This window comes from Saccostrea echinata, unplaced genomic scaffold (assembly GCF_033153115.1).
Source record: "Saccostrea echinata isolate AGI-Se365-2 ecotype Australia unplaced genomic scaffold, CSIRO_AGI_Sech_v1 ptg000025l, whole genome shotgun sequence".
Taxonomy (NCBI): Eukaryota; Metazoa; Mollusca; class Bivalvia; order Ostreida; family Ostreidae; genus Saccostrea; species Saccostrea echinata.
This window is the reverse complement of record NW_026889774.1, coordinates 12,228,140-12,353,509: the sequence shown is the minus strand read 5'-3', so window position 1 is coordinate 12,353,509 and position 125,370 is coordinate 12,228,140. Positions and strand designations below refer to the sequence as shown.

Genomic DNA, 125,370 nt, shown 5'->3' with positions numbered 1-125,370 from the left:
GTAGTAAATAAGGACATACTGTGTAGATATCGATGTGCATATTCACAGGAAATTCCCATTTTTTTTTCTGGGAGTGATGTCCCGTGGAACATAGAAGTTTGGCCAAAATATACTATTTTTTGCAATATGCAAAAATTAAAGTGTGCCAAGTATTATTCACAAAAAATATTGGTTGAAAAGATTTAAAGATATTTACCAAAGTCAGAATAACAATTTTTTTAGCTCATCTGAACAAAGCTGAAGCGAGCGTTTCTGATGAAAGGGCGTCTGTCGTTGTAATGTCTGTCGTCTGTAATTTTATTTTTAACATTTTCGACTTTTTGTCAAGAACCAGTGGGATCAATTTCAGCCAAACTCCTTCAAATGAAGGACCATACTCTCTTTCAAGGGGAGATAATTGGAAATTAGTGAAAATTTAATGGCGCATGTTTTAAAAATCTTCTCAAGAACGACTGGGCGAGAAAAGAGTTAAAGTTATGTGAAAGCTTTATTGCATAGTGTAGAATGTTTTTTTTTTCAAACCATGACCCCCAAAGCTAGGGCGGGGCCATAATCGGTGATTAAAATCTTACAAAGGAATACATGTATATAGAAAAAATTTCTTTTAAAATCTTCTACTCACTAACAACAAATCCACGATTAGTCACATTTACTAGTATACGTACGCATCCTTATGTAGTGTAGCTTAAAATTATTAAGTTCATGACCTCTGGGGGGTAGGGTAGGGCCACAATATATTATCAAAGTTTTACATGAGAATATAAGGGAGAAAATCTGCCGGAGGATAGCAGAGCCATAGTAACAGAGGAAAGCGATGTGACCCATGGGCCTCATGTTAAATCTTTAAGGAGGCTGGGGGGTCAACAAATTAACCACAAATTTACCACCAGATTTAACTTAATTTTTTAAATATGATATCTTAAGCTGTCAACTATCATGTGGCAAAGAAAAATTTCAAAAATTTTAGTTTTAAAATTTGATCATTTTCTATATCTTCATATGGAGCTCTTCTTCTAAAGGAGATCAATATAGTCTAAAAATGGCCACAACCTCCCAGCCTCTTTAAATGTTCCAACCTATAATTATACTTCAAGTGATTCCAGATATATATGGTTGCTAAGTAGAACTCAACATTTTGGTGATGGGAACATCAAAAACTAAAATAAAGTTGTTACCTATTGCCATCATCTGTCGTCTTAACAATCATCTGCTGTTCCAAACAGTCAAAAGATCTTCAACCTAAATCAAGCGCTCGCAGCACACTAATTAAACAATACAGACTATCCACATTTTGCAGTTATGTCGTAAAGAGCCTAACTTTATTATATACAACAAGAAAAGTGACCATGGAATAGATGTTTTAATTATATAAGCTCGGTTTGACCAAATTTTCTCGAACAACGCTTGAAATTTATACTTTATTCTGTTCTTATTTTGTTTTAATAAGAAATCATAGTTTTATATTCTACAGGAAAATAGTTTATGGTATGGTAAAGACGGAAAACCACCATACGTTAGTAAATGAATGTTATAAATAGTCAAAAATACGATAAAAATCAGGTCTCTGTCATAGCGAAAACGACTTTGCCGTCTGTCGTCCCAGTTGCATCGGCAGTCCTAGTCCGAAATTTCTGACGTTTTCCAGGCTTTTTTTCACGATTTTGATATTTTACGTGCCAGGAAGACGTCAGAACCGGCGCCATTACGAAAACTGGAAATTTCGCCGTCTCCAACCGCAGTTAATTTTAGATACTTGCGAACCGAATTAAATGCCTAACTTACAATTTAGCAATAGCACAATGCTTCTAGTACTCACCAATGTCGATGAAAAGAAAACATCACTCCACATTTCGATACAGGACTCACAAGATTTTAAAATGCACGAAATGAAAACAAATCTCGAACAGCCAGATAAAATGTTTTCATCGGATTGTATATGTATTTTGTATTCAATCGCGAGAGTTCAGAGGATATAATGTTGACATGTTAACAGTGACTTATCACTGTTTCAAGTGGAAATTCCAGTTTATTTTTCAAATCTACCCGTTTCTGTCCCCAACGTACTATTTTCTTCTATGTAAGTTTTATGGATGGCCCTTTCCCCTTCGTTCACAAAACTGAAAATTTTAAGCAATTTCTATTCTGCCTTGGCTTTTTGATATTTTTCTCCAACGTGTCAGTTATACTGGCTTGTACCCAATCATGTCTCCAACTGTACATGTACCTACCGTCTTTCAATGGCGCAGAAATTATGGAATAATTCCAGATAAAATGCGAATTTCAAATACTTTCATCTGTTTTAATTATGAAGTATTGGACTATAAACATTACACAGTTTCATTACCACTTGATGTTGCCAACACTTTATGAATTTTTGTGTTCTACGGTTTTAATTTTAAATTTTACTGCTGTCAGGAGTGCAACAAAACTGCTTTATAATTACCAATGCTTTTCAACTATCTTTACTAAAAAATGAGTTTAAAAAAATGTTTGATATTCAAAACACTATGTCTATCAACAAATTACAGAAATTTTCTAGTCAATTCAGGGAATAGTTTTCATCATTTCACATATAGTTTTATATACAATTTATATATACATGTATTACACTTTGCAAATAATCGTGTGTCAGGGTCTTCACTATGTGAAAAACCTGTCGTAAACGATCAAAAATATCAAAACGACAAATTAATTTACAAAGTAAGAATGGGTTATTGTGTGTTATAATTTTTAAAACAATGTTAAATAAAAAACATATCAGATGTCAGGAATGCAACACAATAATGTAACATAGAGTCACTTCAAAATCTAGTATTTTTTGTAAGAGAACTCGTATATAAAAATTCTTTTTTGGCTTAGATTTAAAGAATTGGCTTGAACGGACAAAAAAGTTAAATTTGGGGAATTTTATTGCTTCATATTTTTTTCATATTAAAACTTTTCAAACCAGAATTGAAAAAATAATGTAAAATTACAATCAAAAAGCCAATTTTTTGTCACACATACAAGAGAAGATACTCAATCAAGGTCTAGATTTAATCATTTACACCCCTTTTACCATTTTGAAGCATAAAAAACTATAATTTCTTGTGATTATGTATTTTAGAAAGTCTTTTAAGGTGTAATGATATTTTCTTTTTTCAAAAGAAATTTTACTAATAAAAATTCTGAAATTGTTTAACCCAATTGTCTTTTCTATTGCCACTTCAGGATTTTAAACTAAAATGCATGTGCAATATGATGATATGAGTGAAAAATATGTTAGAAGTACTTGAATTTTTCCAAAAAATTTCAGTTTGGTGGTCATTTTTTTTAATTCACCCTTTTATGGCATTTAATTTTTTTAAGTAACTAATTTATTTTTGCATTTGTTATCAAACAGTTGTCAGGTGTACGTTATATTTTGATAGTATTTCGTGATTTATTTAGAGACCATAGTAGTATACACAAAGACGATTTTTTTTTTTTTTTTTTTTTTTTTTTTTTTACATCAATCTATTGTTACACGGGATGTACGTGCGGCAAGTCAAATAAGTCGGATAACTTTACATACGAGGGGGAAAAAAAGGAGAAAAAAAAAACCAAGAAGCCTGTGAGCCAATGCTCACTTAGTCTAGTAATACCCCGCTCTGATGTGAATCTACTCATGTGAATAAATTTGGTATGGACAGACCCACGGATAAACAGGAAGTTGACAACGGATTCGAACAAAAATCAGTGAACTGCGATGAGTAGTTGCATGCTGAGAAAATGCTACGAAAATTTGTTACGGACAGACGGACAGACACACCTACAAACAAACACACAAGGGTAGAACAGTATATCCCCCTCTCCTTCGGAGCGGGGGTATAATAATTGGTAAGGTTAATTTTAATACAAAACTCAAAACAACAGAGGGAATTATAGGCAAACCGAGTAGGATATTAGAAAGGAAAAATAATAGATTTGGAAAATGACCATTTTTCAAGGCTAAAATGAACCGTATTTTTTTTCAGTTCAATTTCTTTATAATTGTTGCTGTCTTTATATACCATGACAAAATTACTTTATTTGTTTCTTAAATACTTTTAAAAAATAAAGAAAATGAAGCAACCAAATATAGAAACAAGGCTAATCTTACTTTTCTTTTGAAAGTCGTAGATTTTGTTGTCTGTTGATCTGAAGAGCCAAAGGGAAATAACTTTCAGAACTATTGCGTGAACAGTTTTGTCAAAGTTTATTTGCCCTCTCCCGACTCAGAATGAAACCCTTGGGTCGGTAGGTAGGTGGGAAAATTATTTTCCTTAGAAAATGTTAACATCATGGGTAAATTTACAAAATCTTTTTTTTTGATTGCATAAAAAATAAATGCTTCCTAGAGGTTGAAAAAAGTTTTGAGTCGGGTCATTTTTTGACCTATCTTTGACCCAAGAAGCAAACTCTTTGCCTGAGGCCGTTCAGCCGAAGGCAAACAGTTTGGTTCGAGGGGTCGACAAAACGCAGAGAACAAATTCAATAACTGTTTTGTTAAATACCTTTTATTTATTTATTATTTTTTTTAAATGTATCTTGTGCTGGTTTCCATGGTGTAAAGGATAACAGTTACTGCACTTAACGCTGAGTTTTTGGATCTATTTCCGTCGCTTTAATTGCTTTTATATCTTAACCTTATTTTACCTTTGTATATTTACCATGGAATTCTGCCAATTTGGCACCAAATTTAAATGTTAAAATGATTTTAAACTGTGAAACAGTAAAATAATACTAGGGGTTTTTGTTTTCGTCCCTACTGCTTTCCAAATGTAGAGAATTTACACTTACCTGCCCTTGATTAAACATTAAGTATGCATGAGAGGTGGAGCTAACATTGGCTCTAAAATTAGACAAGATAAATAACATTGACATGTATAAAAATACGAATCTTCCTCTTTATCCTGTATGGCATAAGTACACTATTTACAAAGGTTTCAAAATGAAATCAACAATATGAGCACGTGCATGTAAGTAAAGAATATTTTGAATCGATGCTTAACAATTCAACGTGTTCGAGAAGAGTGTCCTAGTTAGCACAAAACATGCTACTTTACTAGTCACGTGACGGAATTTAGTATGAGGTAAGAAATCACGTGGTGAATTATAATATTCAACATGCCACAGCCCTTGGTTACAACAGAGAGAGCGAATGTGAGAAGAAGCTTTTTTTCCTCTTTTAAACCATAAGCGCATGTTTGTCTGTTAATTAATCTCCTTTTGACGCAGCATTATTAATGCAAATATACAACTACTGTTAATTAAACGCAGAACAATAGACAAACATGCGCTGACTATGTATAAAGTCAGTGAAAAAGTGGGCGTCCTCATTATCGTACGGAGATTCAAGAAATTGTGATAATCCCCACCTTTGAAAACGGTTTCATACTTCGTAAATACATACTTAAGTTTTATTTAATGTAATTACGTAACGTTCTAGATTACATGTTCACCATTTCTTCAATTAAAGGAAAAATGCTTGTTTTGAAAGTTTATTTTGTCAATTTTCTTAAGTGCAGTCATCCTTACCTTTAAATTTACCTGCACTAAAACTCGGCCAATTCTGACAATGTCGAACACCAACGAATGCAAGTAAGCAGTCCAGTACCTCATCGACAAGTCCAATATAAATCTCACTCTGCGGTCAAACATATTTTTTATGACCGATGACCGCTTATAGTAAAGCATTGGAAATGTTAGACTTTTTAAAAATTAGATTTATACAGGAACGAAATTCCAAAGGTATAACAAATAATGTTAATGTATCCGCATATTAGGCCAACATTTTTTTATATCCTGTTTTACGGGAGCGCCGACCCTAATTTGGGCTAAAATGAAATAAAAATAAAAGTCCCTAATTCACGTTTTATTTTTATTTCTCCCGCCGATAGTTTATTTGTAGTCACTGAAAAAATAAAAGATATATAAATAAACTTTTCACAAGCCTTTCAAAATGCGATTTGTCATTGGCTGAGGTAAATATATTCATCCAATCACAGTATTCGAAGTGTGAATTTAGTCACTGCACAGCATAGCGCCAAAATGTCAGAATCGGAGGGTTTCATATATTTTTAAGTAGTCATTTTAAAAAGTGATATGTCAATGTCATATATTGGACTTAATTTTAAGACAATAATGTTTTCTTTTACAATTAACGACAGAACAGAACACTGTAGAACTGGTAGAAAGTTGCGTGACTGAGGAAATTCGAGTCACAACTTTCACTCGTTTTATGACAAATATTGGAATTCAAAATTACCTACGAAAATGTATGCTTGATTGATACAAAACATTATTTCCTTTTTTATCATTTTATGGAATTTTGCGTGCTAACAAATTAATGTACATCAGCTATTAATAACAGCTGATATAGTGTATATGTATCTCGAGCTCTTGTTTAGTAAAACAACTTTTTTTACCACTAAGGAAAAGTATTGTTGTAAATGATACGCTCTTACAAATATTATTTAAATTCAAGACCTGTTTCTTTTTATTCAAAAGTTGTGGATTAGAACCAGTTTCAACAATTAATCTTTTGAATTCTGCAGTAAAGAGAATATTGCCATGTGTATACTATAGGAAAAATGTACATATTTTCTACAATTATGTTGAAATTTAGCATGCTTAGAAAGAAAAATATAAGGATAAAAAGAGATCAAATATACTACAGACTGAGGAAGTTTGAATATGTTTTCAGTAGAGAGATTGGGGTACTTTTTTCAACCTACGTATATATTAATTTGAATTGCGATGAGAAAAATATTATACAACTTTTCTTTTTATCATGTCACACGTGCACTTCTGTAAATTAATTTAATTTAGCTGATCCATTTAATGTCTCACTGTATTTTTGCCATAACTTTGCCAAAGCTAGTCCAAAATCCTCAGATCTGGTAATTTGCTGAATACCGAAAAGTAAAAGATTCTGAAAAGTTTATGAGGGATGTGACAAGTCCTCTAAGTTTTACTGTGGTGACACTATGATATTTGACAACTGAGAGAAGACTACAGATTTGTATGTTTGATTTGCATTAATGTTAGAAACTGCAAGCTGTTAATACAAGAAACCTCCTGCCCCAAATTTCTAAGAGAAAGTTAAATTTAAAATAGTTCATTAATACACTGTACATTAACAGTACCAGTTTTGTGTTTTGTACACATCAGTTTTTCAAATAACACTTTTTTTCCTAACAAATTAAGGTCATAGAAAACAATTCCATCCTCAATTAAAAATTTTTATTGCATTTTTTCATTTCATTTTTATTTTTCTGACCGACTGCTTAAATTTCAAGCTTTTATTTTTATTTTTATTTCGACCCCCCGACTTAAATTTTTGAAAAAAATTCCCGTAAAACAGAAAATAAAAAAATGTTGGCCTTATGTTCAAGTATCGGCGTATAATGTAGAATGAAGAAGTAACAACTTATAAAGACAAAGTGTTTATAATGAAGAAGTATCAGCATTTTATGAAGAAATATCACATGTTAAAAAATATCAGCATATAATGAAATTGTATCAGCAAATCCTGTCAAAGTATCATTATATAATGAAAAAGTATCATCATAATAATGAAAAATGCATGTCAACATAATAATGTCATATACACATGTAATATAACTAACTGTTGATTATATAAAAAAAAAAAGCATTGGCTCTGCGAAGTTACATATATTTCACATGGACTTTTTCGTTTGTGAAGACTCATGCGCGGATCTAGAAGGGGGAGGGGGCCCAGACCCACCCCCCTGGAATTTGCAGTTACTAAAAGTAGATACTGAAGCAAATAAAAAATGATTTTGGACCCCCCCCCCATCCCCTAAAAAATCGTGGACTCCACCACCACGAAATAGTTTTGTTTTGTTTTTAGGTTACCTGAGTCATTCAGGTGACCTATTGCTATCCGTTTTTGTCCGTCGGCGTTCGTCGTTCGTCGTGCGTCAGTGCGTTAACATTTGAACATTTTTAGCTTCTTCTCTGAAACCGCTCAACCAATTTCAACCAATTTTGGCATATAGCATCTATGGGTGAAGGGGAACAAAAATTGTGAATTTCATGGTCCCTGCCCCCCTGGGGCCTGAGGGCTGGGGTTAAAACCACCAAAAATAATGCAATCTTTAAAAATCTTCTTCTTTACTCCTGGACATCAAGCAGTCTAACTGTTGGCATCATTGTAATAAGCATTGAGCCCTCTACCAAAATTGTGAAATTCATGGCCCCAGGGTCAGGGGTTCTGGCCCCAGAGCGGGGCTATATAGATCATATAGTGAAAGTGCATTACTTCTTTGAAAATCTTCTTCTCTGCTCCTGGGTATTAAATAAAGTAACTAAGTACATAGTTATGAAGAGCAAGACTGCCTCTTCCAAAATTGTGAAAATCATGGCCCCAGGGTCAGGGGTTCAGGTGTTAGGGCGGGGCTCCATAGATTATATAGTGAAAAAGCATTAATTCTTTGAAAATCTTCTTCTCTGCTCCTGGGAATTAAATAAAGTAACTAAATATATAGCTATGATGAGCAAAAGTGCCTTTTCAAAAATTGTGAATTTCATGGCCCCAGGGTCAGGGGTTCTGGTGTTAGGGCGGGGCTCTATTGATTATATAGTGAAAATGCATTGATTCTTTGAAAATCTTCTTCTCTGCTCCTGGATATTTAGTAAAGTAACTAAGTACATAGTTATGATGAGTAAGAGTACCTCTTCCAAAATTGTGAATTTCATGGCCCCAGGGTCAGGGGTTCTGGTGTTAGGGTGGGGCTCTAATGACTATATAGTGAAAATGCATTAATTCTTTGAAAATCTTCTCCTCTGCTCCTGGGCATTAAGGTGATAAACTAAGTACATAGTTATGATGAGGAGGTGGGCCTCTTCCAGAATTGTGAAAGCCATGGCCCCTGGGTAAGGGGTTCTGGTGTTAGGGTGGGGCTCTATTGATTATATAGTGAAAATGCATTAATTCTTTGAAAATCTTCTTCTCTGCTCCTGGATATTATTTGAACAAACTAAGTGCATGGTTATGATGCATAAAGATGCCTTTTCAAAAATTGTGAATTTCATGGCCCCAGGGTCAGGGGTTCTGGTGTTAGGGCGGGGCTCTATTGATTATATAGTGAAAATGCATTGATTCTTTGAAAATCTTCTTCTCTGCTACTGGAGATTATTTAAACAAACTAAATGCATGATTATGATAGGCAAGGATGCCTCTTCCAAAATTTTTAAATATATGGCCTCAGTTTTTGGGGTTCTTGAGGAGGGGGGGGGGCTCTATTGATTATATAGTGAAAAAGCATTAATTCTATTAATTAATCATCAATTAATCCTGTCTGCTCCTTGGTGATGAACTGATAAATAAATTGTTTAGCTATGATGAAAATGGGAGCTTCAAACAGAATTTTTAAATCTTGTGGTCCTAGGGTCAGGGGTTCTGGCATAACGAGGGGGGGGGGGGGCTTTTGATAATATAGTGGAAAAGTGTTAATTCTTTAAAGTCCATAGTTATGATGATGAGGGTAACTCTTCCAAATTTGTAAATTTCTTGACCCTTGGTCTTGGGTTCTGGTGTTAGGGTAAGGCTTTGTTGAATCTTTAGTGAAAATGCATTGTACCTGTGAAATTCTTCTCTGCTTCTGGGCATATCGGAAGAAAACTGAGTAAAAGTTTAAATGATATAAGTAAGCGTATTTCTACCAGATTTTTGAACATCTGGACCATTTGTCTAAGCATTCTAGTCCTGGGCAGGGCTCTATTAATTTGTATTCTACTGAGAGAAGTTATTCCCCTTTTCCATTCACCTTTGATAATTAATCACTGTAAATAATACATTTTGAAGGTTAATAGAAAAGATAATTATGCAAGAATGTTTATCATATAATTCAAAAAGTATTTTCTTAGTTTTAATAAACAGGTAGACCTGTAAGTAATAGATAAATAAAAATGAGACAAAAATAACTTATCTTATTAAAAGTTCTTCAAAGACCATAAGAGAGGTCAATGCTAGAGGTCTTAATATGGGTTTAAAAATAGTACAGAAGCACTAATAGTTTGTTAATAGTCTGCATGTGATAGTGTTAAGTGGGGGACAGATTAGAACTTAATTTATGAGTTGATACTGAATACTAGACTAATTATTTTGTTGATCCTGATCTTCCTACTTCTTTTGCTTTAGGGCAACAAAGCTTCATCTATCAGTGTATTTAACTTCTAAATTGTTTTATTATACTCAGGTGACCGTTAAGGCCCTTGGGCCTCTTGTTTTTTTACGATTTACTTTAATATCTTTTTTTTTCTTGTCAAGAATTCTCCGGGTTTGATACGTTTTGGAGAGGACTTTACGTTTTTTTTGGGGGGGGGGGTGTTTTTTGTTTTGTTTTGTTTGTTTGTTTGTTTTTTTTTTGTTTTGTTTTTGTTTTGTTTTGTTTTTTTTGTTTTTTTTGGGGGGGGGGGTGTTTGTTGTTGTTTTTAAATCATTACTATTTTTGCTTGTCAAGAAATTTCTGGATTGGATTTTTTTTGACTGGGGTGGACCCACCCCGGGAAAAATTCTTGGATCTGTCTGAGACTTCGGAATTTCCTTGATAGGATAGCGATCTCGCTTTTTCTACTGTAAAACTAAATTGGAAGAGAAACATGTACGATTAAAGTTGAATGATGTTTATTATAGAGTCAGCAAATTATAGCTTCACAATCTGTCTGGGCGCTAATTCAGATCTGAGCTCTTGACCAACCACATCTAGTTAGTTTCATATTCTCAAAATTCTAAACTTGAATGTAAAAATATATATCCCGGCTATTTCGGGGGAGGGGGGGGGGTAGGAGTTAGGAGGGCAACTCGCGGCGTATATATATATATATATATATATATATATATATATATATATATATCCTCACCATTTTATTTGGGGTCCGTGTTTTCGAGGGAGGGGGGTGGTCCAAAGTCAAGTCATTTTTTGGTAAATGGTTACCCTGCTATGAATGAAAATTCAGTCACTGAAAATCCCAGGGGTGGGATGGGGATGCGGACCCTTCTGGCCCCTAGATCCGCGCATGACATTGTTCTAAATCTCAGATATTTAAAACGATTTATCTTGAACAGTACTTTTTTATTTTGGGCTAACTTTTTTTTCAGTTTATCTTTACTTTTCATTCATATTTGAAATTTTCATGATGAATTTTACATATTTTTACATATTTGGAGTAAAAAAAAAATATGAGCGGAAAATAATAAATATAACTTTCTTAAGCCTAAAGGGAGTGTTTTGAACTTTGTTAAAAGTCAAGACCAGCTGGCTCTAGATCATGTTGTTTTTGATCAGTGTGTGTTCTTTTTAATCAACTCACTTGATATGAAAATCTAATTAAAATGAGTCAATTAAAAAAATTTCCTGGAGACTTTGTAATGTGTTATAACTTCTGTGTTAGTTTTCCCTGTGTACACTATAAATAAAGTACGCGAAGCTAATCATTGCTTAAGATCTGTGCTGTTCATTTTACCTCCCTGTCATTCCTAAAGTATTCGGATATACAACGGAGAAGTTTGTCACCCCTGGTCATAAATCAACATAATTTAGAATTTTATTTAATTAATTTTAATCACTGACACCTTCTGATATAATTAAATATATGCATATCATTGTTTATTTAGATTTCCATGGGAAAAATCTGAACAAGGGAGGTAAACAGAATCATCTATTCATCGGCAAATCGCACGTTTTTAATGTTACAGATAAACTAATATTTTCCTTAGACTTTCCTGTGGATATTTGGATTATTTCTCATCGATTTTCTTGTAAATAGGTAAGTGATATCTTCAAGAATATATGTACAAATTTTGAATATACTCAATGAAGAATACAATGGAGTATTTTGCTTGTGAAATTAAAGCCTTTGTTACAATGATCGGTCACGGAGTCCGCTATTCATGACAAGTGCTTGCTTATATTCTTCTAACCACTTTGTTACTTTTTCGATGCAGAAGAACTTAATCTGTCTTTAAAGAAGTATAATTAATAGTTCATTGTCATGTCTATTAATATTTTTTCAATAATGAGGCCATAATATCCACAATGTTGATGAAAATCAATAGGAACACATTGATCCAATTATCGTGTCGTTTGATCTTTTGACAGCCAGGAATGTCTTCAGACAGGGGAAGTGGTAGGGGCAGGGGTAGACGATCCCGAGGGGGACAGAATGAAGGTACCCAAAGTTCAGGTCCTGATAGTCCTGCGGAAGCGAATGGACCCAGCACTTCAGTTGTTTTGGAGCCCCCCGCCCCTGCCCCCAAGTCTGCCCCGAAAAGCTTTAAACCCACAGGAACAAGCATGAAGAGGTATATTCACTTCCTGTAATATCTTGATCACGGTATTTATTATTTAAGTATTGATGGTGCATGTTTGAGGAACGATAATATTCAGTGCACTCATGACAAGGCCTTTGAGAAATCTGCCTCATTTGCATATAAGATATTTTGTCATGGTTCTTAAAATCGGTGACACTTTATTATTTATTTTAGTTATGTTATGAATCTCTGAACTCTAAGCATCATTTTAACATGCATCATGCTGGTTTAAACTTCATGGTTAACAAGATATTGTTCAATGTTTTTTAACAGTAGAAAGGTCAAAAGGTCAAATACATGCCAGAAGAAGTTTTATACACTAAACTTTGTGGGGATTTCCTATGTCAGGTGAATTTGTCAGAGGCTGGTCATTTTAAAAGTAAAACATATGTCAGTTGTACAAATAAAACTGAATGGCTTTAGAATAAAATTACACCAAAACTAAAAGGGAAAGAGGAATTATAAGACATGAGTTAAAAGAAGGTTGCAGGTGTAGCCAGCATGTGTGAAATATGCAGGGGTGTGGTGGTCACTTTGAAGCCTTGTATGGGTCCAGGATAAGTAGGAAATGATGCATAAGATCCTGAGTACGTGACCAAATCGGCATCTGAATTATACAAATTATTAAAAAAAAACAAGTATTCCACAAAATTGAACAAAACATGCCTGCATTCACTGTGTTGATGATCACGTCTCCAAGTGTGTTGGAGATGCTTTACTGAGATTTTATTTATGGAAAAATGGCACACTATTTATAAATTAGATATGTTTCTATCAATTTGTCGAGTTGTAATGTCTTTTTTGACCAATTTTGCCCTGCAAGTTATGCGAAAATTGCTTGCATTTTAATTATAAAATACATATCTTTTTGAAAAATCATAAGCATTAAAGCAACATTTTGTATGTTTATATGAATGAACAGAAAGATTATGTACCTTTAAACAAGGTTTTGAATTCTTTGTTCATTTTAAATTTTTAACACCTTTAGCATTTTTAGGTCAAAGTACTTTGTTACATATTTTGAAGTGAAAAGTTCTGCTCAATAGATGATCCTATCTTGGATCTCCCCCCATCCCCACCCCCCAAAAAGTACACCAAGCAAAGTGTATTTTATCTGTTTTCCATTCCTTTCCATGGTGTTGAAGTTTTTCATCATTGGAACTAATACATTTGAAAATATGTATTTAATATATATATTTTTCTATTTAAGTAATGCTGAGATGAAAAAGAATTCACTTAAAAAAAAAAAGAAAGAAAAAAAAAAAGACACAACTATGCATCAATGTATGTCATATAAGCCACCCTAGCTGATAAACTATTGTCCAGACATCAAGTCATAAAAATTCATGAAGCCTCTGAACCCGCTCTTTGGCAAATTTAAAACATTGTGTTGTAAATTACTTCTTTTCCTTTTATTTACCATGCAAGTATCAGAAAGGGCACATTAATCGCTGATTGGTAATTTATTATCAAGAAAAAAGGATTTTCTGATACATGTATATGCAGCTCTATGGATCTTGCAATGAGAGATATGCAGGTCTTTCAGTCATAGTTGTGACTTTCCTGTTACCTTGACCCTCAAATCTACAGGAATCCAGACTGGATACATCTGGCTCCAGGATCATGACACAGACTTAGACTTAAGTCAAATTTTCAATCGCCTGTAAAATATTTATTACTTATTGAATTTATCTCTAACTTTGCAGATAAGAACACTTTTGTGAAGCAATATTGAAAAATATTTTAATTTTTGTCTGCTTGACTTCTACAACATTTTGATATAAAATAAAGATTTTGACTTAAGCTTAAGATGTTTCATGATCCTGGGGCGAGGTCTATCAAAATCTGCTGGTACCTGGTACATTTACCCGGCTGAAATCATGACTGTACCAGCCAAAATATTCAATGGTGAAAAATTTTATAAGACATTTAATTAAAATTCGCTTCCACATGGTACCTCCTATTTTCTATAAAAGTACCATCTACTTCTAATCTTTTTGAAAGCTCTGATAGATTGTTATTTAGGTAGTTATCTAAGCCAGGGGTGAACAATCTATATTTTTGTTTGTGAAATTGAAAATGTGTCTTTTTTCATGTAATTAGATTTTTTTTCAGTTTGAAGTTTAAATTAATTTTTTGTTTTGGGATCCAGGTACTGCTTACAAATATACAGTTTAAATATGTATAACATTTAATGGTACTATAGATTTATCATGTTTACATAAACACAAGCAGGTATCATGGTGTACGTGATTAATTAGCAATGTTACTTAAATTAGCATTGACACACACATTAATGCTCAAAAACATAGATCAGTTTTCTAAAGTGTGGCATTTTATTAAGGTATTTTGAAATTGCCACAGGTGTAATTCACCAATAAACAGGAAAATTAGTGTATTAATTCAGAACTTTATATATTAAAGTCTAAGTAAACACCATGCTAAAATAGAGTAACCATTTATGAAATGTGTCAGTTTTAGCCAGTCATTTTATAGTTTTGTTTGTTTGTTGTTGATTTTAGGTCAATTACGTCACTTTTTGCTTTCTGTTGTCATCCATGGTGGGCTAACATTTTTAGCTTCTTCTAAGGAACTGCTGAGCCAATTTCAAACAATTTTGGCATATAGCATGTATGAGTGAAGTAGAACAAATTTTTTTAATTTCATGGTCCCTGCTGCCTGGGGCCTGAGGGATGGGTCTAAAACCATCAAAATAAATGCAATCTTTAAAAATCTTCTACTTTACTCCTGGACTCCAGGCAGTCAAACTGTTGGCATGATTGTAATAAGTATTGAGCCTCCTACCAAAATTGAGAATTTCATGGCTCCTGAGTCGAGATCTGGAATTACATAGGATGGGGATGTATTGATCATATAGTGAAAATGAATATTTTTTTTAAAAAAGCTTCTCTCTCCCTGTTTATTTAGCAGACAAACTAATAAGTACATAGATATCTTCCAAATTCATGGCCCAAGGATCAGGCCTAGGGGTTCTGGTGATAGGGAGGAGCTCTTTTGATCATAAATTAAAAGTGCATTTATTCTCTGAAAACATTCTTCTCTTCTCCTGTGTATTTAGCAGACAAACTAAGTGCATAGCTATGTTGAGTGCTTCTTTCATAATTGTGAAATTCATGGCCCCAGGGTTTAGGGTTCTGGAGTTGGGTGGGTCTCCACTGGTCATTTAGTGAAAATGCATTTATTATTTGAAAAAAACTTCTTTTGAATATTTAGCAGAGGAACTACGTGCATGGTTATGATGAGCAAGAGTGCTCCCAAATTTGTGAAATTCAAATCCCCGGACACAGGGGTTCTTGACTAAGGGTTTGGCCCTAATCATGTGTGGGAATATTTACACAGCTATAAGAAAAGTTAGCCCTCTTGTAATTCAATTATGTCAATTAATCAATGTATATAATATAATTGATAGGTGAATTGAATTAAAGAATTATACAAAAATTTCTAATATATAATAAAAAAGTACTTTTAATTAATAGTTTTTAATAGCAGGTAGACTTGTAAATAAAAGATGAAAGAAAATAAGACAAAAATACCATATATATGTACATTAGATAGTGCTGGGTATCACAACTGAAAAATCGTATCGCAATATATTGCAATGATAAATTTTCTATTGCAATTTATTACAATATAAAATTCATATTCATATTTGTTTTTTTCTTTTATATGAAAACACAAACTATGAAAACACAAATATGTGTTCTGGAGTTGATATCAGCATTGCCCAGCCCTGTGGTGCTGGGGCATGTGGCTAGTTGAGTTTGTTGTGCCACAAATTTTTTTTAATAATCTCCTTGCAGTAGTCACATACAGCTTTAATTTGAAGTGGTTTCATGTAGCAGCTGTTCTCCTTTGGTTTCTAATCAATTCAACGTCTTATGCTGCCATATTTTACTTTAAAAAGGGCAAGTAACTCTTTGTAACGTTTTAAAGAATATCAAGCCCAAACAGGTATTCACAAAAAAGTACCGCAATGCATATTGTGAACCATGAAATCTGGATTCAGCGGTTAACCATTAATATCGCACAGCACTAACATTAATAACAAGAAGCCCATGGGTCACATCGCTCACCTGAGCACATTGGCTTGGAAAAAACACAAATCAGTTCAGTATTGAAAAGTTTACAGGGGGGGGGGGGGGGGGGGGACTAGAATTTTACACTACCTTATGATGCCTCCATATCAATATAACAAATGGCTTTGCTGTTCTTGAGAAGAAGATTTTTTAAAGATTTATCCTATATATTCCTTTGTAAAAAAAAATTGTTAATTAACAGCAAAAGCTGAAAGGTTTAAAAATTAGAACTATCTAACAAAGGTCATGTATGGATATCACTAAAAATCATATACAGTGAAAATTAATACTTATATCTTCAATTTTGTTTTAGATAAAGAATATGTTTTTCCTTCAGAGAATGTAATGTTTATTATTTACATTTGCAAATATTTTTCTTAGATGAACCTATTGAAGAGAAAATATGTTCAATTCTGTATGAACTTATTTGGGGGTCAGAGGTCATGGCATGACCGAATCACACAGCGCGATGATATCTGTCTACATATTTCTGTCACGGTGACACTGGTTTCGGAACTTCTAACCCGTTAAAGCGATGAAAAAGATAAAATTATTGGAACATATATGTTTTTCTTCGTTCAACAAATGATCATTTGTTCTTTCTTCGATGCGAAGAAAGCCTAAAATCACGCTTACCTTTTTAACCCGAAATCCCTCTGAAGGTATGTAAACGGAAGACGATAGCACCGCTTTTGACTTCATATATAAAGAACTCATACAATAATAGTAAGATTATTGTCAGTAGCGATCATTGTTTTGCATTAGGAACAGATATTTCCTGAACTGGACTGCTGAACATCAATGTAAGTATTCAAATGTTGGAGCGAGGCGAACTCTCAAGACCAAACAGCTTCTAGGTCATTGCGCGTCACAACGTAGCAATACGGCGGGCCGTTCGTGTAATAAATGCAGTTCTTTTCAGAATATTTGTCTCAAATGTAAATAAAAGTAATAAACAACAATGTTAAAAAGTTCACTGGGAAATGAACTTGGTTGGTACGTGATCAAATCTTCTGAGAAGCCCTTCGGGCTTCACAGGATTTGATCACGTGACCAACCAAGTTCATTTCCCAGAGAACTTTTTAACATTGTTGTTTATTTCTTAAATATAGGTACAGAGATTTTAAAATTTAAATGAGAGGATCATTTCTAAATGTAAGATATCAAATGAAATGAAAAAATCATTTTCAGAAAATTGTGGTCCCCCGTTTTCAGTGTCTTATTATTGAGGTGCAGTGATCTATTGTTGCAGTTGCAGAAACTAATTACCTAAGGTTCTAATATTTGAAAAGTAGCCAGACTTCAAGGTTATGAGATCAAAAGTTAAAGTGCTATAGGAAAAGTCTTGAACAGGTAATACACATGTGAAATATGAAGACTCCATCTTCTCTCATTCAAAAACAATGGCAAAGGTTAAATTTTTTTGAAAAGTAAGTCAAACTTCAAGGTCAAGGTTATGAGGTCATAAATCATAGTATATTCAGAAAGTGTTTGTCAAAGGAAATGCATTTGTGAAAAATGAAAGCCTCATCTGCTATGACTAATGCTGTCAGTGTTTTTGTGACAGATAGACGGACACAGCTAGATGAAGAGATTTAATGTTACCTCACTTTTGCGAAAAAAGGGGCATAAAAATATTATGCAAATGCTATATGAGGAGGCAGTAACCAGTAGGAGTTTGGGTGGGGGCAGTTATCTTTTCAGATTGGAAATCACAATAGAGAACACTTTTAGGGGCATGGGCAGTTAATTTGAAATATAGGGTAATAGAGATTGAAAGCAAGCAGTAGCTGTAGCTGTAGGAATTATGTTAAATTTTTAAAAGACAAGGTATGGTAAAGGCCAAATATGGCCCTTTTTGATTCAACAATCAAAACACAGTTAAAATTGTGATAGTTTGCAGAACTTAAGATTAATTAAGCTTGTTTTAAAACCATCATTAATTTTGATTCAGAATCAAATCATTGATGGAGGCCACAAGAGGGAGACAAAGTAGAGCATTTTTCTTTTCAATTCTGATGTAATTCTGTAAAATTTTTCAGTTTGGGAAACATAAAAGCACAAGCTTATTATATACTCTGTGAAACAAAATGTGCTTTAAAATTGATGAAAATTTGAAAAAAAAGAGAACATTTGGAAATCCAAGTACTCAAAATTGTTAGATTCTCAAACTTATTACCTGCTCTTGTTACTAAGTCACTCAGTTGGGCAGTTTTGTTCATGTGGCTGCCTATTGATTTTAGAGGAATTGATTTAATGAATTTCTTGAATTTACAATATTTTTTTCAGTAATCATCATTTTAATACATGTTTATATTATCTTTGGTATCTTTTAGAATTCAGAAAGAATTAGCAGAGATTACAATTGACCCACCTCCAAACTGCAGGTTAGTTAATTATAATTGTTATTAAATGATTTTGAATTACCATTGCATTGAAACAAAGGAATATCTCTGTAATGTACACTGTATGAATTACCATATTTATATTCAGTTTTTTCATGATGGACTGTTCTAACGTGGATGTAGTAAACACTGTTGAATATTAATGGTTCTCTATGTTTGATCCTTATTGATTTTTTCAAGGTTTAATTCTCCTTTCTATGGGCATTTGTGCAGTGGTTATAGATATATCTGTTGCAACTGAATGAGGTGTAGTTTTGAAGTTAACCAAACATTGATATGAAATCCTGAATTTTCTTTTGCCAGATTATTTGGTCATAAACTGTATGTAATTTAACTTTCATGGCTTTGTTTGAATTTTGATTCTTAAACTGCTTTTAAGGTTGCAAAAGAATTGAGTAAAGTGGCCCCATAATGATGACCCAAATAACTTGTACAATACAAGTACATTAAAGTACTTTTATGAATTGAACCCTTCACAGCTACACACTTCAACATAAAGTTTTATTGAAGATATAATCTTGGATTATTTTTCTGTAGATGATGCTTTAGATGCCTGTATACTTTATTATTTTTCAGTGCTGGTCCAAAGGGAGACAATATGTATGAGTGGGTGTCCACCATTTTAGGACCCCCGGGATCTGTGTATGAGGGAGGAGTCTTCTTTCTGGACATTCATTTCTCAGCAGATTATCCATTTAAGCCACCAAAGGTACATGTTTTATTTATTGTCAATAAAGTGGCATGACAAGACAAATTGCACATTGTATTTAAACTAGATTTGGCAAGCTGCTAACCTATGGTAACATTAATCAGTTGGAATGATGTAATCAGCTGCAAAATTCACAATGGGCTTATGATACATACATGTTCTTTGTTTTATCATGATTATTATCATGATTTTTTAAAAACTGTTTTCTTTGTGAAGTGTTTGAAATTTTGACCGAAAAATTTCATTAATTATTATTGATGATTTTGCATCATCTTTTGTACAATGAAGCTCACTTTACAAAGCCTAGCCATGTCTTCATACATTTGTAAATTATAACAAATAAATTAATTTATTATTGTTTAAATCACAAAACCTGAGTCACTCAGGTGACCTGTTACTATCTGCTTTTGTCCATCCTCATGTCATACACTTTGAAACATTTTTATCTTCTCTTGAATGGCTGAACTAATTATAACCAATTTTGTGATGAAGTATCTAGGGTTATAGGGAAATAAATATTGTGAATTTCAAGTTACCTGCCCCCATGGGGCTTGAGAGGTGGGACCAAAATCATCAAAATTAATGCAGTTTTCTAAAATCTTCTATACTTCTGGACATCAATCAGTCAAACTGTTGGCATCATTATAATGATATTGTGTTTTATGGGTTCTGGTAATAGGGTGGGGCTCAACTGATTATAGTAAAAATGCATAATTTCTTTAAAAATCTTTTCTCTCCCCCAGTAGTTTTATTAGACAAACTAAATGCAGGTATAATGAGCAAGGTGCTTCTTCCAAAATGGTGAAATCATGAGTTCTGGTGTTAGGACAGGGTTCTATTGATTATATAGTAAAAATGCATCAATTCTTTAAAAATCTTCTTTTCTCCCCCTATAACTTTAGCAGATGAACTGAGTGCATGTTTAATGAGCAAGGATGATTCTTCCAAAATTGTGAAATTCATGGTCACAGGGTCAGGGATTGTGGTGTTTGGATAGGGCTGTATTGATTGTACTTTGAAAATCCATTAATTCTTTAAAAATCTTCTTCTCTCCCCCTGTAGTTTTAGCAGACAAACTAAATGCATGGTTATGATGAGCAAGGGTGCCTTTTCCAAAATTTGGATTTTTTTTTTGTTTTTGAACTGGGTGGATCCCCTCCTCCTGAAAAAATCTTGGATCTGTGCCTGTTTAATGAGGTAACTTTTGAATCCATACTTTAACAATGACATTGTCTCTTTCACATGTCAAGATTTTGACAGAATGTTCAATAGGTCACAGCCAATTGAGTCAGGGTTCATCAGGACATGCGAATATTAGAATATATATTAGAATATAATATATTATTATAAGCCCTTAAGAATATTCAACAAACTTTAATAATAAAATAATTATCCTAAATATTAATAAGTTAATTCAAGAATGCATTATTCAGTAACTATTTATACCATATTGATACTGAACAAAGCTAATTTTGACTGCAACATGTCTATTACAGCTTTGGATAAAAATAGCAACTGTGCCAATTATATGCCAGGAATTTTCCTTTACAAAGGATGGCTCTATATTTACAGTCAGACAAATAAAAAAAAATCATAAAAAGATTTCTGAAAGACTGAAATGGGAGTTAAAAGTTTTTTAACCAAGTTCAGTTCACATACATTTTATCTGAGTGGACCACTCATTTAGTGGACTTGGTCGATTAGATGAGTCTTAGTGCTAAACCCTGATATGGATTCGAAATTTTGTAAAATTTAATGAACTGATGTCCTGAAAAAATATTGAAAAAGAATGTCTGGGTTTATTACTAAAATATATAACAGGCCTGCCCTTCTCAGTTTAATTGCATGAATGTGCATATGTTCAAGTGTTTTCAAAATAAATAAGCTGTTAGAGTAGTAATTTAACTTGAACAATGAACCTCAATATTTTGAACATGGTGCGACTAAGTAAAAACCTCCAAGATATCTAAGAGTTTGAAATATCGAAGTCAAGAACTGTACACAGGACCATTAGTTCCCTTAGTTAATCGTACCATAAATGTTTATTGACTGTATAGAAAGAACTTGAAATGAATATGCATATTGATGCAACTGGGTAACTGCTTGGTCAGAATAATTTGTTCAAATAAGCAATTCTGCATTTTGATTGCTACCATATATTTAAAGCACCCTAATGTAAGGCATCAGATTATTATTTTTTTTAATTGCACTGTGTTGTAAATGACATGAATTATACAAACAAATTGATTAATATGCATCACACACTTTATACTGTCATGAAACCTAGTTGTAAATTTATGACACAGTGCAATGCAAAAAATGATCATTTAGCACTTAAATATTATTTTACTTTAAATTTAAAAAAAATAAATAAATCTCAGTTTATCTGTGTACATACCATATGGTGATCATTTAGGCATAAAAAGAGTTAGGTCCAGTTTATGCATAAAATGGCCCTTTCCTTAAACCAATTAATTGATTTTCATTATCTGTCCTAACATTGACAGAAAGTAAAGACTTAGTGCTTTCACTCCTGCAACAAAGTTTCCTTTGAGAGTCCAGGTATTGGAATACAGGGTTTGTGAAAATGTGATGTTCTTGAATTTTGCAGATGTATTGGAGTACTTTCAGCAAAGAATTAAAATATGGGCACACCCCTCAATCCAAAAATAAAATATGCTTTTAATTATAATCTTCAGAAACGGCTCTATTAATTTATTATAGAATTTCACATTTTGGATCAGAAATTATGCTGTATACAGAATATTGAAAAATAGCTTAAATTTTTGGCTATTTTTGAATGAATTTTCAGGAAATGGGAATATTAATGGCACATTTCATGACAGTTTGACTATAGCAAGAAAATTACGTCATTTTCAATAGATATGCAGTTATGCACACCAAATTTAATTCGTAATTAAAAAAAACTGAGTAATTTTGAATTTCCAGAAATTCACAGGGCCAAAAAAAAGGCCCTAAGTGAGCCTTGCTTTTGTGCAAACAAAAAAAAAAATAGATTTGGAACTAATATTAATTTGCACACTTGATGATTATGGCAAATTGCATAATTTTTCAAATATGAATTAAACAGAAAATTGGTAAGAAAGTAATTTATAAAATAGATGGTATATTTTTTTAAGAATATAGAAAATTGTGAGTGTGAGAGAAAGTAATTGAGGTTGCAGGGAGTTGGGAGATGTGGAAAAAGTGAGATATCTCTGTAGGAAGGAAATAGGAAATCCAATGAAGGATGTGTTTCACCGTAAGAGGTTTGCCGTGAGGATTTCATGGCAGTATCAAGTAGGAATACACAATGAGCTAAAATCAATTCAGCTATAACCTCGTTACTTGGTTTCAAGCCACTTTGTAGATTTTCTCTGACTGTATTTAGATACAGTTCCTTGGCTTTGTGCACAATTTGTTATTTGTAGAAAGATGTTGGATTGAAAGAACAAACAGCAGTATGTGTAAATTGACTGGATTCATTATAGGTAGATGAAAGTGTTAATAAATAAGTATGTACATGTATGTACAGTCAATTAAGTGTTAATTTATTGGGTTTAAAAACAGCTCTGAGTTTTGATGTATTTTGTCATGTTTCCAGATGTGTGTGTGTGACAGTATGTACATGTAATGTCATTATCATGTTTATGTATACCATCAGCATGTGCTGAAATGTCAACTACCATACAAGATCTTTTGTATCTTTAAAAAAAATGAATTGATATTCTTTCAGACTGATTTATCAACTTGATTTGTCATGTTAATTCTTTTGGGAAGATTTTAAAAGAAATGTGAAAAGGGGGAAATTGAAAAGAGTTATTACAGGATAGCCTACTTCATGTATAATACATTGTATGTATTCTAAATTTAATAATAAGCATTGAGTGCAGTTATGACATTGTTATCATTTGTTTATGTACGTAGATTGAGCAATGTTATCAGTCAGTCATATATGTTCAAAACACAGACAGCATTGTTCTTGATCGTGCTGCAAAAAATTTCAATGTCTGCTGGGTATAAAAAACAATAATCTGGATTTCTTTTCCCTGTTGTACAGTTGGTTTTGCCTCACCACCTGTTTAATAAAATTAGAAAAAAATCTTCATGCTTGACTGCTTCTGAAAGAGAAACCAATGCTTTCACTGCTGCTTTATTAGGAAAATACAAGGCCATTTGATCTTTTGGATGACATAAAATTACGCTACAAACTGTCACTGTATTTCTTTTATTCCATTGAAGATTTATCTTATCAAAGAAATTTAATAATTTTTGAGATGTAAATAATTGTAAATTAACTATTTTATAGAGACCTTTTTCCAGATTTAAAGTGTGTAATCAGCTCTGTGTATCAGTACACTAATTAATGAGTAGTTTAAAACCCTGCTATACTGAATCCAGTGAGTGTGCTCTATATAGCTGTATGTTTTGATCAGAGATGTTCTAATTACCCCAACCTGAAACATTGGCCTAACCAAAGGACTGCTGCATTTTGCTTGATGAGTAAACACACCACATGCTTTCCACTTAAGATGAAGTGATTAATTTTTCATACATTTAGACTCAATTAATTCTATTTTCAGGTGACATTTCGAACTCGAATTTACCACTGCAATATCAACAGCCAAGGAGTGATTTGTTTGGATATTCTAAAGGACAATTGGAGTCCTGCTTTGACTATCTCCAAAGTGTTGTTGTCAATTTGTTCACTTCTCACGGACTGTAACCCTGCCGATCCATTGGTTGGAAGCATCGCTACACAATACACTCAGAATAGAACTGAACACGATAGAGTGGCTCGACAGTGGACAAAACGCTTCGCCACAGGACTCTGATCGGAATCCGAGGGTTTATTTATCATTTCTAATTTTGTCTGTCACATGTACTTCACAAGTTCTTCATATATATACAAAAACATTTTATTAATGTATGAAACATTTTAAATTTGTGATGAAATGGCTTTTACAGTGTTTTTACTCCAAAGACTTTCCTTATGAAGTTTTCGTCACTTTTTAAGTTTTATTTTGACAATATTATGTTGATAGAAAAGGAAAATTTGTTATAATTTGGACCTTATTTTTTTGTTTTAAATTAGAAACACTCTGAATGAAAATCTTGGAATTCTTTTTCACACAGTATTGTTGAAAAGTATGTTTGAAACAGAATGTTAAATTAACAAATGAAATATTAATTGTGGCCAGCTTAGGTTTTTGGTTATTTTTTAAGCGAAGTTTTACCTTTATCGCAAAGTTTTACCTTTATCACTAGTTTCAGATGTTTTTTATCGGATCACATGGTTAGAATGTTTTATTAAGATATTATTTTACTTAAATAGACAAACTTTACTGTAATACATAATTACATAATGCTTACTATCAGTGAATTACATGTATATGTTACATGCATGTACTCGTGATAAAAGTTTTTTTCTCTTGATAACAAACTCTAGAGAATTTAACAATTTTATTCCTGAAGTGACAGTGAAGTTCTTTTAAAATGGGTATTAATAAAGAATGCCTGTTATTTATCTGAAAGAATGCTTGAAGCATAATATCTTTATCGTCTTCAAATGATGAGCTGTCGTTTGATATAAGTGTATGCATATTTCCATGCGAGTTGTAACTGTATACCGGTATTTGATACGTAACAACATAAGAATGCTATGTGGGAAAAAAGCGAATGGTGAAAATGATAACTGCATGGTTGCAACATTTTGTGATCTTGTTTGGAATTTTGTCGAAGATTTTTTTTTGTTTGGTCAAGTGCTTACCTACATGTAAGTGGTTGTCTTTTTTTAAAACTTGAAGTGTGTATGTAATGGTATATGATACATTGTCAGTATGTATGTAATGTACACTTTTAAATTGAAGTCAGAACTTTTGTACAAGAGAATTTTTTCAAAGTTTAATAACAATATTACATACCTGTACGATTTATTTTTTAGTGTATATTGTTTCATTTTCTCAGGCATTTTATTATGGGGTTTATTTATGTTGACTTTTTATGGGGTTGTGTGTGTATTGCTGAGCAAATTTTCAAAATTGGATCTTATTTAGTACATTGTATAATGTACAACCCAAATTCTATATAAAATGGCCTCTTAGATGTATCAGGTATGTAGGTACATGTTTTAGTGTGAAAATGGGTGTATATTGAATGTGGATATTGATGTGTGCGGATGATTTTATGCCAAATGTGTATGAATGGTCACATGTTTTATGTGAATAAAGTTGTCAAATTGTAGTTGGTTTTTATGCTTTTTATAATTTTTGGTTCAATCTGATATTGGAGACATAGGAATGAATTTGTTGCATGTGATATATTTGGAAATGTTGGATTTTTCTTTTATTTCCCACTGGAGAGACCTATAGGTTTCCTCTTCGTCTGTCTGACTATTGTCCATAGGCGTCGGAACTGGGGGGCTGAGGGAGGGGGGGGTAAGCCCCCCACTTTTTTTGCAAAAATAGACATAATATAGGCATTGAAAATTGGGGCTTACATTTTTTGTTGGTTTAGCCCCCCCCCCCCCCTTTCAATTTGCTTCCGACGCCTATGTTGTCTTTCTTTCTGTCAGTCAGTCTGTCCAATTGAGCTGACTTTTGGTGTGCGAGTCTTTCTTGATGAGCTACAGATCAAGTCTGCATTTCATTCCGCTTAGATGATTTTGATGGAATTACAACACATACATGTACCAGTAGGGAAACTAATCTCAGCAAGATTTGTAGAGACTAAAAATTTTGGTCTGGTAGTCCCTATGAATCTCAGACCAGTGTCACATAGTAGGACAGCTAATTCATTTCAGCCCGTATTAATTGAATCAAGCGGTCGAAGTCCGGGGACGATTTCCCGAATGAGATTATCATGATTACGTGACACTGGTTTGAGATTTGTAGGGACTACCAGAACAACATTTTTAGTCTCTACGAATCTCGCTGAGATTATAGGGAAACTGTTGGGGACGATAGTTTTCCTCTTCATCTGTCTGTTCATCTGTCTGCTAACTTAGCATCTTTGACTTCTTTACCAGAACCACTAGACCCATTTCAACCAAACTTGGCACAAAGCATCCTCAGGTAAAGGGAATTCAAGTTTGTTCAAATCAAGGGCAACACCCTTTGGAAAGGGGAGATAAGACCGCCGAACATTACCTGGCAAAATTGGAAATATGCAGCTTACGTCATTTCCATCTGTTAATTAAAGTCAGAACATTTAATGATAGACAATGAAATGAGCGGGTACAATTCGACTCGGACGTCCGAGAAAACATTGGATTGTAATTCTAGTTCGAGATTCATTTTCAATCCAGCATTGACCCAGAAGACAAATAATTTCAATTTCGTAATAGTTTGAAATTCATATAAATCAGAATTTTCTATCCGCAGTGTTTTTAAAGAAATATAAAGGGACAAATATTTGATTTCTGTTTGATTTGTGTGCTGAGGGAAGGGGAGTGGAGGGGGGCTGAACGATCTGGAAAATAAATAAAGTTTTTTTTTTTTTTTTTTTTTTTTGGACAACCCCTCCCTGATTTTGTGTGTAAAACATGTTTCAGTGAAGACAAAACTAAAAAAAAAAAGCTGTTGTCATCCTAGAAATAAATATATTCTGTCATGTGAAGGCATGATCTGACTCGACAATTTTTGACAGCCGCCCCCTTCTAGAATCAAATGCCCGTCCCCTGAAAAAATAATCTCTGTCTTCTATTACTTTTATGTGTCCTTAAAATTATAGGCTAAAAAACTCATGTGAATTTCAAACAGCATGTATTTGGGAATTGAAATTATTTGTCTTTTGGATCATACATTCACACTTTAAGTTTGAAAACAGCTCAGGTGGATTGAAAATGAATTTCAATCCAATGTTTTCTCGGACGTCCGTGTCGAATTGTACCCGCCCATTTCATTGTCTATCATTAAACATTTTGACTTTGACAGATGAAAATGACGTAAGCTGCATATTTCCAATTTTGCCAGTTACTGTTCTGCGGTCTTAATCGAGAAAATGCAAAAATAAGGTGGATGCATGTCTATAAAAATCTCAAGAACCACTGGGCAAGAAAGGATGAAAGCTTCCTGACATAGTATATATTACAGTTTCTTCAAAACAAGGCCCCTGGGGGAGGGTGGGACCAAATTTTTACATGGGAATGTATAGGAAAAAAATCTTTTAAAAGCATTTTACAGCATAACTTTTTAACAGCTTTTTACAGCATAATTATGATTAGTCAAATTAACAAGCATTCTGAGAGTATTGCATTAGCAATACTAGTCCCCTACCGGCAAATGTAATCTGGTTCCGTTCCCGTTAAAAATTGAAAATGCCATAATTCCGTCAAAAATTAATGAAGCAGGACGAAATGCAAACTTGATCTATAACTAATCAAGGTAAAGCCACACACCAAAAATCAGCTCAATGTCTACAAGCGTTTAGAAGAAAATTGCGGAAAACCCGTAAAAATTGAAAAGGTCGTAATTCCGTCAAAAATCAACGAAGCGGAACGAAATGCAAACTTGATCTGTAACTCATCAAGATACACTCACATACCAAAAATCAGCTCAATATCTGCAAGCGTTTAGGAAAAAAGTGCGGAAAACCAAGTGGGACAGACTGACAGACAGACAGACGGACAGACAGACTCAGAGGAAACCTATAGTCCCCTCCGGTTTCACCGGTAGGGGACTAATAAGCAAGCATTCTCAGATAGTGTAGATTCAAGTTTGTTTAAATCATGGACCTTGGGGATAAGGTTGGGGCACAGTTCTGAAGAACAGCTGGGCCAAGGTGAGTCAGGTGAGCCTTGTGGTCAATGGGCCTTTTGTTATTAATTTTGAAGGGGAACCAAATTGCACTTGCCGGTACAGAACTAGTAATGCATGTTATGCAATACTTTCGCAATGTTTGTTGAACGCAAGCAGTAGATCCCCTTTTGGTACTGTATGTATATATCAGAGACATCACTATGTCCATGCCAGAGACATCACTATGTCCATGCAGTTGCTTTATTGAATGCAAGCAGTAGATCCCCTTTTGGTATGCACACATAAGGCCACCTTCAAAATAATGTTTGTTTGTCCTATCCCGACTCAGGATGAAAAGAATTGGGTCGGTAGGTAGGTAAGAAAATTTTTTTCTCAGAAAATTCAATTTCAATGCTATTTTTTTTTTTAAATCTACTGTCCATATATAATACAGAAAAAAAATAATTGCTTCCTGGAAGTTAAAATAAGTTTTGAGTCGGACCATTTTAGCTAGTCGGTCGGGAGAAGGCAACCAAACAATTTTTTAAAGATGGCCTCAGAGAGTTTCTAATTTCTCTCATTTTAACCAAACTTCATAATTCCAAATTGCCAGGTAAAAATGGTTTGGGGTAGTCTTGAACCTACTCTGAACTTGAGAATATTTTATCTTAAACAATAAAGATTCTGTGGAAGTATTATTAAGTATAAGAGGAGTTGCGGATAAGAGATGATCCGTACCCTCTCAGGTGGAATGGCAGTGTCTATGTTTTGCTATTGGAAACCCAAAATATGTGTCCAAATCAAAAAGTAAAATACATGTAGGAGGTGCAATGGCACTATGTAAGAAAGATTCTCTGAACAGCTGAAAGTCTCATTAAATTTCATTCAGTGGTATAAGAGGAGTTGCGGATAAGAGATGGGTACCCCAAAGCGTTACCATTGGTTACGGACGGACATACAAGACAAGCATTCTGAGACTATTGCATAAGCAATACTAGTCCCCTGTCATACCTGGCAAGTTAATCTGGTTCCCCTAAAAAATTAAAGAGGCCTTAATTGTGTCAAAAATCATTGACGTGGAACAAAATGCAAACTTGATCTAGAGCTTTAAATCTATCCTTGCAAATGTTGAAAATAAATAATCTGTTCTCCATTGGGAAGGGAAAAAAAATCTTACTTTAACGGATGGTAACCCCCCCCCCCCTTCTTAAAGTAGAGTTTTCGAAATTTCGACTTTGGACAGACTTCCTAAATTTATTTACTTTGATTTTTGTTTTGTTTTGTATTTGCTTTTGTTTTTGTTTTTGCTTGCTTGTCAACTTTTCTAAGGGAAGAAAACAAATAAACTGTCTCTGGTCATCTTGGAAATAAAAATTCTATCCTGGAACGGTATGAAAATAAAATTATCTAAAATTTAATTCTGTTTGCATTATATTATATAGAGTTATAGAGTTATATTATAGAGTTTGCTATATTTGGTTTTTCATTGAGGCAGGTATGAAGTCAATTTTCCCGCTAAATCGTTGTTACTGGGTCGTTTTGCGTAAACATAATTTCGGAACTCATCGAGCTGCTTCCTCGAAGAAACAGCAAAAACCAAAAAAAGATTAAAGGACTAAGGAGGTCTGTCATTCAGATATGAAAGATCGATTAGAATACGATGTCAGTGAAACAAGTAAGGTACGGACAATGTAATGATCATAATTTGACCCAGAAGGCATATAATATTTAAAGAAAAGCGCATCAAAATAGTATATAGGCTGAGTAACTTCGTTCGAATTATCTCAGCAGTGTATACATGTTGACGTAATCACAGGTAATGCATAAAACATAAATGATAAGATTAAGTTAAAGTATTCAAATAGATGAATCATAGAAAATTCTTCACTAAATGACATCAAAATATATTGCTCTGTGTCACAGAATGAGTAAAGCTAATGTTTATCGTGATTGTAGGATTAAAATATTTTATCACAGGTTTAAAATCACACTTCAAAACACAGCCACAAGTGCCTGGGACTTAATATTTTATGAATATGTGTGAAAGCTTTTATTTGTAAGAATATAGGTTACCATGCATATTCATATATATCAATACCCAGCACCTGTGTTCAAAAATTTGCTTTAAAATTATGCACAAAATTTTATTATATGACTAAAACCAAAAAAAATAGTATCCTGTGGCCAGGTGGTGGTCAGACAAGTTCAATCACACATGCTAATCATGTGCGATTGAACCTGTGTTCAGCGGGCCCTGGTTCAAATCCTTGTCTGTTACATTAATGCTAAATCTTTCCTGTTGCATAATTTGGTGTCATTGACCACCCCTGGACTTTGGGTGGAAGTCGAGGTGCCAAGGGCAAACAATCTTGGTTGTGTCTTTGGGGGCAAATTAAGACTTTTAAGGAGGGAGGAATTAATTGGCAGTTAGACAGGTTCACATGTGAGTTAAGGTTTGATAATTGCATTTCTATGCAATTGAGATTTCAAAAAATGCAAAAGAGGCATATCTATTGCACAGAGAAATTAAGTTTTCATTTTCCAATAAATATACTCAGTATTTTTTCTACATCATTGTTCTTTACTACTTGTTGTAATAAAACACTTCAACAATTCAACTTTGATGCAAGGGCTTATCCTATTTACTTTTACACAAATGATGGATAATATGTTAGAAGAATATTTTTAAGATGCATAAAATTGCTTCAAAATCCTGTGCACTTCCTCATTTGATCAGAATTTATACCAGACTGTGATTTTTAACCCATTTAAACTCAAACCTTTACAAATACTTAATTCCCAGTGTATCACAATGTATCATGATACACTTTAGCCCTATTTTCACACCTCTAGACAATTGCAATTGCCAATGTAGATATTGTATACTTTTCATTTAATATTGGCACAGGTTTTCAGTTATGCAGTGCTATTTTTTTCTTAAGTATGTAATAGTCAATAGACAGTTTTTGTTGTGTTTTATGTCATAATTTGCATTCACTATTTTTAATGTAAATATCATACATTACTTCGAAAAAAAGTAAAAGATGTGAAGCACAATTTCATATGTGCAGATTAGATTTTGTATAAGGCTGTCTTGTTGACAGTTATTAGTCCAAAATCTCATATCAATATTTCAAAAATAGGTTATTCATAAATGTATAAAAGAGTTGGAATATGTGTGTAGGAGTTGTGCCTCTTGATATCAATTATAGTTTGTAAATTGTTCAGATTATTGCATAAGGATCATTTCATATAATGGTTGTTATTTTATCAAAAGGAGTTTTAATAGGGTACTCATATTCTAGCCATGGTGAGTAAAATCTATAACTCCAGATAATAACATTGTTAACCACCCAACTCAACTTCAAAATTAATTTTTGATGTTGCATTTTTTTTACTCAAAATATGTCATTAGCTTCTGATGAATGAGATCTTAGCTAGTTGAGAAGTATTAATTTCACCAGAAAATTTAAAAGTGACTACAATCAAAAAGAAATCAAGTTAATCAACAGAGTTGTAGCATAAGAAAAAGCTTAAATTCTATGGATTCAAAAAGAACAGTTCAGTGGATTTCGCATGTCAAATGTTCATTGTAATACCAGTAAAAATACAGTCTTAAGACATGACGTCTCATAGTCTTTACAATATGGTAACTAGCTGTTTTCCACTAGAAAAGGGATTTTGAAAAGATTCATTAATTAAGGTGTTAAGATTAGATATATACATATCCAGTATGTATACTTTTTTGGGGGTACCAGGTATTTCACGTTGGGAACTAAATATATTTTAAAGGTTAAAACTCTTATTTGGTCATCATTGAATCAACAGTCCAGTGTTACGACTGAAATACCAGCTGTGTACAAACCGTGAATTTTAAATTAAGGTCTTCACCATTTTTAATTATGGTAACCAGATCTTCCTCCATTCTGACATGAATACTTCTTTAGACATTTAACTTCAAAATCATCTGCCCCACCTGGCAGACTATAGTTTGTTCATAACAATTAGCTTAATATTGCACCAACATGCATAAAAAGTTATTGTTAAAAAAATAGCAACATCAATATTGCCATTTTGGATCAATGTTGGTATTGAAAGGAAAAACTCAAAAAGTGTATCGAAGATTGTGTTTGTTTTGATTGTCGATCAATGGTTAAATGATCGTTTTCTATGAGGATTCCTAATTTGTGTTCTGTGACTCGGATCATGTTTGTGTTGTTTAAACAATTCATCTGATAGTTTTGAAGTAAAGGCTAGCAATTCAAGATTATGGTCATCGTATGATGTGACACAGGATATACACATATGGATTAAGCTTACAGAAAAAAAAAGTACCGCTGATCTAAGAAGCAGTGGATGTTATCTTTAAAAAATAATACTGAATATGAAAGATATCCAACCAATATTTTGAAGTGTTTGCAAACAATGGATTGGACGTAAATAATGTTGCCAAGAAAAGCCAGGTAATTTATGCAATTAAGTTAAATAATTACAATGATGTAGTTGGAAGGAATAATTAATTTAATAAGGTAGTCAGGTGCAAGGTTGAATGACTGGAATTAAAATCAGCTTGGCCCGACTAGAAGAAGGTTATGAGTAAATGGATTGGTGATATCCTATTTGTAAATGATCAGTTTTTATTCGCCATTTATGTATAATGAATTAACGGTTGATTGATTGGTTTTTGGAGCTTATTGTCATTTTTTAATGGTGTATGAAAGCTGTCAGACAAGTGAACAGAAAGTATGAAACATTTAAGAATTAATTTCTATTAGAAATGCCAAACTACTGGTAAATTGAGAGGTTTTTATAGGATAAAAGAAATAAATGTATAGTTTTAGGATGGGAGTACATTCCTGGCAAGTTATATTGTCTCTTGTCAAGTTCCTATATGAATCTCTTAAAATGCACTATGCTTTGCAAGAAAAGTATTTTTATATACTGTATGTTACATGTAAAGTACAGCACCATTAAAAGTTGGGGTATGTCAGATTCCCTATTCCTGTCTCAGTATTCTGTAAACCAACTATTATTTGCATGCAGGAAATTTTCAGAAGTTTTGCAAACCTTCTTTTTACTTGTGAATATTTATCACTGCAAACGAAATCAGTTGTGCATTTATGTGAAATGTTTTCTCAGTCACAACATTTATCATAGCGGATGAATTTCAAACTTATGAATCGCAAATAAAATAATATTTGCCAGGCCCATAAATTATCATATTGTACAGGCCAAATATAGATCCTGTCAAATTCATTAAAATTGTTTGAATCCATATCTATATCACAAGGTAGAAAAGCTTTGTACTTTAATTTACTGGTGACATATCAAATTTGCCACAAGGTCATATCATAGAGGTCAAGGTAATTGGAGCAATTTAGGTTAAACTTTTGTCTGGCCCATAACTCTGAAGTTTCAATGTACAATATAACATAATTTTACATATGTAGTTCTTCTTACTTAATAACAGCCAAACACACTATTTTATCCTGAAATTAAAGTGTTCACTTACACAATGTATTACCTGAAGTAACTACCAGTATACTTATATGTATGTAAAACCAAGATTAAGTCATGTAACCACAATTAAGTCTGATATAGATGTTTTTTGTACATTTCTTGGATTGCTCCACATGAATTTTCTCCCCCCCCCCCCCCTCTCTCTCTCTCTCTCTGGACTATTTGGATTTCATTGCTACATGTATATACCAGAGACAGAAATTGCTGGAAATGCATAAGGCAATAAATATGATTGTCTTTTTCCTTGATGATGTGTTCAAATGAAAAATGAAGATTTTGATTAACAGTTCCCACTTGAACATCCCCATGCAAATTTAGAAAAATAATGGGTGTTAATAGAGTTCAATGCATGTTTGTCTTTAATTATCGAAAGCAAATACAATGAAAAGATGTGATATTTCATGTTTAGAGAGTTCACGCTTGCTATACTGACAAGGTTTTTTGATTAATGTGCTTTGGTATGAAATGAAAAGAGAAAGGTAGATATCCCAACAGATGATGTATCTTCTGTTGATACAATGAAAAGATCAAGCCTACAGACCATATAGGCATACAATGTATCTGTAAAATATCTTAAGCCTACAGACCATATAGGCATACAATGTATCTGTAAAATATCTTAAGCCTACAGACCATATAAGCATACAATGTATCTGTAAAATATATCTCAAGCCTACAGGCTATATTGGCATATAATGTTTCTGTGAAATATCTTAAGCCTACGGACTATATTGGCATACAATGTGTCTGTAAAATATCTTAAGCCTACAGACCATATTGGCATACAATGTATCTGTGAAATATCTTCAGCCTACAGACCATATAGGCATACAATGTATCTGTGAAATATCTTCAGCCTGAAGACCATAAATCTATAAGCCTTTGAGATACCTTTGTAGGATTTATCAACTCAATGAAGAATTCAATCAGCAAGCCTATTCTTTAGAAAAGTTAAACTGTGCTTTATTTTCATTAAACATGTCAATTTTATATGATCCTAGATAAGATGTAAAGAGACAACAGAAAACAATCCTACTTCTTCACCAAATGTCTAGCAAATATCTGTCATTTGTGTTTTTGAAAAAAATGAAAACAAAATTCATATAATTTTTTGCTAAAAATTAATTGCTATAAATTGAGTACACAATCTAGTGATTTTGCCAGACTGGAAAATTGATCTCTGCAGTTAAACACTACTTTGGAAATTTTTCAGAAATACATGTATTTCACTGTAGAAGAAACTATCTTAACACCCTTTATAATAAAAATATTCAGTCCTTAAGTACCTGTGGGTATAAAAAAGTTGATTTATCTCTTTACATGTATATATTCTAAATTTTAAAGTTTTCCCCTTTACAAGATTAAGATAATGCCTCCCAACACCATAAATACACAAGTTTACATACTTTTCTCAGATGGAAGGATTTAAATCTACACTCACAAAGACAATAATGATCTTAGATGACAGATTTTAAGTCGCAGTTCTTTTCATGTATAACAGATATGGGTCAAAAAAGCTCTTCTGTTTTATTATTGGCAATGCACTTCATTTTGCCCAACATTCCTGTAGAAATTGACATTGTTATCTTTTAAAATAATCAAATGTTGTATTTAAATTTTCCAGCTTTGAAAACGTCCTGATCGCTGGGGAAATATGGGAAACGTATTAGTTATGGCTCCAACGTTTTATTAATGAATAATATAAATATCTGAGTTGATCCGACTATACCAAAGCTGACTAAATATTACCTTCCAAATCAGGCCTTTAATATCTGATTATTAAAAAGTAAAGTACTGCACAATGGTTATTGGACTCACGCATGGCAGCCGTAATCTGATTTCCAGGGCAAAGACATTGTTTGAAAATTGAAATTGTTTCCTTTCAATTTCATTTAAAAAACTGTTCTTCCATCAGGTATCAAGGCAGTACATGTTAGAGAAGATATTTTATTTCACGTTAATTTGGTATGATTGGTTTGAATTTGTATAGTGTTTCTATGAGTGTTTAATATGTGAACATGAGAGCAGTTTTCTAAAGTGTTATGAAAGTGGAGTTTATTATTAGTGGATTTATGTGAAACATGCTAGTGGCAGCGGCTCCTACTGTTGAAGCAGATCCGTACGGGGGTAACCATAAACTCAGGTATATTGTCTAAAGAAAAATTTCTTTCTGTGTTGGAATATACAGATGTTTGTATGTGATAATATGGAAAGGATCTTTGAGGGCAACATAGCTTGTGGATTAATTCAATTTATCGATCCAATTAACATGATAATGAATATTTATCAGCGGTACAGTTACCTCCATAATAAGTTTTCTTCAACTCATGCTAGATTAATTTTTTTGCTTCATTGATTTTGAAAAAAAAATTGTATCTACATTGGCTTGACTTTAAGTATACAGGTGACGTATCATGTTAAACAGGAACAACCTCTTACCTTTGCCAAGAAAGTTGGATGGAGATTATAATTTATTTTCTGTGTAGTTTTTGCTAGTGATTTTATTTGTTATATATCTTTGTTCAATATTTTTCAGTGAAATTGCAGACAAAGCTATGCCTTCTTGGTAAAGAGAATAACTGATTAAGATAAATAATGGTTAAATTTTGAAGCAATTTTTGGTGAATTAAGTAATTCTGACCAATAAAAGTTGGGTTATTGGAAATGTGCACCCCCTAAATGTCCCTTAGTTTGTATTTAATACATAATATCAAGAAATTTGCCCTTTTGATATATCTGTTGATGTAAGTATATTTACCTGGTCTGAACAAGGTCGTAACATAAGTTGATTTTGCTCTGTAAACCACTTAACAGTGACAAAGTAAAAGTGTATGTTAAATATCAACATTGCGACATATTAGCCCCTAAGAGACAGAGCTTTCAGTTCAACTTTAGAAATAGGATTAAAATCTAAAGATTGAAAAAAATGCTTCAATTATAAAATACCTAAAAATGACATGATCATACTAAAGTTATTATTTTAAAGTCATATTCTTTTTTATCTGTATGTTCTGGTATACTATGTACTTTTTAAATGTCTTCAAATTAAAAGTAAATGCAATTTTTATGCTTCAATCCATACTTCTTCATCTGTAACTGTAATATGACCTGAATATATCTTAGCATCTTTCAGTATGTCAGCTAGCTGTCATCTGTTGTTAACAAGCAAACCTTAATGTCATGAAGAGTGAAGAGGTGTGATACTTTTCGTCATTGTCATAACACGGGAATTAAATATTTTAGGTGAAGTGACAAATTGTCATTATGTATATGGTAGATATACAGGTAAATTGCAGTCAATGATGTACCTATAATTTTTTTTTTCTTACAGATGGTCTAAAACAGCCCGCAGCCTCCCAGAAAGTACCCGTAGGCCACAGCTAGCTCGGGAGTGGACCTTCCATTCTGTGGAAGCTGAGGATTTTACCAATAATGTGGTCCCTTACAGACTCCCCAGAATAGACACACCCAGAGAGGCCTTCGGCAGATTTAATGCTGATCCAGATGATGTTTGGAGTCGTTATGGTTACCAAAATCAAATAAAGTATGAAAGAATTGGTGACATAATGGAATATTGATTTGAAATTTAAGTTTTCCAACATTAAAATTTTCTTAATTAGTATTTAAATCACTATATACTCTTCCTCCATTGAAATGAAATATATAGAGATAACGAACAGCATTCAAACTCAAAAGTCCATTAAAGCAATACAAATCAGGAGCAGAGTAAACACAGACCTCTAAAACATCAGAGGTGGGATCAGGTGCCACGGAGGAGTGAGCATCCCCTGCCGACCGGTCACACCGGCCGTGTGCTCCTTGTCATGATCGGGAAATAATGGAAAAATCCGTTGACAATTCAGTGTGTAAATAATGGTCTAACAATTTGTATGAAAACGTCAGCATTTGACTTAATGATAGATTGTATTTGCTGACAAGGTCATTGTAGCGACCATAGAACTTAAGAAATGATGACTTTAAACGAGACTGTTGATACTCTTGTTTCATTAACTTGTTCATCAATAACTCATCAATAACTAAAACCTTGTTTTAGAAATTGTTCATACATAGAGCATGCTCTTGCATATCGAATCAACTGAGAGATATAAACCCCGTAGGCAGGTGATTATGGTATACTGCTGCATAAGTAAGGGAAGTTTACGATTGAAAAGTTAAAGTCATCACATTTATCATAAAGCTTTCTTGTTAGATTACCGTTAACGTCTTTTCTAGTAAAATATCCAAATATGAAACAGATGTGTCAGACTGTGGTATCTTTTATTTCAAGCTCACTGGGATATATCATGTCGACATATGAATCGAAATAACTATTGTACAGTTAATTGATAATACATCGTCGATATATCTAAATGTCGAGTTGAAGGCCACAGCAAGTGTTTTCTTCTTCTCATTATAAGATTTAAGACTTAGTCTACTTAATATGAGTAAAATTTAAACATTTGCAAATTGCTCAGAAAACTTAAGCCATGCATCATATATACACATCGCTGTAAATCGTCGTAATTAACAATGAGTTCAATGTCACACTTAGCGTAATTATGTGATATCAATTAAATACCTAAACAGAATAATTAATAAATGCATGTACTAGTGTGTAATTATATTATTTATTAAAAATGTCCGCATCAAATTTCATATGATTTAATGTTTTTCTTGTAACACCTGGAAATCCAATTTTATTTTTTGTTCACAAAACACAGTCAACGAAAATTACTTCCGTGTTTACAATACCGCGACTTTGACGTCGTTTTCTGCGCATTGTGACGTCAAAAGATAAGGGCCCTTTTCTCATGACGGCAGTCATATATGTTTAAAACACCCTGTACATTAGGTTAGATGTACTCAGTGTTGATGTTTATTGTTTAGCTTACCTGGGCCTCAGACTTGAGTGAACAAATCTGTTCATAAAATGTTCAATATCTGTCTTTTATGTGTTGCATGATGTTTTCCAAGTCTTATTAAAGTTAGTAGCATAATACTTGGTTTCATTTACCAGGTTACTTTGTTGTATACTTACCTAAAATATGGCATTTTTAATTCATCTTTGACCATTTGATTGGTTTTCTTTTAGATCACAGAGACAATATATGCTCAGTTAGTACTTTTATAAGCTGATAATTAGATCCTGTACCACTTACAAAAATATCATAGGTATAAAGATATGAAAACCTTGTGAAATAATATCTCTGCTAATGAGTTCAAGGCATTTGATTTACTATTTTAAGAAGATACAAAAAAGAGTGTATTATTAATTAAGGGTTTTCATTTCCTGAAAAGAAAGCAAACTAGACATGTAAAGTGCAAAACACAAAAGGAAATGAAGGCATATTTCTTTGTAGTTATTCTTTTATCAATACAAGTTGGGTGAGAAATGGCATTAGGAACAGTATTGTGAGCTTGTCTTATGTCTTTTTTTTTTTTTAGAATCCCTGGGGAGCTGGGTCCAGTGGTGCGGATGCTGAATCCTCCCCAGACATACGCTCAAGCCGAGAGGCAGATGAACCTTGTGGTGCCTAAATTCAAGAACGCTGCTATCACCCCCACCATGCGCCCCATTCATTGGACCCCTCCACAGAAAGATATTGATGATGTACAGGTGTACAAAAGGTGGGTGGACAGCAAAATCATTCACTTTTGTTTTCATATTGAATCAGGTGGTTCTCAGTTCCCAGTATGAAAGTTTTGAGTATACAGCAAAACACTCTTATAACGAACTGCCAGGGACGGACAATTTTGCTTTGTTATAAATGTAATTTGTATCCATCAAGTTTACACTATATTTTAAGCCACAGGGAATGAAAATCACTTCACTGTAATCGTCAATTCATTATAAGCGTGTTCGACATAAGCGTTTTTTACTGTAGTTCTGTTCAAATATTTTCAGCATTTAGTTTCAGAAAAACTGTGCAATGTTTGTTGTTGAAGCACTATGTTAAACACTACGCTTGTTCTCTCTTTCCACCTCTACCTCCTTCCCCCTAAAAATATTTTAGAAAACTTGTAAAAAAGGCAGCCTTATGAATAGCAATATATTAAGTTGAAACAGATAATCCATTTGGATTCATGTACTTGGTATATCAGTTAGGTAAGTGAAGTTGAATGAAAGCTTAGGAGATCTAACCTAAAATTTTGAAACTAGCACCAAAGTCTTTCTTTAATGTTTCTTGTGTTTAATAACTATTTTAGATATGGATTTAGAGAATTTGAAAGTATTCCAAGTCTGTGAGGGAACTCAGAGTTATCCCTCATGAAATACATTTCAAATACTTGAATAATGGCTTATCTTTAGATTGATTCTTTTACAGAAAATTGCTGAGGTACAAGTATTGAGAGCTTCTGTCTCTATTTCCAGGACTCCCTCTCTCTTGATTTATTTATTTACACAATTCTTTTAAGTATGACAATCCTAAATTAAAAACTGTATACATGTATAATTATTATTCAAAATATTCTGCAAATTATTATTAATCTATCTTTAGCAACCGTATTATTGTAAATCATTTTGTAACACCTAAAGCTGTTATAATATCTGGGTTTTTTTTTTTATCTATTTCACCATATTATCTAATAGTACAAATAGATTATGTATTCAAGCACTATGGTATCTGGTGTACCAGTATTTACATGTATAACAGCTGTATAATCTATAATTCCTTGTTTATTTTGGGGAAAGAATTAAAATTATATGTTTCCCCCTTTCTAAATATATACCTTTTTTCCTCTTCTGGTTATGTCCCAAAGCAATGTGTGCTCAATATGGTTCAGTTGAATGTGTCTTTTTCTGAACGTTTGCTCAATATGGTTCAGTTGAATGTGTCTTTTTCTCAACATTTGCATTACTGTTTGTAGTATATGAGACTTTTTTCATCAATTTTGATTTAATTTTAGACCAGCCATTTCAAAAATTAAGTGTTGCTTAAATATGTAAGAATATGAAAGAAATAATGTCTGCAACAGGATTCGAACCAAGGTGTATGATACTCCTAGCTGTTATTGTGTAAGCAATGGTACTTTAAGGATCTGAGCTAATCCTTCATTTATAAACTGAGCAGAAGAGCTAACATGATGCAAGGAAAGGCACTCAGTATGAGGGTTGGAATTTTTTTTTCTTTGGTTATTTTCACCACCAGGGTTCACCTGCTCTAGGCCCAAACTTTGCTGAGGTAATCTTTGTTTAAAAATGTTCAAATTTAGGTATATGTACCAAACTTTTTCGGTAGGCCTACTCTAAAGGTTATCTTGACCAAATTATCACTGATGAAAATGAGTCCTAATTTATCAAAAACTTGTGTCCTGCTATATTTAGAAGACAATTGATTCCATCAAAATAAACCTTCAAAGGATAGATACAGTTATATACACAAGTTTTCTCTAGGCCATAGCTTATTGTTCCCCAGAAGATACTAAATGTTAGCTTATCTCATCATTTAGATTGGTCATGCCTGTCTGATATGTATGATATACAGACTCTTTCTTATGTTAGAGACAGGCATAACTAGTCTACTCATCAGTTTGAGCTAGTGTACCTTAATTTTTCTGGTCCCAGACTATTCATATTTTCAACTTTAGCCCTAGATAAACTTGCATATCAGATCGCTATATTGGGAACATAACTACCTTGAGAGAACTCATCTAATAATTTTATATTTCCTTCTTTACACCACCATGATTTTTGACTGGCCAAGACAAGTAACATTTTCAAACTATGGTATCATTTGACTTGAAATTCCAAATGACAACTAAGTGTTTGCTTGGCTGAGGTAGTGCAACATCTAAATAAATCAAGATAATCTTGTTTAGTCATCAAGTACCGGTATTAATAATATGCATTTTTTTTAGTATTAAACTTGAGAATAAACTCCAAACCTAAACCTATTAATATTGATTGTAATGTATTAAATTGTTGAATACTTCATACTTTCAAACTTTTATGTTGCAGCATGATCTCTGCTGTCCGTAACAAGCATTTAGAAATGGAGGCAAATCGTCCCGAGCCTACTCCATCCCCCATCTCACGCTGTGACTCTCCCGCCAAATCTGTCAAAAGCATACACTGGATGTTGGGTAGCAATAAGCACCCAACATTTGACGTAAAGGTAAATTGTCTACATTTTTACAGATGTTTTCAAGCAGTCCCCAAGACCAAAACTGAGAAAAGACTTACTTGGTAATTAAAAATTTTGATTTTGAATTAAGTTTTTTTTTTCACATATGTGTTTCAAAAATTGCATGTTTGGACAGTATTTAAATACAAACACATGTTGAAAATTTTGTTTGATTTTCAAATTTATTTTTGAAGTTATCTTCATTTGAAATTTGGCCGTTCTCAGTTTATGGTCTTGAGGCCTGATTCAATGTGCATAGTTATTTTGATTGCAGTCTCAGACATTTCAGTAAGTATTGTGTAAAATGTATATATAAATGTTAATTTAAGCACAATTTTTAACTCAAACTCTTTCATCATTTGAATGGAGAACTTTGCAAATACACACTTACTGTTACTAGTATTATTGATAATATTTGTGCAAATTTACAAATTATACATGCTTATAAAATTATCTATAAATCAATTTTTAGCTCACTTGAGCTGAAAGCTCAAGTGATCTTTTCTGATCACCTTTTGTCCATCTGTCTGTCCATCTATCTGTCCATCTGTCTGTAAACTTTTCACATTTTCAGCTTCTTCTCAAGATCACTGGGCCAGTTTTAACCAAAGTTGGTACAAAGCATCTTTGGGTGAAGGGGAGTTTAAATTGATAAAATGAAGGAACAAGTCCCCTTACAAGAAGAGATAATCAAGAAAAGACAAAAATAGGGTGTGGTCATTAAAAAATCTTCTTCTCAAGAACCACTGGACCACAAAAGTTGAAACTTATGTGGAAGAATCCTGGGGTAGTGTAGAATCTAAATTGTTCAAATCATGACCCCCGGGGGTAGGGTGGGGCCACAGTAGGGAATCTAAGTATTACCTTGAATTATATAGAAAAAAAATCTTTAAAAATATTTTTGCGACACTTTATTTTCACGAGATAGCTATTTGGTATTTATTAACGAGACAAAATTTTCGCAAGCTATGGTTTTTATCGTTTATAATCCTTACTAATACAAATATAAGCGAGAATGAACTTTTTCGCGAGCAGACAGACTCTCGTAATTACACGAAAATAAAGTTGTCGCAAATAAAAAGTGATTTACAGTTTATCATTGCTCCACTTCCTGATTTCAATGAACAGTGTTGGTACAGTTTCTAAAAATAGAATATGAAAATTCTTCTTTTAAAATGTAGCATCTTCTACAATTTTTCTCTGACCAGAATGAAATCTTGCTACGTAGAGTACAATAAACTTCATCAAGGTAAAATTAGTTTTATCGTGATAAACCACATAGTAATTGCCTTACATGTAACAATTGAGAAAAAAAATTCTAAAATAATTTAGCATGGTTTTTATTGTTTTATGTCTGTTGAAAGTTTTGTCACTTTTGGAGAAAAATGTAGATGTAGATTGGAAGAAACAAATAAGAAAAATTCACTTATAAGTGTAACTTTTCTTCTTTATTCAGACCATAAGAGCTCATCAAAGAATCCTGGTTGATTACTGTATACATTTAGTCATATAGAAATTAGGACCCTCTATACAATAAGAAAAATGTTTTTTTTGGACAATGCGGAAAAAATATCATATAAAGGCTTAAATATTAAGTTTTCTATTTCATTGCCAATGCCGGGTACCAGTCATTTACTCCGAGGAAAAATGTTCAAAGTCAATGTATCAGTGTTTTCCTTAAGAACCGGCTACCGACCAGATTGACCGCTTCAATTAATAAAAATGCCGCTTTGAAATGAAAAAATCAAAATTTAAATTGTTGTAAGGTCCACAGAGATTTGTCATAAAATTCAACCCAAAGCCTGTTACAATTGATCTCGAACCCTTTGAAATAAAGGGAAAACACTGATGTATTGGTGAACAGAAATCACTGTTACTATAATACTTAAATGGGAAAAGCACATGCAAATAAAGTGTTCCATGAATTGATCTTTGCCTGTAATGTTACAAGTGCTTGTATTGATTACAAATTTAGTAATACACAGTAGATTTCAATTTGTTTCAATTTAGATCTAAAGGCAGATCACTCTAATTGCATAGAAAACCATGGAATTAGAACTCTTTTATTGTGCATTAATGTACATGTATAAAGAGTTCTGAGGTCTAAAATAATATGATATAATTTTACATACATGTATATATATTTTAGGGTAGAGGACGGAACCAGGGGCCATACTCCAGGGAGTTCACAGTTCGATGCACCGCCCCAACCAACTGGATGAGGATGAAGTGGGGGAGGGCCAATACAGTATATCATTGATGATGTCACTTCCTGTTTTCATCACATCTGTACAGCTGCACTTACAAATTTTGGACCTTTGACCTAGTTTGCATAATATTAAACTTGATTTTGTAAACAAAAGTGCTTCTCTGAGGAACTTCAGGAATCTCTGATAATTTTCATGGTCTTTCAATTGTTGTATATCTTGTGTTGATTTTTGTAGATTTATAAAAATTTTGTCTAGACTAGGGTTGGATATCATTAAGGAAAAAATTGTGTACCACACAGGTATTTTTGAAACGATCTGTTCTTTTTTTCGAGACCTTCATCTGTCAATATATTTGATAAAATAATGTAAAAGAAAAGAAAAAATTTGGAGTCGGTACATACCGGTAATATATATATCCAGTCTACCTCATTTCATTAACAAGTGTAACTTAACAAGTGACATTTCACGTTAAGTTCAATCTCATGGTTGTTAAAACAATTTTATTTTCTTGAATAAACTTGAATGCATTAAATATGCAAAGGAGAAAATTTAATACCAATATTGGTACTGGTATGAAATGAAACTGTATTTGACTGGTGATACGTTTTGAAGCAACTATTCAGTACAGTACGGATACTGAGTACCGGTGTGTCCAACTCTAGTCTGGATTAATTATGTATTCTAATATAGAAGGTTCTAGTGATATTCTAAAAAATGAATTCCTTTCTATTTTCTAGCAATCTGCCCATATATTTTTACCAACCACTAGCAAAAATAGATATGCCATGATAGTTTAAAGTTTGATTTAATTTGGATACTTTTAAGTTTTAGATTTAATTAATATATTTGAATACACAATCCAATGAAATTGTTTATACTCCCAGACTTTGAAACTCTGCCCATTTGAAAATGAAGAGACTGTTAAGTCAAAGACAATCACGATTTTAAGGCTGTACATAACGAATGACCATGTCTGTTGATGTAGCATCAGCTGATATCGGTATAGTATAGTGTAGCTAGATGATATGATATCAGTAACATACATGTTATCAGTAACATACGTGTTATCAGTAAGTATGACATAGATCATACATACTATTGTACATGTGTATAACATATCACATGTACCTTTATTTTGCTATGTTAAACACTGTTAAAACTGTGATATTGTATTATATAATTATTTAATTTATTTTTCAAAAAACTAATTGTTTTGTTACTTGAAAATGTGAAAAATATGCCATTAAAATGGTTTGAGATGAGATTTTTAGTTGTTGAAGTAAATTTTGTTCTCAGTGCCTGTAGCAAGGTGTCTTGACAGATTGGTTGGTCTGTGTTGCAAATGTGTTTGAGTGTGTGGATGGTCAGCAGTTAATTGCAACTATAGTTTTTTTTTTTTCTGTTGCTATATTAGACCGAGGTTTAACTGAAATCAATCTGTTTTATAGTACAGCAGACTTTATATTAATTTTAAGATTATTATGGTTTGTATGTAAGTCAGTAGTTTGTTTTTATTGATTATTTTAAACACTGGAGAATTATATTCTACATGTATACGTCATAGTTATGATTGTTAAAGATATTTCAAAATGTATATCTTAATTATTGAAGAAAATATTAATTAGTGTAGATTAGCTTATTATGAATGCTGAAATTAGTGTTAGTTTAGATATAAAGATGTACAAGTATATAATGTACTGTACAAGAGCTTTTCCTATCTGTGATTTATTTATTGTGTGCAGGAAGTTCATAGTATCTATTTATTAAATTTCATGTTTTTTCTTTTGATAATGGAGGCACTGACTTAGTACATATGTACTGCATTGCAGAAGGCTATAGAAATTACGAGGTCTTTTCTTTAACCATATTTCAACTGAAGTGGAATAGCTTCTATAGTGCTGGGCATAATTTTCGTTTGATATTCACTTTTTTTTGCCGTTTGTTTGATTTTATGTCATGTTAGAGATAATATGGCAGAAAATTTAGTAAATGTAATATAAAGGATTTGTCTTCCCTTGTCTGAAATTCAAATAAGGAAAAATATGGATTTTGGTGACTATCTGAGAAATGTTTTCATGTATAAACCATGCAGTCACCTGTATTGTAATCCTGGCAACCAAGATTTTTTCCCCCTAACATATCAAATTATCTGTTTTTGTATTTAGTGGTACATGTTTTATGATTGGATTTTTCTCTCAGTATTAGATTTCAGTATGATAGATAAACATATTTTCTACCTATTCAATCAATATGTAATTTACCATTATTTGAGATTCTGAAGGTCAGCAGCCCTCTAATGTTGGGTGACAGTAGACAGATAGAGTTTCAGACATGGAGGGTTATATTTTTTTTCCTTTGTTCTCATTACTGAATATATAGCTGACGGTATATTAATTTCTGTCATCAATATTATTAATATATGTTCAAACACTATCTGTTTTCTGTTATCTTTACTTTTAACTGACAATATAGATATTGATATTCTTCTGGAAAATATGAGAAAAGCAACTTCCTATTGATATGAGAAAGAATAATTTTTTGTCTCTTGCTCTTTATTAAAATGATGCATTTCCCAGCAAAACCTTGGCTGAATATGATGTTGTTTCTAAATACTCAAGTAACACAGAAAATTGAATTTTTTTCCAAAACTATTCTTTTCTTTGCTGTCTTTTTGGAGGTTGTTTCTATTTTTAATTTTCAATTTTGATTCACTAAACATGTTGGCATACAAACATGTAACATAATATGAGAAGTACAGTGTGTTAAGTACTTAAATGGCGAAAATTTTTTTTTTTTTTTTACTGTTTAAGTCTGCACAAAATTTTTCTCCATTTTAAATTTGCCCAGACACAGTTCTGTTAAAGAGATAATGCTGTTTTCTTTGAATTCGCCCACTTTTAAATTCACTCACTTGCCACAAGAAATAAAATGGGGGAAATTTCCCTGTATACAGTATATTTGGACATGTACAACTATGATTTTGAAAATGCATGTAATATATTGAAAATATTGAAAGTATATTTCTTTTTTTGATAGACATATTGTTGGAATTGTTGACATATAGGGTATGTAATTTTGTCATATGACAGCCAGTGTTGTAATAACTTATAATAGGTTTCATTTGTTTTTAATTCTCTCTCCACATCTTATGGTGTGAATTACATGTAAAACACAACTCAGTTTACAATTTTCATTTGATGTGTAATATGGAATACATCATGCCTGAGATTGGTTAATAAAAAATGAATGTGATGAAAATAATCGTGTCTCTTTATTTTCTGTATTATCACTCTGATTCGTTGAATCATGCATTTTGTTGATTGCATTCTCTTTCATCCAGTTCATGAAGTTTTGGATTTAACAGCTAAATTATTGTCCCCTGCTTTTGTGAAAGAGAGGGAACATTAAATCTCATTCATCTGTCAGTCTGTCTGTCAGTCAGTCTGTCACAAATACTTTAACCTTGGTCATAACTTTTAAATGAGAAAAGCTAGGTCTATCATATTTCACATGTACATTACCTATGACAAGACCTTTCCAAATATACTATGCTTTTTTATGCCCGCCTTCGAAGAAGGGAGGGCATATTGCTTTGCTGCTGTCGGTCAATCTGTCTGTCTGTCGGTCCACCAACAGTTTCCCTTCATTTTCTTTGCAGAGGTCGCACATGCTGAAATGAAATTTTGTATACAGATTTATCATAAAAATATCTAGGTCAAGTTCTGTTTTGGGTACGATTGAGCAATTTTTGACAGAGTTATGTCCCTTGGACTTAGAAATATTCCAATTATTTGGGGGGGGGGGGGGGATAAGTGTTTCACAAACATTTCTTGCTGACCTTGTGACCTTAAAGTTTAACCTCATTTTCAAAAATTTTGAAATGACTTTAACATTGCATGGTCATAACTTTTGAATGAGAAGAAATAGGGGTTTTATATTTCACATGTAAGTTGCCTGTGACAATACTTTTCCAAATATACTCTGATTTTTAACCATGTGACGTTGACCTCATTTTCAAAAAAAATTAACATTGATTACCGGTATAACTTTCGAATTAGAGAAGGTAGGAGATTCATATTTGATAAGTACATTACCTGTGACTAGGCATAGAATAAACATGCTATGATTTTTTTACCCTGTGACCTTGAAGTTTGACCTAATTTTCAAAAATTTCAAAATAACTTTTACCTTGTTCACCATAAGCAGGTGATGTTGGAATATTGCTACATAAATAAGGAAAGTTTACGATAGAAAAGCTGAAGTCATCCCGTTTGTCAGTTTAGTTATTAGAAGGCCATTATCATCTATAGTCAGTAAACATCCAAATATGAAACAGATGTGGCAGACTCTGTAGCCCCTTTTATTTCGAGTCAATGCAAAGGCGTTTAGATCACTTTAGTCCGACGACAAAATTGGGGGTATATTTTTTTTATACCCCCAATTTTGTCAGTCGGATTAAATCAATCTAAAGGCCTGTGGTTCACTGGGATACATTGAGTCGACATATGAATGAAAGTAACTATTGTAACATTGATAACACGTCATTGATATATCTTAATGTTGAGTTGAAGGCTACAGCAATCTTGAGTTTTCTTCTTCTGATAAGATGAAGAAGTTTTTGAATAAAGTCTACTTCACAAGAATATATAAAACAGGTCAGTTAATAAAAGAGAGGCCATTGTAATATGGATATTGTGCTGGTTATTCTCTCTACTGCACTGGCACATACAAGCAAGTTTCTAAGTCGTAGCTGATTACCAGACTAAATACCGTTTTTTTCTGCGTATCATGATAACTTTGAAAATATGCCAAAACACTGTTATTTTTTGAGTGGTCCTATTTTTGCGATTGTCCCAATGGTTTAAGGAACAAGTTTATTTGAGTTTAAATTTTTCTAAAAATGCTGGCAAAGAAAACAAATATGACGTGTTATACGGTATTTTGTAGATCCACACGAGCACCTGTGACGGTACATTTTGCCGTTATGTACATATTGTCGCCAGATATTTTTTTCAGCCACAATCAGATCCTCGATGCTCCTTTTTTAACGATATGTCGCCTCGTAAGCGACATATCGTTAAAAAAGGAGCATCGAGGATCTGATTTTAATCAGATTGTTTCAGCCATAGCGCAAAAATGCATAATGCCCAAATATAGAGATTCTGACTCCTGCGATGGGCCCCAGGGGAGGATTTCATAACACATTTTGATGGATCGTAAGAGAATGATTTATTCTATCAGTTGTTAAAATCACAAATCTGTCTTTATTCTGTCTAATTTTATAGATACTCAGATATGCAACAGGCATATGGGTTTCATGGAAGCATTTTCCCGGATTTCTATACCCTTCAAAGTTTGCCCGGTATGTCTTTTGCGCATACCTTTTCTTTGTCTGACCCCTGCGCCACGACCTTTAGTGTATGATCGATCCCGATCTTCAATCTGTAGTACATTAAACATCGATACAGTGATTCATATTTCTTCATAATTTTTTCCAGGACCCCCCCCCCCCCCTTTGTGATGAACATTCTCAATAATCTTCGGTCGCCAAAAGGATATCTGCCTATCGTTTGTCGGTCGTACTGTACATATTGACCAGTTGACACTGTGCCGAGATGTTTTGTTTTTTTTCTCCCTGTAGAATGGGTGACAAAATGTACCCTACGTACTGGTACATATTGTGGCCTGCAACGATGTATGCTGCGAAAATATTCTGTCACCAAAAGCTTTGTTTGAAGAATATTTCACTGGGGTAGGAGATAGAAATAGAGAAAAAATTATGGTATTTGAAATTAATTTTATTAATCGTATTTATTGTGTCATTCTTTCTCTTTAAAGTCAGTGCAACATGAATTTTAAAAAAAGTAGGCTATTCAAATTTCTGTCGCACGAGTTGGGCTTTTAGTGTATATTAGGGAAGAGGGTGGCACTTTATCATGTATAACATATATAACAAAGTTTATGGAAATAAATTATATATTTTTATATTTCCAAAAACTGTGTTATTGAGTTATTAAACTTAATTTTAATTAAATTGTATTCGTACCTGGACCAAATGGTTTTGAAATTGTGTTTGTCAGATTTATGTTTTTCAGAATATGATAATTTACAAATGCCGAAATTTTGGTCTCTCTACGGAGTTTGTTTGTTTGTTTGGTGTGTTTTGTTTTATGTTTTCATTGCAAGACCCTGAACGAATGTGAGGGGGGGGGATGGAGAAAATTACCTTCTGTCTGTATATGTGTGTTAGAACAAAGGTGACTCGGGCTGAGCGCAGCGGATTATGACATCTTAATTTTTTTTTTTAAATATTAAATATAAAGGGATATGACTCTTGTATCCTTATATTATTGATCATCAAGGGGAAATAATGCATCTCCCTCAAAAGTTGTTTGTTTAGTTGTTTTTTATTGTTTATTATGCGGACAGTGAAGTAACTGTGTTTAGTATTTAGATATAAATTTACTAACACTCTAACTTTAGTTACACCCAAGCATTATAGATATAGAATTCAGCTTAAGCTTGAAACTATTTGGTGTTTCAAAACATTATTTGAACCAAAATAAAAAATAATACTAAGGAAAAGGCGATGGGTACACACCCTTCTGTAAATAGGTAGTTTCCCCTACGAACTATGATCAAAATGTTTATGTTCTTAAGGAAAAATTGGGTGTGTTCTTTTTGGAACACCGAAAATGGATTATTTTGTTAGCCGAAATAGCTTGCCCACGCCGGTGTGGGAGTCAAGTATGTAAGATATCAAAAGAAAATTTAAAAGATATGACAAGCTTGATCGATCGGTTACACCTTTATCAAAACCATTCACTGCATTTCCCACAGCGATTTATCAATGATAAAGTATTAATAACGATTGCTCATCCATTAAAATACATATAGATATGCATTTGTATATATATTTTGTATAAGAATGCGACGAAAATCAAGCCGTGTTCGTGGGGGATGTTTGATCTGTCATCTGAGGAATTTACATAACGTTAAGTTTCCAAAAACCAGGAATGAGTCTTAAAACAAAAACAAAAAAGTGACGAAGTCACTCACGTGATCTCCATGATTCGTTAGATGATAGATTTTGCATTAAATAATTTCAAAATTGTGTTATATAATGCACAGTTACTTGAAGTTAAGTATATATTCTTATCACAAAAAAATATATATATATAACCCCCTACCAAATAAATCCTACACTGTAGTGATGCACGTCATGCGTCTGTTGTATAATTTGGTTATAAATATCTGATGAATAATGGAAAAAATGAAGGAAAAAAAAAGTGTTTAGATTTCCATCAAACAGTTTCACCCAAACGTTCAAATTTAGATATACAATGTACTTCAATATTTTGACGAAGAGGAAAAAAAGGCCAACATCGTTAAAAAATAAACCCGTTATTTTCAAACTAGGCAAGAAAAATTGACTTTTTTGAACCACATTTATCTAAATATGTATATAAAGTGATCCCCTCTCTCACGTAAAAACAACAGTGTTTGATATTGCTCGTGGGTAGTGATCAGGTCACCCTCTTATTTTAATAGATATTTTGTGTACAATTCACAGATCTGCAGTCACAGTAAGCTACTTGGTGACATGTACGTGACTACTCTAATCTGACATTGGTGAAGATCTTTGCACTTAGCTTTAAATGAGCTTAGTATTGTATCCGATATTTTGCCACTTTTGGAAGCTCGCACGATAATTAAGCTTAACAGGCAAAGGGTGGACAAATCAGGAATGAGCTGACATTATTTGACGAGCATCACACCTTTTATAACACGAAACTATTCTTATTTTCAGAAATATTATCCTCGTGTATAGGAAAACAATATAACTACGCGTGTTTGAAGTGATTTGCTTGTTAAGATTTTAGCAAAGACGTGAATATTCTCTTCAAAAAATAAATCAATAAAAGAAAAAAAAATGGATTAACGAATAAAAACAAAAAGAATACAGCAAGCAGCCATATTCGTTGTCAAGTATGAGTATTAGACGTGTGCATTGGATTTAACAAGAGGCCACTGGGCCACAACGCTCATTTGGTCAATATGGCCCTGTTTTTCATCAGCAGATTTGTTTTCCCTATATACATGTATTACCATGTAAAACTTAAACCCCCCATTGTGGTCCTACTCTACCCCCAGAGGTCATGATTAATTTTGAATAAGCCTGAATCTACATTACATGAGGATGCTTTTCAACATACACAACCATCCCCCACGATAAATTTAAGTCCAGGCTTTTTGATATCATTGACAACTGCTTTTTCAATAAAAATGGAACTCGTAAATTTACTTACCTTGTCATTGGTCATTTGCAAAATTATTTTGTTAAAAAAACATTCTGATTGTACACACAAGTACTCTGAAGTTGACATTAAAAAGATGCTCGAGTTTCTGCTTGACAATATCTCTGTGGTTTTTGGAGACCAGGTCTTCCAACAATCTATTGGAATTCCCATGGGTACCAATTGCGCCCCGTTATTAGCAGACTTTTTTTGTATTCATATGAAGCAGAATTTGTCCAAAATCTTATACGTGAAAAGAAGAAAACACTTGTTGTGGTCTTCAACTCGACATTTAGATATATCGACGACGTATTCTCAATTAACAATGGTTATTTCCATTCTTATGTCGATACGATATATCCTGGTGAGCTTGAGATAAAAGATACCACAGAGTCTGACACATCTATTTCATATTTGGATATTGTACTTGAAAAAGACGTTAATGTTAATCTAACAACCAAGCTTTATGATAAACGTGATGACTTTAACTTTTCAATCGTCAACTTCCCTTACTTATGCAGCAATATACCTCCATCACCTGCATACGGGGTTTATATCTCTCAGTTGATTCGATACGCAAGAGCATGCTCTACGTATGTACAATTTCTAAAACGAGGTAAATTGTTGACAAACAAGTTGATGAAACAAGAATATCTGCAGTCTCGTTTAAAGTCATCATTTCGTAAGTTCTATGGTCGATACAATGACCTTGTCAGCAAATACAATTTATCATTGAGTCAAATGCTGACTGACGTTTTTCATACCAATTGTTGGGCCATTATTTACACACTGATTTGTCGACGGATTTTTCCGTTATTTCCCGATCATGACAAGGAGCACACGGCGGGTGTGACCGGTCGGCAGGGGATGCTCACTCTTCCATGGCATCTGATCCCACCTCTGATGTTTTGGAGGTCCGTGATTGCTCTGCTCCTATTTTGTATTGTTTAATGGACTTTTGAGCTTGAATACTGTTCGTTATCTCCATATATTTCATTCCACTAATCATGGATTTTCTGTTCTTGAGATGAATATTTTTAAAGATTTTTTCCTATATATTCCTATGTAAAATTTTGATCCCCCATCGTTGCCCAACCTTACCCTAGATATCATGAAACTTGAATCTACACTAACTGAGGATGCTTCCATATCAGTATGACTAGCCATGGCTTTGCTGTTCTTGAGAAGATATTTTTCCTATATATTCCTATGTAAAACATTGATCGCCCATTGTGGCCCAACCTACCCGGGGGTCCTGATTTGAAATAAGTTGAATCTGCGCTAAAAGAAGGTTTCACTTAAGTTTCAACTTTTTTGGCCCAGTGGTTCTTGAGAAAAAGACTTTTGAAAGATACCACCAAATCTTTACTTATTCTTATCCCCCCTTGAAAGAGGACATGGCTCTTCATTTGAACAAACTTAAACCCCCTTCACCACTTAAGAATGCTTTTTGGCAAGTTTGGTTAAAATTGGCCCATTGGTTCTGAAGAAGAAGTCGACAATGTGAAAAGTTGACAGAGGGACGACGGATAAAATGTGATCCGAAAACCTCACTTGAGCTTTTATTTCAGGTGAGCTAAAAATGTTAACATTTCATCTATTAAGAATGCATGATAGCAATTGATAGGGTATAACCTATCTAGCACAAAAAATGCCTGTGGTGGGGACTGGACCTTTGGAGTTGTAATATTTATATAAACAGTCATAACGACTGCAACAAAAAAAGTCCATTTCTGAAGCGGTCTTCGACAGAGATACCAACTGAATTCAAATTATAGCAAAATGTGAAGAAAACAAGGTGACTTTCGAGGCTTCCTTTAGAAATCTGGGGTGAGAACAGACTTATTTCAGTAGTTCACTATAAAGAGAAGGGAAATTTGAGTCCTCTTTATTAGTTCGCCCACGTATTTCAAAGCAAATTTAATACATATACCTAGGTCTAAAGTTAGGTCGTTGACAGACAAACTTATGAATTTCTGCATATTTACGCGGCTTAATTTATTTTCACTACACGAAATCAACTATCCTAAAGTGTTTTGAATCCACATAAAAAAATTCTTCCATTTCATTGGAAGGGTTGCTAACCTCTCATGAAATTATTTATACCCTTTAAAAGCTACTGCTCCAATGCAAATAATGTGAAGAATTGTAATTAAAACCAAGAAATTATGCAACCAATCTACCGACCCTTTATTTGAAAGTTTTACGCATAGAATTTTACTTCAAATAGATAAATGTTGCTTGCTCACTCATCAATCGTAGTTAGGGATTTCTCGTGTTTCCCGTCTACGAGAAAGTATTTATATATTGTAACGAATCTGTTATCACATCTATTGCTAACCATAAAGAACGATATCAACATCCACGCACTGTCCTCAAAGCGCTGGCCAGTAACAAGGGGGGGGGGGGGGGGGCAACCTTCACAAAATAAAAAAAAAAAAATAGTAAACCATACACTCCAAAATCCTATTTGGTGGTGTATTGGGGGGTGGGGGGAGGGGTGTACCTTTCTCTAACTTTTCGATCTTTTTTTATCAACTTTTCAGTCATATTTTTTTAAATGCTGGAATTTGCCGGCGCTTGACCTTTTCAGCAACAAAAAGATGGGCTGGGGACAATTAAGCAGCATCTAACTGAAAAGTTTGAATGTTTTAAAACACAACGTACATGTACAAAAATCTGATCCATACAGCCACATTGATCTGTAACTTAGAAGAAAAAACAGGTAATCCGAGATTACAGAGCTCACCTCAACGAAAGTTGTCTTTAAGTAAGGCAAAGTCCCACACTTAACAAATAATCTAGTAATGTGCATCCCTAGATGCAACATTTATGCAATTTTGGTCTGATAGGGCTTGCAGTTACTTGGGAATGGACATATCTAAAAACTTTAAACTAGTCACTCATCCAGAAAATGAAAGTCAAATCCAGTATCTGAAGCAACTTTGAGAGTGTTCGTCCCATGATGCATCATCCATGCAAGTTTGGTTCAGATAGACCTTATAGTTACTTGAAAATGAGATCTGTTCCAAAAACTTTAACCTGGTCACTCATTTGGAAAATGTAGGTCAGATCCAGCATCCGAAGCAAGTCCAGTAGTGTGCATCCTTAGATGCATCATCCATGCAAGTTTGGTCAATATAGGGCTTATAGTTACCTGGAAATGAGATCTGCTCCAAAAACTTTAACCTGGTCACTCATCTGGAAAATATAGGTCAGATCCAGCATCTGAAGCAAGTCCAGTAGTGTGCATCCTTAGGTGTGTCATCCATGCAAGTTTGGTCAATATAGGGCTTATAGTTACTTGGAAATGAGACCTGCTCCAAAAACTTTAACCTGCTTCAAAAACATTAACCTGGTCATTCTTTAGCTGAAATTGCAGCATCTGAAACCTTGCCAGGTACAATGAAACACACTAGAAGCATCCTTCATGCATCTCTGATTGGTCATAGAAGTACTTGAAAAGAAAACTGCTCCAAAAACTTTAACCTGGGACACCGACGCCCAGGGTATTACATAAGCTCCCCCAACTCTGTTAAGGTGAGCTAAGAATGCAATTCAAAGCTATTAATCCATTTCTATTCCTGTTCCTTCAGATAAAACACAAACAACAGAAGCTTTGTAAATATATATAATTTGATGTTTGTGGTTATGTACAACATTTGTATACAATATGTAGAAGTACATGTACAAAACACACTATTCTTTTCAAAATCATGTATATGAATAAACATATTAACGTGGAATACAATCTAAATATCCTCCAAGTGTCTTATAAATTCCTTGGTAACCAGCTTCTGGATTAACTGCATTCTAACATACACCCTCCAGACATTTTCATAGTATAATAAATTGCATATTGAAATAGCCACATGTCAGAAAAAAAGATATAACATATATGTACTGGTAACCTTAAAATTATCCTTACAGGCAAATGATTCTATACTACCTCACAAAAAGTTGCCAAAACATTGAATTATAATGAAAAGCCCTAAAACACTTAATTTTGTTCATAATAAATATTGCACTGTAATAACAAAGCACTGCCTATTCTGATTTTTGGGAAGTTTTGTTTTTGATCATAAGAAAAATAAAAATACTTCAGAATGGTGTTCATCAAACTTAACAAATATTTGTAAACATGAAGCAAAAGTAACACATTATAAATTCAACATCTAACTGAAATTGTGATAAGACAAACTAATTTCTATGTCTGATTTCTAAATGTAACTGGACTGTAATTTAAGCAAATCCAACTAATTTCCCACTGTAATCTGCATTTTACATGAAAAAAAAAAAGAGATTGCACTACACCCACCAAAGCCTGAAAGTTTGACCATAAAGTACTAAGTAATTGAAAAAAAATTACTTTCTAATTTCATTTTTGCATACAAAAATCTAAAAAATTACACTTTAAATACCCACCCCCCCCCCCCCCCCCCCCCCCCAATCTCTGAGCTGTCACCAGATTCAAATTATCTATCACTGTAACCTAAGTAAGGTTTCCGATTTCACCTAATACCAAGACAACTGTAGATTTCTGATATGGAAAGTAAAGCATCCAGGAACACGACAAACAATTCTCAGCCATCAACACATAAGGGCAGTATGTCTTATTCCATGATTAGAAGGCAATTAAAAAAGTCATTTCCAATGGCGAAATCAAATACCTGTGGCACAAAAAATTGGAAATGACAGTTCCACTGAAATATATTTGCCTTTTTACTATACCATAAAGACCTGGTTTCTTGGAATTATTAAGGTGAACAAAACTCAGTGATTCAAATAACAAATAAACTGTACTGCAAGTTGCTAATTAAAGACAGCATTTGGGTCATGGGAAGGAAAAAAAAAGCAAATTGTTACATAGTTCCAAGGAACTTTACTGCATACATCAGATCTATATTGGAGATTCTTCTTTCTCTCACTCCATCTTTCTCTCATAGACATTTGGAGGACATGCACATGGATTACTGGCATTGCTGTTACTATATCTACCCCACCCATCCAACCAAATCCAAAAATATAGATGGGGCAAGGGGGTACTTATTACATATGCCATTTACATTCCTAAATGGATCAGTTTACTTGATAAATCAAAGAATACATTTTAATAGTACTAACAATACCAGAAAAAAAACTTCCCTGCATCTTCATGTACATTTTGTTTATTCTTAAAGTGGTTTTAAAGTCATAAAAGCAGAACTTTTTTTGTTCAGATTGAATATGACAAGAATGCAAGAATATCTGGGTAACTGTGGCATATACTTTTTTCTTTGTACATGCAACATAATTATACACCATACAAGCCACAAAGAACTTATATAATTAATCATGGCATTCCAAAAAAATTATTTATCCAAAGAGGAGAGTCATGTGATCACAATAGAACAATACAGAGTTTCATTATCAATTAGCATACAATTAGAATACAGTTTGTTCAAGTGAAACACCACTGATAAATTTCATATCCTGATACACAAATAAGCAAAACAATACAGTGAGGGTCTCAGTATGGTTTGTTTTGTGTTTGCATGCATTTCGTCCCTACAGCATGTTTTTACATATCACCAACATTTAAGGCAAGGTGTGTACATATATAATATACATCAAATATATATACAATGGAAAAAAAATATCACAGAAAAAATGCCGGCTTAACAACAGGCAAAACAACAAATTAACAAGATCAATTTGACAATCTGATTGGTATACTCCTAGACCAAAGAGTGCCCTTGATGCATGACCTTTTTCAGCACACTCACAAACAGATTTTCAATAAATCACGATAAATTTGAAAATATTATGATAATGAAAACATGTTTTAATGCAAGAATAAACAAATATAAAAAGAATTTTAGAAGCATTCAAGCAGAATTCACATAAAATTTCAAAATCGGAGAAATGATCAGCATATATGAACTAGGAACACACACAAACACAAAATAGTAGACTAGGTCTAAAACCTCAGTGAGACTTCATTTAGTGAAAAAAAAAATGATTTCATATATATTAGTAAAAATCTTTTTACCCCAGTCATATTAACACAGAAAAGCAATTGATATAACTATATTATATGAAAACCTAATAAATATGATTACCTTAATAAAAAAACATATGAAGGTAAATAAGAATACTTTTATAATAAAACTATATAGTGCTTAAATGAACAGTATGATTTCGTGCATTTCCCTATTCCTTTTGCTACAAAAACCACTACCCATGGTGAAACCCATCTAAAGTGTTCCACAGCAAATGAAACAACTTACTGACCTTTCGAGAAAAGAAAACTAAATGAAAATGGAGAATGACAAGAGGTCATGACATGATCGAACTGCGTAGTCATGGTCATGACCAGGGACTTAGATTGGGACTTTCATGAGAGAAGACACAGAATAACCAAGCAAACGAACAGTATTTCATTTGAAATTATTCTAAACTTAGGAGGTTAAGGGTTAAAGATGGGGTGAAGAGAGGTTTTAAAAACTGGAAGAATACAAAATACTTGTATTGGCAATACAAGGGGCTTGATAGACACAATCCTTATAGTTTTGAACACATATAATCTTGTACGAGGGAGTGAAAAACATTTGCCTGGCCTTATCATTATTAATGCACAATAATTTCAAAAATGTTCACAAAATGCACACTGTTTGTATGTATTATGTAAGACAATTCATTGTGTTATGCATAGTAATTCATCAAGAACACCTGTTTCATATGTGACAAGATTACAGACAAGCAATGCCATGCCACTGATGAACTCTAATACAGCTGAATATTTAAGTACTATTTTGTTTCAATGAGTAAAATCAGAAAACGAAAAACAAGAAGAAAAAAAAATGAAAGAAGTTTATAATCTTTCTTTCAAACCACGTTTTTCAAAACTGCAAGTTCAGAACTAAGAATTTTCAAAATAAAAATAAATATTTTCACAAGCTTGCAGACTTTCAAAACATAAAGCACTTTGGGGCCATAAAAATTATGTTTTGGACAAAAAAAAAATATATTAAAAAAATCAAATGTCAAATTGTATTCAATAATTTAGCACTTGTGCATTAAGCAATACCCTGAAAATAATTTGAAACAAACATTGGACACACATATACTTGAAAAGGGATAGGGTTTTCAAACATATGAATGATAACTTTACACAAGACATCACAATATATAAATTGGAATCATGTTTTTTTTTTTTGGTGTAAATTAATTTGTTAACGGCTAAGACCACTGTTGCTATAAGTCAGCTGTCTGATGTCTTTTCATGTGAAGAGCAAGATGATCAGATCTCGAAAAACATCGTTCGCACACTTTGCATCGGAACGGTTTTGCTCCCGTGTGTTTGCGATAGTGTCTAGTAAGTTCATCAGATCTAGCAAAGCGCCATTCACACCCTTCCCATGAGCACTTGTACGGCTTCTCTCCTAGACAACAGACAAAACAAAACATCAATATACATGTACAAGCCAGATTAATGTAGATCAGATAAATTCCAGTCTGAAAAGATGACTCGCTACAGCTCCTGTAAAAGCAACTTTCATTTGCAGGAGATGTCTCATTAATCACAACTTTTCATTCATCTTAAGGATAATAGCTCTGAATAAGGAACTGATTATTACTCAATTGCTTTTGGCTTTCCTAAATCATTGAAAGACAAAGAAAATAAGTTTTAATTGGTTTGTTATTTTTCATTTCACAATATTGAGGTCAGTTTCCAAGTGAAGTCAATTTCCTTCCCTAAAAATGCATATTCTCTGGAAATGTCACTTAATAATTTTTTTTCTAAAAGAACATGGAGTTCTGAAAAAGTCCTAAATACCGTAAACGTACATATTAAATCTGTGCACTCAAAATTTAGCACAATCTTCCCCATCAACTAATATATGAATTAGCTCATTTGGAGCAAAGCTTGTACAAGTATATATTTAAATCATACATCAGCGATTACTTGAATTAGTGGACAAGAAGCAGTGCCAAAGGAGCTAAAATACGATTATTGCTAAATTAAGTACGTTTACAGTACTTTTAAATAATACATTTTTCTTGAATAAAAAAAAGGATTTCTCAACCTCTGACAGAAAAAAAGTTGCTTATCCATTGAAGTCATATATTAAGTTAGCATGGTAAGTTTACAATAAAATAATAACTGAAATGAGGATCAAATTTTAGGCAATGACAGATATAATTTTTACCTGTGTGTGTCCTTAGATGAGCTTTGAGATGAGAACTCTTTGTGTATACTTTTTTACAACCATTGTATGGGCACTTGTGATTTCTACGTCTCATGTCTGGACTGACATCCGTTCGGATTTTCTGTCCATTCAGAGGCACTGGGGGTCGCTGTTGGATGGGCTGGGCGGTGTAAGGACGCATGCGACCATTCTGTGAAGTGGACACATAAGAGTACGACTGCCTTTGCATGAGATCAGCAGAAGGCACACGGACTGCCACTGTTGTGGTACGCCCTGGCTGTGCTACAAGTCTTAATGCAAATGGGTCATTTGATTTGGGCATGATGGGTGATAATGGGGGATCGCTGTTGTTGCTATCCCATGAGACACCTGAGGACTGTGAATTAAAACTACTCAAACTAAGTGTATCACATGATGTCCTATCATTGAGGTCTAAGTACGCTAGCTGTTCTAGTCTATCATCTGCTTCAGTTTCAGTCTCATTTCCATCTTCCTCATCATCATCTTCATCATCCTCGTAAAACTCATCACAAGGTTCAGGAATGATGTCATCAGACTCCTCCTTGATATCTAGTTTGGCCTCTGGAGTCAATCTTCCGAAAGACTGTTGTCCATTTTCCCAACATCTGTCCATCTCGGCTGTCTCTGGGTTCAGCTTCTTGAATGATGTCAGTTTGGGTTCACTTTTCAGGTACCTTTCCATCTCCAGGCAGTTCTGCAAAGACAACATTACAAAATATGATTATTATTTTGTAAGCATCAAACACTGTCAGTTACTGTCATTAAAAATACCTTTTATTCATAAATTACTGTGTAAATGTTGTATATGAAATTAGGATACTTTTGTTACTTAAGAGACTGATTCCTGCAATCTGTATTAAATCATTATTAAACACACCATTCTCCTGCATCCCTTTATTGTAAAATATCTTTTTAACTTTAAAATTTTGTCATTATCTGATATCTTTACAGTAAGACATTGTATTGCCTCTGTTTAAAAGTTTGTCTGCTTAGGGAAGCCCACTGTATCAAGAATGCACTCTGTTGAGCCTTTATCTCAATATTTTGTCTATGAAAATCCATACATCAAACAGACATAAATCAAGTATTGGCATGTAAATGGAGAAAACAGGGCACTATGGTGGCCAGACCCACACTGTGACAACTGGAATGTTGTTCCTGTCCTTGAGGCACAGTTGAGCAATAGAATAATATTGGACAGCTAATCCTAGGTCATAATTAATTTACTCTGTCAGTGCAAATCCACAGAAATGTTCAGACCAAAGAAACTGAACAAACAATCAAATGATGGTGATTATAATGCATATCCCTTCTCTCTCTTCTTTTTAAAGTGACAATGAATGGTTAGAATGCTTAAAAAATAATAAAAAGGAACTAGTGCAGAATAAATACCAGTAAGGTATTTCTTTAATTATCTTCAAAACAATAACAAAACCAATCCTACCACACACTGTGTAATCTTTTAACACTTAAACTGGGCTAAGCACATTCCAGTAACTTGTTCAAGAAGGCATATAAGATCTTGTAGCAAGCTGCCAGCTGGCACTAGATGTACATATACCTTCAGCTTTGCTCGAGTAGACATTAGATATTTATAGTAAAACAGTTCATGGATGGAATTTGCTTTCTAGGGCAGAAAATTTATCATATGTATGACAGAGTGAAACTTTATTGTGTATGACAGTGAATTATACCTACCCCTGTTTTCAAAACATGTCTCCGAGCGTGTCATCCTAAACTAACAACCTACTTTTTGTCTTACTTCTATGTAAGGAATGTCATAAAAAATGGCAACATCAAATCAAGGCCTTTGATTGTGTTGTCAAATTACACGATTTCTGCCAGTTGCAAATGCAATGTGCAATAATGAGCAAGTCATTTCAGTTCAAAAGGCATTGTGACTCCATTATCAATGACAACATGAAAGAATTCTACCAGTTCTAAGGGACTTGTTTTCCTAATTATTAGTGTAGCTTGCAGAAAGATTAATCTTGAGTGCAAGACAAAGAGCTGCAGCAGCTGCGTACCTAATTATAATTAAAGGAAACATATTAGAAACTCCTAAAAAAAAAAACACTGCAGTTGTGCTGGAATGAATCTAGAATTCAAGTGGATTTGAATAAAAATGTATATAGATATATTTACAAAGCTACCTGTTTTCAAAACATATCTTAAAGTTAGCTGACAAAATTTCAGTTGTCTTACAGACCTTACCAATTTCCACATTACAAACTACCTTCCGCAGCACTAACTTTTCCCCATCTATCATCATAAAGATAATAAAAGAAAGGATTTATTATTGTTTGGTAATAAAGCTTAATACTTTTTAATTTCCTGTGGAAAGAGATAATTTAGCCCTGACATTTATCGAGAAATCAAACACTTTATATGCCTTGGCACTAATTGCTACTCAAAATAAAGTAAAAATGCTGTACAATGAAGCTGCCTTGAAAGAGATAAGAGATCAATATAGATTTGAATGTTTCGCCAGGTATTCCAGTAACTTAGGTAAGTTTCTCATAAACAAAATATCTCAAATTTTTTGCTCAGGTGAGTCAGGAATTCATGATGGAAGTTTCACACCAAATTGTTATGATTTACATTTTTTTAATTTGCAAAACCCATGTTTACAAAATCAGCCAAGCACTGCATTAGCAACATGAAAAGGTTTATTACAATACGGATACCAATCCCTCAATTCATAGTTGTAATGGATGTGTATTCATTAGATCTGTTATAGACATTAAACTTGTTGAATCTTCCATAGTCCATACCCAAAATGTATTATCACCTACAAAACACTATGCCCATTACCCTAGTCATCTCAGTGTCTATAAAGTCTTTCAAATGTTCGGTCAATGTTTATCTTATTTCTTGGAGACTATTTTATGACTATATGAACATGCTCTCTGAGCATGATTCGTCCCTTCTTCCCTGCGATACAACTTTGCTACAATAACTGTTGATCGCCTTTTCTGCTGATATTAACCAATTTATTGTTACTCTTTCAAAACATTTTGGATCAGCTCCGCTGGATCTGAAATAATCCTCATTATGCCATTTCTTACTTTCAAAGAATGGTGACATTTTTAATCAACAATGTAACAACACAGTTGATCATTCAGTATCATCTTTTCATTCCATTAGATTATTAAAACATACATAACAATTGTCTTTGGCCTCTAGCGTATGTCAAACGACAAAAGAGCAGCCTCATCATAAGTCCTTGTTGATCTATATCTTGTACTGTAATGAGCTGGTCACCGAAGATTGTGAACTTGACCTAGATTCACCTGTGAAAGCCACCCATACAGATGTTTGAAAATAACTTCTCTTTACCTTATCCAGAAAGAATAAAAGTGATAAAATTGTGGCAGGTGATTCCTTGCGGTGATAAACATGCAACTTTGTCAAAATATTTTTGATAATTATTAAATTTAACAAAGAAAACATTGTTTAAATTGACATATGTACTGATTCCAAATTCTGATTCCCAATATAAAAGGCCCTTTCGCCTCGTCAATCACGGTGTGAGAAATTTAAAGCTCTTATGAATGAAAGAATTTTCATATTAAATACCTTTTGATAATCTTATGTGAAGTAAGCCGTGCTACAAGTTGATTTGAAAAATATGCGATAAAAAGCAATTTACCTATTCATGTATATCTCTGTAAATACATTTGACACTGCTCAGGTAGAACGTTTATGCATACCTGCTTATCTGCATTTCTTCATGGGCAAATAAATAAAAAAAAATTTCCTTCTTTTTTTTTTTAAATTGCTAAACTTATAAATGTATGAATTTTAAAGTAATTCATAGAAAAAATATACTCAAAACAATTTTTTTTTTACTTTAATTGTAATAAAAATGCAATATACAAGACAACAATCTGTTAAACTGCTGTGTTTATCAATAACAATTTGATAAACTTATCTCAGAATCTAGCAGTTGCTGTGAATTACCAGTGAAAATATTTCAAAATTAAGCTTTATCACCATTATGTAAATATAAATTTTCATCTTTTAATCATACATTTTCAATCTGCCTCCTGCACAGTGCCCCTCACCCACACAGTTTTGTTACGCAATGTTCAAAACTTAGTCATTATGACACATCTACTCACTTTTTTAACTACTGTGTAATACTTTAATGAAATTAAGTTCTTAGTAAGTGCATAGTGCACATTCAAAACAAAATCCCCCCAATGCTCTCTCTTTCATATATTGCATACACCAATCATATTAATTTGACCCTACTGTTTTATTTCTATAAATATAACCATAAAATTGACCTGATCACAAATTTTGACCCATTAACTTAAAATACTTTTCTTATGCAATATGTTTGTGTAAGTGAACATATAAATTCTGCAGTCAGGAGGTAGGCTCCAAAATCTCAACACACATCAAATTTCTTGCAAATTGGCCAGTTCTCTCTTTTTTATCTCAAGGTCAGCCCTCTTCCATCACATTCCTAGATGCTATGATCATGCAGGCGGGAAATAACATTCTGACCTGAAGTTACTGTTGGATATTTTAAGATTGGTATCAGTAAAAGCCAGGGCAGAAGAAGAAAAATACCATTGTGTTTCACATTATTTGAAATATAAACAGCTATCCCTAGATGATTAAATCCCTTTTATTTTCACTATTTCCATTACTTTATCTACTTTAAGGTCTTTGGGCTATCTAAAGGAATGTGTCCCATTGTTCGGCCTTTCATTGATAGTTTGATACCTTTTACAGTCCACAAATGAATGGGTCAGAATGCTCTATTAGCCATTTCATCTTTAATGGATTCCCTGCCCAATTTCAACAGCTTGGACTACTTACCCAGCTGTGATTGGTGGAAGATAGGATTGATTAGAAATCTGTCAGGTGAAATTTCCTGCTCATGTCAAATCATTTGGCCAGTTAACTCAATTTTTAAAAATTAAGTACATGGTATATTCAGTTTTATTCCCTAGTATTCCTTCACATAAAATTCAATCTACAGGATTTAAGATGAATTTTTTTAGTACCCTTGATCATCAAATATTTCAACATATTCAATGACTTATAACAATTTTTAACCCAACAAGTGAAAGTGAAACTTGGTCCTTGTTCCCTGAATGCATTTGAGAACAAGTAAAATTTAATGCAAGTATTGCATGGCATATATACATGTACATGCATCTCCTCAGAACAGGTGGTCTCCCATTTTGAGGATTCATCTCATTTGACCCCTATTTGGTATTCTGCACCTTTCTTGGATACAAGGTGTGAACAAACACAGAGACATAAATCATGTCCAAGTGAACCACTCCGATAGCTGACTGACATTGGCATGTGCATTCAATTCCTTTATGCATAAACTATTTACCAACCAGAATTAAACCTACTGTCTGCGTAAAATCCATCCAAAAAAAAAAAAAACCTCAATTGAAAGGATCTTTTGTATTCACCTTCTCTCTGGTCATAACTTAATAAATTGTACCCCCAGAGCTCTCTAAACTTTAAAGAGATTGCAAACTGAAGCAGAGGAATTCAAAACATGATAATACTAGAGAATTTTTCCATAAAAGCAGTACCTCTTCTCCTTTTTAATTCATGATCAGAAAAGGTAATTCTCTGTCTAGAAATAGAAAGTGTTACAAAATTACTTTCCTGTGTACTTTAAATTAAATTGTTAATGTTATGAGTACAGTAAACTATAGTTATTTCATACAAGATATTAATTAACACCTCACCGAGTTCATAATATAATATACCAGTAATTTGTATACAGAGTCTCAATAACAGAGGTCATTTTTGCTGAGTAGAATATTCTATAACCTTGATTAATTAAGACTCCCTGTCAGTGGTCATCCTTTGGAAAGAGACAGATGTATCATATTTCTAGACTAATGAACGTGTTTTGTTTGAACCTTATTGGTAAATGCATTCCATGGCATTCACAATCCACCAGTAGGACACTATAGCTGAAGAGTTTCCAATGTCATCGTCAATTATGTTGGATCTAGTGTCCACAGTCTTGTCAACAGACTATTATCTTTCCAGCACAAATCTTATCTCCTGCCGATTACTTACATGGCGCTCAATGGGTAGACCCCACTCCTTGTTCAAGCTTGGAACAAAGACCCACAAACCGAGAACTGATCAAATTTCACAGCAAAACTAAAAAACATTTAAAACATTGTGCCAAAATGCAAAACATATCAAGTTAGTTATTCTTATCAAAAACTGTAGAAAAAAAAAGTGTAATGAGGTTTATATATATACATGAAAAATAATGTAACAATGTAGTAAGTTTACAAATGACTCCATGGATATAAAAGGTCAGCCACAGTTGGCAAAATTTGTCCTCAGCTGACCCTTAACATACTGATATGCAAGCATTATAGCCACTCTCAATGAAAAAAATAATTCCTCTTAACATTTTTTTTTACAAGCTTCTTTTTGCTTCATACCAATTAATGATTTAACATACTAGTAGATAAAAAGTGTAAGGCTTTAGATACAAACTTCAGTATAATCATAAAATGTATTAAAAAAAAACTCCAGACACATTGGTACTACAGACTTGTATAACAATATCATATGTATATTCCAATGGTTCTGCTGGCCTTCTTTCTGAAAATGCCTATATATAAATAATTTTTTTTTTTCCCAAAAGCTCAAAACCAATTTGCTGCATGGTGATTGCATTAATGCATTCTTATGAGGACAATGCTAATTACATGGGTTTATATTACTTTTATGTCAATATGACTGAAGACAATTAATGGATTCAAGGAATCTGTCTGCAAAGCAACAGAAAGAACAGACCACGTTGCCAAATCTATGTCCTTACTGATTGTACAAAGTGGAGGGTAGCTAGCACTTGTCTTCATCCTACCTCGAAATTTAATTTGCATGTAAATAATTTTATTTACTCAAGTCCATAAAGCTGACATAAAACAGATTAGACAGTGACATATAAATCAATCACAATTCAATCTACCCCAGCAATAAAAGCACAGTGGACCCCTACTTAGTATCAGGCACTCCAGAAAATTCCCAAGGCTGACCTATCAAGGAAAATTGTACTGCCATTTGCCAATACACAAAATCTCAACCCTCTCCCCCACTGTACAGCTGCAACACTCCAAGACATAATTAACATGGTTAAGATACCTAAAATTCTTGCTTGTCTTACATTATCCTTCATCTAACATCTATGACCTAGATTGCAGGAAAAGCACACCTACAATATCACCATGAGTTAACCATCCTGTATTAATATTCAGTGTTATTAATGGGGAAAAACTTGAGTTTAGACTATAATAATTTGGCAGTCTCAAGCCTTGCTTTTTCATAGTGACTTCAATCTTCAACCGCTTGAGAAGGGAAGGGGGTCAACACTTAACGGCTTTGTATCTTTTATTGCATATTGAACAAGGATGTGTAACAGTACACAACAGGATGTCATTCATACTACTAGACTGATTAGTTGTAATAATGCCCTATTGACCAATGACACATAGATTATCCTTTGGTTAATTCCTTGTAGATATCCTCCTAAGGCTTCCCTCTTTAGATTTCACTTCTACCTCCAGGTCCTGATTGAGGGAACCACTTCCCGGTAGGACCCTGCCTCTTATGCAGAGTTTGTAGGATATTCCTCCTGCTCCCGAGAGACTTAAGTTAAAAATGCAGTTCCCCTATAGATAGCTTCCATTGATTTACATCATGCTACAGATTACAGAAAAAAGCATGTAGTAATATGCAACAATGTAATGCCTTGGGGATTTTCTCAATGCATCTGGCAGACTTCAAGCAATATATAAACATCATAACTCCTTCATCACTTTACTTTTTAGAAACTTTAAGCAAAGAATAAAACAGCACTATCATCTGCTTACCCCATCCTTTCCAAAGTAGCAAAATAATGTGACTTTGAATGTCCAAAGTTCTGCAACCCATAAATGCATATAATTCTAATTTTAATCTCAACAGTTGATAAAAACTTAATCAAACTTTCTTAGGATGTCAGATATAGTAGCAAGCTTACATGCACATTTTTTTTTAACTTTACAGATAAGCTCTATTTGGAGATCAGGTTATACTCATGCAAGTTAATGTACATATTATGTTTATTTAAATAAGATATAGAATGTTCTGATACATAAACCCTCTTTTTTTGACATTAAATGCTTATTTAAACTAAATAAATATTATCTTAAAAGATAATTTATCCGGCTGTTTTGAAGAGCTTTAAAAGGGACAAGATCGTATCAATTTGACATCTTTGCCTGGTGATCATTCAGGTAAGGAGACCTCCACTGAAAGTGAATGAGACATTTCAAAGTCGTTGGTCACCTGTGGAAAACCTATCACACCAAACAAGTCTACCTCCATAAAACATCTGAAATGCTACCTAGCTGTTAAAACCAGTGTCATTTAGAAGTGCCAGACAATTTTGGTAAAACTCCTGGATTTTTCAGGTGGAGTGAAAGACAGAGTGCAGCCAGACATTTATTTAAAAAAAATGTGTTTATTTCATATGTTAATGCACTTCACATTTGCAATGCTAATTAATATTATATGAAATCAATCATAAATGTCAGTACTTTTTTGGATGCCATTCCATTGAATCATCTTTGTACTTTAATTAACACTGGTTGTTAATTAGCAGAAGTTATTCCAAATCTTATTCTAACCTCCATTCTAGGACAAATTCATGTAGCCTTCTCCTTTATACTTGCAAGGCTGCATGTTAATTTTGGTCATATTTCAATCTTCTTTGCAGGCTATAAATTTTCTCAGCCCTTTTTTTAACAGGCTTGAGGTTTAGTCATTCACCTACTTGATAAACATATTTACAATCTGGGCCTACAAAAAAAATTACATAACTATTGGCCCCCACTGATAATGAAGTGATTATCCATCAAATATTCGACTCCACCCCAATCTTGAAGAAATTATTGACCACTCTAAGAGGGTCATTATAAATATTAACGGACCCTTCCTTACGGCACAAGTGTAAAAAACAACTTCAATACACCATTATAGTACAGTGAACCATAAAAGAATTAGACTATAAATGAAAAGGATTTTCTGGAAGTTTCTTTTTAAATTTCTTTCACCATTTAAACAATGTAGAACCCACTCCCTACTTATTCTAATAATCCTCCTTAAAACCCGATGATAGAACATCTATAGCAAATGAGCAATACAACCTTCTTGTAAACAGTATAATTTTTAGCAAATTGTGAAAAAAACAAAAACTTCAAATAATTTGGTTTAGCATGTACAATGTACATACAATCTTTGCCAAAAAAATAATTGTATATGTTACTGCCAATATGCATTGATGAGTCAAAGTTTATAAAACTTTCACATGCAATTCCAGTCAGTCAACTCACAGCACGGAACGAAAGATAGCAACCTGGAGCCTTCATGTTTGTTTTTCAAACAGAACTTACAAGCTTGCCAGCATCTCATGTCCTTAATGTATAAAAAGTAAAAATTTGGAATTTTATATCATGTCCATCTTGATTAATGGAGTTAGATGACAAACTCAAGGGCCTACTCAAATGTAGTCTGTGTTCATTATTGTTTAGGAACTTCCTCCTTTAGCTAAGCATTTGATAGGAACATGCTACATTAGGTATATTTCTTCCTTGATAAAAAAATTTAATGCCTACACTTACATGTCTACGATTTACCTTGAACTTATTATTGAATGACAGTATAACAGTCAACAACTACATATTCCAATGTCTGCCTGCCAGTTGTCATGTTTCATCTTAAAATGGAAAATCATTACTTAAAAAACTACATCGGTAAAAGCTCAAGACATCTATAAAAGACTCCGAAAAAAATTGTTCATCTCAAAAAGCCCATCATTATGAAATTGTTTATGTACCAGTATACATAGCAAACTATCTTTCATGGTGTGTCCTCCAAGGAAATCCAGAAAATCATAATTAAAGTATTAACTTAATGGGATTTTGACCTTCATCTGACTTTGATGTGCTGTAAGAAAGTTCTGTTTGTCTACATACAGTCTCTCTAGACAAACTTGATCACCAATGTAGAACATTTCAAATATCCATCTTTTCAATTTTTCTTTCAATGTAAGATTGGCAGGTATAGTACAGTACAGATACCTGACTACCATGTATTGTATAACTCTATATGCGCGACTTGACACTTTTGCTGAGTTCTGATGAAAAGGCACAGTCCCACTTGTAGGCCATCAAAAAAATTCTAATAAACTGACCCAGACTTGAAATATCTTATTCCATCAAAGAAGGTCCCCCTTCAACCCCCTTGCACTCAATGGCAATGCTTTTAACCCCAAACAGAAAAACGACAAGGAAATTGATTTATTTTTACCTTTGATTATCAATTTCACTTTCCTCATTCGACTAAAAAAATAAGAGAAACAAAGGTTGATCTCGAAGTTAAGTGACCTAGCTATATTTTTCTAAGTTCATCTTCCCATGCCAGAGTTTCAATGATTAAGTGACCACAAATCAAAGCTCGAAATTTGAGAAACAGAGAAAATATAATAACCATGAAACAAGACACCACATGTGAATTACTGCCATATAAGCTGAACTGTTGCCATAAATCAATGGAGAAAAACCCTAGTTGTCTCTGCAAAAAGCGCAGTCTCTATCCTTAGTATCTGCTAAGTATCTGGAATAAAAAAAAAATTAGACAAAAAATTCCACTGAGCTTTGACTGCATGCACTCTTATCGAGACGGAAACTGATTGACATGATAAAATCTGTTTAGATATGTGTATCTTTTCCTCGTTTTTTGATGACTGTCATCTTTGTACTTATAAATTTGAAGAAAAAAAAACATCTGTAGAACAATGCAATGTTTTTTTGCTGTTGCAAGATTTAGCAAATTTTCTCATACGGATGCTTGATCTATGCCACAGATAAAGTTTTTGTATAGATTCTGCGTACATAGTAAAAGGCAGCCTGCCTATTCACGCAACTATTTCAAGTATCTAGGCCACTCACCATGGTGTGTTATACAAACTATAGACTGCGAACATTATATCATGTTCATTCCCTGTGTCTAAAGAATTTTTTAAAGACACTGCCAACTCTCAAATGTTGATAATAAGGCTTTCAATGGCCTATGCATATAAGAAAGACTTGTTAAAGATATTGTGTACCAGTACATTTAAAAATTTTGACCTCTCTCATTCATGCACCAAATTCCCAGGCACCGAACAGCTAAACTGAAAATTCTGACTGGGAAAAAATTCACAAAAGTGTTTCTGAATTATCATGGTAATTTTCATAATCAATGTCCTTAGAATTTTGAAGAGAGTCCCGATATGTGACCAAAATTCTTGCTGGGAATTTATCTCAATCATTATTTATCGATAACATTGAAGACTGCATATTGGATTTTTTTTCTCAAAATATTCAAATTTTAAAGAAACAGAAGAGCAGATCATTTGGCATTGCCACATGGCACTCTGTATATTTTTATTTTTTTAAACTATTAGCAATAAATCATAAAAGAACTCTATAATTCAGAATATACATACAAAGTGTATTGATTCTTTCCATATTTCATTGCTGACTCAGGAAGAGTATAGAAGGCTGGAATATTATTACCATAGTAACCCAGAAACAAGTGCAACTATGTCATTAACAAAATAAAAATATATTCTGGAGCACTGATAGACCAAATGCTTATGCAGAGCAACTATAAACAATGCATTTTTGTGATACTAACCATCAGTATAATGTAGAGCATATTCATTTCCGTTACTCATTTTTAGTTCATTACTGATTTGCCAAAGAAACCTTCTCGCGTCTCTCTAATATTTTAATCTAAAATATATCTTTTCTTATCTTAATCTACACACAGTTTTATATCTGATTGTGAAAAAACTTAATAGCATTAGGTACATGAATGTGTATTTGCGCTGTTTGCACAAATAGGTTATTATATATATATATCAAAGCTACAGTAAAATTTCCCCGTTCCTTACAAGCACATCTGTGGAAAAAGATAGATCTAACGTTACAGCAATGCGGCCATCTGCCTGTTATATGTTACCTCACTGCAATACACATTGTTTGTTACATATTTTTCTCAGTGTGAAAGCTTACTCAGCAACCTTCAGTTTAAAGGATATGTTTTGTACTGTGTATCTTTTAAGTGCACTTTGTTTGTCTAAAATACAAACAGTATTTGTTCTCCTTGCAATACAACGCAGTATCACTACTCACTACCTGATGTACAAGCATCTGTAAATAAATTTACACACAATTTTTGAAGGTGACTGTCATTTTCACTAACTGAAAAGATGTCTTCTGAACAGAATTTTGTGAATCAATAATTGCAACTACAGTTGAACATCAAAATCTCAAACACTGATATCTCGAATACCATGGATATGTGATCATATGTCGAGATAATTCTTAAGTCCCAACCACTTACTATTTAATTAATTTACCATTGACGTCTTGAATCCTCAAATATCTAGCTTTTTCTTGGTCCCATCGAGTTTGAGATGACGAGGTTTGACTGTATAGTTTACTTTATGCAGGAAGGAGCCCATGAAGTTATATTTTTTTTACTTCTTGCACATTGGAGACCCTCAATTCACCACTTAAATAAATGCCAATGTCATATATTAAAGAATATAAACTTTCCGCGTCTCTCTGTACTTCCTTCAACAAAATTCATGAATTGTTGTCACACAGACACATAAAGAGGAACCCCCTGAACTTGTGTCTATCCTCCCTTGACCTGGGAGTAATGATATAAACGTGATGCAAACATTTACTTTTGTGACAAATAAACGCTTTACCATGTGTTACTGAGAAACTGATCAATTCATAAAATATATATATACATATATGCATGTGTATATTAATAATACCATATTGTTCCCTAGACAAAGTAAACAGAGGCAAAAGTCGGAATGTGGCCACAGGGCAAACATATAAAATAGTCGTACAAATCGCACTCAGCTCTAGCAATCAGACCTATAATCAAGAGAGACACAATGAAGCTGTTAACAACAATGTTCAATCCCGTTAACATGATTGGGGGCTAAGATATTGTTTGTGATGTTAACTGTGAAAATGATAATTAGATATATATTCCATAGTTCAACAGGAAATATTGATAATATCAATGATCCAATTTTAAAACTATTATCCGGCGGAATACTGAACTGCATTTTTTAAAAAACCAATCCTTTATCACATTTTAAATATTTATGATGACTGATTTGGATCACTGAATTACCAGAATGTTTTTTGAAATTTGTTTAAATTCACTTTATGCAAATATTAATATATGACTGAAATGTAGTCTTGTTTGAATCTCATTTTTCCTCCAAACATACGTTTTGTTGACTTTTTACTTCAATACATTGGCAATAAACCAATCGTAATTTGTCAATTTTTTCCTATTTCCCCCAGAACAGCTATAGTGTATGACGATGTACCACTTGAAGTGTTTGACAGTATTGTAACTGACATTCCCTCAACACGTGAGAAATTACATGTAGACTATTTTCATAAGAGACATTCAATTTTGACAGCTGATAATTGACATCTCTCCTGTATGAATGGGAAACATTTTGCTGTAGTACTATAATCAAACACAAAATGACTCATAATCAGTGTGTAACTTTCCCATCTGCACCGATATCATCAGATGATGTTCACAGCTGCAGGCAGACTATCAGAAATGACCTCAACTTATTCCCAGAAAAGCTATGTCATACCATATGACAGTGCTCCAATGATCAATGGTATGGTATGAAAATATGAATTTATGCACATGGGTTAGAAAACTACCGTCAGATGCAATATTTCCCCCCAAATATTGGTTCGCCAGATGTATCCTGTTTGTAGAGTACCGTCTGTGTATGCTAAAATTGTGAATCCTTCTCGAATGCTAATCAAGCTTTGTATCTAGGTCAATTAAAGATCGATGAATGGTCATGCAAAGTGATCAATTACTCTCTATATTTACAAAATTCAAGACGTCAGGTCACATCTGCCACAGAACAGTCTTTTTGCATACAATGAGTTTATAGTAACTGTAGCCAAGAATGAGTTTGCTATATCTGATGATTCATACATGTTTAAGTGGAGCGCATTAAAGTCAGCAGAACATCCTGTGTTTCCGCATTTCATAACCAAACTTGTTTGATATAATTATTAACTTAAAAATTCATTTAAAACAAATAGAGTGGCATCGATGGGCCTATTATAAGTTTTAAGAGTTATTGACGATTGAATTTCCTCTGTTCACATCGGTTTCACGTCCGATTACAAATGTCAAACTATGGCGCTGAGGTTCACGAGGGGTTACGCGTCATTCGCATAAGTTTGCAAATATTTCAATACGCAAGAAATTCAGCTTACACAATAAATAAAATAAACATTGAAATTGGCATACAAGTAAATGTATATAACATACCTGTTGCCATCTATCCTCAAGAGATGGCTGTGCAGAAAAATAGCCCGTGTCGTGAACGACTTGTAATTCACGGAAAATATTCCCGCTTGGTAGCACGTCCATCGTGGACTGAATGGGAATTTATTTCGGTTGATGTCTGCAATCGAAGATTCTTCTCACACCTGGTCAAAACATGCATGCGAGTCAAAACATCAGTATATGTAGATGTGACTAGTTAAACATGTGTGAATCATGTTTTGGCCCCTTTAAATCTCGTTTACATCAGACAAGATCTCGTGCACGCTTGAATGTGTTCGTTGTAAAGATGGAATTTTTCATTATCCAATCATATTTGAGTTTACATTTTGAAGGAATGCCCGATTAAAATATTATCCAATGAAAATTGTCATGGTCGTAGTAAACTAAAAAGCTATTGGATAGAGATATTCCATTTAAGGAAAATATTTGTATGCAAATCTAGGCTATATTTGGATCCTATAAGAAGCACACAGTCGTCTGCTATGGTGTCATTTTGTGTATTGACAGTGTTGAGTCAGAAGCTAGCAGGAGATATAATTATAAAAAACAAAGGTATTTCGACATCTTCCTTGTTATTTCTACCCGAGAATGAATAATAAACTGACTCACAATATCACATGCCTTTTATTGACAAAACATAACTATTTTTTACAAGATATTTTTAAATAAATCTTAAGCCAAATGTCACGTTCTGTATATATGTATGAGTGTATGTTTGATTCTTTAAAGTTATTCAAACATGTTTACACACAAAGACGTACTTAACATTTATTCGTTTTTATTTAACATTTATTAACATATTTTTGTCACATTCTTTTCCCGTTAACATATTCCTAAAATAGTTAAAAATCTATATATATAATACATATAAAAATCTATATATAAAATCGTAAATCATTATCAAATACACTCAGGAAATGAAAACACAAAACATAACAAATGTAAGAAAATCCTTCAAACGTACTGTGATTCAAATGAATATGCAACAACAACAACAACAAAAAATAAATAAAATAAAATAAAGATAAATAAATAAAAATAAGATAAAAATTAAAAAAAAAACAAAACAAAACAAAACAAAAACTTTCGTCAAATACCAGGAAATGAAAGTTTTTCGAAATGGCGTGTCTGTGTGTTTATGTATGTGTCGGAGGTTGGGGGGGGGGGGGGGGGGATTCTGTAATCAAACAGAGCCAGAGCCATTTGTCAAACAAATTTCATCATTATAGAAGATATCAAATTTCTTATGTCTGAGAATTATTTTTGTCTTTAACTCAATATGAACATCATTTAATCAATATTTTTAAGCATATCCTTGCCAATAAAATTTTCAAATAATAAATAAATATAAAATTATGATATAACTATATATATTTATGGGCCAAAAAGACCCTATTAAAATAGAGAGAGAGAGAATATAAAATATATAATTGAGAGAGGAGAGAGGCCCTTTTTTTGGAATGAATTTAAAATTTTGGTGATTTTTGTCAATATTCTATCTCACCGATGAATATTGAGGGCACAGTGAGATACTGATATCTTGTATGGTTTGAATCCCCAAAATGAATTCAAACATTAGCATGATGCTGGGCATAGATACATATGTATAATGAAACCTTGCAAGGCAATAACATTGTAACCCTTGATTGAAAATTTTAAATTTCTTTCGTCATTCTGGGGCCTGATTTAATCCCTGTTTAACATTATCGTCTAAAACAATAATTGGTCGATTTTTTACGCCACCAAATATGGTAGTATATAAGAGTATTTTTTTGTCGACAGGAATATTTCAGACCAGTAAAGCTATCAAAAACAGTTGTGTAAAATGTTTTGTTCTATGCTAAGAACACACAGTGTTGATATGGCACCTTAAAAATACGAAGATAAAACACTTGAACTGTTGTGCACAAAATACATTTTTTTTATTGCATGGAATTGTACCTCTTTAGTCGTCAGAAGCCAATTTATTCAGACTTGTGAGCTACAAATATGCTGCTAGTTTGATAAAAGTTGAAACTTTTGGAAAGTTTTCTAATGGATAGCCATGGACTGGGCACTGGAGTTCCGCACTGAACTAAACTATATCAAATATTGACCAGAAGATTCTTTGGTCTCGCTTCTCACCGATTCTCATCCAGTCTCATTCAAAATCAAATTTTTCATCCACACAAAAATTTGACATGTTAAAGAAGCCTTTTCATATTGGGGTTCTAGGGACTTTATCCTCTGACATTGGTTTAAACAGACTTGAATATGCATTAAACAACATTTTTATGTAGTGGTTTGGACTTTATGGATCGTGGATATCGGCCTGGATAGCTCTGTGGTTAATAATGCAGGGGTTCCGGGTTTGATTCCCTTTTCCAGCCGTTATAAATAAAACTTTTACTTTCCTGTTACATTTGATGCCATGTTTCAAGGATTTGAGACTGCAGTGTTTGGGTTGTATGGACTAGGGGGTATCGGGCTGGGTGGCTCAGTGATTGTTGGGTGGCTCAGTGATTTGAACAGCTGACTAGTGATGCAGGGGTTCCTGGTTCGATTCCCGGTCCAACCATACATTTTCTCCTGTCCTACATAATTTGGTGCCGTTGACCACCCCTGGACTTGCAAGTGAAAGTCCTGCCAGAGGCAAATAAGAACTTAGGTTGTGTCTTCGAGGGTGAAGACGATTTAAAGAGGGGGATGTAATAGTTTGGGCCTTGGATATCGACCTGGACAGCTTAGTTGGTACAGCGTATTACTAGTGATGCAGGGATTCCGGGTTCGATTCCCAAGCCTATATAAATTGTCTCCCCTCCCACCACATCTGGTATCAATGACCAACCCTGGACTTGCAGGTAAAATAAAAGGGGGGGGGGAGGCGCTAAAGAATCTGGGCTGTCTCTTTGAGGGCGTAGACAATTTAAGGAGAGAGAAATATATGGTTTGGGGCTATATGGTCTGTAGAATAATGACCTAGATAGCTCAGTGGTTTAGAGCACCTATCAAGTAATGCAGCCGGGGTCCCGGGTTCCATTCCCGGTCCAGCCATAACTTTTCTCCTTTCCTGTTACATTTGTTGCCGTTGACTATCCTTGGACTTGCAGGTGAAATTCTTGCCGGGCCCGAGGGGCTAAAGAATCTGGGTTGTGTCTTTAAGGACGAAGACAATTTAAGGAGGGGGGTTGTAATGGTTTGGGCCCGTGGATATCTGTCTGGATAGCTCTGTGGTTAGAGAACCTCACTAGTAATGCAGGGGTCCCGGGTTCGATACCAAGTTCAATACACGTTATCCTAGAACTGATCTGTTTTCTCTTGCCTCTTAGCATAAACGAATGAAGTAGGGTGGTTGATTGGACTAAATGATATAAAAACACTGTCAACACCTATTGCTAGCTTTTCAATAGCTTTTTAACCCGGATATCAACAGACTTCTTCCTCTGACCACCTAACATCTCTGGAGAAAGAACATGTAGGTGAATTACATAATCAGATGCCATGGTACTTGTCCAAAACTACTGCCCCTTGACATAGACCTATTGATCCTAAAATAGAAAAAAGTGGCTTCCTCAGCCTATATGGCCCGTATATTAAAGTATTAGACTAACATGTCAAATACAAATGGTGTTCTTTTTTTTTTACTACCTATAGTATGTCAATGGTTTTGAATTTGAAAAAGTTTAACCATATTGAAAATAACCCTTTTCCTCTGACTACCTTCCACTTCTGACAAGAATGAAACTGAATTAAAACGGAATTCTGTACACAGCATTGTTGTCATCCATAACTATATTATATTTTGACCGTTATATCCCAAAAATAAAGGCTCCATCGTTCCATTATTTCCACCAGCCACTCGGTTCCTCCGCCTGTCACATATTGATTTCCGGTCGGCACCTCAGTATATAGGCAATATTTCCACGTCAATCTTTATTAACGCAATTCAATGGAAATGATAGTTTAACTCATTTTCAATATCAAAGGTCAAGAGCTTTATTTAAAAAAATGTCACGTTATTTTTGGTTAATTGATATTTCCTTTCATAATTAAAACTAAATCAGCATCACATTTTGTGCACGTAAAATATCATCTAGTAAACTGGGTCAATTTTACTGTAACACAACTAATCTATCACAAGGTTTTTCCGTTCGTATCTGACAATTCATCGATATTTTCATTAAAAATAATAATAAAAAATAAAAAAAAAAAATAAAAAATAAAAAAAATAAACAGGTCTTACGTTTCTTGTAAAGTAAAATATTGAAAAATAATTTTTTACAAAAAATACCTTGTTCTAAAACCTTAAGTCATGATATGGGTTTATTTTGGGCACGAGCGCAGAATTAAAAGAAATACTTTGGAATCATTAGCTTACAATTTGAGGAATTTATGGGTATCCCTCACCTACGAATTTACGTCCTCGACAAATTAATAAACAGGAGGTTTTTTTTCACGAATTTTAAAATTTGATTAAAGGGCTAATAATGCTTGCTTATGTCTATGGTTAAAGAAGCTATTTAAAGATGTAATGTATTTTCAATGAAATTTGAAGATAACGAACAGTGATCATGCTCAAAGTCCAAGGAGAGCAAACGCCATCAGAAGTAGGATCAGGTGACATGGAGAAATAAGCATCCCCTGTCAGCCTGTCACACCCGCCGTGTACTCCCTGTGTAAAAGGAGAAAATTTGTAGACAGTTGTATGAAAAGAATAGCTAAATAAATTGTATAAAAGACGTCAGTCGTCAACATTCGACTTAACGGTAGACTTTTTATACAAACAAGGTCATTGTCTCGACCATAGAAATTGCGAAATGTTGACTTAAGCAGATTGTTGATACCCTTGTATCATCAACTTATTTGTCAATTATAGCCTGCCTCGTTTTAGAAATTGTTAGTACGTAGAACATGCCCTGGTATCGAATCAACTGGGAGACAGACGCCCCATATGAAGACGCTAATAGTACTACATGTAGTTATTGCTACATAAATAACGAAAGTTGACGATAAAAAAGTTGAATTTATCACTTTTACTATAAAGTTTATTTGTTAGTTTTCCATCAATAGCTTTCTCTAAGTAAACATCCAAATATGAAACACGTGTCCGATATTTTGGTGTCTTAATTTTATTTCGAGTTCAATGGGATATATCGAATCAAAGTATGAATGAAAATGAATATGGTTAATTGATAAAACGTCATCGACATATCTAAATGTCGAGATGGAGGCAACAACGGGATTCTTCTTTTCATTTAGAAGTTTTTGCATTAATTCAGCTTCATAAGAATACAAAAACAGGTCTGCTAATAATTGGGCACAATCCAATGGGAATATTCCAACAGAGTGTTGGAAGACCTGGTCTCCAAAGACTACATAGATATTGTCGACGAGAAACTCAAACATCGTTTTAAAATATCAACCTCAGAGTTTTTGTGTGTAGAGCCAGCACTGTTTTTAAACAAAGTTTGTGGATGACCAATGACAAGATATGGAAAATTGCGAGTTCCATTTTTATGAAGAAGCAGTTATGTATGATGTCAAAATGATTACCAACTTAGCCTCGCCATAGGACCTGAACCATAGACCCAGGGGCCATGAATTTAAAGCTTGAGCATTCATTACAATCAGGCAAACAATGTCTCCACTAGGTGTCCATCAGAAAGGATTTTCATATATTTATTTTTAATATATGACTATAACCTAGCTCCACCAGGGGAACCGAATGTTGGACTCAGAAACCACGAATTCAAAATTTTGAAAAAAGATTAAGTTTTTTATTGTTATCATGCAAGCATTTGCTCTCTAGATGTTCATGAGTAAAGAAGATTTTAAAAGGTGTAATTATTTACAATATATGCCCAAATTTCAGGAATTTCAGTTTTTATAGAGAACTATGTGTATGTTATAATCATAGAAATAGTTTGCCTGCTCGGTGTCCATAAGTATAGATACATGTATGATTTTAAAAAATGTAAATATTTTCAATATTACTACGGAAGCGTATAAGTGCCAAGTAACATTTTTAAAGTGGTAATTCCAACTTTAAAGTTGGCTTTTCCAACTTGAGAATTGGTAATTCCAACTTTAATATTAGCTTTTCCATCTTTGTACGGCTTTTTGCGTTATATTCAGATAATTTGTAGCTGGACTCGTGCTGCCGTTTTATCCATGTAATTAAAATGGAAAGAAACGATTTAATACTGAAATTATGATGAAAAAAGGAATTATTTCATTGTGTTTTCATATACAGAATTGATACATTTATTTCTGTTGTATTTGTAGCATGTAATATAGTGTTGATTCACCCTATATATCAAACACCTAACAATGGTCTCATTTGTTTGAGCTTATTCTCTCATACAAAACAAAATATATGTCTGATCTCTTAAATAGGTTTGGTTGAAATCCTGTCATGTACTGAGTTATATGAAATTATTCTCTAAATAATTATATAAGATGGTCCAAAACAAATATAAGGGTTTTAAATTAAAAGTTGGAAGTTATATGTAAGGTCATAGGGAAGGTCAAGGTAAAAAATAATTGACACAGATTAATTGCTCAGTAATGTATTTCAGTGTATTAACTTTGCATTAATAAAGTTGGGAATAATTTAAAATAAAGGGAAAAAACCAAGGAAAAGGGCTAGAAGAGCTCAAATTAAAGTTAGAAAAGCCAACTTTTAAGTTGGAAAAGCCAAGATTAAAGTTGGAATTACCAACTGCAAAGTTGGAAAAGCCAAGATTAAAGTTGAAAGTTGAAAAAAAAGCCAAGATTAAAGTTGGAATTACCAACTTTAAAGATGGAAAAGCCAAGATAAAGGTTGGAATTACCAACTTTAAAGTTGCAAAAAACCTAGATTAAAGTTGGAATTATCAACTTTAAAGTTGGAAAAGCCAAGATTAAAGTTGGAATTTCCAACTTTAAAGTTGAAAAAGCCAAGATTAAAGTTAGAATTTCCAACCTTAAAGTTTGAAAAACCAAGATTAAAGTTGGAATTACCAACTAAAAAATTGGAAAAGCCAACTTTTAAACTTGGAATTGCCAACTTTAAAGTTGTAAAAACCAACTTTTAAGTTGGAAAAGCCAAGATTAACATTGGAATTACCAACTTTAAAGTTGAAAAAACAAACTTTAAAGTTGAAATGATCAACTTAAAACAAGAGGTCCATGGACCACAACGCTCACCTGAGTCAATATGGCCCTGTTGTTCTTCATCAGCAGATTTCCTCCTATATATTCATATGTAAAGCTTTGATCGCCTGTCACCAAACTTGAATCTATACTACCTGAGGATGCTTCCATATCAATATGACTCATCATGGCTTTGTTGTTCTTGAGAAGAAGATTTTTTAAAGATATTTTCCTATACATGTTCTTTGTAAAACTTTGATCCCCCATTATGGCCCCACCCTACTACTGGAGGATGCCTTGAACAAACTTGAATCTACAATACCTAGATGCTTCCATATCAATATGACTAATCATGGCTTTCTTGTTCTTAAAAAGATTTTTAAAGATTTTTCCTATATATCCCTATGTAAAACTTTGATCCCCCATTGTGGCCTCACCCTACCCTCAGGGGTCATGATTTGAAAAAAAAATGAATCTACACTAACTAAGGATGATTCCATATTCAATATGACTAATCGTGGCTTTGTTGTTCTGAAGAAAAAAAATTTAAAGATTTTTTTTCTATATATACCTATGTAAAGCTTTGATCACCTGTTGTGGCCCCACCCTACCCCCGGGGGTTATGATTTGAACAAACTTGAATCTACACTACCTGAGGATGATTCCATATCAATATGACTAATTGTGGCTTTGCTGTTCTTGAGAAGAAGTTTAAAAAGTTTTTTCCTATATATTACTATGTATTAAAACTTTGATCCCCCATTGTGGCCCTACCCTACCCCTGGGGGTCATTATTTGAACAAACTTGAATCTACACTACGTGAGGATGATTCCACATCAATATGACTAATTGTGGCTTTGTTGTTCTTGAGAAGAAAAATTTTAAAGATTTTTCTTATATATTCCTATGTAAAACTTTGATCCCCCATTCTGGCCCCACCCTACTCCTGGGGGTCATGATTTGAACAAATTTGAATCTACACTACCTGAGGATGATTCCATATCAATATGACTAATTGTGGCTTTGTTGTTATTGAGAAGAAAAATTTTAAAGATTTTTCCTATTTATTCCTATGTAAAACTTTGATCCCCCATTCTGGCCCCACCCTACTCATGGGGGTCATGATTTGAACAAATTTGAATCTACACTACCTGAGGATGATTCCATATCAATATGACTAATTGTGGCTTTGTTGTTATTGAGAAGAAGATTTTTTAAGATTTTTCCTATATATTCCTATGTAAAACTTTGATTCCCCCATTGTGGCCCCACCCTATCCCTGGGGGTCATGATTTGAACAAACTTGAATCTACACTATGTAATGAAGGTTTTACATAAGTTTCAACTTTTCTGGCCTACTGGTTCTTGAGATGAAGATTTTTAAAAGATGACACCAAATTTTCACCAATTCTTAATTATCTCCCCTTGGAAGAGGGCGTGGTCCTTCATTTGAACAAACTTAAACCCCCTTCACCCAAGGATGCTTTGTGGCAAGTTTGGTTGAAATTGGTTCAGTGGTTCTGGAGAAGAAGTCGAAAATGTGAAAAGTTTACAGACAGACGGACGGACGGACTACAGACAAAATGTGATCAGAAAAGCTCACTTGAGCTTTCAGCTCAGGTGAGCTAAAAAAATATTACGTTGTACTAATACGCTTCCGTATATTACAGTACTAGCCCCCCCCCCCCCCCCCCCCTTCACGGACCTAAACCATGGACCCAAGACCCATAAATTTCACAATTTTGGTTAACGGTTCAGCACTCATTGTAATCATATGATCAGTTTGTCAACTAAATGCTTAGAAAAAAAAGATTTTGACAGATGTAATTTATGTACAATATATGACCAACTCATCTCCACTCTGGAGCCTGAACAAATGGCCGGGGGGTGGGCAGGGTTTTCAAAATTGTGGTAGAGAACTGTGTATTATTAACATGGAAATACTTTCAATATATGTCCAACAAGCCCAACCCTTAGGCCTGAACATGGCCCCAATAGGCATAAATTTCTTAATTTTGGTAGAAGGTTGAATTTTTATAAAAATCAGGCAAACAATTTTTCCTGCTAGATGTTCATAAATAAAGAAGATCTTATAGATAATATGTTTTCAACATATGACCAACTCAGCCCCATCCTGAAGACTGAACCCAAGAGCCGTGAATGTAACAATTTTGGTAAAGGGGTCATTGCGTATTATAATCCTGCCAACAGTTTCAATGCTTGATGTTCAAGAGAGAAGAGGGTTTTTAAAGATACTGGTTCTGGCCCCATGAAGTCATTTTTAATTTCCCTTTGCCCATAGATTCTATATACCAAAATTGGTTGAAATTGTTCAGCCGTTCCAGAGAATTTTCAAAATTTTAAATGTTAACAGACAAGGGTCAATGGACATCGCAAGGCGAAGGACAAAACAAAAAGCAATAGGTCACCTGATTGACTCATGTGACCTAAAAAAGAAAATAAAAAATTACTGAATGAAAAGTTCATGTAAATATAAACATATACAGAAACAAGAATGTATTTAATTGATAGGCCATCAATTAAATGAAAAATAACGAGAATAAGATACAAGTTTTCTCATGTAAGAAAAAAAATAATATATAATGTAATGCACCCAATTCAACTTTACGGAAGAACATTCAAGAAGTTTGCTGTGAAGAATTCAGGTATCTGTCCTTTTTTTCACTCTAAGTAGAGTCTGTCTAACGAGGGTGTTTGTGTGTGTGTTTGTGTGTGAGGGGTTTGGGGGTTGGGAGACAATTCATTTTGTTCTTCAGAGGAAGATCAAAATGAAAAAAAATATTAATTTCTGGTTGTCCAGAAAAACCTTAACAATTAAAACATCCTCGGATCTAGGAATTCAGTGGGAGATCACAAGGGCTCAAACTAAGGCAACCATTGAAAGGTAGAACAGATGGCTGTTATAACGTCGGAACCATTCAAACTTGCACTGCTTCACCAATTTTCCTTGCTTTAGGTATGCAAAGTAATGTAAATTCTCCCCAAAAGATCAAATTTTACAATTTTAATTCATCCTCGATAGTGTTCATGCATCTCTGAATATACTAAATTTTGTACAAATCACGGTTATTATGAACATAAAATTCATATGTAACTTAGTAATTCAGTTGGATAAGATAAAGCATTATCGAGACATATGCAGAAAATATTTCGATATTGATGTTTACTAGTATGATTAATGTTATGTCCCGCAAAATAGTGTTATTTATAGTGATTGTTCTTTTATGATCATTCCAGAATGTTCAAATTCCCTTTTAGAGAGGAAACACATTAAAAAAGATATTCAGAAAAAACCCACAATATCCATCAAGGTAATTTACAAGTAAATCATGTATTCTAGTGACTAAGAAAAGGATTAAATTTATAGTGAAAATCACACATTTTGACATAAAATAACCCGCATTTTTACATCCTCTATCACCATTTTTAAGTTTTCATTTTGAATGCTTTTTTTTAATATACTAGTAAAAGAAGACAGAAAAAAGGAATGATGAACTTTATGTCTGTAAAAAGTCAAGGGGAAATATTCCAACAAAAGTTTGCAAAGGTGTACATATGTAAGTTGGGAAACTGTACGACCCCCTAACAAATTTCTTCTTCCTCTTCGCTGCAAAGTTACCTAAAGTAACACACCTTGCCCTCGTACCGAGTCGCATTTCTTTCAGGCTAAGACACATTCCTGCAAACATTCTTCGTAATTTTACTCAAAAAGTTTAGGTCGTTTATAATTATATAATTGTTTACATCCACAAATATTTTCTCCTTCATTTCTTATGAAAACCATCCTTAAGCGGGTCATATATTTTTTCTGGAACAGTTACAACGTTAATTCCCGTACTAACAATCAAAGAAAGTTTTATTGTTTAAAATTCATTCCATTCTCCACAAAAAGTAAAACGAATGTGTAACAGTATATATTGTGTTTTTTAAAGAGTGTTATGGAATAATTTTCTTTGGGTAACTGCGGAGAAAAACCTTGTGTTGGAGATTATCTTCATAATTCATTAAGTAGAAACAACGCTAATGTACATGAAATTTTTCTTATAATAAGGATCTTAGATTGATTATTAAAATTTTACTCTGAGGAAAAAAAAATGGAATTTGTAGACACAGGCCCGTAGAACGCAAAGGGGGGGGGGGGGCAGGGGTCACCCACTATTTTCTGCGTATAGTATTTTTGCTATAGTAAATTTTCCTTCAGATGCTGGTTGTCAGCCCACTTTTTGTCGCTGTAAGGTTGAGCACTGGCAAATTCCAGGATTTGGAACAGTTAATTAATTTTTTTTTGGGGGGGGGGGGGGGGGCTTGTCAGATTTTTTGACTTGTCCTCCCTCCCCACTTTTGAAACCGTTGCCACGGGACTGAGTCACCTTTAGATAAATAGATCTTTCCCTTAGGTGATAATATGAAAGGATATGATTTTTTTTAATGTGTAAGCTAAACAAGAAATATTACAAGTAAAGTTAAACTTCCGTAAAAGGAATTCCTGGTTAACCATGACTTGGTTCCTTGTAACCGTACAGGAAGTTCTTCAGCTGAAATTGAACAAATGTTTATTTATGAGGAATATTTAAGAGTGTTGTGAGAGTTAATTGTAGATTCTCCATTATTAACATTTTACAATCGTACATGTACATTGTATCATTAATTATTAATATAGAATTTTAAGAACATAGGAACAAGTGGAAAATAATGTAAAAAATCACATTCCTGAACAATCTTTTAATGACCTTTGTAGATGATCACTAACCCATGAAAATTTTAACCTTGGACAAATATCAAGTCCTTTTTTAAGGTACTATTGAATATAAAGAGAGTGTCAAAACTACAAGTACAGCTATTTTGCCACAAGTTGAGTTGAGATCGAATGGAAACTATTGCAGATTCCTTCTCCACGTCAAATGCCTCATGAAATGAAAAAGTTAATTGTAATGCATAAAAATACATTAGGATAAAAACATTACAAATTGTATTACGATGTAGCCATGTACATGTAGCCATGAGGTCTATTGTCGTTAGAGGTGTCCATTACTTTTTTTTCCAAGGAAGCAAACAATCGGATAAAAAAAACCTGGGTGTGACGTCTCAGCAAACATCTCTGAAGAGAGCAATGACATTAGCATTTTTCCTACTGGATAAGCGTCCTGAAAGAAAACTGTCATTAAGCCTTATAAGGAAAGTTATACTGCTTGGATTCGTGAAATCGTCTTGTATTGTTGGCCACCAGGATGCAATTCATGTTAATATTTCATTTATTTCTCTTCAAGATACATGTATACTTGTTTTGAAGAAATAGGAAAACTTTAAAATTTCTTTGTAAAAAATTGAATTCCATCATAAATTTTACAGAAACTTGAATTTGGGGACAAAAGTAAATGATTGCATAGAGTATTTTGCTAGTATTCTTACTTAGATTTTTGTATGTTGTTTAACGTCCCTCTCGAGAATTTTTCACTCATATGGAGACGCCACCACTTGCCGATGGAGAGCTCCAAATTTTGTCCTATACTCGGCACTTACGGCCATTGAGCAGTGAGGGATCTTTTTCGTGCCAGCACCTACTGCGACACGGGACCTCGGTTTATATGGTCTCATCCGAAGGACCGGTCTCCACGTCTCACAGTGGGATTCGAAGCCGCGACGTAAGGATCAACTCCTTACGCCGCGACTCTAGAGCAGACGCTCTAACCACTGCGCCACGCGGGCGACTATTTTTACTTAGAAAACTGATATGAGTTTGTACCAAGTGGGTTTCACGTATGTAATCAGGAGAAATAAAAGGCTGACAAATAAAATACCGTCGCATTAAAACGATTTGTTAATTTTGCAGCTTTTATACTACTTCTTCTATACTGCAGCATAGTTACGGTAAATTTTTAGGTTTGCCTTGAATTGCTCTTAGGTCACGGGGTCGAAGGGCTTTCTTCTGAACCAGATGTCTCTGATAAGACTGTGGCTCTACTTAAAAATGAATAGAGAAGTAGCACATCAAACAATTTTTTAAAAAATTATATTTACAGATGTATCCTTTTTTTCTAAACTTTTAACAAAATTTTCTTGCAATCCATTCAAAACTGTAAGAGGAGTAAATCTGTAGGAGGAGTAGCGTTTTGAAAAAAAAATCATTAATAAGTAAGGAAAGTAGGAAAACTAGAATTATATGTGTTGAAGTTTAGAATACATGTGTACAATGTTTATTTAACTGAAATTAGACGAAAATTGCATGAGGTGAATTGTTTTTTAACCATTGTTTATCAAACTTTTAATGCGTATCTTGGTGCAGTATATCTGTGTGTCAAGTTTTATTGAAATCAGGCCAAACAAATCCCTAACAGGAAGAGCGGTTTCAAAGAATTAAGAATTTCACACAAATTTCTTATTTAGAAACCATGTCAATTCTGTTATCAGTAAACATAGCAGCATAGGTCGCTAAAAAAAAGGAAGAAAAAAAACAAGAATCATGTAACATAAAAAGAATCATGTATCTTAGTGTTGTGTATTTTTGTACCAAATTTTATTGAAATCGGACCAAAACTGTAGAAGTAGCGTTTTGAAAGTTTCAAAGGTATTCCATTATAGTACTGATGGCAACAATTTTCGTAAACTCAAAAACCGACGTTCAAAAATAAGTAGTTTAGTGTTATCTGCATGTGTACGGAGTTTTAATGAAATCGCATCAAAATTGTTGTAGGAATAATGTTTTTTTAAAGTTGTTGTATCCATAGCAACATATTTTGACAAAACCCAAAAAAAAAACGCTTTAAGCGCGAGGTAAAGCTCCATGTTGAGAATATACTTTCTGGTTTATTTCAATGGGTATCCAAACCAACTTGCAGATGTGGCGCATTTATGGATACTTTATAATATTATGTAATATATGCTCTAGATGTTGCATCTGACCTATATTTTATGCTCCAATGATTACAATTAGGTGGACCTATAAATATTTAGTGTATTAAATGCATGCTCCATATGGCCTTCACTTTATTCTCTAGCAACTCCAGTTAGTTTAGTGTCTACAGTTATGCCTGTCCAAGGATTAAGCAAGGAGTAACCATATTTACCAAGTCTGATCAACTTGAGATGATGCATCTGACCTTTATTTTAAGCTTGACTGACTTTTTTTTAGATTAGAATCAACACTTGTCTGTTCCCAGCATATCACTAGTAGTATTCAAACCAAACTTTAACATATGATGCATTCCACAGATGCGTTGTCTGATGCATGCATTGAATGTTGCACCTTACCAACGAGTAACTGGGGCGTGCACAGCAATTAGGCCTGTTTTTAGCTTACCCAAAGAGATAAGAGATATGCAAACCTTGTACATGTATGAATGTTTTGTCACATACAAGTTTACCTACATTTTTCATACAGTTTACACTTGAAGGCAGTCACTAGCTTAGAAAGCTAGAAAGAAATGTACAACCAAACCTACACACAATGCATTTTAAAGTACTTGCACGGCCCATCTGAATTATATGTAGCATTTTGTTGAGAAAGACTGGGGTCCATTTTACAAAAGAACTTTAAGTAAAGACTAGAAACTTTAACTGATTGTAAAATCTTGCTAAATTAATAATTATGCTAAAACTTCCTTGCATAAAAATATCTCAAAATTCTTTTTAAAAAAGATTAATACCATTTTCAAATTAATGTTAACATAAAAGTTATTCGAAAAATTATACATTTGTCTTAGTCGTAAGTTATTTTTTAAAACGGCTTCTCACCAATGTGTATATCTAATTCTAAATTTACCAAGTTTTGATTGCACTGCCTCATGGGGAGTGGGAGGGGAGCTTTCAATACAGTTTAACCATTTCTTGTTGAATCTCAGATTGATTTCCAGTCAATAATGTACCATTTACTATTATTTACAGTTATAATTGATCGAGTATGTACATTTCTACATAATTTATCGAAACAAGTTTTTAAAAGTACTTGCAAGGTAATAATCTCACGCAAATACCGGTGGACAACATACGAATGAGACACCTGTCAACAATTAATTGTTTATAATCAGAGGTAAATGTATTTGTTGCAGAGAAAAACATGAGGCAAATCATGGGGTTTCATTCCAGATGATCCGAGGAACAAGAGATTGTTGAAAACATATAATTTATCATTCAAGGTAAAACGGATGCTTGATTGTATAAAATAAATTGATACAATCAAGCATATACTTACTAGAATTTCATTATATTATTGAAAAAAAAATTAATGACTACAAGAAAGCTTCAAATTTCTTTCTCCTGTCTGCAACCTTTAATACGTTGGTAATGGGTGTTTAGTCAGAGGGATATGAACTTCAAGTGAAATATATTGGAATCGAGTTTATAAGTACGAAATTAATCAAGGTTATTGATTTTACAATCATTTAAATTAGTAGTAATTTAAAAAAACTCCAGCAAGAGTTTAAAATATGAAAAAGGTGAAGAAAACGAAGTGATCGATCTAAAAAAAAACGTTGAAGCATTACAAATCTGTGAACAGTGCATGAAAAACGGACCCCTAGAAATGCCAGAGGTGGGTCAAGGTGCCTACGAGGAGTTAGCATCCCCTGTCGACCGGTCACACCTTCCGTGAGCCCTATATACTGATCAGGTAGACGGAATATTCCGTATTCAAGTTTAATTTAAAAACAATGGCCTAACAATTGGTATGAAATATGTCAGTCAAAATACGACCCTAAGATAGGTAAATATTTGCTAACAAGGTCATTGTAACAACCATTGAATTTTCGAAATACTGACTTTAAACAAGGTTGTTGAAATCCAAGTAACACCAATGTATTTGTCTGTAGCCTGCCTCGGTTAAAAATTTGATCGTACTCAGAGCATGCTCTTGAGTATCGAAAAAGTTGGGAGACGTACTCGTAAATCCCATATGCAGGAGATACATGTTGCGGAATACTACTACACAAGGAAAGTTGAGGATGGAAAGTTGAAGTCATTTCGTTTGTCATACAAATTTAGTTGTTAGTTGGCCTTTATTGTCTACAGTCAGTAAAACATTCAAATATGAAACAGATGTGGCAGACTCTGTGGTGTCTTTTATTTCGAGTTCACTGGGATATATCGAGTCGACTTATGAATGGAAATAACTATTGTTATTTGAAGAAATGTTGTCGATATATCTGAATGTCGAGTTGAAGGCCACAGCAAATGTCTTCTTCTCATTTAGAAGTTTTTGAATACATTCTGCTTCACAGGTATATAAAAAAAGGTCGGCTAATAAAGGAGCACGATTAATGGCTATCGAAAATCCAACAGTTTATTGGAAGACCTGGTCTCCAAAGACTACATAGATGATGTCTATGCATCCTTGTAATACCAACTTCAGAGTAATTGTGTGTAGAATCAGAGTGATTTTTAACACAGTGAATTTGTTAATGATCAATCCCAAGATATGAAAATTTCCGAGTTCCATTTTTAAAGAAGAAGCAGTTGTCTATGACATCAAAAAGCATAGTTTTTATTTTACTGTGATGAATGATTGTATAAAAAGTGTAGAAAAGTCATACGTTTTGATGGATGTTACTAACTTTCGAAAAAAATGTGATTTTAAATTTTCTAAACGTTCTTATGAGTTTTTGAAATCAACATTTCATTTTTACCACTTCTAGAATACCGTTACAAGTATTCTGTAGCACAGTACCTTTACAGCAGTTTATAATTTTGTGAGGAGTAAAGATAAGGGCTTGGTAGAGCACTTGCTGGACCCGGCAATGTATCTTTGTAAGGATTTTCATGAAGTTTAGGAATCCAGTATAGGTAGGGGAAATCGAACTCACCTTGACTGGAATGTTAAAAATATTAAAGACTGAAATGTGATTTTAAAGAATTTCAACTTTGGAAAGTGAGCTATGACCATAAGAAGGATTTCCAGATCTAGAAATTAAACCAAGTCTATCTAAAATACATTTACAATGACGAGTCTTACAAACAAAGACGATATTTACAAGCCTTGTCTGCTGGAAACATAACATATTGATCAAGTAGTCTTTCTAATTCTCTTATCAACTCTGATTTAATTAGTGAAAACGGAAGAATAGATGGTTCGCATATTGCCTTTTAACTTCTAACACGATTCTTTAATGGATTTCTAAAACAATTAATCCATTCTGTCAAAGTGTTTAGGTCTTCCTCTTCATATTTCGACCAGCATCTGGCATAATTTTCGACAGAATTCATAATAGAAATGAAGTTCTACCATCAATTGAAAGATCGGGGTTCCCTGTATTTAGAACCTTTTAAAATGTTTGTTTCTAGGTCTTCATTTTCAACTATATAAACTTCAGTTATGACATGTCCAACGGGGCTATTGTTGAAAGAGGAAGAGCAAGAACACTTAAGAAGATTTTGTTTTAGATGTTTAATATCTAGGTTCTTCAAGGTTTGTTTATAATTGAAGAATTTGGAAGCAACAGCTTTGGAAAATATGTAGGAAGTGCAGTGTGTAGACTTCAACTTGAAATATCGTGGAATGCAAGACTGAACTTTTTTATGGTAAAGAATATTACTAATGTTCACAGCATCTTTTCCTTTGTTGGTAAATTTAAATTTAAGGAACCGACGGGTTGAATCGGAATTATTATCTTAAAGAGTCTGTGCTAGGCGACATCCATAATCACAAACGGTTCTAGCCTGCATTCTGCAGTTGAAGGATCCAAATATGGACTTGTTTTAGCTTCTTCAAATAGTCCATTCAAACATTTCAAGGGAGCCAAGTAAAGTTGCAAATGTGATGAAGACCTAATTGTTTATTGACGTAAGGTAAAAGTGAATCAAAAGAGTATCAAGTAGATTTTGTGTATTGTATGATTGATGTCCATAACTACGCCTACGTCTAGGTGTATTGTTAAAAAGTTCCTTGAAAGTTATGTGCATGGTGGTTGCAATCATACATGTAATTTTCTGATCCGTTATTCTTCTGTTGTCTACGGAATGGAGTCCTTAAAGTGGAACCATTAGTTCAATGATATATTTTCTAAAATTCTTACCTTCATTGGAAGGATAGACTGGTCAGACAAATTGAAATGTTTAATGTTGATGGCCCCCATTATTTACTTAGAACGTATGCCCGGACACTCGATCTCTTACTAAGTTAACCCTAAGTTTCCCTAATGTAAAACAGTCCGCATACAGAACATTCAATTCCATCGACCAAATGAATTACAAACTAAATCTTATCTCATATTTGTAACATAATGTTGAAATTTAATGTATCTGATGTTTAGTAGCACAGATATTATAATACTATTTAAATGAATGTGCATTTTAGTGGATTCGTAGCGAATAAATTAATTTTAATTCATGTTACCCCCTTGATTTCAATGCAAAGCTAAATGATCTATATTTCAATTGAATTATCATTTTGAAAAAAAAATCTATTTTAAAACTCCTGATTAGTCATTTCATTCAAATAACGATCTAAGTGAGCAGAGTCTGACTGCCGATCTATAACAAGAGAGACAACTCTAATACACAACGCGTGGACGACTTCGCTGACCTGCATCTTGCTTACTCTCTACAATTATTTAAGAAAAGCATTAAATAGTGCTGAAAAGAAAAGTAAGCTGATAAAATGAAGCAATTTAAGAAAAAATGAGGAAAGTGTGATTACTACATCACTAGTCCTTTTTTTGTTTATATGTTACGACAAATTTAAGACAAATCCGTCTTTAAGTTAAAAATAAAGTGACACTGAAAGGTGCTCCTATAGAGTGATATAAAATAGATAGTTATATATGTTGTATCTGTATTCAAAACTGTATGTAGTTATACTTTTATGACTGTAGAATAAACATATGTTTACCTTATATTATATTTTTCCATGAGCTCTCATGCAGTATTTTTTTCCCGGTTGTCAATGTGATTAGCATAAATCAATAAATTGAAATTTAAATCATAATGTATTATAAAACGAGCAACTTACTTGACATTTCAAAATTTGTGATGAACTGTAAAAATCACAATTTTTCATGTGGGGTTAATTTTTGTTGTTTTCGTGGTATGAAGAGACCCACCAATTCACGTCCTCAACGAAATGTTAAAATTACAAAGTACAGTGTCATGTATGTCTACCAAACACGAAATTCAATCCCTTCGAATCTTTTTTCCGCAAGCCATAAGACACATTTTGGCCTCCATTTTTGGGTCGAGTTCTCTGACCCCAAGAAAATTAGTGATTTTACAGTATTATTTTTAATAAGAGAACAGTCAGCAGTAATTTTGGTTGTTCAACACTTTATTCTATGTTGAAAAGAACTTAATTTAGTTTTTCAAGAGAAATGATGGAAACTTTGATATAACCACCATTCCTAGCTGCAGAACTGTTAGTAGCTCTCTGCTTGAGAAAATTCGGACAGACGAAGCAGAGAGTTACAGATCCAAGCCGCAAGCGTTGTAAAAACATTCGATTTACGCCGCCGCTTTTTTGTCGCTCGCTTCGGGTATTATTTCTTGTATTTAATGCTTTCCTCTGCTTTAAAAGTGGTATCCAATAATTATCCATATATTTTACTCCTATTCCTGACACTTTATTTACCTTTCAACAGTTCCAGACGGTCGTAATATCAGTTTAAAAATGCATTCCGACGTCGACGTTGGTGTCATCCTGAAACAACACGCCCGAGTTTTATTTATCTCATTTCTTTTTTACAAACTTGTTGTATTCTAATCTTTATATACAATATACATGATATTTAAACCTCCTGAAATTTTTATTTACATTTTCTTTACAAGTATACATGTATGTTCTTTGAATTACTTCTTTTCGCACAACCCCCTATAACATGGACGTCGGAATGGGAATTTTTCAAACCGACATTTCAAAACCATAAAGGGCTGTTTGAGACCGTTGAAAGGTAAATAAAGTATCAGGAATAGGAGTAAAATATATGGATAATTATTGGATACCACTTTTAAAGCAGGGGAAAGCATTAAATACAAGAAATAATACTAGTACCCGAAGCGAGCGACAAAATCGAAGGTTTTTACAACGCTTGGATCTGAAGCTCTCTGCTTTGTCTGTCCGAATTTTCTCAAGCAGAGAGCTACAGTTCTGCAGCTACACCATTCCTAGAGGTGTGTGATGTTACCGATTTATATGGTTTACAATATTTCTACTGACGGCAATATGTCGCCCGCGTGGCGCAATGGTTAGAGCGTTTGCTCTAGAGTCGCGATGCAAGGAGTTGATCCTTACGTCACGGGTTCGAATTCCACTGCGGGACGTGGAGACCGGTCCTTCGGATGAGACCGTATAAACCGAGGTCCCGTGTCGCAGTAGGTGCTGGCACGAAAAAGATCCCTCACTGCTCAATGGCCGTAAGTGCCGAGTATAGGTCTAAATTTGCAGCCTTCCATCGCAAGTGGTGGCGTCTCCATATGAGTGAAAAACGTTAAACAACAAACAAACAAAAACTGACCGCAATATGAAAACCGAGTACCGGTATATAGCAACATTTCCAAAATATAAAAAAAGAAAACAAACAAACAAACAACCCCCTAAAAGTCGGATGCGACTGAAGCTCTATCAGCGTGTACCAAGATGTACCTTGGTCTACTTTTGTACCAAGTCTAATTGAAATCCGACCAAAACTGTAGGAGGAGTAACGTTTTGAAAGAATTTAACAGAAATGTTAATTGACACATGGCAATCTGATTATAATCAGACCTTTGTTACTCTCCGAAATGCTGATGGTCGCTGTACAAAGATCTGAAGACATCCCATTAACGAGGTTGGATCCTGATATTTAAAGTCTTAAACTTTTTTGTCAAGTATATTTTTAGTGTCTACACACATTGCTGAATTAAAAATCAAACAAAAAATGGGGGTCTTCTTTTGGCGCTACAATACATTTAATATGACCTTTTTGCACTGAAATGTGTGTCTTTAATCAAAAATCACATCTTCGACGTTTTCTCTCCAATGTTTTTATCCAAATAAATCATGGGACAAAGTAAACTATAAGTCTATTTAAGGAGGGATTCTTCTCGTGTTTATCATATTTAAAATTCAATGAAATTTCACAGATTGAGGAAGACAATTATCATTAAGTGATGACATAAATTACATTATATTTGACCGTTTAATTAAAAGGCCAAGATCATGTCAAGGTCATTATCTTTTCCGTGTCATTAAGAATAAAAAATCGTTTTTGCCAATCATGTAATGCTTATTATTATTTTAAAGATTTAATCTTTTCCTTTTTACATAAAAAGTTGATACAACAAAAGGTCTATCAAATGTTAATATCAAATTGAGATAAACAGTTAAACTAAATAGATATTGGTTTTGAAGAGCGAAACTGTCAAACAATGTGACAACAGAAGTTTAGACTATTTCACAGGTATCATATCAACTAAATAACACTAAACAAACAACAATCACATAATGTTTCACACAGTCATAGTCGTACGATGTATACTTAAGTGCTGATTTACAAATGCCATACTTTATTAATTTTCTACCAAACGCTAACTCAGTTCGAATTATCTCAGTCATGTTTATGTTATCAAAATTTATCAATCTACCCTTGTTTCACAAGTATATACATTTACAATTAAGTGTCATAGGTACAACTCTGATAAAAACAAAATAAATTTTTGTGAATAAACAAACTTCATCAATCCGCCCCAAATAACCATAATGCATGATAACATATTACAGACATTGACTCGATTTGAAAGAAAAATCAACCCGCTCCAAGCTCACACAAATATAGTAAAATATTACAGTCATTGACTCAGAATGATTAAACATAAAAGATAAGAGAAAAATAAAGGTTAAAATAAAATCCTAAAAAAATGTAAGAGTTCCATAAAACGGACCTACCAAATCAAAAGAAAGCAGAAGAGTGATTAAAAATTATCAGCGTCTTACTTTTATATGACTCTATGACAGAAAATAACGGAAAATGCTGGAGAATGACGGATATTAACAGAATTATTAATTATGAAATTTCATTGGATTTCTAATCGAAGATCAATTATATCGAACAATCTGATTGGTCAATAGTAAAACGTCACGATCTTTCACGTGAACAAGTGTCACCAAATGTTCTATACAAGTCTGAAATAATTAATTCTTACATATTTATCAATTAAATAAAGACATATTTCACAACAAGCTATTAATATAAAACAAATTAAACTTAAAACAATATTCAGTTAATCTCAAAATACAGTCATTCATAAGATACCGCCATTCAAACTCGATATATTTATCGATTATACTACAAATGCAAGGATAAATTTATCAATTACTTTTACAAGTTCTAAACTCGGTTTTAAAAGAACTAGAGAAAGACATAGGGATACATACTTGTGATATTTGCAGAAAGGTTGTGAATGTGAGAATTGTGCATAAAATTCACAACAAGCCAGTTTATTGGTCTGTAGAGACGACTAGAAAGGATTAGGAGATTGATAAAATATACACATTGGTTATAAAATATGTCTAGAATTAAGGAATGAAAGGTAGTTGATTGACCAATGCTGGAAAGTGGCGAAATACATCCCCAAAGTGCGCAAAAAAAATCCTGCCCCGTAAATTGCACAATATTTGCATTACGGGATCTGTAGCGTTATGGTCAAAGACTAAAAAAAAACCATAACGCTACAGTTATGCAGCTAGGACTAAAACTGTAGGAGGGGCGTTTTGATAACTTTACAGACAAACGGACGAATAGACGGACGACGGAAACCTTGCTCATACATAAGCCCTTAAAACAAAACAAACTCACACGTTCATGTGAACCATCCAACATCAGTGTGACCTCAAAGTTTCTTGCATCAAGACAAACAGAAAAAAACCAACCCAAAACACTAGACAGTTATCGAAAGTCCCATGTTCATTTCTGCGTCGAAATATCCACTGAAATCGCCGAAGGCTACCGAACAAGCATTCTGAGAGTATTGCATGAGCAATACTAGTCCCCTACCGGCAAGTGTAATCTGGTTTCCGTTAAAAATTACAAATTTCATAATTCCGTCAAAAATCAAAGAAGCGGAACGAAATGCAAACTTGATCTATAACTCATCAAGGTAAAGTCACATACCAAAAAATCAGCTCAATATCTGCAAGCGTTTAGAAAAAGAATTGTGGAAAACCCTAAAAAATTGAAACGGTTGTAATTCCATCAAAAATCATTGAGGCGGAACGAAATGCAAATCTGATCTGTAACTCATCAAGATACATTCACATACCAAAAATCAGCTCAATATCTGCAAGCGTTTAGAAGAAAAGTGCGGAAAACCAAGTGGGACAGACTGACAGACAGACAGAGGGACAGACGGATGGACAGACTCAGAGGAAACCTATAGTCCCCTCACCGTTTAAGGATAGTGGAATCCTCAAATCAACACCAGTAGAGAAAACAAGCAATTAAAACTGGCGGCTTCAGTCTGTTTTTAGTCCCAAATCTCCTCTCTCTCCCAGCTAAATAATATGAAGGTGAGTAGCCAGCATAATAATACCCCTCACTCAACTGAGTACACTCAATAACTACTGAATCCTCCCGAGCAGAAGCCATATGTCAGAAATACGGAAAAGGACAGGAAGTGTAGAAAAACTGTTAAAAATCCTTAAATTAGACAAGCAACTGGCCCTTACCAGATCTCTTCCATCTTATTGAAGGAATTGCATCATGAGGTTTGCACCATGTGGTAAGTCCAATAATACAAATCCTCTTCCCGCTCTCACATGATACAGGTACATTACCCAGAGAGTGGTGCATAGCAAATTTAAGTCTTTATTTAAGAAGGGGGATAGATTAAAGCTGGCCAATTACAGACCAATATCACCTACCTGTATACTGTGTAAAACTAAAGAGCACATTATCGCATCCAACTTGGTAAAGCATTTTCCACAGAACATCTTATACGATCTCCAACATGGGTTTAGGGAGCGACGCAGTTGTGAGACGTAGCTGGTGATGTTAGTAGATAATCTTGCGCGGAACAACCAGCACAGTAAACAAACTGACTTGATCTTGCTGGACTTCAGCAAAGCTTTTGATAAAGTCTCACGCAACAAATTACTTTTCAAATTACATCAGTTTGATGTTCCAGGCCGAACTCTGGCATGGATCAATGGACGGGTTCCTAAGTAACCGTTCTCAGCGGGAAGTGGTTAGACGGAGAGTTTTCTGCATCCATCCCTGTTACATCGGGGATCCCTCAGGGCTTAGTCCTTGGGCCTATTCTATTCTTGCTTATATTAATGATTTGCTGGAGCATGTGGTCACAATTAGGCTCTTCGCAGATGATACTGTCATCTATATCACTATAGATGTGCAGGGTTGTCAATCAATGCTCCAAGAGGACCTCAAGCAACTAGAGCACAGGAAGACCCTGTGGGATCAGGAATTCAATCCAAGTAAATGCCAATTTATCTATGTAACAATATCCAGACAACTACATGATCAGGTACAAGAGACTACCACATCAGCTCGGTATCTGGGTGTCCATATATCGGATGTTTAAAAAGGAGTCGGCACATCGGCCAAGCCAAGCAAAGCCAATAGTTCTCTTGGCTTTTTAACATCCTAACCAGGAACCAGCAGCTTCGATCAGCAGCATACAGTGCGGTGATACGTCCACAACTTTACTATGCAGCCAGCGTTCGGGACCCTCACTTAGGTACACTTACCAACCAAATTGGGGCAGTGCAGCGCAGAGCCACAAGGTGAGTAATGTCAGATTACAGTAGGACATCAAGTGTATCCAGTATGCTACACACCCTACGTTGGCGCAGTTTGCAATTAAGGAGGGCTGATGCCATGGTCTGGTAGCCATCCCTTCAGTTCAACTTGATCCCCCAGTAGGACTACTCGATCATCTCATTCCCTCGCCTTTTTTCAGACACAAACTACAAAAAATGTTTATAAATTCTCTTTTTTCCCCACTTACTATAGTTCAGTGGAACATATTGCCAGATATTGTTTTCTTACTTTCAGATATTGAAAAATTCAAACTGAAGGTTGGCAAACTGAATCATCGCAGACCATAGTTATATAAAAGTGCTTCATCTCTTTTCATTGTGAATACTGTTTTTCTAAACTTTTATCTTTACTTATAACATAAAGCATATCATAATACTATCTCCCTTTTCAACCTATTGAATATTTTGGACTTCTTCTACTTTTACTTTTTAAAGGGTTTTTATCACGTATCTAAATTTCTTTAAAATGAAACACAATTATATTCTTGAAACATTATCGTTTAACTATGAAATAATTTTGAAAACGGTCGTAATTAGACGATAAAACGCCCGTTATATAGCCGTACCAACTCCTACAAGACCCCTTTACAAAAAATCTATATCGTCTAGCTTATCCATCTTATCGGAACATTTAGTACAATCCTTAAAATCTTTCTCCATCTTAATCACGCAATACACACGTCCAAAAGGCCAGTTTAAAGTTTTATATGAATTCCACTAAAGTCATTTAAGTGGTAAAAAATCGTAAAGATTAAGAAGAGTAGAATTTTAAGATCATAGACATTTAGTTAATTTGATATTTGCATCAAGGTCCCAAAATATTTATCAATCCGGGACTTTTTTGGGTTTGAATCCTTTGTCATTAGCTAAAACTATTTTAATGGGTAAACGTAGGACTGGGGCTTAAATAATCACATCTTACAACTGCGATTTGAACTCAGATTTATTTATAGTAACAATAATACTGTCCATTGTTAAAGTGTAATGATGAATATTATTTGTGTGCATATTTTGGATTAAGTGAGTTAACTACAAGTTTTTTGATCTAAGGCATCTGATAGAGAAATGAAAACAAAATATGTTTAAAATTACGTTTTTTCATCAAAAGGGTAAAGATGACATTTTAGGGAGGTTTAAACGTAGAAGAAATATCGGGAGAATGGAGGAAGACAGAATCATACGGAAGGTATAGATGGAATTGAACAAACAAACAATCCAATTTGTAGTAATATCAACGTTTCAATCAGAAATGAGTATGGTTCATAATATAGAATGGCTATGCCAAGTTTTATTGACATGTTACTTTCTATTTTTAGTAACAAATACTATTGTTATACCTTTAAATAAATCGATACTTCACAAAGTTTAACATTTCCAATGTTTTACTGAGCGGTCATAAAAAATCTATGTTTGACCGCAGAGTGAGATATTGGACCTGTCGATGAGAATGTCACCCTGTGGGCGGAATCAGCTAAATATTATTCCATTCCTTGGTCTTTGACAGTAAGAGAATTAACTGAATTTTATTACATGCGGGTAAAGGAAATTTACATCAAAATACATGTATGTCAAAAAATGAATGAATAAATAAATATAAAAGGCATAACAAAACATTTGTTGACTGTGTTCTCGGGCAAAATGCGTTTTGTCGACCCCTCGAACCAAACTGTTTGGTACTTGGGTACGACGAAACGCATGTTGTCCTCGAACCCAGTCAATAAATGGCCCTGAAGTCTATCAATTTTAAACTTAGATCTGAAAAAAAAAATCAACAACCTTCTCAACTGCATATACTAAAAGGGAGCTTTGATAATCTGTATTATTTTCTGATTCAGTAAACCAACTGAGACATATGTAACCTTTCATTTACTTCATTTTAAGTCAAGAAATCAAAAGAAACATATTTACAAGTTAGAGACTCACTTTGATTGTATTTTTAGGTCACCTGAGTGACTCAGGTAACCTATTGCTGCCTGTTTTCGTCCGTTGTCGTGCGTCGTGTGTTATCATTTGAACATTTTCATCAGTCTTCTCTGAAATCGCTGAATGAATGCTGACTGACGTTTTTCATAATAATTATTTATACACTGAATTGTCCACGGATTTTCCCGTTATTTCACGATCATGACAAGGAGCACACGGCGGGCTGTATTGATAAGATAGTGAGAATGCATTCTTTGAAGATCTTCCCTACTCCTGGGTATTTAGCAGGAACCTAAGTACATGGTTATGATAAGCAAAGATGCCTCTTTCAAAATTGTGTACTTCATGTGCCGAGATCAGGGTTTTCCGGTGTAAAGGCAGTGGGGTTATTTTGGGCCTGATTTGGGGCCGAAATTCAGCCCCAGTCCCAATCGGAAATTTCCTTACATTTTCCCAATTTCGGACCCAAAAATTACCAATAGTAATTAAAAAAAATCTTTGTACGAGTTGTCAAACTTTTACGTATGTCTTATCTAGCATGTTTCGGTAATGAATACCGGTACCTCGTGTTTTACTACTACTACTACTAGTAGTTAGTTTGTAATCATCATGTCTCATAACAGCAAGTATTGTGTAAAAAAAAAACTTACCAAAAAAAAAACAATAGAATCAAAGCTAAAAATATCATCTTTCTTCCGGAAAGTAAACGAAGAATCGACAGAAGTTCACCGCGATGCAGAGTCTGACAACACGGAGAAAATTCTGGTCGAATCTACAACTACTTGTACTAATGTAAGTAGGAAGTATAGATTCTGATAAGTGTAGTACAGATAATCCACAACCAGATGTTACACATTTTGAAGAAAATTATAATGTTCAGCGTTATTCAAATAATTCGGAAGACGAAAATGACACTTTGATGAAGTATGACTCGGATAATTATGAAAGTGAAAATGACAGTGACACTAAGTGTATCTCGGATAATTCTGAAAAACTTGTGCCTTCTCGCTTGTTCACACCTGTGAAATATGAAAAAAGATTTAATTGGCTTTACTTCAGTGTTGCAAAAGGGGGTACTGCTGCGGCAAACTCTGTGAACTGTTTGACCGTGAGATTGGACAATTTGTTGAGGGAGTAAAATCACTGAGTTCCCATACTATCAGAAAACTTCTGAAGCATGAAAAATCCAAAGCGCATTGCAAATCGGTTGAAAAATATGTGGCCACAAATGAGGGATCAGTTATCAGCATGTTGCAAAAGGCAGCAGAAAGAAACATATCAGAAGAGAAAAATATTAGCACCAAGTACATGGAAACAGTAATAAAAACAGTTGTTTTCACAGGGAAAAATAGGTGGGCATTGGATAGTGTATCATCTCTTGTACAGTTTTTGAAAGAAACCAATGCACAGGATGTTCTGAACTTCATGCAGAAACATTCTGATTTGACATACACCTAATCATTTTCTATAACAGATGTTCTTAGTAGCATTAATACAGTTCTGGAGGAAGATCTATTGAAATGTCTGAATGAGGCAAAGTGTTATGCCTTACTAAGCTGATGAGTCCTCAGATGAGAGTCGAAGGGAACAGTTTTCCATATTGGCACGGTTTAGACGGAATGGAAAAGTTGGAGACCACTATCTTGGACTTCTAGAAGTTCAGCGCACTGATGCAGAAAGCCTGATGAAAGAAATAGAGAGATTTCTTATTGCTAAAGGTATCAGAGTGGAAAACGCCATGTTTGTTGGATTTGATGGTTGTAATACAACGGGTGGGCAGAACAAAGGTAATTTACGAGAAGTCCGAACTGATCACAACAATATAATTTTGAAAGTTTTACCATTCCTCAATCATATCACAATAAATTACTTGTAATTTGATCTAAAGTTTCATTTGAAACTTTCCATTTACTCTTTAAAATCTTTTGTAGGTCTTCAAAGAAGATTCAGACATTTGGTTACCCGTCAAATCTATATTAATTGTCGAAATCACAAACTAGCTTTGTGTGTGAAACATCTGATCAACACATATCCTGTTATTGACAGGGTAGATAGCGTGCTGATTGGTGTGTGGAAAATGTTCCATTACTCGCCAAAGAAGTTTGCTCTCGATCTTTTCAAACAGGTTCAGGAATCATATGGAATGAAAAAGTTGACACTTATTCGAGCTGCTGCCACTCGCTGTCTCTCCCATGGCAGGGCTTGCATCAGACTTGTTGATCGTAATGTGCAGGTAAATGTTTTAAAACTAGTTAATCTTAATCAAAAATGTTATTGATTAGGTAATATGATTGGCAATGAGATTGTGTTGTCTAAATGTGTACGAATTGATTGACTCTTATTCAAACCAATATTATTCAATTAACTCAGTGAAACTCATAATGAGTTGACATTACTGTATCATAATATGAAATGAATTTTAATCTTAATAAATATTTCAAAATTTTTTAAAAGAATTTGTAATGTTCAACAGTTGGCTTGCCTTGTAGATCAGAGATACCCTAGATGCGGTTCTCGATCAGAAATATGAGCCTGAAGTATATGGTGCGAGGGAGCAGCTTTTGGAGAAGAATTTTATGGCAACAGTTCTAGTTCTCTGTGATCTTCTAAAGCCAGTTGTACGCTTTAGTGACTTCTTACAAGGAAACAATGATTTTTCTATGGTCAATACCAAGACAAGGGTAATTGAAGTAAATTATAAAATTAGGTCTTAAAATTAATTTTGTTAATTTAGGTTTTGGGTTTGTACACGTGATGCTGTATAAAGGCCAGTAGCCTGCCAAACAATAAAATAAGATTGACTTTCCAAGTTCACATGTCGTTGAATTTTATGATGATTACAGATATATATATATTAATTAATAAATATTTTAAAAAATTTTTATTTGATTTTCAGACACTCATTGAGGAACTGCACCATTTAATTGAAAAGTTTCGCTCAAATCTGCGAACTCCTGACAATGATTTGCTTCTCTTAAAGCTGCCTTCTATTTTTGAGGAAATTGATGACAGAAATAATCTAGCAAGAAGGATGGGGTTAGTCTAGTTAACTGTTTAGACTGGAAATGCTTAAATTTAGTGCAGTCAACTCATGGCCCATTATGCAGTGTACCTACATGTACATATTTTGTTCTTATTATATGTATGCTTATTTTTTTAACTTGCAATTTTAGAGGACAGGCTGTATATACACCAGAACAGGTTGTGGAGACCTTAGCTGTCCCCATAACCTATAGCCTTTTTAATGAGATACAGGATGTATTCCATTGCCCCCCCCCCCCCCCAGTACTTTCCAGTTTCTCTTGTCTTTGACCTACAATATGTTCCTGGCACCCTTCAAGAACTTCACAATTATGGAAAGGTAGTATATGAAGTGGACTGGTTCATTCAAGATAACTTTTAATCCTCGAATTATGAAATACTCATCTAATACCTTATAATAACCTCGAGAAAAAAATAAACAGTATCAACATGTCATATACAGTAATTTAACATATCTTTTACTTTAAACTTTAAGGATTCCATAAATTGTCTTGCCGAACATTATGGAAGATCAAAAATAGATACATTTTTTGGGCATAGACAGGAAGCCCATGTCCTATTTCAGGATGACGAAATATTAGCTGCGTTTGATGCCTTTAAGCATCAAATGTTTCTACTCAAGTAAGTGATTCATGAGTGGGTGTTTTAAATTTAAAATAAGTAATATAGTTACTGTTTAATTTTTATTAATGGTTTGATTTTCAATAAATTCACAGTCTTCATTTTTATTTAAAATCTTTCAAAGTTTAGTTGTTGTGAGCTTTTGTTACTTAACTAATCGTAATATTCATTATTATTATTTTATTTTAATTTTAAGCTGTAGGGCATCTAAGTCTTAAAATTGTGGATATACAGATGCTCTTAGTCTTAAATCCAGGTCTGTGCTGTTTGAATTTTCATCAACACAATTGAGAATTTTTAAAATATAATGCATCTTGTTTATCTATTTTATCTTTATTTTCTGAATGGATTAATGAATGCTAGAATCTTAATAATTACAGTTTTTTGATTGATGAATATCAATTAGACTCGAAATAAGTTTAAAGGGTGAGGCAAACTTAAAATTAACATTTATTTTATTATATTAATTTAAATAATTTGATTGTTCAAAAAAAAAAAAATTTTCAGGCAAAGACAATTTCTTGGAAACCAGGTGCCATCATCTCAGGCTCTCCAGTTATTGTTGCAAGAAAATATCCTGGCCAACACATACCCTTCCATAGTGGGCCTTGTCCATTTAGCTTCAATTATTCTATCAAGCACAGCTAGTGTAGAGAGGATATTCAGTCTTATGAATTCTCTCTGCACCCCCAAGAGGAATCCCATTAGCCAAGCATCCTTGGATGCAGTTATGAGAATCTGTCTTGAAGAAGAAGTTATATCTCAAGGTAGACTGAACAGAATAATAAATAATTCCAAGAACTCTAGAAAAAGAAGCATTGTGCTTTAATTAGTATCTGAATAACTGATAGAAATCATTAAATTTCAATAAAAATGAATCTTCCCAATTTTCCTGTTTTGTCGCTATTTTTCCCAATTGAAAGGGCCCCAGCCCCCAGTCCCAAATAGGTGGAAAAAAACACTGAAAGGTGGGGCTCTATTGATTATATAGTGAAATTACATGAATTCTACGAAAATCTCAGTTGTAATGAGTAAGGGAGTTTTTAACAGATTTGTGATATTCTTAACCACTGGGTCAAGTGTTTTTTAGGTATTGGGCAGGGTTCTATTCATACTGTAGGGAAATTCTCTACTCTAGTGAGAGAAGTTATTCCCCTTTGAGTCCCGAGTAAAGATCCAAATTTGAAGCCCTTCACCGGCATATGGTGACGTCTCTATATCGAACGGGACGTAAAACAACATGCGATCAATCAATCCGACACTGAAGCCTTAAGTATCATTGAAAATTGAGTTTTAGGCTTGTATCTCATTGCTCCATTCTCTCAGAATTTTGCAGGATTACTTTTGAAAGTTGCACCCAAGTTTTCTGAATGAATGGGCTTTTGGGGCAATGGTTTGGTGTTGAATAGGACGCATACAAAATGAAGAAAGCGAAATTTTGAGATTAGGATGCCTGGAATGAAATTTCTTTCGCAAATTACTCAATGGCATGTAAATTGTAAGAACACCTGTTAATGCTTTTTCCCATTACCATCTGGTTTTATTCTGCCTTTCCTGGCAAGATTTTTACAATTACCATCTCTTTAAAGAAAAGAGCGTACAAAGTTTTCAATTCTTTTGGTCAATCTATTTCTTTTCTCAAACTATATTTTTTCTCTATATCTTGTCCGATTATTTCTTTCGTCTATATCTTAATTGTTTTTACTTTTATTGCATTTACTAAGGCAATCCCTGCTTAAACCAGTTGATTTACTTATTTGTGGCATAAGGCGGCACTTTTATGTGACGGAACGAGATCTAATACTGTGAAATGGTCTACTTATATTTCCGTCGTAGAGCTCTGTGTGTAGATTTTAGTATTAGTGTTAAAGTTAACCCAGACGGGTCTACTCCAGTTTGCCTTTTATTTGGTGTAAATGTCAATTCATTTCTGGTCTCCACGTCCCACAGTGGGATTCGAACCCGCGACGTAAGGATCAGCTCCTTACTACGCGACTCTAGAGCACACGCTGTAACCACTGCGCCACGCGGGCGACTTTACAGGATGAAGTTGAAGAGAGTTCTTAACGCTTAGATCATTAACTCAGCTAAGTCCTTTCCTTGCTGGTCAGCACAAAAGGCGTCACCAGAGATTATCAGGTTGGTCACTCCTGTGCTTCTCTTTGGACCTGGTCCCATATTCCGTCCTCTTTCATTTTCTTCTCTACTGAACCCTTCCAGCTTTCTTCAGGTATCCCCCTCCGTGTCTTTCCAGTTGGCGTCCATCTCATTGCAAGCCTTGGAAAAGAGTTCTGCTGAATTCTTCATATGTGGCATTTTCACAGCCATTTTCTCTTTGTTTTCCTGAATTGGATTGAACTAGTTTCGTGATTATGATTTCTCTCATATCTTCCACGGATACATAGTATTAGACACTAGTGCAATGTTTTCAAACCTTTAAAAAGTCTTATAAAATACCCGGTATTTATCATTAAGTTCCAGTTATTAATAATCGAAGAGTCCTATTGTCAAATAAAAGCAAGCAGGAACAGTTTTGCTTTGATTTCTTAGTAATTATACAAAAAAGAGATGAACAATAATGGGATAATGTGTGACAGCTTACTTTACTGTAATACTAGGTACTTTCTATGATAAACTGAGTTTGCCATATTGAATACTTGTGATTAATATAAAAGGGAATAGGGGGTGGAAATGCAAGATGTTGTTTGTATCGATTCAAAATATATTCAGCGTTACGTATCATTATAACAAATAGCGTATGGCATGATTTATGGTCTTATTTAAAAGCAGGTATTATCCTGCATAAATTTGATTATCTATCATACGAGTGTGCTTTAATTGGGGTATTGTAGAACAAACAGAGCTCAATGTATTTATAAAGTATTTTATTTACAAATATGTAAACTTATTGAGAAGAAAGGTTCATGAACTAATTTGTGTCTGTTTCGTAAGTTTAAAAAAACAAAATTCATCAGTAATAGTCGTGATAAACAGTCAAGACAAAATGCAGATCAATTCAGCGATAGAACAAAAGACGGATGGTTCAATGGCTGAATGGAAGTTTAAAACACAGATCTTTCGCTTCATTGAAATTTTTTATCATGCTTTACCATCATATTTAAAGAATAAGTGTGCCATTGTTAACAAAAATTCTTGAGTTTATGGTTTTTTAAGCTAAATCATTTTGATAATACTTCTGATCTTGTGAACTATGATATGAAGATAGTCTTATTTTGCATCATCGACTCTATCTGTGTTAACGATTCTTTAATTTGAGTATTCATCACTAGGAGTTTATATCATAAGTACTGTGCTGGATTGAATTCACGGTGAAGAAAAACATGGAGTTTATTGTTGAAGATATAAAATACGCAAGACAATTTACGCCGAAACAAAAACTTGAGGATTTTTACGTCAAACTGGAGGAAGTAATCAAATCCCGAGATTTAGAAAATAATGCATATGAAAATATTGGCTACTTCTTTCACTGTGTGTGTGTCCCAGTAAATGCTATTCCACCAGCTTTCATCGCTGTAGAATCCACGTATTTTGAAAAGGATAAGCGTATTCGTGGCACGAATGACGTTACAATGGTGACAGCAGGAGAGGGTCTATACACACCCCTGGGTCGTCAGGACGCTCCAGTCGGAATATGGTTTATGGCAACCCTTTTTGATGGGAAACTGCCAGATAGACTGAGATGCTGCAACGCTCGTCTTAAAATTCCTATTCCTAGATTAATATGGTATCTATCAAACGTGATTCAGTTTCAACCACTTCAAACACTCGGTATCCCTGTAAAAGAAGAAAGTGGGGAGAAAAAGAGTAATCAGTATGCGGTTGAAATGGAGCTTCCGGGTCTTTTTCTTGAGCATGTACACCATGATACGCTAACGCATATCCGACTGGTTCTAGTTCGAAAAGGGACTCAAGATTATTACTGGTGTGAAGAACATTTAAAAAAGTTAGACCTGTTTAACAACCCAATTCTCAAGTATTCAGATGCAACCTGGAAAACCATCAAATCAACCCGTGCTTTAGATCCTAGATTTTATGTAGAAATTTTTGTTATTGGAGATGTTGACTTACAGTCCATGATTTATACATGGGAGCCACTTTTGCCCTACAACACTCCAATATCGGGGATACACGAACACAGAAAAACACCGGACTTGGCACCGTAATAGCTTTTGGACATTCTACATAACTGTTGTGCATGTTTCACATTTGCTCAGGGTGGATATACAGAAAGTGGAAGTGCAAATTTAAAAGATTTTATAAATTGATTACTGGTCTCTTTTTTATGTATATCACTTTTGTTACATCGTGATACTTGCACGATGTATGTATGTAAAGGACCACAGTACAACTCCAATGTATAATAATACACAATATACTGTATTTCTTCATTAAAGTGTCATACTGAATATGTCTGTAATCTTAGTCGGTCTCACTTTTTGGTGGTTTCTTTTCTGGTCCTATGAAAAAGTCTATTAGCTTGATCCCTTTTTATGTTGTCAGACTCAAACCTTTGTCGTTTCTTTTTTTAATCATACCAAAAATTCCGTCTACTCTGTCCATTCAAATGTTGTGCTTATATACGAATAAATGCTCAAATTAGATTAAAAGTATACATAGTCCGAATAAGCGAATTAAAACTACATGTACGAGGGGTGATCAAAAAGTTCACGAACTAATTGAATACATGTAACTTCCTTAAAAGACATAAAATGAGGTTTCAGTGTTTATCATTTTTTAAAGTAGTCCTCTCCGATTTTAATGCACATCTGCCATTGTTCTGCCCATGCGCGAATCACGTGATCCAGCAGTCACGTGACATGCTCCGTAGCAGTCTGTTCAAAGAAGATAAGAGATTTTTCCGAGCCTTATATTTCTTACCATGCAAGTTATTTTTTTTTATAACAAGAACAGTCCATCTGTCCGAAATGGCCAAATCTCGGCAATAGGGTGGGTGGATAAGGATATCCCTTCCCACAATTAGTATGGTGACCCATCACAACCCGAGTTCCCTGTCTCGAGAGCGTCGTTTATCCAATGTGGTTAAAGTATGGGCGCATTCTTTTTATCATATCTCATATGTTTAAAGTCTAAAGTAAATGATATTTTAGGGATTTAATGCACAGGTACTTGTGGACAGGACCCCCCCCCTCCCGATATATGACCCCGGGCTTGTTGGAATTTTTTTTTTTACAATTTATACTTATTACACTTCCTTATCACGTATACCATACAAAAAATTGGGTTAAAACTCAAAATAACAGTTCCATACAAAAAATACCTCACTTTACATAATAAGAGAGAAAGGTATGCCACTCCGGTTTGTTGACATTCTACCCCCCTGGTCTTTTTGGGTTAAAAAAAATACTTTTATTTCAATTCAACTGGAAATGCCGGCTCACACGGTCTCTACATACATATTAGTCTTCGATTATGCTATTACATTGGCTTTGCATCTCGTAAGAATCCCACAATTTATCCTCAAACACGATTTTAGCTGGTGTTCTGAAATTTCCTTAGATAAACGCAACGGAAGTAATGAAATCGCGACACCTATAAAAAGGTAGATCACTCGCGCGGAGAACGTCTGATGTTCCGAATGTTCAAAGCATTACGATAACACCCGAGAACGGGCAATTTGTTTTGGAAGACTGACGAAAACAACAGAAGAATGGAAGAGGACCAAAGAATTGCATATGATTTAACTGTAAGTGGACATAATTTAGTAATAACAGGCCAGGCAGGAACTGGAAAAACATTTCTCATCAAGGAAATAATTAAGAACATGCGTGAATCGCAGGGGAAAAAAGTATCAATAGTTTGTTCAACAGGCATTGCTGCCACTCATTATGGTCATTTATCGGCACAAACATTGCACAGGTGGTCGGGAATTGAAGATGGAAAATATCGCAGTACAGTTAAGGCAACATTTTCTATAAAAAGGCACCAAAAACGAGACGCTTAAAGTTCAACCGTCTTATTTTTTAGCATGAAACTCTATCTGAAATATTTTAATGGCTTTATGAAGAGTTTTTCCATCGCTTTTAACATCGGTATTTTTTGTCATCATGTGACCCTCTACAGTCACGTGAGCTCCGATTTTAGGTCAAAATATGAAATGTCAAATTTAACCAAAAAGTGCAAGGGCAAGGCAAACAATATTTGAACTGCACAATGTTTCATTGTGTCCCTTTGTATCTATTCTATCGTAAAACTGATGCTCATTCAGTCAGATTTCTGAGATATTTGAGTTATTCATTGAAAACAGACACCAGTATTCAAAAATAGGGTATTTTTCATCATTTAATCGGAAATTTTAAATTGCCAAATGAATTACAAAGAAATGAGCATCACTTTTTAAAAACTATACAGTAAAGTAAAGAATTTAAAATAAAAACCTACCTCTTGGATTGTCGCCTTGCCCTTGCACTTTTTGATTAAAAATTGAAATCTTAACACATTCATTCTAAATATAGTTTTCAAACGCATCATTGACCCAGCATGGGAGATAACTCTGTGGTACTTAATAGTGTGTGTGTACCTCGCAAATTTTGAACAAATAATACTTACGGACTGTGCTGGGCTTTATTTCATTAAATCAAATCGGTATGCATAAAAAAATCCTTGACTTTACTTTATTTTGTATATCTTCATTCTTTTATACTCTACACAAGACGTATTTGACACCTATCGCATTTCCTTTGTTTGTCAACAATAGGCCTAAAATTTGCCGCAACATCTATAATGTAAATCAATTGGAAAATACCCATGGTTAAAAAATATTGAAAGATTCAATCATTTGTAATAAAGAATAGACAGCCGCTATCAATGATAATATATTTATTCTCCCCAAGCAGACACGTATAGAAAAAATATCTCCGACAAAACTTAGTTGTTTTTTTTTTAAATACATATGTGATTATTTTAGTTATCAAACCTTCAACTGTTTAGGGATTCTAGACTACGTTAAAAGTTTTAAGAACAGGAGGAAGGGATTGGGGAGCTTATTCCTGTATTTAATTACCTGTTTTCCTTTCTCAGTACAGATCTACCCCCACCCCCCCTCCCCATCACCAGTTTGCCTCTGGCTCCTTTGATACCATATACCTTACTTGCACGTAAAAAACAAATTATTAAACAGTGTTTACATCAGGTTTTACTTATTTGGGTATTGTAGCACAAATTGGGGGGGGGGGGGAGCTTTAGTCTCATTTTTTTTAGTTATTATCAATCCATGCGCAAACAAGATAAAGTAAAACTTTGTAATCAAGAAACATATACTCTGTTAAAGAACAGGTGAACACAATATACATGCTGAAATTTAGATCTTGTTGGTACCCCAAAACACAGATAGGCGCGTAGCCAGAATGGAAGTGAAATGTACGCAGAGAACGGCTGGGATCCGCTTTGAGACCCCCAGTTGGTCCAGGGCGAAGCCCTGATGAGGACCCATGGGCGAAGTCCCTGGAAGCTCATGGGTTTTACCAAATATTTCATTCAAAATCATGCCATTTCGATTTTCTTTAGAAAATACAAGACATAGTACTTAATATTGCTTTTAACACAGTTAAATACTTCCGTGCAAATTTATTGTACATGTAGAGGCTGAATATTTTTTAAAATGATATATTGGGATCATCTACTCTTTTTTAACTTTCAGCAACAAATATAATTAACTTCAATTATTAACAAAAATAATGTTATATTTCAAATCATATTCTAGTGGATCACAGCATTCAACGGTTGATATTTTCTCTAAGATCTTTAAAAAAATTATCAATGTGTTGTTGAAGAATTACAAATTAATAAATGTTTTATTTGGTTGTGGCAATGATTTAAATAATAAAACATTACAATTTTTTTTTGTAAAGACATGGTAATATAAAATTTGAATTTGAATCGAAACAGTATATGAGATAAAATAATTTAAAACACAAATATTTGCTGGATGGTATTGATATTTTTTCTCTTCTCACAAATCTCTCCCTTCCCTCCCCCCCCCCCCCTTTCCCATTTTTTAAATTTTAAAACGATTTGTACACATCTGCGTATAGGCAGCTACGCGCCTGTCAGAATATATTCAAGTAAAGATATTCAAATCTTAACAGCCTTCAAACTTTCACACCATTGTACTGTTAAAAATTCAAAGTATTATTTATCTAGAAAATTTATTTAATTAAAAACAGCTTTTCAAATTCAAAGGCAGGCTGTGAAGGGATTTCTGAGCAGGTGCAAAAAATAGTCCACAGTTCAAACAGTTCTTCTGGATGAAATCAATTCTGAAAATAAAATGAAATACCATTATGGAAAGTTCATTGGTGTTTTAAAGAAGTGATACTCAAAACATTTATTTTATTGGTGGAAACACTTGCTGCCTGAATGAATTGTTCAAATTGTTTGGGAGTAGCTACAACACAATATACATGTAATGAGTGAATAACATAATGATTACTATTGTAGAATGAAATGACATTGCATTGTACAAAACAAACCATGCTATACTATATTTTCTGAAATTCATAAAATAAATAGAAATAAACTTTTGATACAAAACTTTTCTGGGAAATTGAAACCTATGACATTTGCAAAAGTAGAATTGGTAGCTATACTTAATTTAAGTAAAAAAAAAATCAATATACAAGAGATAACATTTAATTCTTTCACCTATACAACATTTAAAAAAAATTAACACTGGCATACTATAAAATTAATGTGAAATGCTTTGGTGTGATCATACCCAGTGGAGAAATTGATGCATCTATTTTGATAGTTCTAGCTGATGTAAATGCCAGTTTTAACCAGTTCTGTGACAGCTACAATGACAAAAGAATTATACATATAAATAGTACATAAATACATATAAGACTGACTTAATGTACATGTAGTCAGACAAATGAAAATTCAAACATTCTATCTTCATTAATGTAGAAATTCTACAAATTTACAACCTAGTGATACAGATAGTAAAAGTTGAATTTAAATATGAAGCACTGGTAAATCCTGAAATCTTAAAATTCACATATTTTTGATTGCCAGAGGTATAAATTAAAATTTATAGGGTCTTATACTCTTGTATGTATAGTGCACATACATTGTGTACACTGTGCAGTTTGACTTCACTAATACATTGTAAGTGTGACTGCATCTAAATTAATATACTATTTGATATCATGACATGCTGTGCTTATATTATGTTACATGTTTGTACATGTATGCCAAAGGACAACATCATTGCATGTTTAAAAGTGTGCAACTTTCATAATGTGTGTGTTTTTGTGTATGTGGGGAGGGAGGGGGGCATACACACAAGGCACTGCATTGCAGTTTGTGACGGACTGTAATAATACATCGTATTATACATGTTCATGGTTATTTGACATCGATGTAAAGAATAGTATGTCTGCATGTTAATACCTATGCACATACACACCTTAATGAACAGAAAGGGACCTAGGGAGGTAGTGCGGATCGTCTCAGTTTTCCATGATTTCCCGAAATAACGTCATCATCTTCTCATCAAAAAGATAAAGAAGCCCCAGGTCTCTTATTTTATCCCTATTCTCTTTAAAGATTGCCTGATTGTTGCATTTATCCACTGCATATCTCAGCTGCTGTTCGCCACGTTTTTAGATGTAAACAACATTCCGTGTCACCGAGTGTAAGCGCTTGGCTGAAGCCGAATGCAGCCAAACGACACAATAAAAAGAGAATTATTTCGAAGACGTGTTGCTACTATATAAGAGAAAATCACTAACGTTTATTTATTTAAACCTGAAAATACAGACATTCATTACAAATTCTCGCAATCATCATTAAATGGCTTTTTTGAGCTCTATTTCCTTATATGGATCTATCAAGGCGGAGCAACTGTCATGACGTCAACCTCATTATGACCTCATTACCATATTATCTTCATGTGTAGCCTTAACTGTACTGCGATCTTAACGAAGAAATTGTTCATCTTTTAAATACCGATGAACGATTTTTAAGTGCCAAAACCAATATTCAGCAAGTTGAAACTTTAATTATTGACGAAGTTTCGATGGTAAGTTCCAAAATACTATCTCAGGTAGAATTCATATGTAGAAACATCAGAAACAATAATTTTACATTTGGAAAAATTCAGGTTATATTGGTTGGCGATTTTTTTCAATGCCACCAGTATCAAGTGAGCTTCATGGTGACCCAGGCAACCACTGTTTCAAAGCATCATGGTTTTCTGATTTTTTTTACACACAAAATAAATTTGAATGTGGTACATAGACAGGACTATCCTGAACTCATTACCTGCATTAATGAACTTGAGAGAGGTGAACTGTTTGACCACAGTGTAGCAATCCTTAATTCCTTAATTCCTTAAATCGCCCTATTGAGAATGAAGAACAGTGTATTCAATTGTTTGCACGCAACTTGGACACTGATATGTTTAATTACAATAAATTACTTACAGTGCCTGGTGACCTCAAAGTATATACTAGTATTGATGAAGGCTCACAACATTATTTGAACAAATTTCTTGCTCCAAAGAACTTAGGCCTGAAGATAGGATGCCCAATTATATTGTTAAAAAATATCTGTTCCACATTGGTTAATGGACTAAGAGGACATGTATTACACCTTCATGAAAAGTCAGTTGATGTTTTGTTTGAAATTAATAACAAACCAGTCTGTGTGAACATTACTCCTCATTTCTTTACCACATTTGACCCTGTAGACAAAAGAGTATTGGCAAAACGTGTTCAGTTACCTTTGAAATTGGCTTATGCCATAACCATACATAAATCACAAGGTATGACACTTGAAAATGTAATTGTAAATTGCCAGCATTGTATTCAACCTGGTCAACTTGGCGTTGCCATAGGGAGAGCAGTGTCAGTCAGTGGATTAAAAGTTTTAAACTTTAAAAAACAATTATGCAGGAAACACCCTAATCATGTCTACAAATTTTATGAAAGTCTATCAATTGGAGATGTAAAAAATGATCTGAGTTGTTGCATACACTCTAGACAAGAAAATCAAGAAGACTCTAAAAGTGATGACAATAGTGATGGCAATAATTCCCCTGCCCTTTGCAACTTAAAAAATTCTGAATGTGACTCAGATTTCTCAGAATCAGAAATAGGAAATTTAGAAATTTTAAACATGCTTGACCCTGACGATGACAAGGGACCTGTTATGCCAGATTTTCTTCTCATGAACAGTCACACTCAAATTCTAGAATTGCACTGGAAAGTGTATTACAGCAGTTTGTAGACACCCCTGTAGAAAATGACATGATGAAATTCAAAGATGTTATTTTCAAAAACTTTTACAAGTTTGACCAATGGTTTGAAAATCAGTGGTCTGAAATTGAAAACATTGGACTGCATTCATTTCCTGAGGGTAAAATCAAATTCACCCAAGCAAACAGAAATACTTTCTTTACAACATTTAATAAGTACTTAAATTCAGATGAGTTTGAACAAAGTGTTATGAATCTTTTGCAGTTTTATTGCCAGAACTTGAATGGACCTCATTGTAGACTTCTGACATCCGTTCTATTTTACTTGGAAGAAAACTTCTTTCTCAATCTGTCTCCTCATCTCCAGTTGTCAGATCCCATACCATTGAAAAAACCATCAGCAGAATGTGAACTGGATACCAGTGGAAGGGGCAAGCTGCGTTATGTTAGTGGATATGTGCTGGCAAAATTAAAACACAACACATCAAAGAAAATACAAAATTCAATTTTTGCTAAAGGAAAGGAGATGAATTTGAAAACATATCAAAATGAAATGACAATTTACAACTCATTATGCTGTTCTTATGAGGAATTACAGATGTCGTCATGTGATCCAGAAAGTTTATGTGAAACAAAACGTAAACAAAATGCAGGTGGAAGTCTAACATTTCTGATTTGACATTCAAGTTTTTTCAAAAGTTAGAGTTACTTTGTCGCCAAACACTCACACACAAAAAGTAATGCATGTTGGGAAATTTTTATTTGACAAAGCAAAAACAGACCTATTAAACAATTTGGAGTTGTTTCAGCTATGGGTTCAGTGTGTTATAGATTCCAGAAAATGCACTACAGAAGAAATGGACTCAGATATTTCCAAGCTTCTGTATGGAATGGTAAGCTCATGTGAACTGTACATTCAAACGTTTCAAAGTGTAATTACACTTTTTCTGAAAGTTAACCTTAGTCAGTTCAGGAAAGATTATTCGGCACATTTAAAAAAGGAAAAGGGGGAAGCTCTTCGCAAAAAAGTTATCAAGAAGACAAAAAAAAAGCTCCTAAGACATTTAACATGAAGTTTTACATTGAAGATCAGTCTGAAAATAAACAAGCTTCTTTTCTGAGACTGAAATCTGAGCTTATACAGAATGACAAATGTTTGGAAGAAAATCAATTTACCAAGCAAATTTTGATTCAGATTTGTAAAAATCTCAAAATCACAGTATCTGAACGTAAGAAAAAGATAGAAATAATTGAAGTGATTAAAGAAAAAATAATGAAATTGGGACATTCTGAAGAATTGACAATTCCTGTTGAACCTGAAGTCCCAGGGCCCAGTGGAGTTAACCAGTCTTCAGTTACTGTTGACCCTCCTGATTCAGCACCTGTTCTTTCAGAACCTGAAACAAGTCAAGCAAAAATGAATAGGACCTCTAGAAGGCGAGGAAAAGGGAGAGATAAACAAAGAGGTAAAAACAAAATATTTCATCAATTTCTAGATATTTACTGAAATGTGGCAAAGACTTGAATGTTATGTATCCACTGTAAATATACTTTAATGTATTTATATATGATGATGATTTTACTCTTTTTGACAGTGGACGAGTCTCTGGCAAATTAGCGCATTTTCCACCTGTGTTGGACTTTCTGGAAATCGAGGTTTGTCCTAAAACCACAGAGTTTAAAGAGTGACAGTATCCAAGGTACGTAGGATGTGTATTTGCTCCATTGTGGAGAGTTCTTTGTTGACAGAATGTATTTTCTAACTATATCACTGTTTAATCTGCTAGGAATGATGGATGCATGAGATGTTTTTAATCTGTATACACAAAGTTCCTCAAACCCCAAATAGCCGAGACGATGTCCTGTCGTGTTTGGTATGATATTAAACATTTTTCTTTGTTCTTCACAGATTCATCTTTTTGAATGCCTTTTTCCCAGTTGACAAACCAGTCCATTGCATCATGATTTTCTGAAAGTCTTTCATCTGTGCATTCAGTAATTGGCCTATGGTCTCTAAAATTTTTAATCAATACACTTGTGGATCTCAAAAGGTCAATAGTAGCATCCAACTTAGCTCCTTCACTTCCAAGAAAATTCTTGTACAATTCCATCAAATGCAGCATATCAATGTTAAGCACTTGTTCTGCAAGGTGATTGCGCATTTTTGCTTCTGAATTCAGAAACAAATGTTCTTGGGTAAGGCAATTATGAACAGGGAAGGGATGAGGTGAAATATCCCACAAATAAGCTTGTTTGAAAATGGCTCCATTCAATGAATTTATCCCCAACCTTCAGATGTCTTGTGCAGTGTTTTTCTGACCCACTTTTCAGGATGTTATTTCTAATCTTTTTTATAACATGTGAAATATCCATGATAAAAAACATCTTTGAATTATCACAGGAGTAAATGTTCTTGAAAGAGCAAGTAACAGGGTCTACTGTTTTAAAATCAGGCAGTAAGAGTTTGAAGAGGTCTCGGTTTGTTTGGGCGCCGTCAGTACTTATATATTGAACCTTAAAATCAAAATTTAACAACATATTTACAGCCTTCCACAAGAGCAGGTACAATTCATGGCCAGAGGCTGTGGCAGAGGGAAAATGTGCAAAAGGAAACCTGAAACCAGTAAAGCCCAAAAACATAAACTGCAAGACATAAGTGGCAAGTGTCCTTTCTTTCTTATTTGTTTTCATTTGGTCAAATATTACTGATTCAGGTGTGCATTCTGTAAACCCTTACAATTGTATATCACCATCTTTTTTTTTAAACTTCAGGTCGGGTTGAACAGCCATCTCATCAAAAATCAAGCCCCCTTCAAAACCTTCTGGAGGCAGGTTCTTCATCTTTGCATCGCTGGCCATCCAGTGCAACATACTAGAGTGGATGCCAGCTTCTTGGTGAATAATATTCTTGTACCTCTGCAACATCCTTTGTGAAGGAAGAACAAGAAAATTGCTATTTCTCAGTTCTGCGTATCCTCTCGGGCCCCTACACCACAAAGTTAGGCACATACGGACAATATCCTTGTTCCACCTACGTCCCTGTGGATGTCTCTCCATAGCAACTTTTTGGGACATCAAAAATGATTTAATTTTTTCTGTACTTTGTGGGAACAGCGTATTAAAGATTGTTTGCATATCTGTGTGATCTTCTTCATTGAGTTCTACATCTGATTGTCTTTGCTTAATATCAACTCTATTTGCATTAAAGGATTTTTCATTAAGAGATGAATTAGAAGGATTAGGGATATCAACTGGTTTAATTTTTGGGAGTTGGTTTAGATATTTACATGGAGGGCAGGAGGTGGATGCCAGTGCTGATGATTTAAAGGGCATCACTTTTGTACAGGATTTTGATCTGTACCGCACAGAGATGGGGCTGTTTTCATCACCTAGCTTTGATACATGCTCTACATAAATTTTTGAAGGCTTGTTTTTGGATGATACAACACTTTTTACACCATCACAGTACTGCAACTTTCTTACAATTTCAAAAATTGTCATAGAGTTATATGTATTGTCAAGTCCAAGGTCAACTGGACTCACAACTGATCCCATAATGAAAAGATTCCATGTAGAATCAGAATTTAGTGTTATTTCAATGAGGACCTGGCTTCCATAAATAACAGTGCTTGTCAAGTGACCATCTTTTAAGTTGCATTGTTGTTTTGCCATGATAAAGAAATCATCAGGGACTTTTACATCATTGAATGATATATTTAAATCTGTATTTTTCCAGTGAATTCCATAGTATTTTTTGGTCAATTTACACCAGTCAGTTTTAGAGCGTCCAGTTTTTATATTTACATTTCTAAAAAATTGGGTAATAATTTTGGCAATTGCTGTACTTGTTATTGTACAATTGACACACTTATTTTTTATATCTGCCAGTTCAATATATTCATTTGCGTCACCTTCCTCAATATTTTCATGCATCCAAGTTATGAAATCGGTCATTCTGATTTTTTCACTCTTTTTTTTAATTTTTGAATTACGCGCGTAATACAAATTGCCCGTCTTCGGGTGTTATCGTAATGCTGTGAACATTCGGAACATGAGACGTTCTCCGCGCGAGTGATCTACCTTTTTATAGGTGTCGCGATTTCATTACTTCCGTTGCGTTTACCTAAGGAAATTTCAGAACACCAGCTAAAATCGTGTTTGAGGATAAATTGTGGGATTCTTACGAGATGCAAAGCCAATGTAATAGCATAATCGAAGACTAATATGTATGTAGAGACCGTGTGAGCCGGCATTTCCAGTTGAATTGAAATAAAAGTATTTTTTTAACCCAAAAAGACCAGGGGGGTAGAATGTCAACAAACCGGAGTGGCATACCTTTCTCTCTTATTATGTAAAGTGAGGTATTTTTTGTATGGAACTGTTATTTTGAGTTTTAACCCAATTTTTTGTATGGTATACGTGATAAGGAAGTGTAATAAGTATAAATTGTAAAAAAAAAAAAAAATTCCAACAAGCCCGGGGTCATATATCGGGAGGGGGGGGGGGGGGTCCTGTCCACAAGTACCTGTGATTTAATGATTATAGTATTGTTAAGATATTCAACCTTTTTTCTAATTGTAACTTGACGATGTTTCATAGCAAATTGCTCAGCTAAGGACACATCTTTTCCCCGGCTTGCTTTCGCTGGGCAACAGAACAAACATCATATTTAACCATCTCCCTGCCTTCACTAAAACAATCCATCCAATTAATGATTGAACGTCTGGTAAGTCTTTTGTCATCATAAACCTTGTACAAATTATCATCTTCTACTGCAAAAGAATTTCCAAGGTACAGCGGTTCGTTGCTTGAGTACGACTGAGTCAACCACTTTTTGTCACAAGTGACCTACATATTGACGTCATTTTCACATTGTGACGTCACAAACACGGAGCAAAACATTATTTAACATTTGTTATTTATAGAACATGTACATGACTATATGTGTGCCAAATTTCATTCTGATCTAAATTGTGGTTTTGTAAATACAGAGATAGTTCGCGAACTTTTTGATCACCCCTCGTATATACACTGTACAACATGTATTGGCATTTGCAAATATTTTCTTTTGTTCAATTTTTAATGTTATATTTGAAAATGTTCTCTTAATTTGCCAATATTTTATTTTAGAAGTTTAAATACGCGTAGGCTGTCATATGGATTGTATAAAAGCATGCACACTCATTTCTTAGGAAAAAGTGTCGTCTGGTTCAAAAAGGACGACCAAGAGGGATGGCAAATTTTGTCAAGTCAGATCATACAGTAGTGTGACATGAATGAGTTCGCAAAATTGCCGCTATTATAAACGTAAATTAAAAAAAAATCGCTGAAATTAAAAATGTGTGAGTTTGTAAATCAAAGGAAGTAAAATTTCTTACTTGTAAGGCTCAGTATTTGGTAATCTGCCCTCGAGATCGCAGCACAGTGAGTATTCTTCCTCGGAAAAATGTTGTATAGACTTCGAATGTAATGTAAAGGGAGAATACTCCAAATGTCAGACACGATGCGTTTCATTTCATCACTGTTTTTGATTTCGTTTAAGCGTTGATTAATCTTGCATTTTAGAACTTTCCACACATTTCTATTATATTTATATCAGGCCTGAAGGATGTTAATATCATTCTCTGCTTTCCACTGAAGAGCTCGTGCCGAAACATGACAAGGTGCATTATCATCTTGAAATATCCACTGCCGGTGAGCAAAATGTCTTGCAATATAACCCACAATACCCAAGCAATTGGGACGCATTCTCTCGCCGGATCGTCTCCAAACATAAATTTACTTGTTGTTTCCGAGAATTATTTTTGTCTCATCACTAAAAATGACTGATGACAATTGGTTCTCAACAGCCAATTTTAATTTCCGCAAACAAAATGTAATTCTTCTAGCACGGTTAACTCGAGAAATCATAATGTTCTTAGAAATGGGATGACGTTTGTAACCATGCTCAAACAACCTTTGACTTACTGTTCATGAGGATACTTGGTATTGTGTTCTTTCCTTAAATCTACTCGTGAGGTATTTTAAAGTCTGTCTGTTATTCCCTTTCAAACTTCGTAGAAGCAACCCGCGCTGTTGTCTTCCTAGCACCTCCACTTCTCGGCATGATTTCTGTATTCCCTCAGTCTCGTACCCCCTTCAAAAATTTCTGAATTGTTCGGCAGTTCATTCCAGTCAAAAAAGAAATTTTTTTAACTTGAATTATCCGCAGAAGATAAATAAATTATGATTGTTTTCAATTGTCATTTCTCTTCCATGGGAAGGCACGTTTCCAGACAGACGACAAAATTGTCCACCAAAGGGGAATAACTCAATAAAGATTAAATACGGTTAAAAGGAATAAAAATTATTTATTTTGGATATTATTGGATCGCGAATGCTCAAATATTAACGCAAAAATACATTTCCGAAATGAAGCAAGAACCGGAAGATGAAACGAAGACACCATTCTGCGAACTCAGTCATGTCAAACTACCGTATATTCTCATGCCCTCGCAGGACGGCATTTTTATTTTCAAGATGGACAGACACAGGTTATTTATTTTCTTCCCTGTAAAACAAAACCAAAACTAGACAGCCCAGTCTCTATTTTTTTGTGGTGGGGGGTGTACCACCACTTAAGGTCAGGTTATGTATTTTCTTCCCATTTGAGGGCAGATTATATATTCTCGATTTTTCCAAGAACAGATTATTTCCAAAACCCCCCTCCCCGGAATGTAATGGTCTTTTGTTAGGGTGGCTATGAAACTCCTGAACCGCCTACGTTTGTTGTTGTTTTGGAATTTTCTTTTGCAAGCAATACTTTAGATTGTTGACAGCATATATACATGTACCTACTTTACGTATCTTCACGTCTGTCAAACACGCAAAGACGACTCCTTGAATTTTTAAATCGTAACTGGACTTGACATTGCACATTGCGATTTCCCGATATCTGCTGCAAGGATCTCCCACCATGCATAGTAGATGACTTTTATTTTCTGATTTTAAATGTTAAAATGTAAGTTATATGGAGTTTTGCAGGTTATTTTTCAACAGTTTAATCGTTATACCCTAGTCCCGAAATTTTACATAAATATTAAGAATGTTACTTTTCTTTTTCGGGTTTGTATTTAACTCGTCATTGTTGGCATCGTCCTTTATACCAATCATATATAAATAATGCATTCATGACTAAGTCATAATTCCATAACAATTCTTCTCCAGAAATGTACCTGTACAAGCGGAGATAAATGGAGCGACCAGCAGTTACTTAAAACCCTTGAACGAGTATAATTATGGTTATCGTTCTTGCAATATAGTCGTTCGTGTTCTTAAGGTCAGACGATACGTTCCTCAAATATCTGTTTTGTATATCTTCATATTGTAAGGAAAATATTAAAAAAAATTAAATACTTTCTGATTTCTAAATTGGTTTCTAATTGTCTTTAAAAAATTGAAACACTAAAAAATGTGATATTGGCAAATTAAGTTTTTTCCAAAAGGATTTTATAGGAAAAAACATCCTCCGGTATCTTGCACAAATGCCTGGTAAGGTACCTCAATTTTTTGCGAGTAAACATAGTAAAGTAGCAATACTTCAATGACAATATCTTAGAAAAAATTATATATTATTGAGGAACGTATCGTCTGTCCTTAATTAGCTCACAATTATTATTTAGCAAGTTTTCATATATTGTTTATTTAACCTCATTATTTTTTTACGTTTTAATAACATTAATAATGTTTAATAACGTTAAACAACAGGAAGTTTTTATACAAGAGGCCATTACGGTGTAACACTATAAAGGATCCATAGATTGAATATAAAATAAAACAAAATAAGCTGATAAACGAAGCCCAAAAAGCAAGGAGAAAAAGGATAATCAGGGATGAGCAAAATAATCAATTAATATTGTTATCAGTAACAAATCTTAAAGTTGATCTATTTACTTGCCCCCAATTGTTACTGTCCTCATGCGGGCTAAACAGAATAGTTCTTGAGCACTATAAGTAAACCCATCTCAGTCCCTCTCACATCGGCCTCTCTAAGTCTTTGAAGAATATTTCATGTACAAATTCACAATAAAAACATGTTTAGACCACACAATATATTAATACTTACTGTTAAATAATTTATTTTTGCTAGTAGGTTTAAAAATGTGCCTAAACTAAGCATCTCAATGCCAGAAAAAAATATTGTAGATAGAATATTAACTGAAAAAAATATACCATATTGAGAAATTGTAAATTTTCAGAATATAAAAAGCACTGGAAAACTATTTGTGATGTGTATTATATTTACCAAGTTTATATACAAATGTACAAGTACAGTAAAAAAAAACAAAACTTCCCCACACACTCTCTTGCACTTACCCTTTTTCACCCCCTCCCCCTCTTTTTTTTCCTTTCTTTTTCATAGTTTCTGTTTATAAAGCTTTCACAGCGAAGATTCATATTAATGTACAGCATGTTATATATATATTCTATTCACTTCCTTTCAGTTGATTTTGAAATATTTCGCTGTAAATGCAACAATATACTTACTACAAAAGATGTACAATATACACTAGACAGAATTT

At 33.8% G+C, this 125,370-nt stretch overlaps 4 protein-coding genes and 1 long non-coding RNA gene across 7 annotated transcripts; 3 read left to right on the top strand and 2 right to left on the bottom strand.

Annotated features, from left to right (window-relative positions):
- Window positions 1–11,671: 11,671 nt before the first annotated feature.
- LOC133192019 (ubiquitin-conjugating enzyme E2 E1-like) lies at window positions 11,672–25,783 on the top strand. Its single transcript, XM_061327851.1, has 5 exons — window positions 11,672–11,796; window positions 12,129–12,331; window positions 18,774–18,824; window positions 19,419–19,551; window positions 24,135–25,783. Exons 2-5 carry the CDS (start codon window positions 12,135–12,137, stop codon window positions 24,384–24,386), a joined length of 633 nt encoding a protein of 210 aa, XP_061183835.1. The 5' UTR covers window positions 11,672–11,796; window positions 12,129–12,134; the 3' UTR covers window positions 24,387–25,783.
- Window positions 25,784–29,861: 4,078 nt separating this feature from the next.
- Window positions 29,862–47,406, top strand: LOC133192631 (uncharacterized). Of its 3 annotated transcripts, none has more exons than XM_061328627.1 (5): window positions 29,862–29,969; window positions 37,141–37,353; window positions 39,255–39,437; window positions 41,770–41,926; window positions 44,085–47,406. In XM_061328627.1, the coding sequence occupies exons 1-5, from the start codon at window positions 29,950–29,952 to the stop codon at window positions 44,193–44,195; spliced, it is 684 nt and encodes a 227-aa protein (XP_061184611.1). In that variant the 5' UTR covers window positions 29,862–29,949; the 3' UTR covers window positions 44,196–47,406. The 3 variants fall into 3 exon arrangements, with proteins under 3 accessions (XP_061184611.1, XP_061184612.1, XP_061184610.1); XM_061328628.1 differs by lacking the exon at window positions 29,862–29,969 and adding an exon at window positions 32,681–32,752; XM_061328626.1 differs by lacking the exon at window positions 29,862–29,969 and adding an exon at window positions 35,843–35,952.
- A 10,593-nt stretch (window positions 47,407–57,999) lies between these two features.
- On the bottom strand, window positions 58,000–75,389 carry LOC133192018 (Krueppel-like factor 6). Its single transcript, XM_061327850.1, has 3 exons — window positions 75,101–75,389; window positions 60,635–61,349; window positions 58,000–59,866 (listed from the first exon to the last, which is right to left on the bottom strand). The coding sequence occupies exons 1-3, from the start codon at window positions 75,200–75,202 to the stop codon at window positions 59,679–59,681; spliced, it is 1,005 nt and encodes a 334-aa protein (XP_061183834.1). The 5' UTR covers window positions 75,203–75,389; the 3' UTR covers window positions 58,000–59,678.
- A 38,559-nt stretch (window positions 75,390–113,948) lies between these two features.
- On the bottom strand, window positions 113,949–115,132 carry LOC133192630 (uncharacterized). Its single transcript, XR_009721841.1, has 3 exons — window positions 115,019–115,132; window positions 114,326–114,401; window positions 113,949–113,995 (listed from the first exon to the last, which is right to left on the bottom strand). It is a non-coding gene; the product is annotated as an uncharacterized LOC133192630 (long non-coding RNA).
- Window positions 115,133–116,823: 1,691 nt separating this feature from the next.
- On the top strand, window positions 116,824–118,269 carry LOC133192629 (uncharacterized). The gene is made up of 3 exons (XM_061328624.1): window positions 116,824–117,254; window positions 117,619–117,702; window positions 118,138–118,269. Exons 1-3 carry the CDS (start codon window positions 116,862–116,864, stop codon window positions 118,228–118,230), a joined length of 570 nt encoding a protein of 189 aa, XP_061184608.1. The 5' UTR covers window positions 116,824–116,861; the 3' UTR covers window positions 118,231–118,269.
- The last annotated feature ends 7,101 nt before the right edge of the window (window positions 118,270–125,370 follow it).

What these genes read in the sequence shown, in the direction of transcription:
- LOC133192019 (XM_061327851.1), top strand. Translation starts at nt 12,135, where the DNA reads ATGTCTTCAGACAGGGGAAGTGGTAGGGGCAGGGGTAGACGATCCCGA. An exon ending in ACAGGAACAAGCATGAAGAG is followed by an intron (nt 12,332 to 18,773) that starts GTATATTCACTT and finishes GGTATCTTTTAG; the next exon opens with AATTCAGAAAGAATTAGCAG. An exon ending in GACCCACCTCCAAACTGCAG is followed by an intron (nt 18,825 to 19,418) that starts GTTAGTTAATTA and finishes ATTATTTTTCAG; the next exon opens with TGCTGGTCCAAAGGGAGACA.
- LOC133192631 (XM_061328626.1), top strand. Translation starts at nt 35,891, where the DNA reads ATGCTAGTGGCAGCGGCTCCTACTGTTGAAGCAGATCCGTACGGGGGT. An exon ending in GGTTACCAAAATCAAATAAA is followed by an intron (nt 37,354 to 39,254) that starts GTATGAAAGAAT and finishes TTTTTTTTTTAG; the next exon opens with AATCCCTGGGGAGCTGGGTC. An exon ending in ACCCAACATTTGACGTAAAG is followed by an intron (nt 41,927 to 44,084) that starts GTAAATTGTCTA and finishes TATATATTTTAG; the next exon opens with GGTAGAGGACGGAACCAGGG.
- LOC133192018 (XM_061327850.1), bottom strand. Translation starts at nt 75,202, where the DNA reads ATGGACGTGCTACCAAGCGGGAATATTTTCCGTGAATTACAAGTCGTT. An exon ending in TTGAGGATAGATGGCAACAG is followed by an intron (nt 61,350 to 75,100) that starts GTATGTTATATA and finishes TTGTCTTTGCAG; the next exon opens with AACTGCCTGGAGATGGAAAG. An exon ending in TCATCTAAGGACACACACAG is followed by an intron (nt 59,867 to 60,634) that starts GTAAAAATTATA and finishes TCTGTTGTCTAG; the next exon opens with GAGAGAAGCCGTACAAGTGC.
- LOC133192629 (XM_061328624.1), top strand. Translation starts at nt 116,862, where the DNA reads ATGATGAAATTCAAAGATGTTATTTTCAAAAACTTTTACAAGTTTGAC. An exon ending in GAAGGGGCAAGCTGCGTTAT is followed by an intron (nt 117,255 to 117,618) that starts GTTAGTGGATAT and finishes GAGTTGTTTCAG; the next exon opens with CTATGGGTTCAGTGTGTTAT. An exon ending in CCAAGCTTCTGTATGGAATG is followed by an intron (nt 117,703 to 118,137) that starts GTAAGCTCATGT and finishes CTGAAGTCCCAG; the next exon opens with GGCCCAGTGGAGTTAACCAG.